General features: G+C 44.9%; 1 protein-coding gene and 1 long non-coding RNA gene across 2 annotated transcripts; both read right to left on the reverse strand.

Annotated features, from left to right (window-relative positions):
• Positions 1–50088: 50088 nt before the first annotated feature.
• Positions 50089–118101, reverse strand: LOC311608092 (uncharacterized protein; the record flags this gene model as incomplete). Its single annotated transcript, XM_084800360.1, has 7 exons — positions 50089–50137; positions 50407–50450; positions 97365–97549; positions 105686–105801; positions 114821–115200; positions 116456–116788; positions 118027–118101. 7 exons carry the CDS (start codon positions 118099–118101, stop codon positions 50089–50091), a joined length of 1182 nt encoding a protein of 393 aa, XP_084656486.1.
• LOC311609150 lies at positions 112808–114142 on the reverse strand. The gene is made up of 3 exons (XR_014783284.1): positions 113950–114142; positions 113675–113776; positions 112808–112856 (listed from the first exon to the last, which is right to left on the reverse strand). It is a non-coding gene; the product is annotated as an uncharacterized lncRNA (long non-coding RNA).
• Positions 118102–134245: the final 16144 nt, after the last annotated feature.

Below are 134245 nucleotides of genomic sequence, written 5' to 3' on the forward strand. Positions count from 1 at the left end.
AACACGCACACCTGTGTGCTTAGTCCCCTCCTCTCTGTTTCACTAAACATATTTGTCGTTGCCCACAGCACTTGCTACACACCAGGGTCAATGATTGGCCAATCCCTAAAGACACAAGCGGATGGATGGATACATAGATGTGCTGTATCTCAATCCTGATTGCATTCCCAATGCAGGGATATGCCCCGCTCTCTTCCCAGGTGTGCAAGCGACAACTTACTTCTACAGACGTTCCTGTTTCTCCTTTCCCTTAACCAATCCAGCTTCAAGTTCTATTAATTTTCCCTCCTATATTCAGTCGAAAGCCATTTCATTTCATCTTCTTCCGTATTCAATTTCAAGTTTTCAAGTTCTATTGTCTCTTAACAAGACCAGCACATCAAATTTCTAATTAGTTTTCCGGATTCCCTTAAATCCATCTTGTACACTCCAGTCCAAGGAAATCCTTCAAAATGCCTAATTCTCTACTCCCCCCCCTCCACATCTCTACCTTAGACAAAGGATGAAGAAGATAACCTCAAAACCCATAGTGCTCCCAGGCTTACACAGTCTATGCCTTCCACCACTCTACACAGCTTTTTGCCCTTGGTGCTCTAACAAGAGGCTGTTGGTTGTCTGACTGGGCCTTGCTCTCCACCTGCTCTTTCATGTGTCTGGCAGACTTGCCCTTTATGTTTCCCCCTCTATGATTCAGCTCAGTCTTGACTTTCCCAAGGAGGCCTTCTCTGAGTTCACTAAGTATGTAGTTTCCCCTGCCATACACTTCACAAATATCATGGACCGCTCAGTCACAGCCAGGATGGCCATCAAACTGGCATGCTTCTGAAAGTGATTAGGATGCTGTTGTGATTCCAGTAAACAGTAAATATAAACAGATATTGTCCTGGGGTAGCAGAATGCCTGGCTGTCCTTTCATTTAACTATATTGTAATTTCTGCTTACTAGTTACTAATTCATTCATTTAAATTTCTCTACATCTGAATGTGGGCATAGACCATATCTCACTGTCAAAATTTTTCATGCCAAGCATAGCGCCAGATTACATAATAGACATTAAGTATCTATAGAAAAAAATATAAGAATAAATAGATATGCGAAGTCAGTTCACATTTAATTTTCTATTACTTTTTATCATCCTCCGTAGACTAGTTTTTACACAGTAGGCAATATTATTGCTTCTCGTTTCTTAAATTTCAGGACTTTTGACACAGCGTCGCTTCTTTGCGGAGTCATTTCGTCAACAAGTATCTACTGAACATCTAATGTGATTCTGGAAATTCAAAAGATTAAAACAAGAAACAAGAATGGCCTTCTCTCAAAGAACTCACAGGTCCTATGATGGGGGGCAGGGAGGGTAACTAACACCCACTTGGATTTCAGATAACTTTGCATCATAAGAATACCTAGCCAGTCTAGAAATGAAAGCGTAGCTTTCAACTTAAAAAAAATAATCCTTTTTTCCTTCTCCGCTCAGTCATCTCCTTCCTCCTATTCCAAGGTCGTTGTTCTCGTGATTTTCATTTCTTAGTACAATCTAACTGCAGGAAACACTCGGCTACTTTGTGGTAATTTTAGATCCTAGCAATATGTTTAAAATGATATTAATGCATATCAACCTGCAAGAAATAAATGGAAATCTCAAGGAGCCCAAAATTAAGTGCCATAAGCATAGGATCTGATCCGGAAGCCTCCCCATGGGTGCTTATCAAATTCAGGAATAGCTAGTAGTTTGGGTTTTAATATACAATCAGGCTGGATATGAGGCCGTGGGTCCTGTGAGACACTGAATTAGAAACTAATACCCCTTCATGAAGCTGTAATGCTCAAAGGGACATACCCTGAGTAATTAGAGGCACTAGGGGTGAAAGACCCACCCACCTTAACAGGCAAACAATGAAATTTGGTGTTCTGGGCTACAAAAGGGAAAGAGAGAGAGAGAGAGAGAGAGAGAGAGAGAGAGAGAGAGAGAGAGAGAATTATAGGCTTCTGTTTCACTTGCTTGTTGAAGTTAAAGTGTATTATTTCTATAGGAACATAGAAACTGTCAAGATGAGAAATTTACATAGAAATTAATCCTGCAACAGGGATGTCACTGGAGTATCCAGAAAGCTGACCAGAAAATCATTACGGAGGGATATAGCTGCATCCTTAGCCACACAGGCTTTTCCTAGGTGGGTTGCCGCTGAGGGATAGCCCTATAGCACAAAATATATGCACACAAGCAAGATAGGGATGCAATCACCTTCAACAATAGAAGCATCATCTGAAAAAGATGGTACCCTAAGCTGAATCCCCTGGAAACCAAGTCTGAGATGGAGATTTACAGGCAGGAGGTTTCTGGAGTGTGCCCTATGGAACACCATTAAGAGCATAAAAAAAAAGTAGAATTGATCACGAGATGATACAGTAATACAGCTGCAACAGAGGCCCCAGCTAATCCTGCCGGGACCTCAGTGGCTGGAGAGGGCTCTTAAGAATTATCACAAATTGAAAGAATTAAGCTAGGCCTTTATTCCCGAACATCAGCTAGGCATTAGTGCAAATTGCCCTGGGAAGAAGTCACAAACCTTGAAAAGTTGGTTCTCTTTGGTGAAAAATCATTTTTGAGAGAGATCTAAAAGTAAAGCCACCAGCAACCAGTGTGTGAAAGGAAACAAGCACCTTTGTTCTTATCAGCATAAATGAGAGGTGAGGACACTGAGCAGTACCCACTGCAGCCTGCCTCCTGATGACTCAGATTCCTTGGCTTTTGCCCACTGTATTTTCTACATTGTCAGATTTATGACTGTTCTTAACCTTTGGCAATCTTGGGTAACTAAACTTACTGGAGAACACCAGCAGTCCTCTGTGCTACAGATGATTTCACAGGCACAAATACTGTTCACCACGTCACGTCACTGCTATCCATTCTGCGTCTCCTCCTGATCACCAAGTACCTCTATGGTCTTAGTAGCTTAACTGATGAAACCTTTGAGGATATGGGGTTTGCCCTTCTAAGACAGTGTTGACTGTACTTATCCATCAAAAATCAACAGCAGAGTCTCAAGATATAACGGTTTGTTTGAGTGTGAGAGATACTTTTTCTTCATTATGGAACAGTAGCAGGACCAGTTGTATTCTCCTGAGGAAAAGTTACCTCTGCAAGCAAGGTATATTCTTCCCCTGGTTGGCAGCCTCTTGAGATGCACAGTTATGTAAAACACTGTGCAGCTATAATTTAAAGGGTGTCGTTACACCGTCCAGCAGCAGCCTTCACACTAAGTATTAGAACATCTAGTTAAACGTCTTTTCAAGTTGCCAGGACAGGAAAAACACTTGTAAGTATGGTTGCTGTGAGTGATACTAACACACACACACAAATTGGCAAAAATGGGAAAGTGGGTAAGAAACTTGACAGGTAGAGAGTGAAGCTCTAATACATATATCCTATGTAATATTTACTTCTTCAAATGAATATTTCAACAGTGGTAAGCAACCAAAGTGGAAATTCAAAGTATTTAAGGCAGAAAATGAGTTGGTAGAAATAAAAGCAAACATATAAAATCACAACAAATATAAATGGGATAAACTTAACAATCAAAGTTCAGAGATGCTCAGATAATCAAGTTGAAAAAAATAGTTATATTAAGAATATAACGTAATGAAAGACTCAGAGTTAACAGACAAGTAAAATTTATCAAGCAATTACTTTTTGAAAAAGAAAGTCATTATATTATCTTTCTCGAACAAATTGACCATTTTCTAAAAAATCACATTTTATGAACAAAGAAGGTAATTTGGGGAAATGTTTATTAGGAAGATGTATAATGTTAAAAACATATGCACTTATCATCATAAGATTAAAACCTATAAGGAATTTATAGGGCAACCTACGTCAGTACCATATCTCCTATGAGCTCTGACGTTTTACAAGATTTGCTACCTCATGAAAAGGGGGCTCAGGCTTAAGACAGTGGTTGTTGGGTCAATTTAATCTTAGCTATTCAAAAGCAAGGTTAATTTATAAATATATTCTGGAGAGCGAATAAATAGATCCTTTTTTATCTTGCTAAGTTTGTTTGCCAAGTGCAGCTGTGTTTATGAAGCTGAAGTTTTGCTTACTGATTCTAGGAAGTGGATTCAGTAAATGATTTATGGAATTGAGCTGAACTTTTGTAAGGAACCGTAAGCCTACTGTCAAACACTTATACACCATGGTGGACTTTCGAGGTGGGTTTCCTACTAAATGGAAATTATTTTCCAGAAATTTGGATTGGCTGGCAGCCCCGCAACAGAGCCAAGTTCTGGAAACGAGGGTGAGACTTTTCGTGTGAATTGTTCTATCTCTTTATTTTGTTTGTTTCTGCTTTGCTTTTGCTTGGCTGGGAGGGCTTTGGTTTTGGTTTTGTTTTGTTTTGCTTTTTCTTTAATGAAAATAAATCTCACTGGCATGGTTTACACAAGCACAGTCTCAATCAAAAAGATTTCCCTTGGATTAGTACTCTAAGAAAACCTCCTAACTCGTTTTTTAGTATCTATTCACCAAGTTAAACAATCTCTTCTTTTTGGGGCAAGTGGGCTCCTCCCCTTGTCCTTTACAAATAAAAGTGAAATCAAATAAGTGAACAAGGCTTAACATCAAGTAGGATTTTACAGCTTGTAGCACTGAGATAGGCTGAGGGGGTTGGAAGAAAAATGGAGAGAGGGAGGGAAAGCCAGCAAAGAGGTGGGGGAGACAGAAAGCATGCACACAGAGGATTCTGCAGGGGGAGCAGGCTTGGGGAGGGTGCTGATAGATAGGACCTTGATGGCCTTGCTAACGGGGAGATTTGACTGCTAAATTTGACCTTGCTCCCATGTAATTGATGAGACGTAACATTATCATCAGAATGGTGATAATGAGCTATAGACGCAGACTCTCTGCCTGTGGAGGTTGCAGAGAAAATAGACTGTAAAGCAAAGCGCATTATTCAGGCTAAAGAGGCTGGTGCAGAAATTCCTGCTAGGAAAGCTTTGGTGTGGTGGTTGAGTACTGTGAACTCAATTCTTCCATATCTGAAACGTAGAAAAACTCAACAACAGCAAGCATATCTTAAACTAGACTTGGTGGTGATTGTTCCTTTTAGACGTCTCATTCCTGTCATAAAGAGCTGGCTCTCACCAATCCCTCAAAATCAGGTTTGGCGTCAAGTTCATTGCTAGGGTCTGTCTTAATTATACCTTTAGGAACTACTTCTCTGACATTTGAAAATACCAAATATCCTCCTAATTGTGGTTTTAGAATAAATTAACTTCTTCATTTCTGCTTTCTTTTTTTATTCCTTCTTCATGGTTTTTCTTTGAAGAGGAAAAAAAAAAGATGCTTGTGTTTTCAGCCACAGTGACTTCACTAGACAGCCAGCCATTACAGTCTCCCATTTCTGATCTGTGGCTTGTCTTGTGAAATGAGATTTCAGTCGTGCGTGTTTGAAAAGCTCTGTCTCTGCAGCTTTGCTTTGTACTTGCAAATGCTCTCACTAAGTCTGGAATGGAAGCAATTTCTCAATCCCCCCCTTTCTATCTATCTCTATCTCCCCCTCCCCCCTCTACCCTCCTCTCAGTGTGTCTGTCTGTCTGTTGGTCTCTCCCTTCTCTCTCTCTCTGTCTTTATCTCTCTCTGTCTCTCTTCTCTCTCTCTCTGTCCATCTCTCTCTCTCTCTCTCTCTCTCTCTCTCTCTCTCTCTCTCTCTCTGTCCATCTCTCTCTCTCTCTCTCTCTCTCTTCTCTCTCTCTCTGTCCATCTCTCTCTCTCTCTCTCTCTCTCTCTCTCTTCTCTCTCTCTCTGTCCTCGTCTCTCTCTCTGTCCTCGTCTCTCGCTCTCTTTCTCTCTCCCTCCCTCCCTCTCTCTCTCTCTCTCTCTCTCTCTCTCTCTCTGTCTCTCTCTCCCTCTCTCTCCACCTTTCCTGTTGGTGTCTACATCTTATTAATTTATGCTAATAGATGACCATCCCATTCTCTTCTGTCCTTCACAAGTTGACCTCTTTAGCTGTGCTTTTTCTGAATTCGGTGCACAATGTGTAAGCACACGTGGCCTCATCAACTCAAAGCCTAGCTGCCCTGAATTAAGACTCAGTGACATCTAGGGACTAGAGCTCAAGACACTGAAGATTTAACTGTGGCATTTTGTGCATCCATCAGATCTCACCCTGTGAGCAGTTGCCAGGAGTCTAGCTTACGAGCCTAGGTTTGTGACCTCACTCTAAGCTCTGGTGTTCATCACAACGGTGATCCTTTCTCAGAAAATCTGAGTGATTAAAACTATTTTACCATGCATAACTCTAGTCTTAGCCTGATCTCTGTATAGATAGTGAATATTAATATTCAAGGTTGTACAATCACCCCTGCTTCCTCATACCATACAAGTCAAAGAAAGACCTGATCCAAAAACCTTCCCTAAGACGGCCGATCCCGAGCCCAAATCCCATGGTCCGTTTCTCCTAATCCTGTCTCCCTAAGATGCCAATATTGTTTCCATGGTACCCCTGCTTCCCCACTGTGGCAAGTAATATACCAAATTGGCTTGGCTATGAGTATGCACACGGCGGTATTCAGCTGGAGGATCTTGACAAGCCTCACCAGCTTCTCAGTCTTTTTCGATACCTACGTTGTGCCAACCACTTGTAGCTACTAAGGCCTTCTCACTGAGGAAATGTATGGGAATTTGTCAATCATGAGCCACAGTGGACAACACACACAACGGGGTCACCGGGTTCAGTGAGTTGGCAATGACATCATCTATAAACGATGATGAAACAGCAGGAACTGGTAGATTCAGAGCTGTTTCTACCTCTGGGCCTGAAGGCATAAGAACAAAACCCCCAAAAACAAGCCGTCCCCAAAAGGAGCTTCAACAGAAACTTGACTTCAGAAGAGACATGGTCCTTCATGACTGATTGGCCATCGACGCAAGGGGCAAGGGAAACAAATGTCCTAATTTCACTCTTCTTTCTCCCTTTAACCTCCTTCTCAACACCTCTATAGAGGACACCTGGGGCCAGAGAGCATCCCGCGGTCTTACTGTATTCTGCCTCAACATCTATTTTGAACATAGCTTTAACTTTCCAGCATCAGAAGCAGCGCTGAGTCACCTTTGACACAGCTTCTGTCTCTCCACCTCCTCTCAGTAGCTCAGTGTGTCCAAACCAGCTATCAGCCTTACACGGGGTTCCCTGACGGCACTCCCCTACTGGGTGTCTGGATACGACCTGCTTGACTTGCCTCATTGACTCTCACAACCCACATGGCCTGTGTGATATGCCAGTCACAGCATGACTTGTGCCAGCTTGCTGCAAGCCCACCAGGTAGGATTTTCCAAAAGGAAGCCTACTCAGGTGTGTCCTAGGCCCTAAGGCCTTAAGCCCATATGCCAGTCTCTTGTCCCTTTCCTTCCCCCCTCCCTTCCTCCATTCTTCCTTTCTTCCCTCCCAACCCTCTGACTGAGCATTCATGTCCTGAATCTACCCATAAGCCCTCTGCGATATGTCTTTTCTCTTGGGATATACTGACAATAAAGTTTTCTCTGTTGTTTCATAAGTTTTCTTGTGCTTCTATATCTGTGTCTGACCTGACCCACATACCTAAACTTAACTTCTTCTTGCTCTGTGCTGCTCCCTTAGAGAGTGGCTATCTTGACAGGACTAAACAGGCCATGGCTTCACTGAAAACTCTCTAAATGCATTTGCCAGTATAAGTAAGTTTGCTGTGAGAGAACCCAAGTGTCAGCATGAAGTATCGTGAAAGGCACGTTGTGAATATCCATGACCACTGCTTGTGGAGCTCCATCAGGGCAGGGCCAGAACAGATGTCAAGACCAGAGCAGCAGTGTGCAAGGAAAGCCCGTTCATTAGTCAGTTTGTATAGTCAGCCTCTAGATGTACTGAGAAGGCTGGAAGGGAGCCGCTGGTGTTTATTCACACACACTCTGCGTCATCATCAAGTGTTTTCAGTTCTAAGTACAGAACCAGAATTTTCCTAGAAAACTAAACTGGATGCTTCAAAAAGAGTGAGTAGGGACATCAACAATAGTAAAGACACTTGGTGTTTATTCTGAGCCAGATATTGCTTTAAACCTTTGATGTCTGCTGAATTAGTTTCCCATTGCTGCTGTGACAAACTGTACTTTTCTGGAGGTTAAAAATGCCAAGATGAAAGCCAGGCGGTGGTGGCACATGCCTTTAATCCCAGCACTCGGGAGACAGAGGCAGGCAGATCGCTATGAGTTCGAGGCCAGCCTGGTCTACAAAGCGAGTCCAGGACAGCCAAAGCTAGCACAGAGAAACCCTCTCTTGAAAAAAAAAATGCCAATATGGGTCTTACAAGCTAACATGAAGATGTCAGCAGGACTGCATCCCATCAAGGTTCTGTAGGGAAGAAATTATTTCTGCCTTGTCTAGCTCCCAGAAGCTACTCACATCCCACAGGTCATGGTCCCTTTCCAGGAACCGTGTCATTCCAGCTTGGTTTCCATTATTGGGCATCCTTCTCTGACTCTCTCTGCTGCTTCCCTGTGTATGTAAAAGGATGCTTGGACCCCTGGAAACCCACTGTGATGTTCACTGAAAATACTAACCCTGTTTACAGTGTCTCCACCCGAGAGCAATAAATACAGTCCTGGGATCCTGGGATTAGGATCTGTACTTCCTACAAACAGGGACATTCCACACCTCGGTATATTGTTACTATCTAGTGCTCAGACCCTGGTCCAGTGTTAACAACTGTCCCCATACTATCCTTTGTGGTTAAAAAAAAAAAAAGATCCAATTAAAAATCACAGAGCAACTATTCCCCCATGTTTCTTCAGCTTTCTTCAACCTGGGCATCATTTCCATCTCTTCTTGAGGTTCATGACCTTGACAGTTCTGATGACTGTGGATCAGCTATTTTGTGTGATATTCTTTAGCTTGTCCAGTGATGCTTCTTCATTCATTTACCCAGTTACGTCATATGCCTGACACTGTCTTCCTTCCCGCGCATTCAGCAGCGTTTGAGTACTTTTTTATTTGTCCCACTCTGGATGATATCTGCTTACTCATTCAAATCATTTAAATGAGCTAAACTTGGAAAGAATTGTTCCATACAGCTATTATTTGCTCCATCATAGTCATTGGCAGTTGCTATCTGTACAGGCGTGGACACATGAGCAAATATGCATGCCACAACAGGCATGTGGCCGTAGGAGCACAGCCTGCAAGAGTTGGTTTTCTCCTTCCACCATATGAATCCCAGAGTAGTCACTAAATGCTCATTTCTACCACTGCTATGCTACCTTCCTGGCTGTGGTGGTTTGAATAAGTATGGCCCCTATAGACTCATGTATTTGACCACTTAGTCCATAGGAAGTGGCATTATAGGAAGAGTGGCCTTGTTGGGGTGGGAGTGGACTTGTTGGAGGCAGGCTTGGAGGTCTTATTAGCTCAAGTCTGGCCAATGTCCTCCTGCTGCCTGCGGCTAAAGATGCTGAACTCTCAGCTCGCTCTCCAGCACCATGTCTGCCTATGTGCTACCATGCTTCCTACCATGATGATAACGAGCTAAACCTGTCGTCTGTAAGCCAGTCCGAATTACATGTTTTCCTTTATGGGAATTGCTGCAGTCATGGTGTCTCTCCACACAGCAATAGAAACCCTAAGTGAGGCATTGGCAAGGCCCTGTGTGAGATCCTGTATCCTACTCGCTGTCTGTCTGTCTGTCTGTCTTTTTATTCTTTTCTCTTTGAAACCTGAAGCTGTGTGTGAAAACTCCCAGCATGCGAAGATTCCGACATCATCAGTCATCAGTAACAGTGGGTCTGAGAAGCTATTTTCTTCCTGAACCTTAAATAAGTTTACTACCTCCCCTCCCCCAGCTTCAGAAATCATCGACTCAACAGCTTAACTGGACTTTCCTAGAGGATCTATACTCTGACTGTTCCGGCTGCTCTCAGGTCTTCAGGGCTACCCTGATGCTTTCCTCAGTATCCCCAAAAAAGGAAGGCAGAGGCAGCAGTTCTGAAAAATCTGCCCCTTTCTACGCTCTGTTTACCCAGGGCACATCCTGCAGCACACTCCTGTGAAAGTCCCCTGCTACAAGCACGCTCACGTCTCTTTACCCGACCACTTACTACCAAGCAGTGGGGAATCCCTGACGCCTCTGTGTTTCAAGAGAAGCAGAGCTGAAAGACCTATAAAGAGTTGATTGGGCCTCCCTGCCCCAGTTAGTTGAAGAAATCTGCATTTGTTGCCATCTAAAAATATTCTGCGGTATCCTGCATTCTGTTATCACTGAGCCACTTTTGTTGAAACAACTCCTCCTTTCCTGTCATATATTTTATTGTGGTTTCACAGTGTTCGAGCCTTCCTTTGATTATAAGGAAGACTTGTGGAGAGTGAAGCTTACATCTTGCAGTGCAATGAGATGGAAAATCTTAGCCCTTGCCCATGACAGCATAGTCAAATGGGAAGCTGCACTGGACTGATCATTAGACTGCAGACCATGCAAGCAGAGTGTAGCGTGGCTTCCTTTTGAGGATGTAATTAAAATCGTTACTTAAAAATAAGCATTGTGACATTGTGAATGAGCAATTTTGAAAGTGTAGGACACCTATGAGAATTCAAGGTTCCACGAGAAAGTAGCTCCTCATTCACATGTGTAAGCTTGCCGATTTCCAAAATTTAAAGAAATTTGCCAATCTCCTGGCTAATGAGAACGATTTTTTTTAAATGGTCGTCTAAATATAGAGTACATCAAAATCATTTAATATTTTTTATGATATTCTGCAGGGTCATTATAAGACGTTCTCTTTTATCTAACAAGGATTAAATAACCACATCTACGGGTTTTGTTGCTTATTTGTATAATTAAAGCAAATACATATAGGCTGAGCTGATTGCAATATAAAGAATTATTCTCTTGGGTCCTACTTGCATTCATTCTTTTTCTTCTTCAATAGAAAAAAAACCATTCATCAAGGACTCTACAGTTACACTGGTACTTAGCATGCGCATGTCATCCCCTCTTATCTCATCACAGCCTTCCAAATCCACCCGTGTGCATTTGGGTATGTATGCATCCGCCCACATCCACAAACACATACATGTACAGACAACACTTATAGTGGCAACTGAACATATCTACCCATAATCATATTCCAGGCACTCTGTACAACACAGATATTTTTGCGTCCTTTGTAGGACCTGCAAAGGATCCATGCTAATGTGTGGAGTCTTAAAGCAAACTGTAATCTTATAAACAGTGAGGTGAACCTCAGAGGCAGGAGTCTTTGATATGCAGCATAAGTGAAATGCTGCATAATATAAAATGATGGCGCTATTAATCCTTCGGCACTCATGGTGCCCAGCCCCCCCCCCTTCGCTATTGATACCAACACCATTGTCTCTGGCTTTAAACTTCATCAGTATGCAAACCGAGTGTCACGATGATGGGTGGTAACTTGGTTGGATGCACTTTCTACATTTCTGGCAAATGAGTATAATTATTTTCAGAGCTGCGGGCAACTCATGCATGTTTTATCCCCCATCTGGACCGGCACGGTACACAATAGTGATAAAAGATGATTTTCCCCCTTGGATGTTCACAGGCCATCATCGACACAGTCCTGATGAAATGGCCATGTATCCCCTAGCAGTTCTATATCTGCCACAGCTTGACAACAAAATTATTTCCCCATAGTACTAAAACACTTCAAATATTCAAGCCCTCTGTGCATATATTTGTGTTTTGAAGCATTCAGCGTTAACATAATGTGGTAATTTATAAACTGACAAATTAACTATGCAGAAATCACAGAGAGGCCTTATGAGGTCTGCAAAGCAGCACAGAAGAACGCAGCAGCTTTTCGCGGCCGGTAATAATAATAATCCTATCAGCTGTCGAGCGGATGCCCAGCCTCCCATTGTTAGAGCTGCTTTGCTCAGAAGCTTGCTGACTGTAGGTGATTCCGACAGAACTGCCTGTCTCCAACAATGCCAGCCTCTCGCCTGGCTCCGGGCTCGGCCCCACGACCCGGGCTGATGAACACCAGTCAGAAAGTTCAAGCTGCCCACGTTGACCACTTAGAGGCACAAGTGTGGAGTGGAATCTGGTGACTGTGAGCTTTGCCTTCTAGACAAGAAGTGAATTTAGGACCCGCCGAAGCCGGAGCGACAAAACTGAGATTGTGCGCGTGAGGAGAGATCAGCCTTCTTTGTGCTGTGCTTATGAAATGATTTTAATGATTAAAATCCATCATCTTGCTAGCCTGTTCTAGCCAAGGCTGGTGATCCTTCCCGGTCCACTATTGAGCCTCAGGCAGACAGCTGGAGGGAGGCAGCATCCATCACAGAATGCAAAGAGCGCGCTTCCACTTTTACCGTATGAGCTTAATTCGCTTTCAGATAAATTAAAGGCTAATTCTGCTAGACCAAGGGGTGAGCTGGGCACCTACTGCTGCCCCCGTCTGTCTGGCTAGTGTGTGCATTCTTAGAAGGCAGGATTCATTTTTAGAGAGAAGAAAGTACAAATTCTTTATGAAACACACACACACACACACACACACACACACACACACACACACACACACACAGAACATTCCTTCACGGTTTGCCAAGCCAGTTTCACTTCCTCCCTCCCCCATTGCATCCTGGTCTCCACTTATCTCCTCCCCCCCCCCCCCCCGCCCCCCAGCACCCACATGGGCACACTTGCTCTCTTGCAGATTCACACATGCAACACCACACACACACACACACACACACACACACACACACACACACACCTTTCTTTAAATGGTATGTACCATTCTATGAGGCCTACCAAACATCAGACACTCTTTATCAGCAGTTGTGCCAGGGTCTCCATGGCAACAGTATAATAGATTTGCCCTTATTCAATCCCAGAGGCCACATTGAAGCGCAATGCAAAATTTGCTGGGGCCTGAATTCCTTTCAAGGCATGGCTCATGTGTCAGGAAACAAGTCAATGCACAGACAGCGCTGCACATAAAGACGGAAAGGACCCTTTTCTCTCCACTGCTGTTTGCTCACAGTGACATTCACAAGCCCAGAGTCTTCTAGATCTCATTTCTGTCTCCTTCCCTAGTTATTAATTCAACTTCTTTGGGTGGGGGAGGGGGAGAGCCATGCTTTGCAATAATAAACCGCCAACAAAATGCAAGCTAGCTGCATGGAAAGCGAAGCTTGCATCTCACCCTCCAAGGTTACATAGGATCCAACATGGCTGAAGCCTAGCATAGCTGCAAATGGAATGGCAAGGTTTGCTGTGCCTTCCGCAGTGAACCAAGCTGAACAGCTCAGGCAACCTCTCCACCCACACTGGAGTGGTGTTTTGTGATAGTCGAAGCAGTGTTCCCCAGAGAAAGGAATGCAGAGGAATGGACTTGTGCCCTCTCATCCTAGACCCGGTCTCATCAGGCAGGAGGAATTCCCCGGAGTTCACACCTGAAGTTGATGGTGGCTAAAACAAGCACAGCTTAAAAGTTAAACAATCATTTGTTTCAGGTTTATTTTAATCATGAGCTTGGAGACTTCCAAGATGATTACTTTGTGGGTTAATTATTTTCTGTGCTGTGGCTTTCCAAACCTAATTGCTCAACTTCATTATTGTACATAGTGATCCATAGCCAGTTCTCCAAATTACCTGTCCAAATATTTTCCCTTTTGATTATCGCTGTGAATTTGCTATTTTTTTTTCCTCCCTGAGTTGAAACTGCATAAATGACTTGGGGTGTGTGTGTGTGTGTGTGTGTGTGTGTGTGTGTGTGTGTGTGTGTGTAGAGAGAGAGAGAGAGAGAGAGAAAGAGAGAGAGAGAGAGGTTTTGGAGATTAAACTGGAGAGATCAGCAGGCAAGTGGTGGATCTCAATTGGCAGTACTATCAGGATTTGGCTTCACTCAAATAAAGCCTGACTAATATCAGGCTACTGTTTTTCATGCGTGTGTGTGTGTTGTGTGTGTGTGTGTGTGTGTGTGTGTGTGTGTGTGGTAACGCAGTTTCTCGAAGCCTAGAGGTTCTGGTTCAGTAAGTCAGAGCTAACGGTCTGGGTTCAAGGATTTCTATTTCCAACAAAGTCAAGACAAAGCCGTTGCCAAAGGACCAGTCAGTGAGAACCAGATGGTAGGGGCTGATCCTGACTCACAGGAGTATGCAATCCTCCTGCCTAAGCCTCTAGAGTACCTGGGGCTACCAGAAAGCACCGCCGGGACCTGAATATGTTTTTGCACAAGGCCAATGCCCGTGAATTAAACTTCCTTGACTCAAAGGTTGTTTTGAATGTTTGTCATGAATTCCATATTTTTCTTAAATGCACTAACCTAAATCCTTAGCCCCTTCTCCAGCCCCTGGAATGCAAACAGATTGGGAGCTGGGGGAAAAAAGAAAAAGAAGAGCATCAGGGAATCCAGACATATTTTCAGATATTGGGACTTGATCATTACATGAAGGAATGAGTGAATAAAGATGTTACAATACCACAGCTTTCAAACTCCAAGTCAGGAATCATAAGGTACATAAGTGTCTCATGCTTAATTTATACTGAAATACATTAAATGTCCTATATCTGACTTTTACAAGGGACAAATGGGTTCTGTAAGGAGTGTGGAGATTCTTCTAGGAGGCTGGAACCACTCCAAGGATCACTGTAGAATGCAAAATCTACAACAGCCAGGTGTGACAGAATTGCTTGAACCCAGAAGTTTAAGATCAGCCTGGACAGTATGGTGAGAACCTCATCTCAAAAAAACAATTAAAAATATAGCTATTATCTATTTGAGAGTGTGAGATCATGTGTGTGTGTACACACACACACACACACACACACACACACACACACACACACACACCCCAATTAAAGAAACAGAGGCCATGAATTAGAGAGACAAAGCGAGGGACCAAGAGTTAGAGAGAAGAAAGGGAAGGAAGAGAGTAATATAATCATACATTAATTTCAAAAGTTAAAAAAAAACATTTAAAAAGAACCACCAACCTTATTGTCTATTAAACATCATAAAGGTTTCTGTTTGGTGTTTAAAATCTGAGATTCCCAGACTCACAAATGGCTTCTTTTCATTCCCTGTGCCCGTTGATTTGACCCCAAAATCTGGGTCACTTTAATAATTAGCAAGAAAAATGTGAGTTCACGCCCTCAGCCCACAGGCTTGCTAAGTGATGAGTAAGCCACACTCAAGAAAGTGGCTTCTTGTACGGTGGTAAGGGAGCATGGAGCCGGATCGCTGTGGTCCGCCTGATGCGTGGTTATCTAATTTGGTTGCACTCTTGATAAGGCAGCCGGCAGTCCTTGTCATGACACTTTCTAGTCTGTCTTCTGCTCTGAGATTTTCTTCCCTGAACAAGGCCAAGTGTGGCAGAGTATGCAGCTCTGAACACTAGGTGGGGGACCCACTTGGGTCCTTTGCATCCTTCCAGGAGTGTAATCAAGAGAAGAGCCTAACTCTGTCCCCTTCCAGCCACAGATTTAACCTTCCAGTAGCAGCATCCCACAGATACTGGGGAGATATGAAATTCCATAAGCATAAACTCAGATACACAGAACTCTGAAGGTTGAAAGCTGATACATAATGCTTCCTTCTGCCAGAGTGGTGGGGGGGGGGGAGGGAGAGAGGGAGAAAGGCTCAAAGAAGGTCAGTTCCAAGATCATCAACTAGTCAGTATGTGAGAGGGATGGTAATCCCACAGTCTAGACTCGACAGAAGTTCCTTCATGCACGGCATGCTCTACCTGCTCAGAAAGGCGTGAGGTCATATCACTTCTGCTCCTGCCCTGCTCGGGTCCCTGCCTTTGCTTCCTTCGAAGCTAAACTGTAGTGAGGAGCTGTGAGCCAAATAAACCCTTTCCTCCCTCAAGTTGCTTTTGATCATGGTGTTCATCGTAGTAATAGAAACCCTAACTAAGACAAGCAGTTACCACAAACTCTCAGCTCAAGCAATGTTCACCAAGCACCTGCCATGTGCCTAGTGCACACGTCATGACATTTCATTACAAGATGGTTCTAGCCAGAGAGGTCTGTTTCCTGTCACTATTCCGTGACACTGTTTGCCTTTCACCCCAGTGTGCCTTGAGTCACAGATTAAACTGGGTGTTTTTCCTAAATTTCCATTTCTCTTGACTATTATTACTCTATTTCAATAATACGTATTTTTCCTATTCAAAATTAACTTTTGGATATCTTTGATGGACCCTTCTCAAAGTGTGTGTTAAGTGGGTGACTGTTTTATTTTTCTGATATAGACTGAGTCGCAACTTAGAAGGATAGTGGAAATTTCTGATATAGACTGAGTCGCAACTTAGAAGGAAGATGCTTAGAGGGCCTAAAAATCTGATCTATCATGTTAACTATTTTAAACCGCCACATAATAGATTAGCTTGGAGTACATTTTTAACTGTATATGGCCCTGAAGAGAGGATGATTTCAAGTCCTGCTACACTGTCAACTCATGTGCTAGCTCTGTCACTTCCGAGAAAAGCTGTTTCTGTCACGTCTTGCCATAGTTCTCCACAACCTGTGCAGCCCTTGGATTCTGCCTCTCCCACTGCCCCCCACCCCCACAGCCACCTGTCCTGCCTGCCGTGCAGGGCAGGAAGAGCCAACAGCAGACCATGCCTTTCTGGCCAAGTGGACTTTATGGATCATTGTTTCATGGGGCCACACTGTCGTCTCGTCTCCAAAGCTGTCCTATCAGGACACTTGTCAACAGCTGTGGGAGGCTTCCAGCCCTGTGAAAGGAGGGATGGGAAAGGCTTTCAGGAGCATCAGCGCATAGGCCATTCCAACAGTCAAACAATAGCCATTATTCAAAAGACTCCAATTCATTTTCCTCTGCTCCTCCCCCACGGTTACCCTTGATAGAAAACTAATTTGCAGAAAAATAGCCCCTGCCAGCTAACTTCTTCTCTAAAAACATATGCTGACCCCGGGACTCTTGTCTCATGGGGTCCTTATTCTCATCAACGCTTCAGTCTTAAAAAACGCAGTCTTCTCCGCTAAAAGCCTCCCTCAGCGCCCCTTGGCACCTTGTTTGGGAGATGGGTCCTTTCACTCCTCCTCTTAGCTTCTCTTTTTAACACGTGTGCCGAATTTGGCACTTTCTCTTTTCCGCTCGCTCCCTTTCCTATATTAATGCAGGCAGCAATGGAGAAATGTGTGCGTTTTTTTTTTTCTTCCCAGTCTCTGCACCCGGCCAGCCCATGGGTGATGGATGAAATGTACCATGCTCTGCCTTACGTATCACTATTTAAGTGAAGAGCCTGGGCCGCCTGGTGATGTATCGTGTTACCCAAAGCGCCTGATGCAAGCAGGGAGCCACGGCAGCCTCCACCATCCTCTCCGTAAATAATGATACTAATGGCATTTGGTGCAAATGAGACTCCTATAGAAGACACTGGGCTTGCCTTGGTATTTCTCTTTGTCAAGCCACTTTTTTGTTTGTTTGTTTGTTTGTTTGTTTGTTTCTCTTTCCTCTCTGGGGCTTCACAAGTGTGGTCAGCCTGGCTTGTTGGGGGAGGGGCGGAAGGTCTCCAAGAGTTCAAGATTTTGTAACTAATATTGAACGCCAGGGAGAATGGAAGCCAAGGTCGGGTTAAGAATAAAGAAAATTGATTTGGAGGTCAGGGTCATGGGTGTGAAAGGCCCTGAACATTGCCAAAATATTTTCATTATCACTGTTTTTGTTGTGGAAAAGCACAGGCCCTATGAGAGGAGGCTAAAAGAAGAGAGAGAAGCCATCTTGGAGAAACCAGCAGAATCAAAATTCTGTGTGATTTATTGAGTTTATGTTCTCTTAGTTTTTTTTCCTGGTGTCTGCCTCCCTTATATGTGGCCGGACCTTGCTAATGAACAAAGAGTTTCTTACAAGATGCCCTGGACTTGGGTTGAGCTATTTTTCCTGCCCTTCTTTCTTCTCCACCCAACCCCCATCCCTCTCTGTCTCTCTGTCTCTGTCTCTGTCTGTCTCTCTGTCTCTCTCTCTGTCTTTCTCGCCCTTCCTCCCTCATCCTCTTCCTCCTCCGCTCCTCCTCCTCCTGCTCCCCTTCTCTTTACAAAAGCTTGGAGACAAATTTTTCCAGTTCTATTTGGGGGAGTGAGCTATTTAATGCGTCACTGTGGTTCTCTCTACTTTCCACCCATGCCTACAATATATCTACAAGGCAGGGCTGTATATTTTAACAAACTTGTTATTATTGGATCTCTGACCCGATTTTGTTTCTATATTCTGAAGCAGAAAACACTCCAGTGGCATGGAATTAGCAACACATTCTGCTAGCGTGTTAATTGTGTGAGCGTTGTTGGCAGGAGAATCTCCTAGCACAACACATCATTTATTTTTTATTTAAATTTGGTAGCAATTTCATATTGTGTTCAAGGAGGGGTGCCATGACTTAAACCACTTGGGATTTACTGTGCATTCAGGGAAAGGAAGATAGATAGATAGATAGAAAGAAAGAAAGAAAGAAAGAAAGAAAGAAAGAAAGAAAGAAACTCTGCTTCATGCAGTGGTGCAGAAGGAATTATGTAATTTTTTTTCATTTAGTAGGAAAGCTGCTCGAGCTGATTTCTAATTTTTTTATGAGAAATTGGCATTCCCTGGCAGTGGTTTGGGATGCCATTAGGCTCTAGCACAGTATCTGATTGCAGTGGTTAGCTGGCCAGTAGCAAATTCCTTACTTTGATAAAATCAAATACACATAAAAAGCAGAAAAATCAAAATCTCCCAGGCCAGAGGGACTAGTTTTCGCTCGTAGCTAGCTAGCTCTTCTGTATTCCCCAAAGACCAGAGGTGACATAGTATGAACATGGCTAATTCCATCAATGTGGGGGTGGTGGATCCCAGAAAAGAGGAGGTGAGATCAATACAGAGTCCCCGCTGAAGAGAGCAGCCTCCCACTCTTGCCTTGGGACCTGGAGGCATCTCTAAATAAAGACAAAGATAGGCTACATTCAGCATGACGCTTTCCTCAACACTTGCTGTACCAGCTGATATGTCAGCTATGTTCAGACCCTGGCCATACCCTAGATGTGCAATTCTATACTTATCCCCAACATGACACCATCAGCCCTCTCACCCTTTCCCTACTGTTCCTGGCTTCTGTGCCATGTCCTCTCCCTAGGTTCCTGTCTGTGTCCACCAGCACCACTGACCTGCTGTCTGCTATCTACCCTGGCTGGCTGCTAGCTGTCCTCTGCTCTCCACTGTACAGCTCAGCCCAGAAGCCCGAAGCAGGGTTGTCTTCTCTGTCTGGTGCCATCAACTTGGTAATAAGCCTTTCTCTAGAGTAATGCATGACATGAATCTGATATGGTATATAGAAAAACAAAAACAAAACACTGTGTTTCCCAGCTCCCTATATCGTTTCTTCTTTGGGCCTGTGTTTCACTAGGTGAAAAGGAACAAGCACAATTTAGGCAAGGACTAAGTAATGTGACGTTTGTAGGGACCTCGGTGCTGGTCTGGCCTGCTACCTGATCCCTGTTCCTATGCTCCCTGATCCCTGAGTCATGGTAGTCACATTTACTGAGGCTGGGTTGGGTTAGTGGCCATCTGCTCCACCAAGAAAGACCCAGATGAACCAGAGGTAATATGGAACACAATTCTCACAAAACTCCAAGAGGTGGGATTTCAATTCTCCTTCTACAGATAGGAAATAGGGCACTTGGCCAAGTGCCAAGTAAAGAACAAAAACTATGCATTCATATTGATTCGACCTGGTTTGAAAGACCTGTTTGAAATCAGTGCCTTTCAGCTGTGGCTATTTGGCGTAGCTGTCAAAACAATGATCCTAAGACCCCTCTCCAGATCCAGTGAACTGTAGAGCACATGTCGATTTTAGGAGTTAAAATCGTTTGGTGAGTGGGGAAAGCGCTGTCTTCCTCTTGCTCCACCGCAAACTCATCTGCCAGTTCTCATGCCAACCAACCAGTCCCTTCACAGAGCAAGTGAAAATGGTGACCGCTCAGAGCAGCACCTTCGAGGTCCCACAGATCTGAGTCTTGCTTCAACAATGTTTGGACGGACCAGACCCGGGGACTCCCTCTTTGTTAGTTTCCAGCTACCTTACCGGCTCCCCAATCGCAGCCTCCCTCCGGGCCCATCTTCTTGCCGCCTTCAGCTGCTAGGACCAGCCAGCACCCGACTTTTTGCAGTTAGCTCCATACTGCCCATCAGCCATGACCTCCCAGATTTGTCACTATGATTCCACCCAAGTGGAAGCTACCGTGAACTGCCTCATCAACTTGTGCCTTCCAGCCTCTCTGGGCTCGTAATTTGATCAGAACGACGCGGCTCTGGAGGGTGCGAGGCAGTTCTTCTGAGAACTGGCTGAGGAGAAGCCGAGGGCGCCAGGAGTGTCTCTTCACCGTTGCAGAACAATCTCACGGGGTGGGGGCGGGGCAAGGGGGGCGGGGGCGCTATCTTCCAGGATGCACAGAAGCCGTCTCAAGATGTGTGGGATAAAACCCAGGGAGGCCATGGAAGCTGCCTTGGCCCTGGAGAAGAACGTGAACCAGGCCCTCTTGGATCTCCATTCCCTGGGTTCTGCCTGCAGAGACCCTCAACTCTGTGGCTTCTTGGAAAACCAATTCCTGGACGAGGAAGTGAAGCTCATCAAGAAGACGGGCAACCATCTGACCAACCTCCGTAGGCGGGGCCTTCCTTTGTCGTCCTGGAAGAACAGGAGTTAATTACTAGGGGTAAAACATTGATTGATAGGTTTAAGTTACATATTTATTAACTAAGCATATCTTTGCTTATGATATTTTTATTTTAATCATAGGCATGCCCAATCATGCATATAAGGTAGTAATGAAGGTGGTTGATTGGTTGGTTGGTTGGTTTTTTTTTCTAAAATTTCATTCATAAGATTGTTTCCCTTATTGCCCAAGTGCCTAAAAGCAGTCCAGGCTAGATTGGAGCATGGCTTCTAATTCCAGGATATGTTTGGTCCCAAAAGTGAGTTTCTGGGGAGTTCCTAAGGAGTTCCTAGGGGTTATTAGGGCAGCGTAACTAGTTGCTTGAAATGTGTGTAGCTCACTGCAGGTAGTTGTTAAGCTAGCTCAGTAACTACCTGCCTCAACCTAGTGCTTAAATCTCTGTCCCTGCTTTGCCAGGCCCCTAGGTGAGACCACTGTGGCAGCTCTGGGGACAGAGCACGTGTTTATACTTTATGGGATCAGGGCACGCATGACGTCATTTGGTTTAGGGAAGGCAGCATGCGCTTTTGCGGTTTCCCCAAAACGGCTGAGCTTAACAACCGCTGCCCTGACACTGAACCCGTCACTGAGTCATCGTGCTAGATAAATGTGAGATTTAAATAAAACATAGAGGATCCCTAAGGGAGTTCCAATTGGAACCCAGGCTGTCAGTCTCTCAAGCTCCGACCCTAACCTCTGCTGTTTTCCCAGGAACGCAGAGAAGAGGTGTTCTCTGGGGGTTTTACAGAAAGGCAACTCTGAGCAAGGCGGCTGGCAGAAGCTCTGCAGGTGGGAGACGCAGCGGCTGCGCCTTCCTTCAAGGCCACAGGTAGGCCCACGTAAGCCAGCCACTGTGTTCTCTCTCCGCTCATCTAGTTTAAGACCTCAATTTCTTTGACCTTCAAAGGTAAAAAGTGAGGTAAAACTTTTGATGAGGACATTTTTTGCTTGGGAAATGGGAACTTAGGTCACGCGGAAAGTGGTTATGTTTGGAGTCTGACCTCCGTTTCCGGTCGCTTCATCCATGGCTGGCTACTTAGTAGGTAAGGTGGAGATAAAGAAAATGAGATTTTAATGAGATCATCTAAGATTGCTCTTTTCTATCAGGTCATTGCTTTTCTTCGCAGACTGAATGTTTGGCAGAGCATCTTAAAACTATAAGGCTCCTTGTAAATGGTTGGCATCCAAGAGTCCCTTTAATGATGAGGACCTCCACACAGCGCTCCAACATTCTGAACGCCCTATGTGTTGCTAAGTTGGCTCAGATTTTTTTTAAGTAAAAAAAAAAAAAGAATTCATATTTTTTGGCTTTAACTAGAATTCCTAGTACATTAAGAGATGAAAATTGAGGATTTCATGCTGACTTCCAGCTAACATCCACGTTCCTTTAATGAATAAAAGTGAGAATAACGTCATTAAGACATTAACCCCACACACAAGTTCTACAACAAGTTACTGATTCCCAGACCTGGGGTGATTTGTACCACAGCATCCTGTCCTTTTCGTGACATTTAGGCCATTGTTGAACTTTGTTTGAGACAATCCCAAATCAGCCTGGATTTCCATGCAATCAATTCTGTTTTCAAGTTTCATTTTAAAGAAAACTGTAGCTACCGTCGAGTTAAAACAAGATCACTTTTTGTCAGTACAAATTAATACCAAAGGAATTGGAGAGATGGCTCAGTCAAGTAAAGCGTCTGCATTAAAAGGAGGAACCCTAGCTCAGATATCAAGCACCCACATAAGAAAGCTGGGCATGGCAGTAAGTGTCACTCACTCTGGAGAAAGAGTGGTAGAGACAGAGATCCTTGGACTTATCGGCTGTATACCTAGCCCAACCCTATTGGTGATCTCTGTGATCATTGACAGCCCCCACAAGATGACTCAGGTTGGTAAAGACACTTGCTACCAAGGGTGATGACCTGAGTATGATTTCCTGGGCTTAAACAAAGAGCGCTGATCCCCACAATTGTTCACTGACCCCCAACATGCAGACTATGGGTAGGTGAATATATACACACATGTATGTGCACACACGCCCACACATGATAAATAAATAAAGACGATGTAATTTTTTAAAGTTAGATTTATTTCATTTGAAGCATATTAGTGTTTTGTCCGCATGCGTGTCTATGCATCACATATGTCCTCAGTTCCTCCAAAGGCCAGAAAATGGTGTCACATCCCACTGGAACTGGAGTTATAGATGGCTGTGAGCCACCATGTTGGTGTAGCAATTGAACCTGGGTCCTCTGCAAGAAGAAGTACTCTTATCCCTTGTGCCATCATTTCAGGCCAAGATGTATTTTTTTTTTAATTTAAGAAAAAAAATAATAAAGTGGAAAAGTGATTGAGATAAGATACATGGCCTCATCAACCTCTGGCACCCATATGTGCCAGTTCACACACACACACACACACACACACACACACACACACACACACACACACACACACACGAAGAGAGGAAAGGGACTGGAGGGACAGGGGAACCCATAGGATCCCAGCTAACCACAGGAGGCTACCAGGGCTCTTAAACTGAGCCCTTTACACTCTTTGTTAAGGAAAGGGGGTAGAGCAGAGAATAGGGAATGTTTGTGAGCCCTTAAAGGAGAATTGGCACAACGGAGGCTCTCTCTGGAATTATTTAGAATGTGGAAAGGCCATAAAAGTGTACCACTTTTCTTATAAAAGTTATTTTATGCACCCACAGCCTTCAGCTCATGGGAGAGACACTATATTACAGAGGTCACTAAGGATGTCAGAAGCAGATCCTCAGCCTGGACTTCGTCTTCTCCTTTGTGGTTTGACCATCAGAAAACATAGATATTTACATTGCAATTCATAACAGTAGCAAGACTACGATTATGAGGCAGCAATGAAAATAATTTTATGGTTGCAGGTCACCACAATATGGGGAACTGTATCAAAGGGTCGAAGCATTACGAAGGTTGAGAAACACTGGCCTGGCACCGTTGTTGTTGTTGTTGTTGTTGTTGTTTTATCGCTTAGCCTGTTCTACAGGTGAACTAGATTGCTGCCCTTCCTTAGAAGCACAGGTATCTAAGTTGTACCACTATCTTTGCTTTTTCTAGAACCCACATTAGAAAAACAATGACTAGACTTTTGAGACCTCTGATGGTTGCCCAAGGCATTAGAACCAACGAAAAGGATATTGCTCTGCATCAAGGGACTGTGCTTTGGCCTTGGGTCTGTGGTCATAGGAGACTTAACGTAAGTCTCCTGACCCCATGTATGTCTGGGTCTCAATCAGCCAGTTGGGAATAACAGCATCCAGACTTCTTTGTTACGCAGTGTTTTGTGGCTGATAAGGAGCACAGCTGTAGGAAAGATTTCAAAGGAATATCCTTTTTGTAATTAACTTAGAGACAGAATCATTCATAATTAATAATCCCAAGTCCTTAGTAATTATTTTTATAATATCTCACATTTGGCAAAAAGCAACGTGAAGGGGCTTTAAACTAAAACCAGCCCCTGACTGTGTCTCTCTCCAGACCACACACTGATGCTGATTTCTTTCCCCAAGGAGCATTCTCCGTCTGCTTATACACATCCCATAACAGAAAGATGTCTTCGCCCCCCTCCCTCACCCCCTCCATTTCTTTCCTGTCTCTCAGATGTTTCTTTCCTGTGTAAGGCAAAAGGAAATACCCCTTTGTGAAAATTTCACCCACTCGCCCCACTGGAATTCAATTTACCTGCCATTCAACAAGCCCTTGGTATAGCAAAACCATCAGCAAGTCACCTGGGGCTCCACAGGTACGTTGAGTGTGACGGCTTCACTCTAGACTGCTGCAGACAGTACACAGAAGGCATGCTCTGTAAGTGAAAGGTCAAATGTAGTACTAGATTTGTTTTTGTTGTTTTAAGGTAGATATTCTTCCACTGCTAATATGGAGCAACGGGGCCCAGAATTAACCATCCCATGCTGGAGCTACCAAAATAATGAACAAAATACAAAGTGAGGTTTGTCAACGCAGAGGACATCAAATAAAAACAACAAAATGGCACAGTAATTCCTGACTCAGTAAACAAACGGTGGCCCCTAAAACAGAGGCCCTGAAAAGGCTCTGCAGCACACCCTCCCTGTCTGAGGAGCAAGGTGGGGACTCCTGTGCACTGCCAGAGGAAATACAAAAATAAGATTTCTGGAGAGCAAAAGATCCAGTTTGCAAGACAGAGGACTGAAGAAGATAGCTGCCCCCCTAAAAGGACACGAAAACCATAGAGCCCCCCCAAACTCCGCATATGCAATAAAGTTCCAGTCAATGGGTGTATATTAGAAAACTGCCCAATGTGGAAAGTACCACACCCCCAAATTAGAGGAAACAGCACCACAAACAAAGCCCACTTCCGACAGACTGGAAAATCTCATAATGTTTAGGTCATTGGGTAGAGGTTTCAGTATGCTCTTTTATCAGTAATGAAAAATTCTTCACCCTAGACTAAACACGCTCTGGGTTCCATGAAACAAACCTTAAAAACAAAGCCCAGAAGGAGAGAGCTGTTTGTTTATAAGCAATGTAACTGCACCCCAGAACCAAGCTCAGTAATATCTACAGGAGCATAAAAATAGCCAGTACTCAACAAAGGAAGATTCAGGAAATATTATATTTTGTAAAAAAATTACCAGACATGCAGAAGGAAAAAAAAAAAAGAACCTATAATGAGAAAAACTACCATCCAGCCAAAACCAAGGCAGAATTCACAAAAATACTAGAATTAACAGAAAAGGACACTTCAACAATTACTGTCAGTATTATTTGTGGTCAACTAGTAAAATATAAATAAAAGATATTTCAACACTATATATATATATATATATATATATATATATATATATTGCTGTTTTCATAGTGTATTACCAAAATAGCACAATTTTGGAGAGAAATGAATAAACTACATTTTACAATCTACTACATAGTCTATTTTAACTCTGTTAAGTTGCATGCGTAGACCAGTATACCAAAGGGTTCTAGTTAAGAAAAGAAGATGAAATATAAAATGGAATCATAAAATAATCCAAAAGAAGACAAGAAAAAATAGAGAAAAACAAAGTAGAAGGAAAATAAGATGCAAATAGCAAGGTACTAATAATCACAGTAAATGAGCGAAGCACCAAAATTAATAGGCAGAAGTTGACAGATTAAATAGAAACAAACCCAACTATATGCTGCCTATAAGAAATACACTTTGGCCAGGTGTGGTGGCACACACCTGTAATCCCTGCACTTGGAGAGGGAGAGGCAGGTGGATCTCTGTGAGTTTGAGGCCAGTCTGGTCTACAAATCAAGTCCAGGACAACCAAGGCTACACAGGGAAACCTTGTCTTGAATAAACAACAAACCAAAACAACACTTTGAAAGAGGTCATGAATTTGAAGGAAAACAGGGAGGGAGAAGGAAGAAAGGGAAAATAGAAATGTAATTACACTATAGTCCCCCCCCAAAAAAATTTAAAAAGAATCCATTTTGTTGGAGAACTGACTGCCTGGTGATATTTAGTTTTCTAAACCACAAATTCAACCCATCTATTTACTTTACACTTTAAACTTTCTTATCTGCAATATTTAATATTTTTTCATTGTACAGATCTTGTACTTCTTTGTCAGATTTATTCTTTAATGTTTCAAATTTATGATGTTGTTGTGAGTTACATTAGAGTTTGGTTTATTTTAGTTCTTTTCTGAGGCAGGGTCTCACACTTTAGCCAAGGCTGGCTTGGAACACATATGTAACCCAGGCTGACCTCAGACTTAATGCAGTCCTTGTGTCTCTGCGTCCTGTATGCTGGAATTACTGGCATGAGGCACCATGCTGGCCTTGTGTTTTAAATTTTAATCTCCAATTATCTGTTGTTAGTAAAAAGAAAACCAATGGATGATACTGACTCTTTTCCAGCACTATCGTTAAACTCAGTTATTTCTGTGTCTGTCTTGTAAACTGTAGAATTCCCCACATAGATTACCTGCAAATGAGGAGTTTTCCTTTCAACTTCAGTGCCTTTTTCTCTCTTTCTCTTGTTATTCTAACTTGCTTTCTGTTGCTATGATAAAAACATCCTGACCAAAAGCAACTGGGGCAGAGAAAGATTGTATTTTTCCTCACATTTCCAGGTCCCAATCCATGTCAGGGCAAAAACTTAAAGCAGGAGCCTGGAGGCAGGTACTGAGAGCAGAGAGCACACAGGAATGTTACTTTCTGGGTGCCCACCAGGCTCTCTCTGTCAGTTCTATTACATGGCTCAGGCTTCTGCCCAGAGTTGGTACCACCCACCACAGACATGACTACGAGCCAACCTAATAGAGACAACTTCTCAGATGAGGAGAGGCGATTAGTCATCACAATAATTTATTGCACTATCTACAGTGTTAGCACAGTAGACTAGAAAGAGCATCCTTGGCTTGTTCTATTTTTTTTATTTTATTAATGTATTCATATTACATCTCAAATGTTATCCCATTCCTTGTATCCTCCCATTCCTCCCTCCCTCCCATTTTCCCCTTACTTCCCTCTCCTCTGGATGTGACTGAGGGGAACCTCCTCCCCCTGTATATGCTCATAGGGTATCAAGTCTCTTCTTGGTAGCCTGCTATCCTTCCTCTGAGTGCCACCAGGCCTCCCCATCCAGAGGACGTGGTCAAATATGAGGCACCACAGTTCATGTGAAAGTCAGACCCCACTCTTCACTCAACTGTGAAAAATATCCTGTCCATTGGCTAGATCTGAGTAGGGGTTCCAAGTTTACTGTACATATTGTCCTTGGTTGGTGCCATAGTTTGAGCAGGATACCTGGGCCCAGATCTGCCCGTCATAATGTTCTTCTTGTAGGTTTCTAGGACCCTCTGGATCCTCCTCGGCTTGTTCTTGATCTTTGAAAAAAAAGTACAGCTATTTTTTCCACCATTAAATTTTTTCACCATTTTCACCATTAAATATTTTGTTAGGTGAATTTTTCATCTAAAACAAAACAAGATGAATAAATGGGGGGTGAGGTGTGGAATAATAACAGCAAGATGATATACATAAACATCATTGTGTCAATAATGATATTAAACAATCTAAATGTTAACATCCTAAATGTTTCCCCCCACTGCGAGTTGTATTGGTATACTTATCATGTGTCATGCCCTGCAGATAGAGGAGCAAAGCAATAGGCAAAAATCTCTGCTCCTTATGGAGTTTACACACATACATCCAGAGAGGTAAATAGATAAGAGGCAAAACAAACCAACAAAATATAGAATATATTGGATGGTGGGAAGATCTAATGGGTTAAAAAAAAAAAAAAGGAAGAAGCTGCATGAAACGTTAGATACTGTGGCCTGGGAAGGCTGATGAGTGTATCTTGTTGCTTCGTTTTTCACCATTTGCCCTAGCCATGCCCCTTCCCTCATGACTGTGGCCCAAGTTTGGGTGCCATCATTCCTCATGTGCACCACTACAACAGTTTCCTGGTTGGGCAGTCCTCCAGACTTGTCCTGGTCCACACCTCTCTCCACATTCCCACCAAAGTGGTACTCTAACCTCTAGCGAGGTGCACCATCTTACACGCTAAAATCCTGAAAAGATGGCTCCATAAATTTACCTCATCACACTTATTCCCCCTTCTCCCTGTTCATCCTGTATCCCCACCTCACAAAACCACTTGCTCTTTCCCAAACACAGGACTCTCTCATTCCTATGAACATTTGCCTCAGCTGTTCCCTGGGCCCAGGCGCTCCCCTCCCCCACCCTCCCCTCAACCCCACCCCTGTCACATGAGGTTTTGCGTCATGAATATCGGGTTTGTCACACACGGCTCCTTGGGAAATGGCTGAACCCACTGGCACACACTAACTGTAACTGGATTGAGGCAGCCCATGGCTGAACAACAGCCTTCCGTTATCCTTGTGCTTTTTAGAATTAATTTAGGACAAATTTTATTACATCTTTTGGAAATGTGCCACTCTTTGAGCTTATATCAAGTCTGCAATCGACTAAAATCCCCAAGTCTCCCTCACTGATGTAAAGCAAGGGTCTTCTGTCCAGTGCATACTGGCCAGGCTTTCTCTCTGCTGTGGGGAAAGCTCCTTCTCTGCTTTCCTGTCTTTGCTTTCATTGCAATGTTTGACCCTCAGACAACTTCATTTTTTTCCTTTAGGTTACATAAACTTGTTACTATGTGGAGTCATAATAGAATCCAGTAATCAAGGTTTAGGGAGCAGTTGACGCCCAAGGCTGCTACGGAGAGATGCTACTACACAGGAAGTTGCAGGGGGGAGGGGCATTCATGGCCCTGCCCTGTGGGAGCCATTTAGCTAAGACCCCATCTGTAAGCACTCCTCTTGACCAAAGTGGCTGGTTTTCAAATCTTGTTTTAATCTTGAGAGTAGGGGGAAAAACCAGCACAAAGAGGTGAGGGTGTGAATGCATTTGATCAGACCACAGAGCAGACAAATTAGAGCAAGAAAGAACAAATCTGAGGCCAGACAGCAGCATGAAGAAGCCACGCCCTGATTTTAAGTAACTGACGAAGCACTGTTAGCCCAGAAGGAAGTAACACCCCCCCCCACCCCTTCAAATAAGCTTTGAAATACAGTGCTTAAAGCAAACTCTTTCAGCAATGTCTTAGGCAAAAATGGAAAATATTCAAATGAGATAAAAGGTTTCTTTTGGTATGCAAGAATACTTCTGCTAATGGGGGTTACTATAAAATTATTCCAATTCTGATACATGTCAGGCTCAGACTTCATAAAGGACTCATTTGTGATTTTGTCATCTGCTCCACCTCCTCATGGCTTCTCTGTCCTGAGGTTTCCTTTGCCTCCCAGCCTGTGGTCCATCATCTTCTTCCTCCACATCAGCAAAACAGCATCTTATCAAGTCTGCATGGACGTGTTATAAGGGCAGCTCTAACCTCTACAGATATGGGACACTTAATGCTAAGGGTGATAAGACAACAAAGCCACCTCAACAAATCTTTGCCAAGATTGAAACTCTTCATTGAGACAGCTAGAATCCTGAGAACCCAGTAAGAAAATGATGTGGGCAAATATTCCTGAAAATGATGACTCCTTAAGATCTTGGAGCCCTCTAAAGTCCAATAGAAAAAATACCCTCCCATTTCAGAGGAAAACAAACTCCTTGCATGGTAACACAGTCTCACCTGAGGCAAACGCTTTAAATGATGGCAGCTGTACTCCATGAGACATGGCTTTTCTCTTTTCTAATTACTCAGCACAGTGTGATCCAGTGCCCACTCCTTCAGTACCCAAAGGCTTATAGGTCCTGTCAAATAGTTCAGAAATTAGAAACACACATGCAGAGTACAGAGCTGAACAGAGAGATGGAATGCAAAGATGGATAGAGAATTAGTTGATATGTAGACTTCCTCTCTGACTCATGATTTAACAGTTTGGTGCAGACATCTGGATATGGTCCTAGCACATGACCAGATGGATTGGGTGAGGTGGGACCCAATGATGATAGGCTATGGTGAATAAGGTTGGGAGGTGGGGACCCAATGATGGGCTATGGTGGCTAAGGTAGTGCTGCTAAAAATGACCTTGGCAAAGTATCACAGAAAGGTCAAAGGGAGATGAAATGTCAAAATGGGATTTATTATTTATTATATTGTGAGATCAAACAGCTCTCCATCTGTCAGTGCTCCACAGGAAGCTTCTGAGGATATTCTTTTGAATAAAGCAGCAATAAATAAACTGAAAGAGGATGCAGATTTTCTGTTTTTAGAATTCAAATGCTGATTATCCCCTGAAAACTAGGGTTGATTATATGATATTCTGCCACAGAGGACTCTTTGCATCAGTAAGGATGATAAGAGGCAAGGCACAATTCTTAAATAACTAGAGAAAAGTATAAGTGATTATTATAACAGACAAAATAGTTGGATGATTTCTTGGTACTTAGGCATCTGTCATGTGAACTAGGGCACTCCCAACAATGAGACAGCCAAACAGCATTTCCACTTTTATTTGTAGAATTGAAAAATAAAAAAAGGAGAGCTACCCTAGTGATGTTCGTGCACACCTTTAATGCCAGCACTCAGGAGACAGAGGCAGGCAGATCTCGGAGTTTGAGACTAGCCTTATCTACAGAGCATGTTCTGGGACATCCAGAGCTACATAGGGAAACTCTGCCTGGAGAGAGAAGGTCAGGGGACAAAAGAGAGAGCTGATACGAATACACCTTAGAATCCAGCAGTCCACAGACTCACCATGTGATCATTTCCCCATTCCATACATATATGGACACAATGGCTGGCATAACCTTCCTGTTGGCTCCCTGGTCTACTGGGTAAGAGTTTCTAGGGTTGAAGGGCCAAGCTGTATTCTCTGAAACTATCCAACCATGACTCCATCAGCCACAAGAGTGTAGCTGAGACAACCTCAGGTTCTGAAAGAGAATTGATGTCAACATCAGACTTAAAGTATGTGGGAACAGTGTGCCCCAGCATAGCCCTGTATAACTCACATCAAGCTCTTTCAAAAAAAAAAAAAACAAACTGACAGATCATGATGGATGACAGTGGGCTACAAGCTTAACTAAGCGATAGTCCCAATCTCAGCTGATAAGCTGGATGTGATATCTTTACTAAAACAGACCAACAGAGCCTCTGGCACTCAGTATGTTGCTATTGATCTGGTGAATATGCTCTTTTCAACCCTCATCAATAAACAGGATCAAAAACAGGTCTCCTTTCAGTGGTAAGGATGTCAGTTCACACTGATAGTCTTGCCAAAGGCTATGTGAAGCCTCTTGTGCAATGTCACAAAACAGTCTGCAGAAGCCTTAATTGTCTGACGACTCCAGAAGCATGTGGAATTTGCTGGGACATCATCATTATCAGATTTAACACAGTAAACAGAGGTGACAACTTCAATGTCAGAATGTGAGGATAAAGCCATGTACACATTCCCAATTCACTCCCACAGTGACCCTTTTAGGAGTCCCATGACCTTTGGCATGCTTGTATGACTTCTTTGAATCAAAGAACAAATGTCAGAACTTGTGTCTCCTTTCCAGTTTTCTAATGAAAACCTACTTAAAATGTAGTGATGGCAAAATGCTACCAATTTACTGGACTGAAGGATTTCATAAAGGATGAGTTTGGGTGGAACACAACATCTCTACCCTGATTGCATTCAGCTTTCCTAAACTAGGTGTCCATGGAAGAGTTTAGGCCTGATGCTTTAAGGCATCCCTTCTAATTAGAAGGAGCATGTTTCTCTTCTGGGGATCTGAAATGGTATCAGTGATGTAACATATTGGGAAGAACCAAGAAAATAGTCATTTGGACCACTTTCTGTCTTCTGTGGCTCTGATGAAGAACTCCGTTTGAGAAAAGCGTACTAGAGCCTATGGTGGTAAGCCTCAAATGGCTGAGAATGACTCAACCCATTGCTGGAATCTTGTGGGGTCACCAGAAAATGCAATAAAAAGCATAATTAAATTCTAGGAGATGAGACCTTCTCTTGATGGAAGGAGTCTCAAAGATTTTGGGGGCTATTTTAAAACCACAAAAAAATCTTCAGGAATTCAAAATAGCATGCTCTCCTCTTGGGAAGATTGTGCCAACTCATTTATTGGATGATGGTGCCCTGGTACAAAGGGCCTGTTACCCATCAATGTGACTAATAGATTAAGCAATGCTAATTGTTGCCAATGAAGGCATCCTATGTATGGAATGGCTGTAGCATGCTATATAAGGAGAGCTTCCACTAGATCCTATGGTGCTGGAGTTTGGCCTGCCTTTGGGAGAAAACTGAGATGGGCTTTCTTATCATGGGACACTGATTAATCATGCAACTGGAGCTACCACTAGAGCCCGATACTATCAGATCCACAATGATGGCCACAATGTTGGGCAGTCAGCACAATAACCCATCCAACAGTGGAAATGTCTACAGGGATCAAATGGGCACAACTGAGTCCCATCTTCCTCTGAACCCTGCATTTCCTAGCTAAGTTCACACCCAAGGCCTTAGAGTTACCTGTAACCAACCAAGGAGGACATTACCTGACTGTAGCTCATAAATGGGTTGTGTTGACTAGCTGTGAACAAATGAGTACTGGGAAAGATGGCTACTACCAGGCTGTAGACTACTAGGGCAGTAATGGGCATTCCTGCTAGTGCACAATTTACTTCCTCAAACTATTTGTAAGAGGGAGAATTGACCTGAGTTAAGGGTATACTTGGGACCCTTTAGTGGAGGCAAATGGCTTGCTGTATGGGTGAGAACGTCAAAGAGACAAACTTAAAGTGAAATGTGGAGCTAGTCACATAGAGGTAGATGGACCTATGACATGGGACATATCTACAGAATGAATCTCTGTTTCACATCGAGGCCCTCCGATGCACTGAACAACTAGGGGACTGAATGTCCTACTATCTGGTCTCTCTCCCAGGTGCTTCAGGATGCACTGTAGACAGAAGATGCAGCAGGGGAAAAGGGCACGGGCGTGGCACTAATGGCACAAATACCATCCCATCAAGCCCAGCCTAGCAACTGCTCAACTGAATATCTGACTTTCGTGGCAGAAACCAACATGGCGCCCGCTGTAGAGCATACAGCTCCTAAGAAGGCCAGCCAGCTGGGAGGCTCTTTACCTTGACCTATGGCTCATTCTTTCTCACTGACACTCAGTTGGGTATGGGTTTGCCTTTCTTGCTTTGGTGCCTCTTCCAGTGCTCCCATAGGTACATATTTGCCCAGGACATTTGAGGACAATTGGTGCCAAGAGTTGGGTTCCAGGTGACAGGACATATTTCTCTGTCCCGCCTGGGACAGACAATCCAGAAATATTCCTTGTGGTTCTTCAGAGGGCCAGGCAATATAAAGTCCTATTTGAACTCAGGATGGAGCAGCTCAATAAAGCACCTTGGGTTGGCTTTTTCTCCTTTAGTGTCTCTCACTTTCCCACCCCGCGGTGCTTGTATTTCCTAAAATAAAGCCCTGCATTCAAACTCCTTTCTTGGATTTTGTCTTCTGAACAAAGACACTGTTCAAGCTACATCTATTAAAATTTTTGTTTGTGTGTTTGTTTTCTGTGCATAGAGAGAAGTCCATGAGTTGTAATGTGCAATGTCTACTCACACTGGTCCTGACATACAGTAGCTGGCTTTCTGAGTAGATACTGTGCAAACTTTGGAAGAATTACAATTATGACTGTGATGCTCATCACAAGGACCTTGGGATGGGTTGTGAAGGTGGTATCCTGCACAGTAGTGAGAGCGTCCTCCAACAAGCAGGGCATCCCTGTATCTCCCCACAGGAAGGGGTGCCTATTCTGACTTGAAAAAGAGACCATCAGTTCATTATACCCGAGAGATACTTCAACTCAAGGAAGGCGCTTTTGTTTTCTTCTCTAGAAAATTATCTTACTAGCTTATGAAAGATTCACCACCCATCCATGTGTACCTCTCTGCTTCTCTGTTCTCAGTGTCCCCACATTTGGTTCAAAGAATTTTCTCGGTTAAGACTCAGAACACAGTTCAATATATAGTTTAGTCTCTGGGCCACAGCTGTTAAGAAACTTACACTTTTAAGTGGGGACAAACTTCGGAAATTATTTACAGGTAGGAAAGCTCTCCCATTTGACAGATGAGGAAACTGAGTCCAGAACCATTCCCAAGTCCCTTCCCACTCACATGAAGCTAGGCTCCAGGCTCTAGCCACACACTGTCTGGCAGAGTCTCTGAATGGCAGTTTATCATCTAAGTCAGGATTTCTTAAACTTTTTCTACTCAAAAACTCCTTTTTCACTGGAATACTTTTACAAGACTCCAAGTAGATGCATAAGATAGGCATGCAAATCAAACATTATTGATAAAAACATAATGCAATTTTATAGCAATTAATTGCTGTGCATACAATTTTTTTTGGTTTGTTTTTGGGATTTTTTGTTTTGTTGTGCTTTTGGTTTTTCAAGACAGGGTTTCTTTGTGTAGCCTTGGCTATCCTGGACTTGCTTTGTATACTAGGCTGGCCGCGAACTCACAGAGATCTGCCTGCCTCTACCTCCCCAAGTGTTGAGTTTACAGGTATGTGCCACTATGCCCAGCTTGCATATAGATTTACCATTAAGACACAAACAAATCTGCATACTAATGAAATGGGTTCGCTTATTTTCTAAGAAAGAATTAAATCTTGGCTGAATATTTAAAACTACAGGACATAGAGTATCTTTGGTGACTTTAAAAGCTGACCAACATGGGCTAGAGAGATGGCTCAGTGCTTAAGAGCACTGTTCTTCCAGAGGTTCTGAGTTCAATTCCCAGCATCCACATGGTGGCTAACAACAATCTGTAATACAATCCTATGCCCTCTTCTGGTATGCACGAAGGCAGTGTACTCATATAGGTTTAAAAAATATTTTTTTAAAAAAGTTGACCAATATTTTGACTTTATAATCATCAACACTAAGAATACCACTTTTTATATGTATGTTCCATACAAAATGGCAAAATTGTGTTTGAAGCCATTTCAGAACTTGTTGGAAATTCTCTCCCAATCCCAAGTCAAAATTCATTTAACACATTTCTGTGAAACTCTGGTCAGCAGCTCAAACAGTTACTCCTGAAATCAAAAGTTCTAACGCCATACATTATAATGATACACTAATTTTATCTTTGCAAGAGGAATGAGGATTGGAACACATTAAAAGTCACCATATATTCAGATGTTAATTCCTTCACCCCTGAAATTTTTACTGTTTTATGAGCAAACCCTCACATACTCAAAATGACGCTGTGTAACCTTGCCTCTAAATTATCTCTGATTGGCTGAATAAATGCCTAGGCCTGGGAAGACAGAAGGATCATGGGAAGGGGAGAGAGAGAGAGAGAGAGAGAGAGAGAGAGAGAGAGAGAGAGAGAGAGAGAGAGAGAGGTATGAGACAGAAGACGAGAGATTAACATGGGTTAGCATTAAAAAAAAAAAAAAAGAACCACGTGGCCAGGAGGAACCTGCTCTGATGATCCGGGGTAGAGAGAAGCCTCTGCAAGTATTTACAGGATATTGAACGGGACGTAGCCCAGCTAGGAATTATTAGAGCAAGAGGCATGGAATATGGGACTGGGAGGTAAGAGATAGCTTAGGAGGGCAATTTCTGCCCAGCCCCAGAGTTTAAGGCATTTAAAAAAACCTAACAGGTATCTGCAGCTTCTATTGATATGGTAGCAGGTTAAATAATTAACCACCGCAAAAATCTATGGATTAATACTAAACATTAATAATGAAATATTCTGCAACAGTCTTTGCTTTCTATAATTAAACAATCATGCTTCTATAGGAAGAGAAAACTTTGTCTATATGGGGGGGAGAAAAAACCATGTCATAAATCATAGCACATCTCTAATCTGAGTTGGGGTATTTCAGATAGCTTTGGTTGGCATAGCATTGTGTGACATCATGTGCGGTATAAGATGCACTTGCTGTATGTGCGGAATTAAGGCTGCAGTGAAGCCATTCTATGCCACGTAGGTTCGTGGTGCATTTTACTTTGGACTAGTTTTTGTCATTGCCCATTCAGACACCTTTTACTCTTGCCAAACTTTTCATTGCTCACGGGGTAAGAAGCTGGGGCCTAAACGGCCCTTCACTAACAGCAGCTGTAGGAGATGAGAAAGGTGAGACAGTTGCAGCACCAGCCAGCCCTGTGCAAATGGAAAGCACACACTTTGTTCTATGCATGATGTTTCTGGAGGGATTTCATGTAAGCACTAGGCGGCCTCCACTGAGCGGTTACTAGGCGCCTGCACAATTAGGGAACGTGGTTGCGTCCTCATTGCTTCAATGCGTATTGAATTTTGGGTCAAAAACAAAGGGAGAGTAAAGAGGGGAATAAAATAAAAAGAGATCTGCTGATTGGCCATGTGACTGTTGTGTTTTCGACAAGCTTGTGGGCATTACTCTGGGGCCCGTGACTCACTCGTGACATACCCGTCAGCATGTTCTGCTGTTTGCGATAAGTGATCATATTTCACTCTAAAACGAAAGACTAGACTGACCAAAAAAAAAAAAAAATCTAGTTATAAAGCCTCTGGCTAAGAGGAAGCCAAGAAAGAGATGCAGGTAAGTCAGTTTCCAAGAAAAGAAATAACGAACAAGAGGAATTGTGATACAGCTCAAGCCTCAAAGGGTTCTGGGCTTCCCACCTGTGCTCCCTTGCTAGCCTCTCCATGGTCTGATGGCTTCTCTCCTTGTTGTGACCAGGTAACTGCTACCGGTCCTACCTCAGCTGCAGGACTAGCTAACGGCCATATTGTCAGGAAGGAGTCCGCACCATCCTCCCTCCGCTCTGATCCACAGGGCCTAACTGAGCTGGGCCACACCTTCCCCATGACTCTCCACGATGCATATTATGTGAACATAGCTGATCTGGGTCCCCAACGTCCTACAACAAGCGTCTCCACTCTACTGGTCTCCAGGGACAAGAGGCAGAGAAGATCTTATACATTGGTTCCTATATGCGGGCATATGACCCCCAGGATCAACACGTCTGCTTCGAAATGGCAGGACAGTGACCGTGGAGGACGTGAGCTTTGAAAGAAGGATGGCATTTGCTCATCACCTGGGCTGTGGGGAGGATGCTTTAGCAAGGGACTGGGTTTGCATCTTAAGTATTATCTTCAAAGTAAGAAAGCAGAGCTGAAAAGATTCCTTCGTGCAGTGCTATTGGCTAACAACCTTAGCCACTCTTTCATTAGAGGCCCAACATTTGCTTATCAGCTCTGTGATTGGTACTAATCTTTTAAGGTCTCTGGGCCTCTGTTTTGTTACGTAGGACTGGGGATGGAAAGCTAACAATTATTCACTAGTGCCATCTGCCAAGGTCAGATCAAAACCACAGAACCCTCACAGGGACTCCATGAGCTAGACGCTGCAATTAGCCCCACTTCATAGATGAGAAAACAAAGGTGCATTAGCTGGGAAAGGCAGAAACAGCGTTGAATCCAAGCAGCCTGTCTCCGTTATCTGTGTCCTCAGTCTCTCCATCAGGGAGTGAACAGTGCTGTCTTCTACACAGCGGTACCGTGTGAACTACATGACGAAGTCGCCTAATGCGTAAAGCAAGCAGTGCTAGCACCTATAGGCGCACAGAGTGTGAGCTGGCATTATGACCGTAATGGGGACAGTGGAGGGGGAGGGGAGCCCAGTGGAGAGGAAACAGTAGGAAAGGGTTGGGGGGGGGGAGTTGACTCTGCTCTCTTTCCCCCTCATCAGTAGTAGGGGTGATATTATTGGTGCCTAAAGGTGCACAGTTTTGCCTCCTGTAAAACTCCACCAAGGCATTCTGTGCTCAGTTCAGGCCAGGAAGCGCTGTGATCCTCAGACTCTGGAGCTCTGAGTGCAGGCAGGAAAGTCAAACCACTCAGCTCCCATTACTCCCAAAGGTGTTTCCTCTTTGTTTCAGTTTCCTGACTGACAGACACTGCCTTTCTCTCCCAGAAGCCGACCCAGTGTTCTGCGCCGGGTGTTAGCTGCTCAACCTTCTTCTATCAGGCCCATATCCTACCATTCTCTGTGCCTGACTTTAACGGTTTACCCATAATGCCTTGCCAGCTGCCTTCCAAATGCACTCCATCAATGGGAAGCACCAGCAGGAAATGAAAAGACAAAGGAGGAAAGGTCAGGGTATTTCTTCCTGTTTTACTGGCGTCTGACCATGACCCTTCGCTGCCGAGGCAACCATCTGGGATGCTCAACACAATTCCATTCCCTCCATGGCTGGAACTGTGCTTTTACTTCTGTCCCTTTCGTCTCGGCAATGTCCCTAGAGTCTAGGCGCCTGATGCTCCTTGATTATCTCCCTTGTCACAGCACTATGACCGCGGTATTTCCTGTGCTCGAGAGTGAACCCAGAGCCTGAGGTATTAAGTAATCATTTTCCAGAGCTCATGAAGTTGCTCAGGCTGGCCTTGAACTCACTCTGCAGCAGCTTTTGAATGTGTTATCATCCTGCTACTGCCTCCCGAATAGCTGGCGTTACAGTCCTGTGCCGCTGTGCCGCCGAGCATGGATATAAGCCATGTCTCCATTCACACGTCCTTTCCATCATCTGGACAATTCAGATCCCTGCCAGGGCCTTGGCTGATGTGTCTATGCGCTTGGGGGGAAATCCCTTTGCCCGGGAGGCCCAGAGGCAGGCCTGCATTTTTTCCCCCACTAATTATCATTACAAACCTAATCTGGTTGAAAATGCTGAGTAACACAGTATGGGTGTTGCCTGACATTAAAATCAGTAAGTGATCAATACATAGCACACAAATATGGCCATTATTTGACCATGTGATATTTTCTCTATTATAAAGGGATCACATTGCATCTCCTGTTGCTTCTTCGAATATGGTTATGGGTGCGTGGAGGGGAGGGTGAACACTCATATGCGTGTGCATGCATGCCTATCCACGCGTGGAGACCAGAGGTGGGTATTAGGAGCTCTTTCTCATCACTCTCTGCCTTGTCCCTCTGAGACAGGGTTTTTTTTGTTTTTTTAACTGAACCTCACTTCTTTTCTAGACTGGCAGCCAGAAAGTCCCTATGGTATCCGGGTACCCCCACAATCCACATGCTCAGAAGCACATCTGGCTCTCACGTGGGTGCTGGGTTCCGTAGTCTACCCTTCATACTGACTCAACAATCACTCTTAGCTGCTGAGCCATCTCTCCAACCCCAGCAGCTCCTATTATTTGTGGCCTTGAATATATTAGGGGTAATTTCCCTCACTGATAAGCATATCTCAAAATTGATGAATTTACCTCTAATAGCCCTAAATCACAATTCTTAATGACGGCATAGTGCTTTGGCAGGGCCTAGACTACTTTTCTAATAGGAAGATTTTTCATAGGCTCCAAGCTCTCCTTGTTCAAAACACTTCCTCTTTTAACACTTTTTTGCACAATATGAAGTACTTGAGAACATAGCACGATGGACTCAGGGGATGCCATACATACGCATCAGCGGCAGGGCCAACTCTCTTAAGAAATGATCACCTCTGCCTCCCTCAGAAGCCGCGATGCTCAACTGGAACCTCATCAGTTCTTTTATAAACTCTAGAGCTATTGTTAGAAACGGGCCTGAATCTTCCACAAAAAAACCGGGAGCCAAGAATGGTGCCTATGTCTTTAGTCGTGTTGTACTAGCAACTTGTCCAACATGAGGAATCCAAGTCTTTTTGTTGTTGTTCGTTTTGTTTTGTTATTTTTTTCTGGCAGGGTTTCTCTATGTTGCCTTGGCTGTACTAGAACTCACTATGCCAATTAGGCTGGTCTTCAACTCACAAGGTTGGCCTCCTGGACTTTGGGATTAAAGGGCTGCACCCCCACCGCCCAGATAGAGTTTGAGTCTTACTTTGAGGCTTTTATGTATGTATTTCTCTTTAGAATGACAAAAAAAATTGTGTGTTAGAAAAGCAACCACCCTGTATCAGAGTGAACTACCAGCTGTGTGTCAACTCTCTCCATCCTTTCTAAAGGACACTGGCCAAGACCCAAGGAATTTGAGTCCCTTGGAATTTGTTGTTGATGGTTCCCCAGTTCTGAGGCTGAGTGGTCATAACGCCTGCTTTCGGTCCCCTTCCTGATAGTTTCCATAGAAAGCACTTTAGATAACTCTGCTTGAAAAAAAAAGAAAGAACAGTAGTTTAGTTTTGGGGTTTTGTTGTTGTTTGTTTCTTTTGGGTTTTGTTGTTGTTGTTGTTGGTTGTTTTTGTGTGTGTGTGTGTGTGTGTGTGTGTGTGTGTGTGTGTGTGTTTTATGGGAACTTTCATGTCACTCACAGAAGCCACATTGACATCCCAAATGGATGAGACCTTGTCACTCAGGAGGCACACCATTTTGGATGAATTCTTGATTTGTCTCTATGAGTCTGAGTCCCTGGATTTTTCTCTGCTATTGCTAAGGCAATAATACTATTAACGCGCCAGGAGAGTTTCCTGGAGCAAGATTCTTAGAGTGTTTTCAACTCTTAATGAAAGACACCAGACGTGATATCAAACTCTGCCTTCAATCTTGCTTAATGCTATCTGTTAACTAGTGTGAAAAGAAAAAGCTCCTGTGTGCTAAAGTGCTTGTACTCTACCAGGAAAAAAAAATGTTTCAGGGTAGGATATTCTATCAGGTTGATTATTTTCTGTTGTAGTTCAGGTTTTCCACAAAAATTCAATAAAGGGGACATAACCCTACTTTAAAATGTCAAGATGGAGTTTTACTTTAAATCCCTATGAATTAAGAAAATGCACAGAGAGCCTCCACGTGGACTCTTTTTCTCAGTTACTTTTCTCTCTGCTGTGAAGTTAGGGAGGTGAATCAGGGCACGCAGGGTGGCTCTGGGCCAGATGTAGTTGGCCTTCCTAGCACGGGGGCCATCTTCTGTACGAGGATACTAAGCACCTGGTACCTAGCAAGACAAGCCTGGTCCAGATCCAGGAAACAGGTGTGGGCCTTGCAGAGAGGTACTGAAATTGCTTTTGTTTCCTTCCTCCCTAATTCTATCTCTATAGATGTTTCATAGTTTCCGTGGGCCTGTTCATTTCTATCCCTACCGCTACCTTATATTTTTTTCACTTGTGTATTCAACCAAAGAAAATGAATAAGAAAAACAATTATGATAGTGAAGGGAAAAAAAATAGATTCAAAACTGCCATGTGTGAGACCCTTGGGAGTCCCTGATTAATTTTCATTTTCATCATTTAGTTCTGAGCTTGGCCTGTTTCAGTAAATGTGCGAATAAGTCTGGTCATGGGCTGGGTTTGCTTACAGTTCCAGAAAACAAAACAAACAAACAAACAAAACGAACCAGCTTAACTCTCATTGTTACTGGGGTGGGTTCATAGGAATGCAAATCCATGAGCAAATAGTCTCAGCACAGAGCTGTGGACCTTTGCCACAAAGCGATTTCCTAAATAGAATGTCTAGTAGATTTTTAGAACAGCAGTTAACCTGGTTCTTTGGGCACAATTCTTCATGCCTCTATTAGGCTTTCTTGTTCTTTCTTGGGTTCACGTTTGTCTACACATTCTACGTGTTTGAAATGTCAACTCCTAAAAATGTCATCAACTAAGAAATAGTCACACATTTTTAAAAAAGGGGAAGGCAGATTCCCCAAGGAGTCCAGCTGGAAAAAAACATAGAGACCAACAAAACTGTGGTGAAACAACTTGTAAAAAATCATAATTAAGGGAATCATATGTTGGGGAAGACTAGCAAAGACTATGTATAGGAGCAAAGACGTAAGCTGAGCCTAAGGGTGGAAGGTATGATGGGATTCCCCAGGGTGGACAGGAGGACGGAAGGGATGGCATTTGTTTATAAAATACGAGTTGACAGAGGTGAGGCAGTAAGTTTGAACGTGTAAAGGAAGGTGACAGAGTCTGACTGCAAAGAAATTTTCATGGAAGAGGAAGAACACATAATGGGGCTATGAAGAAAATGAAGAAATGCATCAGAATTGAGGCTATATCCTGGAGGCTCTATAAAGTCACTGAATATTTGTGGGTAGGGGAAGGCGGCATGGTGCCAGATGTCTTTGAAGATGATTAATATGACATCAACGGCCCACATGGGCATGAGGAGGCTTTTTCTAGTCCTGCTATGAGGCCATGAGGTCTTAGAGAGAGTGGTGTCTGTGCTAATGAGAGGGGAGAAATAGATAGCCCCTGCCAAACATACTTGATTAAACTCTGGTGACTTCCTGGGAACCATTTAGGAAATACTTGGTGGATAATGCAATTCCTCTTCCTCTAAGGACTTCCTCACATTGCCCTTGACAGTTGGATAATCTATGCTTCACTAGGATGCTGTGGGTATCCCAAGCCTAAAAGGGGGTCAAAGTTCATGATGGGCAACATTGAACAGCAGGCACTGTTGGAGGCCGCTGTCAAAGCCTCTCTGGTGACACGTGGTTTTCTTCAACAGGAAGAAATAATGACAAAGGGTGCTCAGAGGTGTGAAGGGAGCCTTGGACAAAAAATGACCAGTTCCATTTATTTATTTTTTTCCTTCAAGTTGTGGCATCTGGCCTGCCGTTGATCGCTATGACATCAAGAAAAGGTATGTTTGGATTGAGTCACATTTTCCTGCTTTCCTAGTTACCCTGATTGTTCAGGGTCATTGCCCTTTCTACATCAGGACGTGAGGACTGACTCATCCGAGAGACACTCCCCAGGCAGAAGTTTCTGCTCTCAGCAGTAACTCTCTGTTAAGCTGCTTTGTAAACAAATTGGGGGATACAGTAAGAATGGCTGATGTGGTCATGCAAATTTCCACCATTCACGGGTCTAAAAGTCTCTGGACCTGGCCGAAAGGACCTCAGGTGTCCTCACAGGAGAAGAGTCTTGTTTCTAAGAATGCTCCCTTCAGCTTCCCCATTTCTTCCTATGACAGGCATCAGTGGGGTGACAATTAGGTGTGGTGGGTGGGCATTTCTGTGGGCTGGCAGCCTGTTTTAACTTCCAACTGTGGGAGTGAGCTTTAACTCTGTGCTAAAATTAGGGGAATCCAGCAACTCCTGTGGTTATTTCAATCAGCTCCCACTTATTGAGAGGCAGCGGCAGAGTTAAGTAATAACACGGTAACCTTGCCAAGACGCAAATGAAATGCAGAGTGGTGCCCAGTTGGATCTGAAATCTCTTCAGTGATCTAAGTAGTGAGCCAAATCAACAAAAGGGCTGCTGGCCCTCTGCGGGCAGGGGGACCAAGGGCACGGAACAGAAGCCCTAGCGCCTCTACTAATGCCAGGGGAAAATGCCAGGGAGCAGGGCTGATTGGTCCGGAAATTCAGACTGCACTAAAGAAACGCCAAAAGTGGTGAGGAAGGCTTGTTTTAATCCACCCGAGGAACCCACGCCAGAGCCAGGCCATCCAGCACAAACTTGGCCCTTTGGTGCTCGAGCCTGCCGTGTAGTAACGGATGTCATAATCACCCAGGTGAGCGGCTTCCATGGCTACACTGTGAAGGATGCTGTTCTGGTTGACTCCACTATGAGAGGAAGATTTCTCTCAGCTGAGAGAGCAAAAGGATGCAATGCCAGCTCCCGGTTCAGACAAGGCCACCCTCGTCAGCAGACAGTAAAAAAAAAAAGAGGCATGGGTAGAACTAGATGCCTTGAAGGAAGGTTCCGTCCAGGATGTGCAGAGTACCATTGGGTCTGCAACTCCAACATCTTCCCTGCTGGGTTGGAGTTGGAGTCAGGAAGAGTGAAGAACCGGAGACTGAGGTGGAAAAGGCAGTGGGTAGCTGTGAACTGATCACAACACAAGCTTTTGGGTTACACAGAACTTTCCGTCTCACCTTTTTTCTACCTACTGGCCATCTTCCTTTAGACGATTAAGTTAAGCTGAGTTCAAATCTGACCAATGCTAAAGTTTACATAAAGAGTATCAGAGCCCAGCTCACGGGTGGCCATCATAGAAGTCTGCCCAACACATAACACCGTCCTTTAGTCTATCTGAGAACTTGAAAAGAAGCAAGGAAGAAACAGAAATGGGGTCAATCCCCGGCACTAATACGGCTCATGGTGTGGTCACCTACAGCTGTACTTACACAGGAGCCTTTCTACAGTTCCAGAGCTAGACCCCGCCCAGAGAGCCAACTAAAACTGGAGTCAGGGAGAGCTGAGACCTCTGAACTTTTAAATCTCCTCGCACCTGATTCTAGTGAGCCGCAGGGCAGACGCACTCTGAGTCAGCCTCTCCAGAGAAGCTCTCAACTAAGGAACTGAGACTAAAGATTTGACTAACAGAGCGGGACACAGCTCCGGGTGCTGCAGCTAGGAAGCTAGCATGCGAAAGGCCATCTGACAGGTGCTTTCTCCCTTCGCGGGTGGGCTCACCTCCACACCCTCACCAACAGGGAGAACCACCTTGACCTTGGAGCCTTTTGCCCTGTGCCCTGGTCGAAACTGACTCACAACAGGACACAGACAGCAGCTCAAAAGTTGCCTTACTGTGAGCTGATATCACTGGCCTGTTCTTGCTCTCATCTTCAGGATTTTAGTAAAAAGGCAGAAAGAGAATTTCACATACTGTTGTTTAAAAAAAATTTTTTTTTGAACAGCAGTCTTATTATTGGGTAGCAGGATTGATCCTGTGACAATGCCAACAGTAAGGATGCCCCCTCAAGTCCAAAGATGGGTCAGTAGTTCAAGGGTCATCTCTTCTGTCCTTAAAAACCCACCTGGCCTAGTTTCCATTCTCTCTAGACCGTAAGAGTTTTTTACTATTAAGGGGCTAGGACTTAATATGTTACTGTGGAGTTTAAGCCAGTGGTTCTCAGCCTTCCTAATGCTGTGACCCTTTAATATAGTTCCTCATATTGTGGTGGCCCCCAACCACAAAATTATTTTGTTGCTACTTCATAACAGGAAATTTTCTACTATTAGGAATCATATCGTAAATATCTGATATGTAACCCCAAAGGGGTCATGACCCCCCAGGTTGAAAACCACTGGTTTAATCAGTCACCTTCACTGCTTTAGCCTCAATCTGGGACTGTACAGAAAAATCAGCATTCTGTACCATGAATGAACATCTCTGCTTTGATAACTGTTTATTGAAAGCCTGCCCGTTCTGCGCCGCATCACAACAGGTTCCAAAGGGGCTTAAGTAGTGGGCAAAGGGGACTACGGTTCTTTTCTCATGGCAGCGATAAGGAAATAGCCTATTGGATGCCCTACTCACATTCAGCATGGGTCTTCCCCCTCCACTGCTACCCTGTCCTGTGTATCAGTTGTCCTGGCAAAGCCCTTTTAGTTGCACCTAGATGTGTGCTGTGGTATTCTTCGAGGAATCTCTCAAACCAATCAAGTTGGAAATCAAAACTATCCAACATACATGTCAGCCACGCAAGCCAACATGCTAAGTCACAAAGTATGATGCGCAGTGCTCAGGGGAGGCGTTGAGTGGCTGGAAAGTCTAACCTGGGCCTTGGACTTTTCTGATTGTCATGGAGGCTTAAGGTGAGATGAGAAAGGCGAGGAAGCATCAGTAACACAGAGGATGGACCAGAAGAGTCATCCAACTGGACAAAGCCCTTGGGGTAGATGCTACAGGCAGAGGAAACAGTAGAGGCCTTATGAAGACGCATTATGGCCCCTAGCATAGCAGGGCTGTGTTTTTAACTAGGAATTTTGAATGTCAGAAAGAGCTTCCGATGGCACACAATTAATTAATACCACCAATCTACATGTGGGCTAGGAAACTCAGAAAGCTCATCTTAAAGACTGGAAAAGCTCCTCGAACTATCTCAAGTCCTCTCTCTCCTCTCTCTCTCTCTCTCTCTCTCTCTCTCTCTCTCTCTCTTCATTTTACCTACCCATCCTACACTATTCCTGGAAAGCCACTATGTTCTCCTGGGTGCTGCCTCTTGGTCATTGCCAGGAGGAGCTTGGACCCGGGTGATAAAGACAGAGGAGGAGCAATAAACGCGCTGCAGGTAGCCTGCCGAGCTCCTGAGCTCCCCATAGCCGCAGTTCCTCCCTGTGCCCAACCCTGTCAGGCTTACATCAGCTGGAGGGAAGTCGAGGAGCGCAAAAAGCGACAGCGACAGGTAAAACAAAAGTCCTTGTTCTTGTGGCTGCCAGCCTAGGAATAAGAGATGCATGACAAATAACCAGTAAACATATACACACAAGTCAGACTGTTGCAAACGCTGTAGAAAATAAAGAGACTACTCGGTGAGAAAGAACCTGGTATTTTATAGACAGGAACGTGTCTAAATTAGTGACAATGGAGCAGAAAGCACAGCAGGAAGCTGTATGGAAGAACAGCTTCTAGGAACAGGTATGGCAAGTGCGAATTCTCTGGAGTGGAAACGTGCTTGGCGTGCTCCGGAACACAAAGGCAAGGTAGCTGCGGGGGTGGGGGAGCAGGCAGGGGTTGGGCGTCAGGGAAACTTGCCTCTTGAGAGTAGAGAGGGTTATGGTGGCTGAAGGTAAGGGCATCAGAGCCCTGTAGGTCGCGGAGGAGAGCGGGTATTTCATGTTGCTGTAGGAAAGCCAGCATTGGCAGCAAAGCCTTGCGCAGGGCAGTTAAGTGCTGAGAGAGAAAGGCTGCAGTGAAAACAGCCAGGGGCTGTTCAGCGCATCCTTTACAGGGAGGGACTTTAGTGAGGTCTTAAAGGAGGAGAAGTAGAAAGCAGACAGATCATGGGAGAGGCCATCTCACGGAAGAGAGGATACTGCCGAAGAGGCGCTAAAGCATGACATTCCAGAAAAAGGGACTGGAACGCGGTGTGAGAGGGAGGAACAAGTGGGTAGGGGAACAACTGAGGAAGAGAAGTAATCTCTTTTGATTACTTCTTTTAAAAACTTGTTTGTTTGTTTGTTTGTTTGAAGACAGAATCTCACTGTGAAGCTCTGGCTGTCCTGAAACTCACTATGTAGACCAGACAGAGATCCACCTGCCTCTGCCTCCTAAGTGCTCATATTAAGTGCATGCACCGATATCACTATGCCTGGCTTTTAGATGACGTCCTTTATCTATAGGGTTATTTTACCTTATTTATATGTCTCTGTGTGTGTGTGTCTGTATGTGTGTGTGTGCACAACACACACACAGACACATATACACACATACGCACACACACAGACACACACACTTGCAGGTGCCTGAGAGGCCACAAGATGGCATTGGATCCCTGGAGCCAGAATTACAGATAGCTGGGAGCTAAGTAAAGAGAGTACTGGGATAGTAACTCTGGTCTTCCAGAAGAGCAGTCAATGGCTCTTAGCCACTAAGCTATGTCTCCAGCCCCACTTCTTAATCATCATGTGCTTAAATTGCTCCTGCATCTGCAAGTACAGACCTATGGATTTCAGAGCTCATATAAATGCACACAGTCACTACAAGTCGGGATACAGGCCAGTTCCATTGGCTAAAACTCTCCTCTTAGCATAGGATCGCCTCTCAGTTACCACTGCTTTGTCTTCGTGTGATCGCCACATAAATAGAACCACACACTTACATGACCTTTTGAGACAAGATTCCTTCATTAGGAATGTCTTTCTAATGCCTCTGAGATTCATCCAAATAGTTGCTTTTAACCGCTGAATAAATACTCCACTGTATGAATTCACCATGGTTTGTTAACCCATTCACCCACTGAAAGACATGGATTATCTCCAGGTCCAGACAATTATGAAGTGAGCCATTAAAAATATTTGCGTGCAGGCTTTTTTTGTAAGTCGTAAGTTTTCATTTCTCCTGAGGATAAACTAGTGACTGGCATTGTGTGCTTGTAAATGTTTCACCTCAGGAAGCAACTGCTAACTTTTCCAGAGTGGCTGTTGTATGTTACATCCTCACCTGCAGTGGCTGTGAGCTCCCTTTGTTCTACATGTGTATGGGTGTGCGTGTGTATATGTGTGTGTCTGTGTGCGTGTGTGTGTGTGTGTGTATATATATATGTGTATGTGTGAGCATGTGTATATGTGTGTATTTGTCTGTGTGTATATGTGTGTGTGTATGTGTGTATGTGTGTATATGTGTGTGTGTATATATGTGTGTGTGTGTCTGTGTGTATGTGTGTGTGTGTGTATATATGTGTGTTTGTGCGTGCGTGTGTGTGTCTGTGTGTATATGTGTGTATATATGTGTGTGTGCGTGTGTGTATATGTGTGTGTGTCTGTGTGTATATATGTGTGTGTATGTGTGTGTGTGTCTGTGTGTATATGTGTGTGCGCGCGCGCGTGACATTTAGCCATCTAAAGGGCGTTTAGGTTGTGTCTGTACCTTGGTCACTGTGGATGCACTGCAGTGAACACAGGGATAAAGATATAGCTTTAAAATTCTGATGTCAATACTTTTGAATATCTAGAGGTGGGATGGTTGGATCATAGGCCAAGTCTATTTTTAATTTTTGAAAAATCTCTTCGTTGCTTTCCCTACTTTACAGCCCTGCCAACAGTGTGCCGGTGTTCCTGTTTCTCCACATTCTCACCAACATGGTTTATCTGTGGATGAGCGCCTTGAGTGGGCGCAGTAGTTGCCAATAAAGAGCTGTCTGGCCAATCAGCTAAGAAGAAGGACAGGAAGCAGAAGGGAGGAGTTTTTAGAGAGGAGCACTAGGAGGATGGCGGAGCAGGTGGCAGAAAAAAAGAGACCAAGGGAGAATCCACCTAGGGAGTTATCAGACTGGCAAGCTATCGGTTTATACGTGGGTTTTAAAGGGCAGCTCGGGTTCTGCCCAGCATAGTGCTTGCAGCTTAAAAATAAACCATAGTCTCTCTGTCTGCCCTTTGTAAACTAGCTGGTTAAAGAAAACTACTGACTTAATAATTTGCTGTGTTGACTAATGTAGGAAGAATAAAAGGCACATCAACAGTTATCTCCTTTGTGGTAACAAATGTGAAGTATTATCTCATTGTGGGCTTTTAAAATATATCTTTGTATTTTAATCTTTTATTTTTTGTTGTATACAGCAATATTTTATAGAAATAAGGTGTTACATGTCTTCTTTTTTGTCTTTAATATATAAGGTTTTTCAAGACAGGATTTCTTTGTGTAGCCTTGGCTTTCCTGGACTTGGTTTGTAGATCAGGCTGGTCTCGAACTCACAGAGACCTGCCTGCCTCTGCCTCCCCGAGTGCTGGGATTACAGTTGTGCACCATCATGCCTAGCTAAAATGTATTTTTAATTGAAGTAAAATTACATCACTTTCTACCCTCCTTTCCTCCAGCACCTCCCATGTCTGGCCTCAAGCTGATAGCCTCTTTTGCTTTATTATTGCTATTTACCCATATATTCATGTATATGTATGCATATATGTATATATACATACGTTATATATTAATACAACCCACTGAGTCTATTTTCTTGTTTGTGTATAGTGGTTTCATTGTGGTTTTGAATTGCATTTTCCTATGGTTATAATTTTGAATGTCTACTCAAGTCCATTGCCCAGTTTTAAAATAAGCTATTTGATTTTTGCTTATGTTTGTTTAGCTACTGGGTTGTAGGAATTCTTTATGAGATAGGCTGTTGGAAAATATTTTCTCCCACTCTGTGGGTTGTTGTGTTTTTTTCGTTCTCTCTTACAGAATGTTTCTGGTGTGATGTAGTCATGTACGCCTATATTTGGTTTTGTTGTTTGTGCAATTGCTAAAACTAATGTTATGATTTTTCTCTTTTTTCAGAAATTTTACATTTTCAGGTCTTGCATATATGTCTATAATCCAATGTTCATTGTTTTTGTGTATAATATAATAATCTTCACTTTGCATACAGAAAGACAGTATCGTACACCATAACCAAGTGGGACTCACCTTTTGGAATCGAGGGTGGTTTGACAGATATAATCCAATTAATGTAAGATATACATTAGAAGAATCAATGACAAAAACCACAGTATCATTTCAATAGATGTTGAAAAAGCAGTTGCCCAAATCCAACACCGTGTTGTGGCTAAAAAGAGCAACATGATAGAAACATAAAAAGGTATAAAAGAAATTTACCCCTACACAACAAGGGCCATGTATGTGGGAAGCACACAGCTAACATTGTGGTCACCTGTGGCCACCAGAGCTTTGCTTCCATGATGAAGATCTAAGCCAGCATGTCCATGTTGTCTACTGCTTTTATTCCACCTACAACTGGAAGCCCTTCAAAGAGCAGTTAGGCAAGAGAAAGAAGAAAAAAGGCACCCATAGAATAATGGAAAAAAATAAAATTACCTCTCCAAATAATACAATCTTCGGTGTAGAATCCCCTTAAGGTGCTAAACAAAAATAATAAATAGTTAATAATTTCACTGAAGCTACAGGATATAAAAACAACATGCACAATTCAGTTCTATTTCTGTACACTAGCTATCCAGAAAGAAACACAATAAGCTATCCTCTTACAATAGCACCAAAAAGAATAAAATGCTCAGAAATAAATGTAACCAAGGAAATGAAAGACTTGTACACTAGAACCCACAAAACACTGATGACAGAAAGCAAAGAATACACAAGTAAAAGGTAGGACATTTTCCACTCATTAACTAGAAGTTAACTTTAAGTTTCATGCCACACAAAGCTGTCTGTAAAGCAATCCCAGTGTCCCTTTCCTGTAATCCTGTGCTCTTCAGGCTGAAGCAGGACGATCACTGCAAATTCAAGGCCATTATTTGCTACAGAACGACTTTCAACTAGCCTGGGATATATAGGGTAAGAACCTGTCTCAAGAAGAAAAAGAAGAAGCAGAAGAAGCAGAAGAAGAAGGAGGAGGAGGAGGAGAAGGAGGAGGAGGAGGAGAAGAAGAGGAAGAGGAAGAAGAAGAAGAAGAAGAAGAAGAAGAAGAAGAAGAAGAAGAAGAAGAAGAAGAAGAAGAAGAAGAAGAAGAAGAAGAAGAAGAAGAAGAAGAAGAAGAAGAAGAAGAAGAAGAAGAAGAGAGGAGGAGGAAGGAGAAAAAGAAATCTATGCATATAATTCTGGCCAAAGTCTTAATCCTAATGCCACTTTTATAAAACTAACAAAAAAAAAAATCTGAAATTCTTAGGGAACTACAGAAGATTATAAGCATTCAAACCAATCTTATGGTGGATGGGTGAGAGGCATTTCACATCCTGTTTTCAAAAGGTATAGCAAAATTACAGAACTAAAAGCATTATGGCACTGGCATAAAAGCCAACAGGTAGACCAGTAAAACATGTAAGCCCTGGAAGAGACCATACTCAATCTTCAGCAAGGCTGCCAGAAATGCTTGTGGGTAAAGAGTAATCTCCTTAGAAATTTTTGAATCTCCTTGTAGATATCTATAAGAATCCATGTTGAGATTTTGATTGTAATTGATATATATATATCAATTTAATTGACCTTTTTCCTATCCATTTCCACCCTCCCTTCCCCCTGGTATTTCCCTCCATCTTATTAGAAGCTTACTAGTTTTAATGATTTCATAGAGTCAGCTTCTGAGTTCCTTTCATTTTTCTTCTATTAGTTTTCTGTTCTTTGTTTCCAGTCTTTATTATTCCTTTGTCCTCATTGACTCTGTTTTTTAAAATTGCTTCAGAGCTGTGGGATGAGGGAACATTGAAGATGAAAGAGGATTGGTAGGTCCTTTCTTAGTAGTTTCCTTCTCTGCTCCCTAGAGTAGCATCCCCTGATCTTCGTGCTCCCTAAAGTAGCATTCCCTGATCTCCATGCTCCCTAGAGTAGCATTCCCTGATCTCTGTGCTCCCTAGAGTAGCATCCCCTGATCTCCATGCTCCCTAGAGTAGCATTCCCTGATCTTTGTGCTCTCTAGAGTAGCATTCCCTGATCTCCGTGTTCCCTAGAGTAGCATCCCCTGATCTCCATGCTCCCTAGAGTAGCATTCCCTGATCTCTGTGCTCCCTAGAGTAGCATCCCCTGATCTCCATGCTCCCTAGAGTAGCATTCCCTGATCTTTGTGCTCTCTAGAGTAGCATTCCCTGATCTCCGTGTTCCCTAGAGTAGCATCCCCTGATCTCCATGCTCCCTAGAGTAGCATCCCCTGATCTCCGTGCTCCCTAGAGTAGCATTCCCTGATCTCCGTGCTCCCTAGAGTAGCATCCCCTGATCTCCGTGCTCCCTAGAGTAGCATTCCCTGATCTCCGTGCTCCCTAGAGTAGCATCCCCTAATCTCAATACTTCCCATTGTCCATTGCTTGCCTTCACCCTGCACTGAATTTAGAACAGAAGAATTATGAAAATAAGAACAGAAACAAAAAAAGCAAATTCACCACCAGTTTAGCGCCACACTCCAAATTCTAGCCCTTTTCTTCAATTTGCCTTCAATTCTCATTTTATCTTTGAAGTACCTTGTGCATTTTTCCCCTCCAGATTCTATACCTGCAGTCAGTCAGAGCCACAAGGACGAATGCGTCTTTTCCATCTGACTAGAACTGCAAATCCCCACTACCACCCTTGTTTTTAAGCCAGGTCAGAATAGGACTTGGAATGTGGTACTTGGGCCACCACTACCACTCCATCTCTGTGAGCGCTACAAGGGAGGCTAAGATAGTCTTGAAGACCTTCACATCAGAAATGGGGAAATCCCAGGTACTGAAGATAAGCATTGCTGCTGCTCTTCTTCTTCTCCTCCTCCTCCTCCTCTTCCCCCTCCTCCCCCTCCTCCTCCCCCTCCTCCTCCCCCTCCTCCTCCCCCTCCTCCTCCTCCCCCCTCCTCCTCCTCCCTCTTCTTCAAAGACCAACTTACTCCTGCTACATGAAAATAGGTACTTTTGAGCCAGGCGTGGTGGCACACTCGGGAGGCAGAGGCAGGCAGGTCTCTGTGAGTTCGAGGTCTACAAAGTGAGTCTAGGACAGCCAAGGCTACACAGAGAGACCCTATCTTGAAAAAAAAAAAAAGAAAGAAAATAGGTACTTTTGTTCTGTGGAGAAAACTTAATGAATTTAGTCTTGGAGCATCATGTGCAAATATGGTACAGGTTGTCCTAAAGGCTTAACAAGGATTATACAAGCCCTCCTCCAGGCTTGACAGAAAACAGGTTTTTCATAGAGAAAAGACCAGCTTTCCTAGACTCTAAGACCATGGTCATGCTCCATGTTCCCTCACGCTTAGTTAATTTGTCCCAAGTTTCCGGCACTTTGCAAAGAATTCAAGATCAGCTTGAGCTGAGCATCCCCTCCACCCGCATGAAGTACAGTATCAATTCTGGCTTGAGTCAAAAGGAAAGGCCTAGTTGTGGATGGTTTTCTGCAGGCTCTGTGAAGAGGCGGGGCCTGACACTAACACGACATCCACCCCCTCCCACCGCCCCCGCCCCGCCCCCATGCGCCTGAACCAAAGAAGCCTTGTGTTACTACATAGGATCCGCTTTTAAAATATGTTTTTAAAATTAAAGTCAACATGGAAATGGAGAGGGTGGGTGGCTCGCACTGAATGGCCATTGTGTAGCAGGCTGGTTATCTTACCAGTCCGTGTCACACAATACAAGAGGATCAGATAAACACAGGCATAGCCTCTGCCTCCATTGATAATGTAAATCATCCCTTGTTCCATTTGTCTTTCCTTCAGGCTGGATACAAAAGGCATAGAAATGAACAATTCATGCCTAAACACAGAAGAGCTTGAAAGCTGGTGAATGTCAGATGTTTATTCTGGGTCATCATTAAGGTCTTGAGTGGTTTTGCTTATAAACAGCAGCTATTCTGTTGGTGGGAGCGGGAGAGAGGGCTTTTTTTTTTTTTTTTACCACGTGGAGACAGCTCTTTTAAAGACACATTGCAACTTCTCTGCCGTGCACAGTGAGCTATATAGATAATTCTTTTTACAGGCTATGAAGTGTTGTCTCCTGAGCAGCACAAAGCGCAATGCGCTGGAGAAACAATGCGTTTTTCTTTTCACTTTGTGGAAATGCCATTTTTCATTATCCACTGAATGGGATCCTACTGGAAATTGAGACGAGGGCAGAGATGCCCCTCCTGCAGATGGCCAGGCATGTCCTGACAAACGCGCACAGCGAAGACCTCCATGGGAGCCTAGGGAGACCTCCCCAAAGCAGCTTCCCCACAAAGAAGCTGGCAGCGCCAAGCCCTTGAAAGATGTGGATCCTTTCAGCCCATCCATTTCTTCCTCCCTCTGTTCTGTGCTGAGGGTTTTGTGGGCTGTTGTCGCTGTTGCTTCTCCCATGCAGTCTAACCAAGGCCCCAGCTAAAGAAAAAGTGCCAAGGCAAACAGAAGGAGAGCCCTGGGGACCCGGTAATGGGTACAGAGCGTGAGTGTGGTAATCATTCTTCTGATTTGTGCTCAGATATGTTTGCTGTTTGCTTTCACACAGAATGCACATTCTCCCCCTGGATCTCAAATAATCTGAACCAGGGTAAACCCATTACAAAGTGGCCTTCAAACACCAAGTCTCTGCCGGAACTGAATGACTGATCAGACATTTAAATATGGAAACCGGGAATTCGGGTGAATTACATTGGTTCAATTGTTGTTGTTATTCTACTACTCGGGGATGTTTAATCTTTGCTTTCTTGGCCGCTCTCTCTCTCTCTCTCTCTCTCTCTCTCTCTCTCTCTCTCTCTCTTCTCTCTCTCTCTCTCTCTCCCTCCCTCCCTCCCTCTCCCTCCCTGACCCCCCCTCCCTCTCTTTTAACCCTGGCTTTCAAAGAGAATTCTTCACTGCCCTTCCCGATTTCCATTCTATTTCAATGATTTGGTTTTGATTTTCCAGTATTTCAGACTGAGTCTGGGGCTTTGGATATGCTGGGCATAGTCCCCTGCCTCTGAGCAACACTCTTAGCTCTCTATAAGTTAGTCTGGTCCATGAAGCCAAGTGTGAAGAAATAATTTCTACCTCATTCGTAACATGTGGGACAAGGAAAGGAAAGACAGTCTAATTGTCAATATCCCGAGTGCCTGGCTACCTCTACCTTCTCTTTGGATCATGATTCTTGAGGTAGCCAGCACCTCACATGTCTCTAGTGTCTGTTGACCATCATCTCTGAAGTCAGTCACAGGAAAGAAAGATCTCTACGTTACCTGTGGGACGACTGCCCCAGCTGTTCACGGTCATCTCTTCCAGATGACAGGTGAAAAAGCCCAACTGGGAAGTGAATCTGATCACCCACCACTGCACTGGCAAGGTCCTTCATTGGCAGTGCCCCTGCCATGCCAGTCAAGCAAAGGAGGCTCCAGGTCCCAGGCTAATGTCAAGTGCTGGTATTTCATTTAGTTACTCAAGGATTAAAGGGACATTATTCAATAAAAAAAAAATAATAACTTAAAGGGAACCCCTGTGCCTGCACAAACCTTAATCAAAAACACTTGTTCAAATGCACCTCCCCTGTCCTACCTTTGCATCCAGCCCTGTTACCCATGGCACGCACTTTGCGATTAAAATAAGGATTTTCCCTATCACAACTCCACACTCCCTCTCCTTCCAGCTGACCAGGATTTTGCAAGGGTGATGTGACAGGTTGTTGCTAAGGAACTGAAGACAGTGTCACAACTCAGCACTCTGACAAGCAAGAGGAAATCCACAGATTAAATCGGGAGACTATGTAAGTGTGCTGTGGGTGCGTGCACACATGGGTGCTACAGTTTCTGTCTGAAATGTGGGCTTATCCAGCGGTCGTCACTTCTGCAGAAGCTGCTCTGAAAAAGCCTTCAGCTGCCTCTTCCTCACCAGCTGGCCTTACCTGCATTTGAACTTTTCACCTCAGGGCTGTGTGCCTTCAGCTGTCCTGTCAGAGCTTTATCACAGTCTGACCTTAGCCACATCCTGCCTGGAAGAGTCAAGTACAAACTTTGCAAAGTCTCTACTATTCTAGGTGCTTAGAAGAGGCGACTGGGACATGAAATTCCTCCCACTTGGAGCACACCCACATCAAGCCTTCTCTAAGATCTATTTATCTTAGTCACGACCTCTGAACATGAATAGAAGAAGGCGGTGAATGTTCCCCACATCCCATGTGCCTGAGAGCGGGGAGGAGCTAGAATTTATACAGGTACAATTACTAGGGAGAAGCGAGGTAACTTCACAAAAATTTTTTAAAAAAGAATTGTTTAAAATATGCCCTATTTTGCACCATTACAAGAGATCTCAGCATCTCAGATCCGCTCCCCTGCTATTCACGTTGCTGATTTTGTGACTGTGAGACCAAGTAAAATGGGGAAACCTAACAGTAGATGATCCCGCAAATGAATGGTACACTTACGATAATAGATAAAGTGCGTGTCATGAACAAAGAGGAAATGGAGACATCCAAAGGAGAAAGCGGTGAGCCTTCGGAAACAGAAAGATAAGACTTTAATTACTTATACAGAAAGATACAGGAGGATGTGAGCTGAATTTGATTGAAGGGAAATAAACTTCTTGTCAAATCCCTGGTTGCTGGGCCAACACTTCGCTTGAACTCCGTCTGTTTCTGCTGTGGTGCGTTCGGAGTAATGCATGTTTATTCTGCCTAATTGAGGAGGCTGGACGCTAATGAGTTTTCTGAGCACTCCAAAGAAGAATGCTGCACACGAAAGGGGAAGCCAAAGGGTACATGGAAATGGAGAAAGAGAGAGGAGAGAGGGAGAGAATGTTCTGGGTACGTGGGAAAGTTCATCCGAACATGATAGGTTTTATAAAGAGGTGATGTAGTTAAAAGATGCTGGCTCATCCAAGTCAGAACCAAACTACAAGCCCAGAGTCACAGCCTCCGGCCACCCATAAGTGACTCGGGTGTGCACTGACAAGCGGACGTCATCGGATTCTGCCCATTGTGTGTGCTGCGTGGAATCCCCTTAAGTTGGTTCGTTATTGTTTTTGTTTTTGTTTTTGTTTTTGATATGTGGTCTTGCTATGGTCTTGAACTCTTTTTGACCCTCCTGCCTCAATGTGGCAAGTGCTGTGATTATAGGTGCGCACCAGCACCGATAGCCATATCAAATTTCTTTGCATGCTCATAGAGGTTATTTTCCTCAGTCATCCTGAAAATGTAAAGCCTGCACATGCACTCAGTCTGAAAACGAGACGCCTCAGAATCTGAAGTACCTAACCAAAACTGTGCAACTAAAGACAAATGTTTTCCCCAATGCCAATGTATTTTTCTGATTTAAAATAATGAAGATGAAATGCCTCGAGACAATAGCATTCAGGAGCATCAAGTTGTGCCGAATCCATGCTACCCAGATGCCCGGGAGACTGAAAGGGGGGGCTAAGGCATAAGGATCTGCCCTTGTGGCTTTGGAGCATGATAGTAAACAGATGGTGTAACATTGGTGCTCAGACAAGCATCCACCAAACATGGCACAGACTAATTGGTGTAGTCAGAGGTGGGGAAGAAAGAAGGCAGCCTCGGGCAGGAGAGCTTAAGGAAAGGCCTGAATGCCTTAGATGGCTGGGAATTCTGGTTATCTCGGTAGTTGATTTTCGATCTACAAGTTTCCATCTGGGGCTAGCGGGATCATGTCCAAGGTGTGTCCTAATGTGGCTTGCCTATACCTGATCTCTGTCTCTGTCTCTCTGTCTCTGTCTGTCTGTCTGTCTGTCTGTCTGTCTGTCTGTCTCTCTCTCTCTCTCTCTCTCTCTGTGTGTGTGTGTGTGTGTGTGTGTGTGTGTGTATGTGTGTTTGTGTGTGTGTGTCCCTTTCTCCCTCCCTCCCTCTCTTTCTCCCTCCCTCCTCTTCCTTCTGTCTTTTCTTCTTGTCTTTTCTCCCTCCCCTCTTCCCTGTCTTTCATCTCTCCCTACTCCCTCCTTCTCTCTCCTTTGTCTCTTCTCTCTTCACTCTCCCTTTTTCTCTCTTCTCCTCTCTGCTCTCTGTCATCTGATCTGCCATGTCTCAGGTTCCTCACAGCATGGCAACTTGCAGCCATACAATTTTTTTTTTTACAAGGCAGCTTAGGTTTCCAGGACACAAGCAAAAGCTGCAAGGCTTCCTGAGACCATGGCAAAGCCAAATGTCACTTTAACAGCATTCAAACATTCCACCAGATCACAAGGGTCAGCCTGCGTTCCAGGGAATGGGACTTAGACTTACTCCCTCAATACAGACAGCAGCCAAACGCATGTGCAGCCAAATGTAATCTATCCCAGGAAATAAAGAATAAAGCAGAATGGGCTTAATGAGGTGTCAGTGCTGGAGAGAAAAGGTGATCATAGCAAGGAGTCGGGCTTTGAAGACCTAACACATCGGGATCTCACTCTAGGCACTGTCTGCTGTGGGCCTGTCTCTAAGAAAATGAAAGTATCATAATCTTCCAGAGTCCCCAAGCATTGGACTAGGCAGAGGAGAGACTATCATTCCCCTCAGAGGCTCTCTGACAAGATAATTGGCTATCAGGGCGCATGTGGTTGTAAAAGGCCATTTTCTGACAGCAGGCGTAAGAGTTTCCTCAGCCGCAGGAAGATGTCTTCCTGGAAGTCTGGCATGCCTGCACTGCCAACCCAGAGCCTGAGCTGCACTCGGAGGATTCTGAAAGGGCCTGAGGTCTTCCATCATTTTTCTGTCTTTGATCTCTTGCCCTTTTGCACGAACGAACTCTCTTGGCTGACTCATCAGAATATACATCTCTGAAAATGGCTGCGCCAGGCCAGTGTGGCCTCTGATTTCTATGTGACTAATGTGTTCCATTCCAAGCCGACTGAGCCTGAGAGAGGAGGGATCTAGCAGGACTCGACCTTTCTCTGAAGTGGTTACCCTGGAGTCATGTCCATTCTTGGCTCATCCAGTGATGGCTGCGCGGCAGCTTAGATGCTCAAACACGAGTAACCTGAGAGTATCACCTGGCCCCTCCTGCCATCAGTGAAAGGATGCAGGTGGGAACCTGTTGGAAAGAAAAGTCATAGGCTGGGTAAGTGACAGAAAGACTATGTGGAAAACATGCCGGCTGGGCCCTGGAGACTCAGATTAGGACAGGGTTGTCCTGGCAGCTCTGATGTATGAATCAACGAAGTAATGCACAATAATGGATAATAGCAATGAAGGTCCTTTCTTATCTGGCTCTCACAGAGGTTTTTCTTTTTTAATGTTTATAATAGTATGGGGGTTCTGGCCTTCTTTTCCTGCACTTTCCTCCAGCACCTAGCTCTATGACCATGTGAAGGAAGGATGGAGACACAAGTGTACATGCCTTTGTATTTCCCATGGAAATTACTAACTCAAAAAGTGAGCAAGAAAACAAATCCTGGTCAGAGAAAAGCATTGATACTGTTAATTAATACCTCATATGTCCCAGGAAAAGTATATATAAATCAGAATTTTTCTTTTCCCTGGTTAGAGCACACAAAGCATAGTAAATGTTAAATTGATGAGAACTCTTTCCATGTCAGAGAATGATACTGCCTTTCTTATGGTGAAGGTAAGCATGGACTACATTTTTTTCTTTAAAAAAAATCATCATTTTCTTGTTAATCAAGCTTACCTCCACAATAACTTTGGACTATAACATTCCTTTCCAGAAATGCTGTCTGCTCAAAATTCTCCAAACAGCGGCAGCAAATGGAATTCTGCTTGGGTAAGAGAAACGTGGCCGAGCAGTCAAAATCAATTTGTTCATTTGATTGACACTAGGGACTGTGTGTCAGCCAGGCTCTTTCATACCATCTGGGCTCTGATTATGATCAATAGGTATTTGTGATATGCCCAGGAAATATGCCGTTTGATTACTTTTACATGGGAGAGGAGACACAAACGTCTCAAGCCTGAGTCCCCTGATGTGGCTGCAGAAGCCGGATGATGAATTATTAGAATATAGAGTTTGCACTGATAAACTTTTGAACTTTCATTGAACTTGTAGATTAAGAATAGGCAGTTTTTCCAAGAGGAGAATTCACCAGACAACCAACAATTTTTCTTTCACATATTTAAGCGAGATGTTCGATCTGGTAAGGAAATAATAGTAATTTATGTCTTTGATAATTGAGAAGGATTATAGTTCTATACACAGAAAAAGCAACCATCACCCAGGCCCTGTGAGTCACAAACCCATTAAAGAAGAAGCTTCCAGCTTAAAAGCAGATAAAACCTCCGGGTCTAGAGGGTGGTATTTTCCAAGAGGGAGTTAAGAGAAGGAAAAGAAATCCCCAAGTCCTTGTAAAATTAGGGCTCCGTGTCTCCTTTCATCCAAACAGGAGCAATGACAGTGATCAGATTCAGCTTGATACCCCATACTGAAAGAAAAGCATGTATGATCAGACCTATTTCTCTACATACCTGTTTCTCTCCTGCAGATACCTGCATGTCCACACATCCATGGGCCTACACCTTCAATCTGCAGAGGTCTATCATTCTATGGCATTCTATGAAAATCATTTATCCTTTAATATTTAAAGGCAGCCCAGAGAAGATTAATGGTTAAACAGGATGCTTGCTGGCCACCTAGAACCATGTTTGACACAACCAAGTTGCTACAAAAAACCATTTTGCTGATAAGGCAGTGTTGGCTGAGATCGGGTTTCCGAGAGAGCAGAATTACTCATTTTGCTGCTGTGACACTGAGTAAGCTATATGAAAGATATATGCTGGCTTGTAGCCCTTGCACTTAGTTGGTGCAATATGCCAGAGACTTCCACGAGATGCTGGACATGATACATCCCAGTTGCCCTTATTAATGAATACAGCCTTCTTTCAAAATCTCTTTGTTGGGACACTTTGCTTCTTTGGAATTCAATTCTAGTCAGTTCTACTACTATTTTAAAGCACACGGTGTAGCTATTTAAAGATGAGGTTGCCATCTTACAATCTGTTGATAGCTGGTGTTATGGTATCCCAAGTGTTACCAGCTGAGGCTGGGAAACAACCAACAAGAGTGAAGATCGCATTTCTAAAGAGATGGTCCTAGGTAGAACGAGATCTATTTGGCTGCTCTAAACTAAGTTAGTTTGGTTGCTGGGGATAGGGGTTCTTGAGTTTTCAAGAGTGATGGGGTTTAGAGAAGGCAATTATGGAACTTGGAGTCTGGTAGTGGAACCCTTTCGGGAAGTCAGGCAGGCGTAGAATCCTGCTACTCTCTGCGCCCCTGTCCCTGCTGGCCACATCAGCTTGTTGGCTGTCTTCCTGACTTCACTGACCTGGATGACTGGAGATGTCTGTCTCTGAATACCGTGGTTTACATGACCTCCCATAACATTGACTATCCCCTAGCATTCAGTTTCAACAATAAGTGACAGCCACCGTTTCTGATGCTATAAAGATGAACAGTGAGGAGTTAGCTAGCCAGACACTAGATTAAGTGCTCCAGTGTTGCTTTCTCAGCCATGGACCAGTCCTCTACAGCCGAAAGGACTAAATCAAAGGGTATAAGTAAAGTTGTCAATTAGAAGGGAAAATTCTGTCATAAGGGCCTTATGGGCAGTCTGAAGGTTAGATTCCCTGGTCCATGGGATACCTGGGAAAGGTCCTGTGGATGATGTAACATTTGAAATGATCATAAGAGGATCACATGAAGGGATGGACAGGTGTTGAGGAAACATGGAGCCAGTGGGATGGACAAGACAAAAAGAAAAAAGAAAGTAGGGAGAGTGTTTGCACTTAGCTTTGACTTGAACAGCACTTCTCAAGCACTGTGTGCATGCCAAATCATCTCGGGATCTTGTTAAAATACAGACTCTAACTCACTATGTTCCCATTGGGACCAGAGATCCTGCACTGCACATAGTGTGGGTGTGCTGAGACACACTTTGAGGCGTCGGGCTTGAATAAAGAGTGAGACAAAGCCATGAGTACCCAGGTATGAAGGCAACACTTGCTCCACCTCAGGCAGTAATGGGAAACTCAGGAACGATAGGGCCAACGTAGTGTTAGAAGACAGAGCTGGAAATGTTTTATGAAGCTAAATCCAAAGAGAATTGGAAGACCGACTACATAGCAATTTTAAAGGCCAGGGGGCAGGTTAGAACTACTTCAGGACAGTCACGGTGGGAAGGGAGAAAAAAGGACAGATGAGCTAGCTAGCTGATGGGTGTGCCCTCCCTCCGTCCTTGCCCAGTTTTGCTGTAGTTGACAAGAGGAAGAATGTTCCTCAGGCATCATCTGGTGACATCTTTGTGTGTCCTTCGGAGGGTGTCTGCTTTTCATTTCAAATCACATCTAAAGCTATATCCTTTCTTTTACCTCTAACCCTTAATTTCATTCTCTGTGCTTAACCGCATTTGCTATTGTGTGCAACTTGCTGCATGAGTAAACTATATTATAACCATGTAACTGTGTTATTTCACTATTATTTCATTGTGTACCAGTAACCAAATTCAGTAACTATATTTGTTCTGCTGAGGAGTTTTGTGGGAAACGTATCTGAAGGGCACTAGGCAATGAAGTAAAGTCTATTACTGCCTTATCACCATCAGGAAAATGATCTGTTTGTTTGCAGTTCACTGGAGTACGTAACAAAGAAATTGAAAGAGGGCTTAGGGAACGTCTGAGTGAGGTCCAGATATGGAGATGGATGGGTACTCTAAATACTACGCCGTGGTTCAAAACTCAAAAAAAAAAAAATGGCAGTGACAATATGCAGCAGTGAGATTTCTGGATCATCTATGGGCAGGGGAAAATAGATAAAGCAGACAGACCATATATTGAAATGAAGAACCCCTGTTATTAACCAGTTTACATAGTCCCTACTAGCCATTTAAGCCAAACCAAAGATAAGCTTGGTGTTAAATAAAAATCCACACTGAAATTTTCTTAAGGCTAAAGGCTTCATAATGCCCTGAAATTGTAGTATAAACGCAGAACTCTGTGCTTACATATTGGATTGTTCGTGCCATTTTCAGATCAGACTCGTTTGATTGCTGAACTTTGGTTTCCCAGGCCCTTTGCACTAAATCATTTTTATACCAAACAGGACTTTAAATCCAATCTTTTTTTTTTTTAAATCAGATGAGATTTTTGTGCACATGAATGCTTTTACAGCTCAAAACCGAATAGTTATTGCTGATCAAAACCAAACAAACAAAGAAACAAAACCAAATAAAACAACAGTTTGTGTGTAAATAAGGAAAGAGAGAAAGAAGGAAAGAAAAAGGAGCTGCCAAGCCCTGGAGAGTAGAATCCCCTTGATTGTGCAGGAACATGGTCACAATTGGAGCACAATGGAGGAAAGGCTCCCTGGGGGAGTCTAGATTAAGATGCACACTTTGGCCTCTTCCTAGAAATACCAGCCTCCCAAGCCCACAGGTCATCTAGCTTGACAATGTCACATCGATTCACGTTTCATGATAGGTTCAACTTTAGAATCTTAACGTGCTGGCTGGAATTGCTGCATCTTTTCCTTGGAAGAGACTTTCTGGTTGGTTGGGGGCACCTGCGAGATGCCTTGTTATTCTGATGAATAGAAACATAGCAACAAATACAAATACACACACACACACACACACACACACACACACACACACATTTCATCAATACATAGATGTGTGCAGGTTGCAAGTGAGTATGAAACTAACATGCAACGAGCGCATCTTTGGAGAACATGGATTCCAGAAAAGGGTTCCAAGGTGCAGTGAGGAGAAAAGAGTCCTGTATTCAGTATATGTGGCCATAATGAGTCAAATATACTGTTTCCATTCCAGAAGTCAGAAGTAAAGTGACATCCAGGCCACTAGGCAGCTCCAAGGAAGAAAGTGAGAACTTCAAAGAAATGGTGAAAACCCCTGTGAGTGGGCAGGGAAAACACAGAGACATCACCAAGCTACCGCCTAGTCTCTTTCCACCCCATGTTGAAGCTTGGGATTCAGGACCCTTTCCTGAATGCCTTTGTGATGACAGTCATCTGAGTGGGGCAAAATGGGATTGCCTGGCATGCTGGTACACTGGGTTTATTTCAGGGCTTTTCCCACCCCGACCCCCCAATGCAATCTAGAAGGAAAGACTCTCATGATCCTGCTTTCTGTGCCATCTCTTTTCCCAGACCTATCACATCAAAACAAAACAAAACAAAACAAAACAAAACAAAAACATGTTGACCTTAAGTGGAATAATCTCCCAAGACAGTTGAAGCACATTAACTGTATGGTCATACAACTATTATTATAAGAGGTCCCAACGGAAAGAAATCCAGACGTTAGGCATCGAAGCCCAGGGGGCAAGAAGCTGAGAGACAACACAAAAGTAGCCCAGCTGGAAAGATGTGGCTGCAGAGACATCCAGTCAGCTTACCCAAAGCCAGTGTGGACCATAGCCTGACCATCACACAAAGAAGTCCTTCTTATTCAGGGCTCTCCAAGAGACAACGCTGTCCACACTGAGGAAGCTATGGACTACATTGCTGAGCCTCCACTCTCAGTGTCCTCAGGGGTTCACCCCATCTGAGCTACAGACCCTGGGAAATGAGTCTCAAAGCTTCTCTTCCTCCTTTGCAAAGAGAGTTGCAAGGGACTGACACGCTTGCACAAGTCTTCCCTGTGTTGCCCAGGCGAGGGGTAAGATGGGACACAAGGTCTTTCCTTGCTAGCCTAGGAGGTAATCTCTGCAGTGTATAGCCAGGGCACAGGGTTCTCAACCCCATTAGAAATAGCATCATTCTGGGACCTAGACTTGCCTGAGTTGTCCAGCCTTCCCCAGGTGTGTGTAGAGCAGCACACACCTGATCCTTCAGCCCCTTCTGTTTCCTTCCTGATATAGATGCCATGATTTCTGTCCTCTGATTGGTACAGGAGTGGCCTACCATATAGGACACCCAGAACTTGTCAAACTTTTAAAATAATCTCCATTATGTGATTAAAAACTATTTTTCAGTAATAATTTTGTAATAATCAGTAGCCATTCTTCTCATGATTCGTTCATTCGTTTGTTTTAAGAGTAAAGTTCAATTTAAAAATATTGTTCAAAGTTGATCACTTTTATGTCTGAATTACTAAACTTAAACACAAGTGAAAATTTCAAGCCGTTATGCTGATTGACAAAAAATCAACTCAGATTTCACATTTTTTTCTTTGCCATCTTGATGCCATCACCCTTCATCAGTTGTCTAAACATGGACAAAGCTGGTACCACTGTGACTGGCAACACAACCTGACGCTGAAGCCAACCCAAACCATCTCGTGCTGCTCTTTCTTAGTGAACCTTCTCTTAGTTAACTTCCACACAGATACAGTATTCATTAAGAGATAAGTAATAAAATAAAATATGCTAATTATACATATAAACATCTACACATATATGTATGAATATATATATATACTAAATAATTGAAATGCAACAGTCACCCCAGCAATTTTTTAGCACATGGGCTAACAAAAGATTTGGTGAGAGGATTATTTTTATCACTGACATTGTTTAGAATTGCTGACCTGGGGATAATAAAAAGCTGACTGACTTACAGTCAATATTATTATTGGTTTTAAATCCTCTACACACAACACAGCCCTGCACCATGAGCACCAGCAGGGACAGTTCAAGATATCCAGTCCCTGATGTCCCAGAGACTAGGTGGGGCATGTGAGACATTTCCAGAAAGAGCCTGACCACCACAGAGAGGGTTCCCTGGGAGAAGACGGGTACTGAGACATCATACATTGTCACCAAACACCCCTAACATATGGTAGGCATAGTCTGTACTCCTAGTGATGGCCTAGATTTCAGAACATGTCTGAAATACAAAGGGCCCTTCGACAATGCCCTGGGTGATGAGGAACTAAAAGCCCCAAAGTTCTGAGATCTGGTGTCAAGATCTCATACTGAAGTGACTCGTGTGCCCCATGGAAAGGAAATGTTCGCTTCGGTTCAATGAAAAGCTGTTTGGTGTCATGACAGCACACACAGATAACTGACTCCGTACAGGTAAACTTGCCTGATGCCAACTGTGTTTTCCATCCTATGCCTGGCATCCTTTCTTCTGGGCCAGTGAGTGGCACACTGAGAACCTTCAGAGCCATAAGGAAAAGCTTCTTGCAGAAGTACTCCATCCTGTGAGGTAGAGTTCAGCCCCTGCCCTGATGAGAGAAACTTGTCTCTCTTACTCCCAGGCTAATCACTCTGAGTAATGACCATACTTCTTTAAGGACAGAGGCTGATGTTATGTCCTGTGTGTTTCAAGGTAGAGAGAGAGAGAGAGAGAGACAGAGAGAGAGAGAGAGAGAGACAGAGAGAGAGAGAGAGAGAGACAGAGAGAGAGAGAGAGAGAGACAGAGACACAGAGACAGAGAGACAGAGAGACAGAGAGAGACAGAGACAGAGAAACAGAGAGACAGAGACACAGAGACAGAGAGACAGAGAGAGACAGAGACAGAGAAACAGAGAGACAGAGACACAGAGACAGACAGGTCTGAGTAAGGCTACCTTTCTAGATCTGAAAGTTCAGGTTGCCCTAACATAAAGGTACAGAGTCACACAGGGGTGCTTAAAAACACAAGCCAATTTGAACACTGGATCCCAAGACCTCATGGGAATTCAGAGGAGGACCCTCCCTTCAAAGGGAAAGTGAGCTGCGTGCCAATCCTCTTAAGTGGCACTGTCTAGGAGGATGTTCCAATATTCCATCTCTCAGGGCCAGGAGAATGCCCTGCCCTTACACAGGACCAAGTCTAACACATGGCGAGGGCCTAGGACTCTGGGAGTAGAGCATAGCCCCTAAATCCAGATCTGTGCATTACCATCAAGGGGCCTTGTACCAAAAGATCGCCATCCTCAATGACTCTGGGGTACAAGCCCAGTATCCAGAAAAGTCTTTACAATGGCACTTTGTTAAAGGGGCTTTGTCCCAGAAAAGGGAATGATTTCTGGCATTCTCTCCCAGACAGCAGCCCAGTGTGAGGATGTCACTTGGGTATTTCGGCAGACAGATCTTCCAGCCCCAGTTGGCTGAGGTTTGATACCGGTGGGACACAGGGTGAGGCATAGTCTAAGATGGTACATATGAACATAGCCCTCTTTTCTCCAGTTAGCAGGCTGGAGTGTACCAGGGCCGTGAGGTGCTGAGCATGCCTGGCTTCTTCTTATCCGGACCCAGCTAATCATATCTGGTAGGTGAAATTAATTTTTGTTTAATTGCCCCTACCCTCAGCTGTCCCACATAGAAGGAACAAATATATTACAGGAAAAGGAGTGTGTGTGTGTGTGTGTGTGTGTGTGTGTGTGTGTGTGTGTATGTGTGTGTGTATAGAGGTGGTAGTAGTAGTAATAATAATAATAATAATAATTGTTATTGTTGTTTCTTCTCTCTCCTACCCAGGATCCAAATGTCTCCTCTGGGGTAAGAATCCGAAATTCTCCTCCAACCGGAAAGGCTGAGAACACCACTCCACCTAGACACAGAAACAGGCTGACGACCCATGGTCAGGCAAGATGATGCTCACAGCTGAAACTTGGATTCTCAGGGAGCATGAGATACTGCAGGCCTAAGTCAGAACAGGCCTCTTGGAGGATGTGAGGGGGGCTCTAGCTGAGACTCCCAGCAGCAGGGGACACGGAGACTGAAGAGGACACCCTCCACTGGACAGGACTCCTGGTGACGGGGGGGAGGGGGGTGGGGGGGCAGGGAGAGCACAAACCTACCCACAAAGACTTTGAACCAAAACTTACCCTGTTTATAAGATGTGCAAGGAGAAGGATGAGTGATAGAACAGAGATTGAGGAGATGTCTAGCCACTGTCTGGTCCACCCCATGGAAGAGAGCCAACCCTTGACCCTATTAAAGATACTCTGCTGTGCTGCAGGCCGGAACCTATCAGAGTTGTCCTCTGAGAGGCTCCACCCAGCAGCAGACCAAAACAGATGCTGAGACCCACAGCCAAACGCCGAGGGAAGCATAGGGAATCTAGTGGAAAAGTGGGGGAGAGTGGGGAGCTAAAAGGACCTAGAGGTGACAAGAGGCCCACAGGAAGACCCACAGAGCCAACTAACCATGGCCTGGAAGGGCCTGTGGAGTCTGAAGTACCAACCAAGGACTATTCATGAACCAGATCTAGGTCCTTTACATAGATGTAGTCTATGGGTGGCTCAGGCTAGTAAGGGGAGCAGGGGCTGTCTCTGACATGGACCCTGTTGCCTGCCTTTTCATCACTTTCCTCTGGCAGGGCTACCTTGCCAAGCCACAGGGGAAGAGGATGCGCTCAGTCCTGATGCAACTTGATGAGTGGAGGGTGGGTGGGGAGGGGCTCCCTTTTTCCTAGGAATAGGAGGGGGTGGGACTGGGAAGAGAGGAGGAAGGGGGCTAGGACCAGGACGTAAAGTGAATAAATAAATAAATTAATTAATTAAGAAAAAGAAAGAAAAAAAATTTTTTTTAAAAACCATGGAAATTGGAAACAGAGTTCATGCCAGGAGCAATATGGTTGATTGGACTCTGACTCATTTGCTTGGGAAAGTGCGCAATCATCAGAGTAGAGGGCATCTTTAAGGCAGCATATGCAGCACGCTCTCTAGATAGACAGGAAAGTGAAGACACAACATGAAAGAAAGTGTGCGTGCAAGACAGAGGCTGAGCTCTCAGGAGTTAGCCTTGCTTTTTGTTCAGGGTCCCATCTCCAGCCTCCTAAACAGTAGGCATTGAGCTACTTTTTAAGGACTAAGTGAGCAAATGACTGAATGAAATATTGGAACAGGAGGGGCAGGGGATGGGGGGGGACTAAGTGCCATTAGTGACTATGATAGATTTGTTAGATTTTTTTAAAAGTTGTTTTCTTTTCCCTGTCCCCAGCTTTTTTCCATCGCGTGCTTTTGTTTTCCTGAGAAAAGGGAGAAAAATAATGTTGTTCTTAGCCCAGACCACTGATAGGTGACCCAACTTCCCCTAATGTTTATGAGTCCTCTCCAGAGACCTCAGATGCAATGCAGCAGCGTGATAAGGGGCAAAGGAACAAACGTGTCCCTTGCCAAGTGGAAATGCTTGAGGAGGTAATCCATTAAGAAGCCTGGCCCTGCCTCCAGCAACCACCACCACCTTCCTGCGGCCAGTGAGCACAAGCGACCTTCCCAGACGCAGCAGCCGGAGCCTGAAACAGAAGAGACAGTCTGGGCAAGAAAGCGTCTCCAGGTGCCCAGGCCAAGTTAGAGGCCTTCCCACCCCATGTCCTTTTCCCTCTCTGGTTGTCATCACTCCGTGTCCTTGCCTGTCATCAGTCAGTGAGCACGGCAGAGTCTAAACAATGGCAGATTCAATAGCCAGAGGGAGTTCAAAGGGGTTGACTGCCATCGGATTGGCATTCAGCAGAGGCTGTTACCAACTCAGCAAGTGGGATTCAGTCCGGTTCCGGTTCCGTTCGGGAATGACTAAGCAGGGAAACGGAGAAGTAAGCAGGCTGCTGAAGAAGCCAGGAGGTCGGCTTCTGGCAGCCCTGAACTCTCTCAGCGGGAGAGTAGAGAGGATTGCATCAGCCAGGTGAGCTGAGAGGAAGTGCAGTGTGCAGCAAAATCACCCAGCAGAGCTGGCTGCACACCTGCCAGGGCCATCTCCAGGCTGTACTCCTCAGACTGATGTTCTCAGCCTCTCTCCTTCTCCCTCTTTCTCTCTCTTTCCTCTCTCTCCCCTTCCACTAACACACATACACATGCATGTGCACGCACACACACACATACACACACACACACACACACACACACATACATGCTCTTTATGATGCAGGGAATCATACAAGGGGAATGTCTCAGGGCACCAGCCTAAAGGCTCCAATTCACTAATTCTGCCCCTTTACTTTCCTGCAGCTGCCACTTCCCCGTATCCTATCAAAACGTGCTCTGTCCATCTGCCCCTACAAGGTACATTCTGTGACGTGTTTTCTTCTTTACGATGAAGTGCTTAGCAGCCATCCACCATGTTGTGCTAGCTAAGCACAGTCCCACTCAATGCTGGCCCCAGCTCTGCCCCCTTCTCCAAGTTCAGCCAGCGTCATTTCTCCAAAATTCTAGGTCCCAGCCCTGAGGAATTCCTCCTCCAAGATTCTGCCCTGTGGACAGGAGATGTTTGGGTCCTGATTCCTCTGAGCAGCCAGGACTAGTCACCCCGGCTCCTCACTTTTGCCTCATCTTCACTTAGGGTGGGAGCTGCTTCCGGAAGCTACTGTTTGGAGATGCCTCAGGCTTACCGAACCCTATGTATAATAATATGAGTTAAATGGGTTGATTCCCTTTGTTAAATTCTCTTAAAATAATAATTGTGACCAACTACATCTCTAAATAATATTTATGTAATCAAATGCAAACAATTTCTATAGTAGCATTAGTTGTTCAGGTTTTCTTGGTTAGTTTTACTGTATTCAATTTAGGTAAGACTCACTTTTATGCTTTAATTTTATAATCATTAGGTATGTGGATATTTATAGCATAAACATATGCTATAATTATATAATGATATGTTTATATAGTGTTTTCCTCATTGGACTCCTGGTGATACAGGAGAAAAGTTCATGAAAAAAAAATGTGACAGGTTGAACTTGCCAGTGAAGACCAGTCTCTGGAGGCTTTGATGGAGGGCCACCTCTTCTTGCCTGGGCTGACCAGGAGAGCTCTCCATCTATCATGCCCAAATGACACTTCCAGTTGGAAGTTACCACCCACTGAGCTGCTCACGTCATCGCCGTTTCCCAGCTGGATCTGAAAGGTTGTCTCTAGGTACAGTTGGACAATCTAGGAACACATGGTCCCTGAGTATCTGGAGTTTCCAGAGGATAAGGAGCGAATTCTAAAGAAAGAGGTCTGCTCAAAGAAAACAAGGCCAGATTGGAGAAGGGATAGCCACAGAGCAAGGCACAGAAAGAGTAAGTAATCTAACTGTTCATAAAGACCAAAGGGAGGCCATTGCATTTGAAGTCGGGAGGGGGAAAAGACTATTAAAATCACAGGTGGTTGCAATAACCATGTATACATTTGGTGCTGAATTTCTAATCCCCATCCCCTTACTTTGGGAGCAATTAGTCTCGGGTGAAAAATTGCACTTGCAGCTAATTGCACCTGCAATTACCTACTTCCGGGTGCAATTAGCCACTTGAACCTAATTCTGAGTGTGCAAGTGTTTAATTGCCTATGTGAGGAGGTGATTCCAGACACAGTTAGTTGTGCCCTCAGTCTTTGCACCTGCAACTAATTGTGACTAATAAAACAAGGCTTCATACAAGTCAGGTTGGAGGCACATATGGTGACCCCATTTGAGAACCCGAGAGTTGGATTGGTTGAGATGATAGAAAAGCAAGTAGAGTGAGGGGAACAAAGGGGCAAAGTATTAGAAACTGTCATTGTTCTTCAGATGTGCGGGTGCATCATCCTAGTGCCTTCTACGGTCCCGAGTTCCCTTCAGTATTTGGCACATCAGGTCAGCTGATCATAGCCCGGTATCCCGCCTTGACTGACTCAAGTTTCCGCAAAAATAATAGTAAATCTTCTACTACCATTGAAGAACAATTCATAGGCACTGGTAAGAACTACATTCCAGCCACCTCCCCATTTGGGGTGGGGGTGCAGGAGTTAGCCCTCAGAGGTTGTTCAGAACATTTAAGTAACAGGTTATGTATGTGCAACACACTCCTACTGTGCACTAACTCATATCTAGAAAACAGACATTATTAGATAAGATTCCTGCCCTCCACTTCATATCAATTCTGTAAACAATTGTTGAATATCAACTAGCTGCTTGGCACGTCAAAGTGTTCATGGGCTCTTTGGGAGAATTCGTTTATTCTGTCTTCTTAAAATATCTATTTATCAAGTGCTCTTGGAACTCACATTCAAGTGAGGAACAGAGACGTTAAATAAGTACTTACACAACTAATGTTGTCACTGCAGAGACTGTGAGAATGCATGACTGGGGCCTGCCCTGGGCTCAGAGTTTGGGTTAGGAGTCTCCAAAGAACTGATGCTTGAGCTAATGTTTAAAATATGAGTAGAAAGAGGAACAGGGCAAGAAGTCTCCAGACAGAGGGAACGAAGCTGCAGAGGCTCCGGGGCAAGGAGAAACACACCAGCCTTGCAAATGGAAAAGAGGGCCAGGGCAGTTGGAACACAGTAAGTAGGAAACGGGTGTGAAGCTTATGGCGTGAAAAGAAAGAGGGGTTTCTTTCTTCCTCTTCTTTTTAATTTCTTCTCTCATACAATACAACCCAACCACAGTTTCCCTGCTTTCCACTCCTCCCAGCTCCCTCTGCTCCCTCTCTCTCTAGATCCTCCCTTCTCAACTCCCCCGAGAAAAGATCAGACCTCCCAAGACCATCAGCCAAACACAGCACAAGAAGATAACAATAAGAGTAGACACAAATCTTTGCATCAAGTCTGGACAAAGACAAGCCAGTAGGAAGAAAAGGGTCCCAAGAGCAGGCAAAAGAGTCAGAGACACCGCCCCCCCCCCTACTGGCATTACCAGGAGTCCCACAGAAACATCAAGCTAACAACCACAACATAAATGCTGAGGACCTAGCGCCGACCCATGCAGGCTCTGTGCTTGGGCCTTCAGTCTCTGTGAGCCTCCACGAGCCCTGCTTAGTTGATTCCACAGGCTGAGATCTCCCAATGGCCTCAACTCCTCTGCCTCTTACAATTCTTCTTTCCCCACTTTGTTGCAATTCCCTGAGCTCCAAGGACAGGAACTCAATGGAGACCTCCAAGCTGGGCTCTCCCTCAGCCTAATGTTTGGCTCTGGGTCTCTGCATCTGCTCCCATCAGCTGCCAGAGGAAGGCTCTCTGATGATGACCGGGCTAGGCAGTGATCTATGAGTACAGCAGAACATTAGGAATCATTTCATTGAATTTTTTTTTAATTTGGCTAGTAATGTTTGTTTCTGCTTAGCTCTCCACAGCTTCTGGTTCCTGGTCATTCAGGCAGTGTCAGGCATGGGCTCGCTCTCTCTCTCCCTCTCTCTCTCTCTCTCTCTCTCTCTCTCTCTCTCTCTCTCTCTCTCTCTCTCTCATGGTCTGGGCCTGAAATTGCACTAGTTATTGGTTGGCCACTGCCACAAGTTCTGGGCCACTATTGCCTCAGCATATCTTGAGGGCAGGACAGAATATAGGTCAAAGGTTTTGTGGCTGGCTTGGTCCCACCACAGGAAGCCTTTCCTGGTTATAATAGGTTAGTGGCTCAGGCTCCATATTGTCCATTATGAGGAGTCCTCAACAGGGTCACCCTGGTTGATTCCAGAGAGTTCCCACCACACTAGGTTTCCATATCAACACCCAAATGCGCTCTAATTTCAGTCATCTCTCCCCACAACCTCTCCCTTCATTTCTCCTCACCCCACCTGATCCCTCCTATTCCCATCCCCACTCACTCCCAGTCCACCCACAAAATCTATTTCCTTTTCCCAGGGAGAAGAAAGCATCCGCCTAGAGCCCTACTTGTTACTTAGCCTTTCTGTGCCTGCAGATTATAGCATGCTTATAATTTACTTAACAGCAAATATCCACTTACAAGTGAGTATCTACTATGTTTTTTTTTTAAACTGGGTCTGGGTTATCTCACTCAGGACCATTTTTTCCCCTGGTTCTCCATTCACCCGCAAGTTTCATGATGTTACTTTCTTTTTAACAGCTGAGTAATACTCCACTGTGCAAATATACCACATCCTTTTTTAATCCATTTTTTAGTTGAGGTTTTCAAAAGCAGGCAAAGGTCCATGAAAGACCAATGACAGTCCACTGAAATGAAGGGCATTGATTGTGTGGCCTATCAGCTATAGCTACAAAGGACTCTTGGTGTAAGATATTTTTGCCTGACCTCCTCTCATCTTACTAAACACTCTCAGAATCTTGGAATAACCAGAGAGATAAGGTAGAGGATCAACTTGCAAATCAAACTCTGCCAAAAACTATACAATTCTGAACCTCATCTTAGGTCCTATAAATTTAGTTTAGGCTTCAAAATAAATATCAAATCGATAGTGTTGTAATTGTTATAAGTAACACAGAAAGCTATTGGAGCTTCATGAGATGCCCCTTAAGGAAGCAAACCACCTGAGTGTATGCACTAAATGAGCGAAATTGCATCTCTCCTTGACTGCATGCCCCTGAGCTGACCCATGAAGGCAGTCAGGGGCATAGGGTGCTGATGTACATGACCCTCCCAGAACTGAGGGTGGAGAAGCCAGGAAATGGTCCCTACAGATAAGAATGGAGCTGAGATTTAGATGGACCAAGCATTGCTTAGGGAGAATGACAAGAACACACAGAATGGTGTCCATTCTCTGCCCAATGGGGAGTCTCCAGAAGACTTCTCTGGCTAGAATGGGTGGTGTGAAGGAAAATAAGCAGGCCAGGGCTGGAGAGATGGCTCAGAGGTTAAGAGCACTGGCTGCCCTTCCAACGGTCCTGAGTTCAATTCCCAGCAACCACATGTGGCTCACAACCATCTGTAATAAGATCTAGCGCCCTCTGTACATGCAGACAGAACACTGTATACATAATAAATAAATAAATCTTTAAAAAAAGAAAAAGAAGAAGAAGAAGAAGCAGGTCAAGTAGAACATGGACTGAAGCCAGATGGAAGAAGACCCAAATGCCAGGCCATGAGTGTTAGGAGTCTCAAGCATCAAACCTGGATTCCCTTCAGACACTAAACGAAGACCACAAAGATTCAGCTTCAATCTAAAGTAAAAGGTTCTTGTGAATGAGCTCCTTCTGGGAGTGGAGCTGTGTCCTTCCCACGTGTCTCCTCTATGCTCATTGTCTGAAGTCATCTTCCCTTCCCTGCCCTACTCTTCTCTTCCCTTCCTTTCCCTTCCCTTCCCAGCCCCATCACCAGTTTCTGGTCAAGAAGGTAGTTCAGCAAGTTATCAAGACTTGGGGAGGAGCATTGCTCCTATCTAGGCCGGCCTTCATTCTAGAAGGTTCTTTTACTTGTTCTCTCAGGTGGCTTCTCTGCAGCTGTTATTGACCACACCAGTCACCATCTCCACACTCTCCTTGACTGGCTGCAGGGTCTTCTTGTTCATGGAATCATGCTGTCATTTACTGTCTTTACCCTCACAGGATGTCATCTGTGAGAAAACAAAGGTGGGGGCTTCACGTGTTGTTGCTTAACTATGTTGTGTTCTCAATAAATAAATGGTAAAGAAAGAAAAAATGGATGAATGAATGAATGAATGAATGAATGAAGAATGAATGAATCAAGAATGATTTGAAATGTTTCAAGCTCCAGGTTATCTCGTCTCACTCCATTACAGATAAGAAAGTTGAAACCTTTTCCAAGGAAAGAGGAAACAGGAAAGTAACAGAGGCGCCTCTACCACGCCAGCTGCTCTTGGAATGCTGAACTTGAATGTGATGTAGTCTAATGAAAATTCTGCAGAGACTGTTTGAGAGGGATCCATTTTTTTTAAAATGTCATTTCCACCTGGAGAATTCGCCCAACCTTTGAACCAATTTCAAAATACACTTCTTTAATGCAGATTTGACAAATTTGAAATATCTTACACAAAGCCATTTTTCATCTAATATATGCCTGGCCCATACCACAGTTTAAGTTATAGCTTTTTAATGGGGTAAAACACTTCTATAAAAATCATCAATATACCTTAAACCAAAACTGCCTCACAGAAATTGATGAGTTTTGAGCATTGATTCTGTCTCTGAAAATGCCAACCTTGCCATTGGCACCATGGGAACTTCTAACAAAAAAGCAGCTAAGGAGGCATAATGAATATCTAATGAACCATTTTTGTATGTCTATGTGGCTTATCCAACTGTAAATAAACCAATGAACCGTACAAAATGAATATTTTAGGGGTAGGTCCATAAACAGTAACCTTTCTGCTATCATGACTTGAGCGCCATTCTTTTTATAACACAACAGAAAACTTTATAGTTTTTATACATATCCATAACCTACAGCTTTAAGCAGGCAGGCAACCTAACCCATGTATGATTTTTATAATGCCCTTTGGGTGTGGTAGGCCATGTGGACCATGTAGGAAGGCCAATGCACCCATCTTCCAGTAGCAAATGTGGGATATGAGGAAAAATCAGTAATGAACAATGTTGTGGAAACTCCCATGACCGCAAGGTCAGGAGAAGACTTGATCAAGCACTTGAGCCAAATGAAGAGCAAAGTCTGATGACTTCTGCCCCATGGGGGCTATAGCTAGGTCATGCTCAGTGGGCCATAGCCCTGGTCCCAGGCTGGGTCAGCCAAAGGCAGCCTGTCTAGTTGACTGGAAAAACTCCTCTGTCCATGCAATTTGTTCACCTGATTCCTGCCAAAGGTTTTAGTTATGTTGTTCCACCCACTTCCTCGACTGGAAATACGGTGACTGCTTCCCCTCCTGTTGGCTCGGACTCTATGACCCAAAGCTGTGCCTGTCTATCTTGCCGACTTCCCTTCCAGAAGCCAAATATAACCGCCCTTTCCCAGCTCACAAAAATTCCAGTCAGACTGCTATGCACGGTGACCAATGGCCCAAGAACCTCTGGCCAACTCTGCCCACAGCCAAAAATAGCAGACACTAGGTTAGTACAGGCTGGGAATTTTGTTTTTCCTGTTGTTGAGACTTCATTGTATGTTTATTTTATATTTTTGTTTTGTTTTTGAAAAGTAAATGGAGTAGCAAGAATTTGCTACATCAACTTCCCACATTAGGCTCATTGGTTTAGCTTAGTCATGGCGGGTCATGACTGGAAAGGCAGTCACCATTTACCACAAAGAGAGAGAGAGAGAGAGAGAGAGAGAGAGAGAGAGAGAGAGAGAGAGAGAGAGAGAGAGAGATTGATGACTCTGTTCAGAATCGCTTCCCGCCTGGCCAGGGTCATCTTCAGTCCACCTAAAGACATCCCGTGGCCTTTCCATGCCTATACCCACAATGCACCTGGACTTCAGGCAGGTTTTGTGTTGCCTGAGCCATCAGCAACCCCCTTCAAGTACTAAAGCAATCCAATTATTAATTTATTATTTTTTTATTAAATATGCAGTGCTCAACAACCACTTCCAGTCTGTTTCATGACGTGCAAGGCTCTTCCCAAGCAGGTTTTTCTGCAGGCCAACAGACACATCTTATTAAGTCTTACCTAGGAGGTGAAGTTGAGTTTGAGGTATGCTAAAGAGATCGAGGCCGGCTGAAGATGGCTATCTTCTCTATGCCCTATATCCAGACACAACGATTAATAAACAGTTTTGCAAAACTGTAACCTCCGATTGTTGGAACACCTTTGTACTTCTGTTCTTCAAAGACAGACTGCTTTCTGGCATTCTGCTTCCACGTAGGAAAGTAAAATACACTCCCTCGACGTCTCCGCGTGTGAGCATATTGCACAAATATATTTCATTTCTTGTCATGTTGTATGCTGTCCCGGAATCGATAAGTAATTTATGTGCTTAATGCATTTATCAGCTCTCCTGTTTCACAATAACACCCACTTGAATAAAGGTGTTCAGTCTTGTGGTATGCACTGCACGCGCGCACACACACACACACTCCCATGTGTTCATATCAAAGACGTCTTCTGTATTAGCAGAAAACAAGCAACCTCTCAGGTGTTTCTCCACCATGAAATTAATTTTGCATCTTACCCATCAAATGAGTGAAACGTGATAAGAGACTCCCATTCTTCACAGAAGAAGAGCAAAGCTACACCAAAGGAGAGCTTACACTAAGAATTTCACATCACGTTATTTTCTGAAGTTGCTTCCCATTTTTGTTTCGTTTTCTTTCTTTCTTTCATTTTGCTTTAATTTTGCCCAAGAAAGGCTTCTATGACTCCAGGGCCACACAGACTGCAGAATGCACACTGCCTCTTAGTTGCAACCCATTCTATCAAAGTTGCCTTCCCTTTGCAAAATATCATGTTTGTCATTAAGACCCTCTCCTGAGCACCTAACAATGCCAAGCGCGGTACCAGGTGTGTGTGCTTGGCAGAATTCACCCCAACTGCCGTCCACGGGCTCCAACTCAGATTCAAGTGTATCATCACTCACGCCCTCGTGGCAGCAGCATCTTGGGGTGCCACCATTATGACGACAAGCAGCAGGCAAGAGCGCAAGGGGATCAGCTGCTTCGGGGACCATCAGGTGACTGCACCTGGCTAGCGCCTGTCTTTGCTGCTCCACTACGTTCCCCCCTCCCCCCCCGCCCCCACCTTCCCCACTTGGAAGGCTTTAGTGTTTAATTATGCCGTAAAAGATTTGCCAGCAGGATAGACTCTCAGAGGAAGGAATCGCAAAGAGAATCTAGTCCAGCCAGCTCATTTTAAAGATAAAGAAATGGAACCTCATGTCTGGGAGATGGAAGCCGGGGAGCAAGGGTTAAGTCCTTGGCCAGGACCACACAGGCAGTTGAACAGAGACTGAAAGGAAGTATTTGCACTTGGATGGCAACACTTTCTCCTTTGCATTAGTGGCTTCCCCGTGTTCACTAGCACAGTCCACACTGCGAGTACATTTGATGTCATGACCCTACACATACACATACATGGAACTACCAAAAGTTTCCCAAAATGACACCTGCCTTTGCTATGTCAATACTATTTTCTGTTGCAGTGTCTTCATTTTAGACTATTCCTGAGCTTACTTAATGGCATGTATACTAAATCTGGAACAATACAGACAAGATTAGCATGGCATCTATACAAAGACAACATACAAATCTTTTCTATCTTTTTGTACATTTACCAAACGGTCCTTTTCTATGCATGGATACTATTTCGAGGTGTTTAATCTCGTGTTTTGCATTTGCCATTGGATACCTCTACCTGATGCCTGAGAAGGAGGGTTTCGGGTTAGGCGTAGCCCTGGGTCCCTTCCAGCTCCAAGTTGTCACGTATGGAGTCAGAAACAACCTTCCTGTCTAATCTCTCCTCAGCACTGAATGGCAGGATAATCTGGGAGAGAAAACTGGGCATAGAGCCAGGGCTTTAGTCCTGGCTGCACTGAGAAGCTGAGTGTGCAAACTTTGATGAGTTTCCTCCGCTTTCCTTTAGCTAATCTGAAAAACCAAGCTGTTGCTAATTGACCAAGTTCTGAGATGTCAATGAGATGATACAAGTGAAAGCAATAAAAAGCACGATGCCTAATACCTGTCCTGGAATAGAAATGATGTTCAAGTCTCACATTTCAAAGAAGTTTGGTGGCTCAAGATGTTTCTGGGTTCTTGTCAAAACACCTGCAGAATGCATTCTGAATGCATTTGCTCAATAAAGACAAACCATACCCTGAGACTGGCTCTTTTTAAATGCTTTTTTTGCAGGTGTTTGGAGATGAGGGTTGACCCTAAATTTTGAAGATGTTCAGCACCGCTTTAAAAAAATTTTTTTTCCTTATAACCAGAGACGGGTGCTAATGTTGGAATAGAATAATAGTGAATCCTAACTTGAAAAACATTCACAAAAAGCTGTCATCGGTGAATAGAGACTGGAAGAGCTGTGACAATTTCAAGTGGCACAGACACCTGGGGAGAGGCAGGGGAGGCAAGTGAGGCTGAGTGAATGAAAAGACGTGGTCTCAGAAGCACCCAGTGCAAGTTCCACTGCGTGTGGAAAATCCATCTTCCCCGGAAGTCACTGGTCAGGGTATTACAGCTTTGGCTTCCCTCAGTCCAACTAGTGGCAACAATCAATCATTTCGTAACACACTCAAAGTGCTTTAACATCCTCAAAGTGCTTTCAGTAGCTTCCTCAAGAGGGAGAGTTAGGATAACTGATGGCCAAGCACCTGGTAGTGTGAATAAAGTCACCCACCTTCTTGTGGCCAGGTGGGAAAGGCATGAGTTCTACTAAGGTAGGAGGGGTCACGGCCACCACTGCCACCGCTTCTGTGATAGCCAGCATACAAGTTGCTTTGCAGTTCTTTTTTTTTTATTAATTAAACATTTTTTATTTTTTACATATACATTTATATTATTCCACATATATACAATATACTACCTATAGCAAGAAAAACCATGACACAATCAACAAGGCTGTCAAATACAAATAGCCAAAACACTAAAAATGTTACGCAGTTCTTAAAGAGAGGAAAGAACCTGGCACAGGTGGAGTAAGTGGAGGTAGCATGGAAGGTGGCATGCTCTACTTCCTAAAATAGTTGTCTTTTTATGGGAAACAGCAGAGAAATCACTTGGAAAAAGAAACTAGCGCACACCTTTAATCCCAGCACTCGGGAGCAGAAGCAGGTGGATCCCCGTGAGTTCGAGGCCAACCTGGTCCACAATGCGAGTCCAGGACAGCCAAGGCTACACAGAGAAACCCTGTCTCATAAAAAAGAAAGAAAGAAAGAAAGAAAGAAAGAAAGAAAGAAAGAAAGAAAGGAAGGAAGATAAACTGAAAAAAGGTTATACGTGTTCTGATGCATAGTCTATGATGAGTTATGGCTGCCATTGTCCACATAGCTGATTTTGTAGTTTTGAATGACAGTGTTGACACACATTCACTTCTATGAAGTTGCTTAGTTCACAAAGTCCCCTCAGAGCATTTAACAGCAGAATATCCGCAGTGTAGAAGATGGCTCAGGTCTGAGCACTCTTTGCTGTTCCCTCTTCTCCTTAGCCAAGGCATCTTGCTGATGCCTACTCCATGGAGACCTTACTCCAAGGACTTTCTGAACTTCTGAACTCCTTCACCAACCTCATCTGATGGCAGGGAACTCCCTCTACCTTGGTGGGATGGCAAGTCCTTCCTACTCTATTCCTGTTTCCACTCTAGTCAGGATACAGCCTGTCCCATCTCTGCCCCCCACAAAGGAGGTACCTCACCCTCCCACGACCTTCAAAGACATGATCCATATCCTCTTTGTCCTCCAAGAGACCATTTCTCTTCTGCTTGACTCCTTTACGGCATCTTGCCTGTCAGCACTCCAGATCTTGCCTGCACATCAGAGACTTCAGTCTCCATATGGACATCACACTCAACACATTTGCCCTCCACTTCTCCTACGCCTGCTCTCCTAACCCCATGCTAACCATGACCACCTGGAATCCTGCTACCGGAGACAATTCCTGCCCCGCCCCACACTTGCTCTCCAATCACAACCATCTCTTCTCTGCATGGTACTCACTAATCCCACCAAACCTATTTTCAATGTCCCCAAGGCTCTCTGCTCCTGACTTTTTCCACTTTCATTCCCCCCCCCCCCATTTTCTCCACTCCCTTGTGGTTTGCTTCCTTCTTCTATCCACCCAGGTTCAACCACTCAGCACGTCAACCAGGCTTTTCGTGGTAACTCTAATCCAGTACTCTGCGGCTTTGTTGCATACTGGGCATGCAACAGAGAAGCAAGGAAATAACTGAGCTCATATTCCCATCATTTTATTTATTCTTAAGTATTACTAATAGACTGGTGTCTCCTCCACCTCAAAAACGCTACCAAAATGGAAAGGTATAAAATACAAGACTTTAAAAGACAAAAGCAAGTTCCTCAGTGGTCTCTGCCATTCTCCTTGGGTAATTTTATGAAGCCCACGCGGTGTAGACACAGCCTCCAAGCTTTATCACTCCCTTCTCCCCATTTCCACAGCTGCGTTCTTGGAACCATGCGGACACAAGATCCCCAACACTGTCTCAGATGACCTGACAACTTACTCTTTTAGCTCAGGGGAAAGGAACTGTTAGCCCTCAAAGAGCCACAACCAAACCAACGTACAAGAAAACGTCTTCCTTCCCTCAAAGAGCCACAACCAAACCAACGTACAAGAAAACGTCTTCCTTCTCAACCTGTCACCAGCACCCAGCAGTCTGGTGACCATGAAAAATGACCATTGCACCAAACTGTGTTCACTTGTGGTGACTCCACCCTGCAGTTGCATGACTACAAGGGAAATTCTAATAGGTCAGCAAGTCCTCACTGGATGCTGGTGTGGCCCTGAGGCTGTAGAAAGGAGGGAGGGGCTGCTTACCTACTGAATCCCTCTGTCTTACCAATAAACAATAACCCTGACTAACCCTGACTGTTGGGGGAGGGGCAGGTGCATCATGGTGAACTGCTAATTCCATTAGGACCATTTGCAAACCTTCTGGGGCGTTGCTTTAGAATTGAAAATGGGCCCCTCTAGAGAATCTTTTTACTCCAATGCTTGCAGCAGTCCTGGCTTCAAAACACAACCACAACCCGTCTCCTTCAGACTCAGCTTCAAAGAAGGATCTTTATATCAGAATGAAGAGATGAACAAAAAGGCAAGTTTTAATGTCACTGCCTTAGATAGGCAACGTGTAGGCCAGAATTTAGGCCTGTCTTCCAAAGTAAGGGCTTAGGTGAAGTGTTGGTAAGAAGCTAGGAGGTGTGCATTTGACCAGACTTCCTTCTGTGGATGTAGGGGGCACCGTGTGTGTGTATGACTGTGTGTGTGTGTGTGTGTGTGTGTGTGTGTGTGTGCGCCCTGATGACTGGAGGCAGAGACTCTTATCTCTTCTTCCAATCTTGTATCCTTAACCTGTGGTCCCAGTCCATGTGGCCATATATTCACGCCAGCCTTCAGCACTAGGAAGCCAGGCAATGATGCTCATAAGCAGGATCTAGACAGGTACAGAAGCATCACATTTCATCTCCCTGGGCTGGCCAAGGATTTTTGTTGTTGTTGTCATTTTGCTTGTTTTGTTTTTTTTTCTCACGGTACATCAATCTGTGAAATCTCACTTGTTCCTCCTAGAGATGCCTTGCTTAAATGATTTTGATCTGCGTACTCAAAAGAAATAGTGGGCAAATCTGGGAACATAATACATAGAATTCAACTAAAGTTACCTGCAAGAGGCTTGGAGAAAGATGCAGCCAACATTTCATCTACTATTGATCTGTCTTTGGCCAAAGCCACCACTTACTAATAGATCTCTCCTAGAAGACTCTTGCACTTACCATCTGCCCAGGAATGGCACGTGAATTGGGGATACTATCACCCGAACACTAACCTCAGATAAAACTCTGAACCATTCTTCCAAGCACAGGATTTCTGCTAAAATAGCCTGTACCACTTTGACCCGTGAGGGAGTATCAGAACAAAGCAGGGTTCTTGCTCTTTCTGCTCTGAATTAAGGGAAAAGACATAAGAAGGAAAGGAATGCAAGAAAGAAGAAATGGGGAGAGATGCAGAAGAGCAAAGCAGCAGAAAGAACCAGGGATGCAGAAGGAGAAAGTGCCAGATTCCAATCCTCTGCTTATAAAGTAAAATCGCACCATGTTCTTTCATTAATCATACCAACTATCCCTTCTCAGAAATTTTTCAGGAGTCTAGAGGGACAGGGACAGCACCCTGCATGTCAAAGGGTTTGGGTGTTTTGTTTTGTTTTGTTTTGTTTTGTTTTTTTTAATAAATGGCAAGGTATTATACTTCTACCTGTTGTGACCAAAGAGCAAGTGCTTCTTTCCGACAGCCCTACCCAGGGTCTCGGAACACGACAACCTTAAAGAAAAGGTAGTCATGACCTCATTTCCATCAATGAAGGGAGAGTAAAGAAAGGGACCTTTTCCCGGAGCTTAGGCTATGCCAAGAGCTTGGAAAAGTGCTATTTAACAAGAAATCAAAAGCAAGGACAGAATACGCCCTTGAACAGAGTACACACCAGCCTTAAACACTAGCCCGGCCAGTGTCAGTGCTCCACAGGCCCGGTGGGACTCCAGTGTTTATGCATATTTACTTTGCAGCAGGATCTATACACCACAACTTCCTTCCTGCATTATGGTTTGTCAACACATGTACATGGAGCTCTTTCTCCTTTGAATCTAAGACTGGAATTTTATCTCAGCAATCAGAGAAAATATGTTTTCAGTTCCTGTTTCTGAGTCACCTTGTTCACGTGCCCAACTAGTCCGCTACCCAGCAGGCCTTGCAGGGGTAGGCTTTCGCCAGCACCTGGCCACTTGAGGGAGCCAGGGAGTGATGAGGGCTGAACAGTCAGCCAGGATGACCAGCTGCCACAGACATCTCGCTACTCCTTACACAGCCTGGCCTCCGAGGGTTTGCCAATCCAGGGACAAACCTCCAACCTTCACTGCCCAGTGTCTTGGTAAACTCTTGTTTTCTTTATCAAGTTTGGATAGAAAACAAAACAATTAATTTAGAAAGCAGCCCACAAGAATCTAAACATTATTTATGTCTCTAATTATCTCATTCTAGTGGGTATTTTAGTCCCTGTCTGGTCAGGACATTAATTATCTTCATAACTACAGCAAAAGTTAAATAATAAGCACCCGGGGCTACAGCACTACTGTAATATGCAAGCTTAAATGAACTTATAAATTTTATTAATGGATGCTTTATACAACTCCATATATTATAAATCAAACAAGAAACCTATTTCTATCTTTTAAGGGTATGGTGAAAAGCCTTTAACATTATTGAGGATAATTTTTATTAAGTTTAAAACTCTCTCTCTTTTTTCAGTAATGAGACTGTTATGAGGATAATTTAATCTAGTTTGTCATGAGGCACCCTGGCTTGTTAAATAAGTTAATAAATGACTGTGCATTAATCAAAGTGACAAAGCTATGAAGAGCTGGGGATGGGAGACAATTCTGGTGATAGTATTAATTAGTATTTAATTAGAAACTTAGGTCCCATAAATAAAAAAAAATCACGGTAGAGACATTTATGCAAATTGCTTGGAGCCTGCAGTGGAGTTCTCTGCCTTAAAAAAAAAACATGATTTTTTTTTCATAACATACTGTATACAGAAGCCCTGTGGCCACATCACGTGGCTTGAATGAGCTCTTCTTTTGTTTCCAATTTGTTCCAATTACAGGCCTGTAAATTCAAATCATTCTTTTGACTGTCCTGATTGAAATATGGACTTTTCACAGTTTCTGTTGGGAGTTCTTTCTTTCTTTCTTTTTCAACAACAACAAAGAAGAAGAAGAAGAAGAAGAAGAAGAAGAAGAAGAAGAAGAAGAAGAAGAAGAAGAAAGAGAGAGAGAGAGAGAGAGAGAGAGAGAGATTCAGATTCTTCTTTCACTCTGTTAATTAAGACATGTGCCACCATTTTCAAAGAACAATTTTAGATTGCGTTTGGAGTTCACACAATGACTGTTTTTAAATGCTGGCGAGCTGAATCTGGGTTTTGTTATATGATATTATACTGAAGACCGCACAGATTCGCTTGCTATCATTTTTATGATAATCATAGTACTTCTACATTCTCTCTCAATAACACATTTTTGATAAATGGGCAATTTTGATGGCCCAAAAGGATAATAACCATTTGGTTCTGAATGTCCCCTGCTCTTCAAAGGTACGTTTCTCCCTCCCCTTCAGGTTTTATTATTTGTTGCATTTATTCAAGAAAGGTTATCCACAGTAAAACTGCTTTTTCTATTCAACAGTCTATCTCTGTCATGGTTCATTTATGTGAGAGCATGACAGACTGAAACCCGTATTATCCGCAGCTGACAAGTGTCAGGGCGACAGTTCAATCAGCCCTTCCTTGAGATGATGCCCACGGCCCTGTGTTTGAAGTAGGACAATAAAGCAGGCGACACAATCGGGGCCAAACTGATCCAGACCCTGTACGTAAAGGGGATTGTGGGTCTCTCTCTCTCTCTCTCTCTCTCTCTCTCTCTCTCTCTCTCTCTCTCTCTCTCTCTCTCTTCCAAACACACTAGTCCTTAAACAGTAACTTGGCCCTTAAGAAAATCCGTGACTGACATGAAAATGCTAAGTCTTAACGTGGTTGGTTTATCTGCAACCTCATGGGGCTGTTTCTTTGTGCCGAGTGGTTTTGTCAAAGTCAGAAAAAATAATGTATTCACTGTCTGATCATTTTTGAGGGAGTTGTTTGAATGGGATTTTAAGTCAGACATCCTGATGTTGACATGGGGATCATTTTCTTGTCCTTTTGTTTCACATTTGTGGAACAGATCATTTGCATTGGATAATAAAATTAAAGCTCAAAAAAAAATGCATACAAAAAGCCAGCCCCCTTCTGCAGCAGCCCTTAAACTCTTCCACCAGCCAAGTAAACAGAGTTGCCAGAGCTGTTTCTTTATGTTTCTCTAGGACACAGAATGTGATGCAAATAGGTATGCAAACTTGACACCTCTGGAGCCTGGGCTGCACTTAGATGCAGACATGCATTGAAGCATTTCTGTACAAATCCTGGCCATCGACAGCATGGCCAAAGTCAATAAAATGCTAATTATGCACAGGCTGCTCCTTGAAGAGACTGGGGCACAGCTGTCACTGCTCCTCTGCAGCCTCTGTGCCACTGCAGTGACAACGGACAAGGGAAGGCTGCTCACCTCCTTAGAAGGAGTCAGAACGCTCAATGCCTTTAATAGGGAAAGAGCCAAAGAACCTTTTCAGGACAGAAGGTACCACGGGGAGCAACGGATCCAATTCCTGTACTTAATGGATGGGGCCCAGGCACATTTTGTGACTTCCGAGGTCAAAGAGCTTGTAAGTCACAACAGAAAAGCGAAGTCAACAACGGCGTTTTCTGCGTTTTGTTTCTCTTGATCCAGGTTTAGTAGGCAGGGACAAGTTAGTGGGGAAAGGTCTGCTCAAAAGGAGAATGCAGATCAGATGCAGAGTAATAGTGCCTGGACCTACCAGACATTGCAGGCCAATTCCCTCTTGGGCAGTTTAAGCAGTATGTCCTACGTGTGTTGGTTACTTTCCATGCATGATGCTCTGGCCCTGGTCATCTGTTCACCCGCTCTCTGCCCTGCCCACCACCTCACACAGACTCCCTGAGCTGCAGGCTCCCAGGGCAAGATGGACATGGTCAACCAGGCGCTCCTCTTCTGCTCCTCTCTTGAGTCCCCATCTATGGAGTGGCTCAATCCTGCCAGAACTCTGTTTATATACTGAGTGTAGCCTTCACATCACAAGCAAGCCTCAATCGCCCAGTGTCCTCCTGTTACCCTACAGTCATAGGGTCTAATAGTTTTACACCGTTGCTAACCAGGACAGTCTGCCATCTTCTGTTTGCTCACGTCAACTCTGCCCAGACTTCCGAAGGTGGCACCATCTCATTTCCCGCCAGTACCCACACTGAAAAATAACTTACTGGACTCTCAACGGATCTTCCTACAACTAGCCCAGTCATTCTTAACATATTTTTGCATTCCCACGGAGAAGCTGATGGAAGCTATGGGCATTCATGCCAGAACAAAACCCATCTACATATACTCAAAACGTTGCATGTAGTGGAAGAAGGGCTCAGATTCCTCAAGGCTCCCTCCAAATGCCCTTAGGGTGGCCCACATTGCCAATATCTCTGCCAAATAAATCTTCTAGAAACCATCTAAGAAGGCTCCTTTTGATCATAGTATGCCCATCCCCTGGTGCTTTTAGTGGAATATCCTACAGAGAACATGAGGCCAGGCTCCTCAGCACAATACCCCAGGCTTCATCCTACAGGGTCCTACTAACAAAAGAGCTGAAGAGAGGGAATTTAATGCAGGGGGCATTGTTACAGAGGGAGCTGAAAGGGCAAAGGGGAAAGAATCCAGAGATTAGCACCAGCAGGAAGCCAGTCTCAGGGACAAAGGGGAGAGGTGAGGTCATCAGAGCCCAGGACCCAGGCCTTCCCTGAGTGCCTCAAGGAGACCACCTGGTCCCTGCAAGAGATGCTGTCCAAAGCAGGAAGCCTGTCTGTTGTTTTTCCTCCCACTGGTCTCCAGTCCCTCTTAGACTACACTCTTCAGAAGTTAGGGGTCAGTGGGAAGCCCGGAGAATGACCTAAGCTTGAACAGAAAAACGATTCGTACAAAGCCTCCATGACCCGACTGTCCCTTTCCATAGACCCCTGACCCCTGGGACCTGCGTACTTCTGAAAGATTCATTCCTGTCATATCTAAAGGGCACCAACTCTGTGCCAGGCACTAGTTCCCATAGAGAGCAAAGCTGGAGAATACCACCTAAGAGCTATGAATAATATTTAAGATTAAAGCTGGAAAATTGCTTGGGCAACAAAGCAGTAAGATTAGAACAGAATCTCTCTGAGTTCGAAGCCAGCCTGGTCTACAAAGTGAGTCCAGCACAGCCAAGGCTACACAGAGACACCCTGTGAGGGGGGGGGGGAAGATTAGAACAGAAGACCAAGGAGACTTTGCCAGCCTTTCAGGGCAGTGACAACCCAGGCAACACAGGGCTAGAAGTTGATGACTGGATAATCAGAGAGAAACTTGATGGCTTCGCCAGAGACCTCTGATAATGGAACCCACAGGTTTTGAAACCCAGGCAACCATGAACAGGGCCAGAAGCACTGATAACTGAGATTGTATGCAGGAATTCCCCCTCGGAAGCATTGGAAAAAAATAAAGACACAGGGTCCTACCCAATGACACACCAAAGTCTGTTCTTAGATCGCAAAGGATGCTGGTTATAGTTTTAGAATGGTTTGGAGATAATGGTTAAACACAGCTATTATCAAAATTTGGGTTACTTGTGCTAAGATGCTTACTAAAAACACAATAAGCAAACATTGAAAACACCTCCTCATAGTAATTGTATGGGTTGGATGCTTTTGAGGCCAAGAACTGCCTGAAACTATGGAGACACTATGTTACAATATGCTGTTCTTTCTGACATCATGTACAATGTCTCTACAGTGAAAGCGTATAGAACATTTACACCACAGAAATTAGTCAACACACAGCATTTAGTGTGTGCTGAGTGTCCAAATCAGAGGCCACCAAACCACAGCACACGCACCAAACCTAGTCAAACATCAGCTTTGTGTGACCAATACATGTTTACATTTTTTAAAGAGAAAAAGTGAGAGAAGGGGAGAAGAAAAGAAAAGAAAGAAGAAAGAGATGGGAAGATGAGAGTAGATGAGAAGGGAAGGAAAGGGAAGGGAAAAGGAGGGGAGGGGAGGGAAGAGGAGGGGGGAGGGGGGAGGGGAGGGGAGGGAAGGGGAGGGGGGAGGGGAGGGGAGGGAAGGGGAAGGGGTGGGGAGGGGAGGGGAGGAGGGAAGGGGAGGGGAGGGGAGGGGAAGGGAAGGGAGGGAACATGAGAGGAGAATGAGGCACCTGTCAATGACAAAGCATAAAGATGCATAAAGATTTACAATATGGCACTTTATTAACTTTGTCAATCTCCGTTCTCTACTTATAAAAATGTTAAAATGCACATTAAAATGTGCCATGCTTGTGATTATGACACTGTGGCTATCACAGAAAATTGGGGGGAAGTTCTTCTGTTGCCAACAACTTTTCTATTCCCCAATTGGCTAAGAAGGCTGTCCATCCCTAATAAGCAAATGAAGGTCCAGCTTCATTGCATCATCCATGATAGTTATTGATGCTGATGAAAAAACGCCAACCAACACCCACACTAGGACTAGCCTCGTAGACGAGAACTGAACTTGGAAAGCAGGCAAGAATTTATCTGTGGTTGGATTTTGTCAAATCAATTGAACTACAGCCTTGGGCTGACCACAGACTCAAATGTCTTGCAGAACCTAAGGAGAGTGTTAGGTAGGAGTCATCTAGCTGAGGTGCTTCAGAGGCAGGCCATGCCCCCGTGTTTGATCAGTATCTGAGAGTAAAGCGCTGCTCATCCTTTTCTTCCGTACATTATGGTCAGATATACATGAGCGCTTTGTCCTACCCAGAAATCCAGCTACTTATACCAGAATATGATTTCCTTGGTCTAGGGTGTGACTTTAATACTTAAAAACAAAAACAAACTTTCCCTAAGTTATTCTACTATATAGCAATATTGAGAATCCCTCATTAACAAACAGTCAAAAGGCAGGAGAGAATTCCTTGAAGACTTTGTCGTCTTTACAATGGCATATCTAGCACAGCAGGTAGAGTGCTTACCAAACAGGTGCCATGCCATGGCCTTGATCCCCAGCACCACATAAATGGATGTGAACACACACACACACACACACAGACAGACACACACACACATACACGTTACCCTGAACTCCATCTGTGCAGAAGGCTCAGAGTCTCAAGGTCATCCTTGGATCGGAAACCATCCAATGGCTGAACAAAGTGCATTGAGGATGGAAGCATGGGGGAGGAATGCGTGACATCCACCACCACCACCCCCGTGATGTTCCTCCTTTCTGAACAAACTTCTCGTGGGGTAGTGTTTTTATGTCCTGCTCTGGGACTCTTTTTTGGCTACTTCTTTCTCTCCCAAAGTAACTCCCACAGCAATTCCACATGGGGCCCCTCTTCTTCTTCTTCTTCCTCTTCCTCTTCCTCTTCCTCTTCCTCTTCCTCTTCCTCTTCCTCTTCTTCTTCTTCTTCTTCTTCTTCTTCTTCTTCTTCTTCTTCTTCTTCTTCTTCTTCTTCTTCTCATATTGCCTACCTAAATCATACCCACTCAAATTCTAGATTAGACAGCCCCCTCCCCTGTCAGACCTCCCTGCCTATGGTATTTCCCACTCGAGAACCCGTGTGACCCTTTCTAACAAAGCGTTGCTTATTTAGCACAGCACTGAGTCCCGCTATGCTGAGTCCTCCTTTGAGGTCTCTCTGGTAGGCACTGGTAGCAGAAGTGATTGCTTTAGCTGTGGAATCCCAAGCCGAAGCTGGCTGAGGGCCTGGGTCAAAGCTGGCCAACCCCTGGGGTACCTGTACGATGTGACTAAGGCCCATCAGTCCCACTGTCAGACACCCTTCAGGCATCATGTTAAGAGCAGGGGGTAGCCAGCCAGCATTCAGAGGACGGAAGACAAACAAAAAGAAGAGGAAAAGGAGCTGGTGTCAGTGCCATCATATCCACAGCACCAAGCGCCTTTCTTCCTGCCTTGGAAAGTCTTGCTTTGCGTGGAAGATAATTAATTCCCTGGTTGTTCAAGCCCACTCCTCCACCTTGAACGCAACCAGATGCAACATTAACAGAGGTGCCGGTCCAGAAGCCCCACCAAGAATGTCCACGTATAGCGCCACACTCCTCCCCCTGCCCCGCATCTGTTCTGAAGTACCTAAGACTGATGTGTGAGTGGACCACATCCCAGGTCTTTGGAATTTGCATGCATTTCTCCCTAAGACTGGACGATTTCGGAAAAATCACTAGCGAAAGCTTGCAGTCATATGTAAACTCCTCGAGAGTCTGAGGAGGTTAGAAATAAGATTCAGGTAGGCGTATATTCATGCATCTTCGAATAGAAGTTAAGTCTCCAGTAATTGTTTGAAATAAATGATGTAAAGGATGATTCCCAGGGGCTTTTGGCTACAGCTTACTCTTGAAGCAGGAGGAACGTGTGTGGGTGCAGCGTGGACTGCGTGAGTGTGTACGCTTGGATCAGAACACAAAGGGCACAGAGCACCCAAAGGCCATATCTGAGAGTGCACGCGAAAGGAGTCCGTGATGGCAGTGCACAGAGCTCAGCAGACCACATTAGCAATAACCATTACATACGCGGCCGCCTTTCTATTTTTGTATCACATTCACGGATATATTATTGGTAATTGTTCTTAATAGAATCACAGAAATGAGAGATGGAAATGCTATGCAGTATGATGGAATGTTGTCCCTTCACCATTGATCATTATAATAAGCCTGCTCGGTCATTACTTACAAGCCATACCATAGCTTTGCCAATGAGGCAGGCCAAAATGAGCAGACAAACAAACTGTGTTTCCCTGCTAAATCTGAAGCCTAAGTTTTAAGATATTTCGCTGAAGTTTTAAACTGATTGTCAATTAGTCAATGAGCTATGGCAGGCGGTGTGTTTCTGGGTAATTAGTGTGTGTCTTAGGGGGGTTATTTGGCATGAGGCTGAGGGCAAAGTAATTTGTATCTCCCAGGAAGTGCAATAATTGCCTCGAGCTGAACTGCTTGGAAAGTGTATTAATTCTATTAGGAAACATTTATGTTATTTTATATGGCATCCTGTATATTCATGAAGTGTACTCATAAACCGTGAATTATTCATTTGTGTGTGTGGGGGGGGTCTTAGCATATGAGGATGGCTTTGGTGATAGCCAAGAAAACAGAAGGTCTGTGTGTACCACTAAAGAGCTTGGGCACTGTCAGAAAAGATGCATGTTGGCTTATGAAATCCATCCTATCAGGATAGGATCCCTGGGGGAGGAAAAGGTGGTCTCGGAAAAGTAAGGTCAAAGGTACATGCTCTTGCTTAAAACTAGCTTCTCAGAGGGCCGGAAGGCGTTCTGACCAGAGTTTTCTATGTAGGCTTTGTAAGCTGATAGCTACCTGGAAAGGGGCCTGATTGTAAGTATTTGAGGCACTTTCTTCCCCGTCCCTAAGTTGGAGACTGTGAGGGCATGAAAATAATATTAATCATTTGCTCATTCATACAATGTTTACAGGTATAAAATGGTCAGGCTGCTGGCCATCCAGGGTAGTGGTCTGAATAGGAACGGCCTACATAGCCTCACATGTTTGACCGCTTGGCCTATAAGGCAGAGCACTATTAGGAGGTGTATGTAGCCTTGTTACAGTAGGTATGGCTTTGTTGAAGGAAGTGTCTCACTAGGGGCAGGCTTTGAGGTCTCTGAAGCTCAAGTCATGCCCAGTACGGCAGTCTCTTCCTGCTGCCTGTTAATCCAGATGTAGAACTCTCAGCTCTTTCCTCAGCATCATGTCTGCCTGCACGAGCCATGCTTCCCACCAGCGTGACCATGGACTAAAACTCCGAACCTGTAGGCCAGCTCTGAATAAATGTCCCTTAATAAGACTTGTCATGGTCATGGTGTCTCTTAAAACCCTGCTAAGACACCCACTGTTGTATAACAAATTTCCCAAATGAGCACCTTACAGACATACTCGCTCAAAGTCTCACGGCTTCTGTGTCAGAGTCATGTCCTTGGTCTTCTGCCTCGGTCCTCACAAGGTTACATCAGGGAGTCAGCACAGGGGCTGTGGGCCTTTCTGAATCCTCAGATCTAAGCCCTCGGATTCCTATGGGTGATTGTGCTGAGGACCTAAATTTCCTGATGGATGGTGGCCAGAGGCCACCCTCAGTCTCTTGCCACATGGCTCTTTTCAGTGTGGAACTGAACTTCATCAAAGTAAGCAAGGTAATAAAGCAATAGGCTGCCTAATGGCAACAAAAAAGCCACACTCTTCGGAAACTCTATTACAGAGGTAGCATCCCATCATCTTTGCCATAAGCTGTTGAGTCAAAGCAAACAACTTGCTTTGGATGACACTGGAGAGAGGGAAACAACACACACACACACACACACACACACACACACACACACACACACACACACACACACGAGGTACAGGTCTATCATAAAGCCTCCTACCACGGCCAGACTCAGCACACAAGCTCCCTTATTTACCAACAACACTGGAGCCTACAAGGAAGTGAGTGGCATTACTTTTAAAAGACTAGCAGCCTACCAAGAAGAGACTTGATACCCTAGCATCATATTCAGGGGGGAGGAGGTCCCCCTCAGTCACAGTCATAGGGAAGGGGAATAGGGTGAAAGCGGAAGGGAGGGAGGAATGGGAGGATGCATGGGATGGGATAGCAAATGGGATGTAACATGAATTATTTTATTTTTCAATAAAAATGTGTAAAAAAATAAAATTTAAATTTAAAAAATTAAAAAAAAAAAAGATTATACCAAGCAAGAGTATGTTAGTTACAAAGCCAGCAAAAAGCATGCCCTGTTGGAGATGCTGACAAAAAAAAGACCTGCATGACTGAGACAAGATACCCAAGGGGAAATGTGGGAGGAAGTAAAGTTGGACCTATGGGAAGGACTTGGATCATGCTGGGTTGGAGGTCAGGATGAGAAGTGAAATTTTGTCGTGAGTGCCAGTGAGAAGCCACTGGAGGATGTTTTAGCTCAGAGTGATGTGATCTAATTTGCATTTGTAAAATATCAGCCTAGCTGCTGCCAGGAGAATGAGTTAGAAGCAAGAGGTTGTGACACCTGCAGCAGGAAGATGGGTGGGGAGATGCAGAAAAATGGAGGCACATGAGATAGGCTTTTAAAGTTTAGAAGGGACATGCTTGCGAAAAATCTGTGTATGTTAAAACTGCCAGCTTAACTCCTCTTCTCTTTGCCCAAGTTTTAAGAGAAAGGGAAGGGAAAAATCCAACTAATGGTGGGAAAAGAAGACGGAAAAATAAGATGAGCGAGGAAACAGCTGAGGGCAGGGGGCACGGTAGCACGAAGGACCCTGGACATGTCTGTGTTTCTCTGTCACATGATATTGGAGATGGTGTTTTATTTCCACAGTTCTCTCTCTCTCTCTCTCTCTCTCTCTCTCTCTCTCTCTCTCTTTCTCTCTCTCTCTCTCTCTCCTGTAAAATTATCTGCCTTTCAGGATTATTGAAAATATCAAATTAAACAGTACCATAAACATTCTGGTAAGTTTCTTCATGGATCGTTTGGCTTACTGTTCAGATAGCTATCTGCTCAGTTACTAAATCTTACTGACCACCTTAAGGAAAAGGCACAATCCAGATAACTCTCTTCTCAAACCCATTACCCATTTCAGTCTGTCTCATAGCATGGACCACAATCTGCGTGGCTTTGTGGACCCTTTGTTCTTGGGGCCACGGAGAGCCCCCTGCATGCCACAGGAAGACAAATGTTTGCTGAGTGTTGCAGGGTGTGATGCTGGACAAAGGCGTCCTGTGCAGTTGTTTCTAGTGTTTCCTAGTGTACACATGTGGACAAACCTGCTAGGGATTCAGAGGAAGTCACAGCCATACATGTGGCTGAGGATAACCTACAAAGGCCTCTACATTGTACAGGTGCCTTGGCCATAGCTTTTAGTTCTGGTGCTAGACAGTCTTTAGGTAGTTAATATTCCCATGAACACATGAGATCATGGGAAGTGGATGAAATTAAGAGATCTCTCCACGGGCCAGAAGCTGAAGATGCTGAAAATAAGACAGGGCCCTGCTTAAACATGAATTCACAAACTGAATGGAGTGGTGTCCCAGAACTTGGGAGGCAGAGGCAGACAGATCTCTATGAGTTTGAGATCAGCCTGGTCTGCAGTCCCAGGACAATCAAGGCATGGTGACACCCTGTCTCAAATAAATAAATAAATAAATAAATAAATAAATAAATAAATAAATAAAATATGAATTTACTCCCCAGAAAAACAAAAGTCAAATTGTTTCTCCAACTCCCCAGTAGATTGCTGATCCACACCCACCAGAACTCTGGACCTCTGCACATTCCTCGCCCTTTGTATATAGTAGCAACTAACATACAGCAACCACTGTGGTACCCAACTGGACCTGAAGGAACTCAGACAGCTGGTGCCCAGCCAACTTCTCCACTTTCTGACTTCCTTCTTATGGAGGAACTTATTTCCATACTGCATCTCTCAGTAGAGTCTAAGCTGACTGTAGGCTGCTGGCTTGGTTCTTGTCTCACAAGCGTTCATTACATGACCACTCAGCATCTATTTGGTGTCAAGCCTTTGTGCTAGCAACCGGACGGACATGGTCTCTCCCTCTGGGAGTCATCATCCAGGAGCAAAAGCAGCCTTTAAAAGGGAGTTGGTTTCTAGAGCACTGTGGTCAGAGAAGAGCCACCTGTGGCTGGCTCTTGGGAATCCAAGAATGCTTTCCTGAATAAGAGCCCTTCGACTGTAGCTAAGAAGCAACTAGATCCATCCAGAGAAGAATATAAACCATCCTAGACACAGAGAGCAGTGGGTATAAGAGATCCCGAGACCTCGAAGAGCTTCCAAAATCCACAAAAGCCAAAATACAAGTACGAGAAGAGGATACACAGGAATCCGGATGAGCATGCAGCATCTAGAACCTGGTTCTGACTCATCTACCCACTTCCATCTCCTCCAGGATGCTAATGAACAGCAGGGCCGTGCATTATCCTCCTGTGATACGTTTAGCAGAAGCATCTCCGCTTTGTGCCAAGGGAGCTGTGTACTTCTACCTCAAGTCACACCTTGATTATTAATTTGCGTCTCTCTTCTTTGCAATGAGAGCAGCTGTGTGATTCAAGCCCTTCTTGTCCTTTCATATACTTGCAAATTCAACTTGGAACACCCAGCCCAGCCTGCCTCCTCCTCAGAGAAATGGGTGCTGGTGTAATGTGACTCTGGGAGCTTCTATTTGGTTTGTTCTTCCTTTCTTGGTTCTTCTAAGTTAGTGATTGTCCCATAAGCAGGTGAGGTTCTAATGAGAACCTGGAAGGATATTTTCATTGTTTCAAGGCTGGGAATTGCCATTGATTTTGTTTATTTATTTTGTTTCGTCTTTAAGACAGGGTTTCTCTGTGTAGCCCTGGCTGTCCTTGAACTCACTTTGCAGACCAGGCTGGCTTCGAACTCACAGAGCTCCGCCTGCCTCTGCCTCCCTAGTGCTGGGATTAAAAGGTGTGCATCACCACCACCTGGCTACCATTGATCTTATTGGGTAGAGATTGAACTGTGCTTGCCCTATAGTGCATGAGACAGGTGGTCACAACAGAGAACTGTCTAGTGTGCCACATCACTTTCAAGTCCCAGCAGACATGCATGTAGGTCTAAAACCTATCTGTCAGTTTCTTAACCCAGAGACCAATTGTGTTTTGCATAAAGTGCAATATTTTTTACTCAGTGTCAGTATGCGTTGAGTTATCCAATAATGAGAGTACAGTGGAAATTGCTGAAGATATGCCTTGTTCCTTTCAAACTTTCCCCAGAGTCTGTCATCATCACCAAAAGTGATGCTGTGATACATTTGACTCACTAATAGGCTAGCCCTGTATAAATTTGTCTTTGAAACCATCGCATTCCTTATGATGTTATGTATATACATACATATATAATGTATATATGCCATATATTACACATAGATATGCCTTACTTCAAAATGCCAATTCTAAAGAAAGGGTCATCAATATTCAGATACATGCATCTCACTCCTCTGAAATCTAAGCGTATTTATTATATGAGGAAGGCGCTGAGTACTTCCTCGTCACCCTGGTTCCTTGCTCATCAGGCGTGGTCCACAGACCACAGCCTCTGCATCACCACTAGAAAGATTATTAGAGAGAACGGTCATAAGCTCCGCCCAGACCCACAGAGCTGAACATTTATTCCAGGAGACTGCAGCTGGATACAGACATTATGGGATGTTCTCTACTATATTCCATAGCGCTGAGGGGTGAAAAGAAACCAGTCTCTTAGCCTAAATTACTTTCACGTCCGTCTCCTCTTTATTACAGCTAAGGCAGTGCATAAATGTTTCAGGTTATATGTAAAGATGGGTTATTCTATCAATTAGTTTTACTCCAAGCAATGGGAGTTACAGAGTCTATTTTAATGAAAGAGGGTGTTGGGTTTCACAGGTCGAGAACAGTGGCCCCAGGATCCCCAGAAATGGCTGCTTGTAAGGAACTCTGGAACAGCTGAATAAAACAGACAGCAGGGTCTAATTTCCTTGGACGTGGCCATTTATACATTCTAGTAGCTGAAAGATCTGTATGTCTAGCTTCTGAACAACAGTGCATCTTGCCCTTGCCCTCTAAGCACCCTGGGTACATACCTGCCTTCTAAAACGCAAATTGAGCATTTCATAAAGTCGGGGTCCTTCTGCTCCTACGAGATCGGCCATACTTTCACTTCTTCTGGAAAACGCGTGTATCCCCTTCTCTGTGCCATAAAATGTCTTCACAACAGTCCAGAAGGGCGAAGAGACTTGCAATGGAGAGGCACAAACAGCATGAGATGCTACGAAAATGAAAGACTATTTAAAGACATATGGAAGTCACTAAAAGTCAACACTTAGTACAACTTCCAGGAAACTCATTTCCCTCTCCCTGCACCTCCTGGTTCCCCTACTTAGCCATTTAAGTCTTTCTATGTCCCTTAAACTTGTCTTGCCATGTCTGTTTACTTCTAAGAGTATAGAGTATCGTCAGGTGGCAGTCTCATTATCATGTCCTTCTGCCCTTGCTGCTCAGTCCTTTTGGGGACTGCCTACCTAGATAGCTCTCTACTGCAGGGATCACTCCTTCCATTCATTGCAAGGTCAAGTTCAACATATTTCAGTGCCTCTCGATGTCATTTCCTAATCGTTGACCAAGTCCACCTTCCATTTAAGCTATGGGACTCTTTTCTCCTTCACAATTCTCTTAGAATGTTCTCTCTCTCTCTCTCTCTCTCTCTCTCTCTCTCTCTCTCTCTCTCTCTCTCTCTCTCTCCTCCCTCCCTTTGTCTGTCTCTCCCTCCCCTCCTCTTCTCTTCTCTTCTCTTCTCTCTCTCTCTCTCTCTCTCTCTCTCTCTCTCTCTCTCTCTCCCCTCCCTCCCTCCTTTCCACCCTCTTTCTCTTTCTCATTCTCTTTCTCTCCTTCTTATATCTCTCATCTTCTCCAAACACTGAAGCCAGCTTCTAGCCTCACTGCTCACTGAGGCCCCCACACCCACATCACCATCACTCAGCCATTACTAGAGACATCCAACTTTTATTTTCTCTCACTAGGACTTTCAACATGTCAGCTTTGAAAGTACCGATCCCTCTCCTTTGTTTTTCATGATGCTACATAGCCTGAGCATCTTCCTGGCTCTCTGACCTGACTCTCCTTCTTAGCCCTTCCATGGGCATCTCTCAGAAATGTTGGTGTTCAATGCAGTTCAAGATTCTCTCCTCTCCCAATCAACATTGGCTCCAACTTGACTATTTGCATCCATTAATAATGTATCATTTTTACATTATTTTACATTTACATTTTTTAGATTTTCACATAAGAATGGTCTCAATTCTTTGACATCTTTAACATTGATTGGCATGACTATTTTGCCCAGGATAGGAACTGGCACCCATAACCCAGTTAGAAACTGGCACCATTATCTACATCCCCAGAAACTGAGGCCTCATCATCAACCTCCATCTTCTCCCTCTTGTCTCTGTCATGCAGACTTCACATTCCAGTCTAGTCCAGCCTGTGGCTTTTGTTTCAGGACCAACAATGAGCAAGACAAGAGGCGATCTTTGCTATCCTCACCTTCCACCTACTGCTCTCTCCAGGAACCACTGAAGCCCTGGCCTAGCCTCAGTCCATGGGGTCTGTCTTCTCAGCTCTCCTCCTTCAAAACGGGCATAGCCACAGGCTGTGATCAGACAAGGATGAAGTGAGCCGTGATCTTGGTTAGAAAACAAATGGCTGTATTCATAAAACATAGAACAGAAGAGAGGACAATTGGTCAAATGGGGTTTGGGTGCTAGCTCATCATGCACACATCCTCTAGTCCTCTCGGAATTGAACTGAGAAGAAGGAATAAAAATCACACACTGGAAGTCAAATGACAATATGGGTAATAGGATAAGGTTAGGGTCAGGCATCTAGACAAACCTGATGGCTCTTAAAATCGTAGTGTACCTAAGAATGCTTGGTGTATGGAGTCATTAAAGATGCCGGTTCCTACTTTCCACCCAGGGGATCAGAATAACCAGGATTCTCATTAATTTCAGCCATCTCCATCTTGGATAAGCGTCTACATAATTCTCACACAGGTAGATGTGTGATGAGCATCAGTCCAGCCAGCACTTCTCTGATGTCCGAAGGGGGAGGGAACTCCACGAGGCCGACCGAGGGGGAGCTATTTTTAAGTTTAGACATTCAAACGCTCACAAGGAATCCTTTTCATCCCTCTTCTGCACGGCTGAGTGTCTTGAAGGGGAGCCAACACCTTGTCATTATGGGGAGGACGTGCAACTGGCACTAGGAAAAAAAGGGGGACCGCATCCAGCTGAGTCTAGAGCTGGTGAGACCCATTTATCTGAATCTGATTCCAGGGTCTCTGGGTGTTGAACGGTGCTGTTATGATTCACTGAAGCTTTCACATCTATTGTGTGGCTTTTCCTGGGTGGCTTTGCCAAGGGCCTTGTAGATATCATTATTTTTAGATTACTGTTATTACATTCTTCTTGAATAAAATACTACCATGTTCTTATCTCCATACAGTGAGACCAAGTTTCAGTTGTCTTCTTATCTTTTCATGTAAAACAATCCCAGCAGTGAGGTCTCAGATGAGAAGAAAAAAAAAAAGTAAGTGAAAGCCTTTAGGGGAGGGCACACACATACCCCCAATTGAAGGAGCAGGCGGACAACATGGAGCCACCTCCCTACTCTCATGCCAACAGCTGGGCTTAAACTGCACCATGAGCAAATAGCTCAATTTAAAGAAAAGGCGTTTCTGCAGTTTAGCAGGAAGGAGTGATTGACGAGTAACTCTATCCAGAAAGTGACAGATTGTCAAATCTGCCTGCTCTCTCTGGGTCATTTTAGCCTTAGAATTTCTGGCCCAGTGAGAGCAAAGTCATTACTTTCTCCCTCGGCACGTCTCTTTCTCTGCAGAGAGTTCAGGGTAGAAGAAACATCCCCAAGCTGTTTGAAGGCCATGGGCAGCCTGGGAGATTTTTTTTGTCCTTCGTGTCTGGATCGGGCTCCAGCTTTCTCCGCAGTAGCTATAACTGGACATAGTTATGAGCATATTTGAGGTTCATTGGTGAGTGGCACTTTCAAGAGTGAATTACAAACTACAATTCAATGGATGTTTGACGAGGGCAAACATCATGCTAACTTGAGATCTGGCTTTTAAAATAGATCCTTAGCTGAGGTTGAGTAGCCAAGAGGCACCTGCCTGATTTGTTAGGCACTGGAACGCTGGCCCCTGCCTAGCATCTGGTTCCTACATGCGCTATGTGACAGGGTAGTTGTGCAAATGATAGGACATCCTGGAAAATTTTTAATTTAAATTTAAAAAAAGAACAACATAAGTATATCCCATGTAGTATTGGAACATATGCATGTGAGACTTTATTCACGTTCTCCCTGAGATTCATATTTAACAAAGTGCTTTGTGATCTTGTTTGCGAAATTTGGCGACTCCTGCTCTGAAACTGTTTGGGTGTTACCGTGGTTTCAATACACAAAACACTCATGTGTTGGAGACTTGTGCTATTATTGAGATATGCTTGGATCCTCAGGACACTAACATCATCAATGGACTCTGCAGAGGTGGCCTTGATTGAAGGAAGAAAGTCAGGGGGACATGTTGTTCGTGTGCATGCGTGTGTGTGTGTGTGTGTGTGTGTGTGTGTGTGTGTGTGTTCATACATAGATGCATATACACAAATATAAATGTAAAGTGTATATATACATATATGTGTTTATATATATTGTATATTTATATTTATATACTCTTTAAGACACTATGTATCCCTGGCCTAGAACTCACTATGTACACCAGGTTGGTCTTGAACTCCCAGAGATCTCTCTGCCTCTTGCTCCTGAGTTCTGGGACTAAAGGATTGTGCTACCATGCCTAGAGACGGGTATTCTTTACGTGACTACTTCTTATCTTTCTCTTTGTTTCTTCCATGGGATAAGCAGCTCTGCCCACCACATCTTCCCCAGGGTGATGCTTTGCATCAACTATAGGCCCAGAAACACAGAACAAAATGACCCTGAACTGAAAACCCCCAAAGCTGTGAGCTGAAATACAACATTCCTCCACTTATGTTGGTTTTGTCGGACGTTTCCTCACAGCCTTGACAAGGTGGTTAACCTAAGTACCACTTCCTCTTGGTTGTTACTAGTTGGGGCCCTCTGTCGGGCCTCCTAGGGTGGGAATTTTAGAATACAAGCCACCCTAAAAGCTTGCATTAGTGGTAGGAAAACAGATGGTGCCAGAAGGTGACCTCTAGGCCAGTTGTCTGTGTCTCTATGGTACCTGGGAGGAATATAGATGGAGACACAGTGATTCCCTCTTCTGCCACAAGGGAATATCTTCCAGGGACCCCAGTGGACACCTGAAATTTTGGGTCCTTCTAAATCCTATATGTACAATCCCTTTTTCCTGAACATACATACTGTAATAAAATTGACTCTATAAATCAGGCATGCTTAATAGTTAACAGTAACTGATAATAAAGTGGAACAACCATAATGCACTGTAACAAAAGGTTATTGAATGCCTTCTCTTTCTGTCAACCTCTCATAATATGTTCACTTCTGGGAAGCACATTAAAGCCTCTCTTTGGGGTGTCTTAGCTGCTGGCATCACTTGTGCTCAGTGGCTATTATTAAATAAGAGTTTCTCAAAGCAAGCACCACTACGCTGTGACAATCTGAAAACTGAGCAGGCCACTAAGTGACCAATGGGCAGGCAGGCAGGCAGGCAGGGTGGACAACGTGGATGTGCTGGACAAAGGGAAGGACCCAGGTGGGACCTTGGCAGGGTGGCCCGAGACTTCACTGTGCTGCACGGAACAGTGTAGAATTTAAAATGTATATAATATGAAATGTGTGAATTGCTTAATTTTAGGAATTTCCATTTAACATCTCTTGACCACAAATCATTAAAATGCTGGAAAACAAAACTGTGGGTAGCAAGATGACTGAGCATTTTTAAAAGCCCTTTATATAGCAAGTCTGGTCTGACACTGGACTTAATATACAAGGCAGGTCTCAAAGACTGCACTCTGTTCACAGCTCACCCCTTAGCTTGACTGTACGTCTTATGTTTGTCTGAAAGACTGAGTCTGCCCAGTTCTTCTGGGGAGATATTGTGTTGAAAGGTTTTTTATTTGTTTGTTTGTTTGTTTGTTTGTGTTTGTGTTCGTTTTAGACAGGGTTTCTCTGTATAGCTCTGGCTGTCCTGGACTTCCTTTGTAGACCAGGCTGGTCTCAAACTCACAGCAATCTGGCGGCCTCTGCCTCCCAGAGTACCGGGACAAGAAACATGCACCACCATGGCACGTGGAAAGTATTTTTGAGCTTCCACTTTGAACTGTGACCTTAATCCCTAGACCAGCCCTATAACCAGCCAAGTTGGCTCTTCAGGCTACCCTTTGCTCCTTCAGTGAGTGCTTTGCTTCTGTTCCTCTAGCTACCTGTACTCCCGATGCCACGAAAGAGCCTCTTTCCTTATACAACCAGGGTACTGTGACCTAGATCCAAGCTGCTTGCCCTGCGCACCCGTTGGCTGGCTGTATTACAGGATCTTATTACTGAGATTAGCTGTGGACCCTGAAACATGCCATCGCAGCCAGCCCAGCTCCCAAATCCTGCCAGCCACTCTTACCCTGAGAACAAAAGAAACATCAAGCCTATTCACTCTCTGTCCACCACACAGCTTTCCTCCACTCCCCCTAATGGTTCCTTAGTCAAGCTCAACCCTCATGCGCTGGTAGTTCAGAACTGCGCAAGTGCCCTGTGTTTGTGTGGCCTCCCCTGGGCCTTGGCCAGTCTGGACACGCTTGTGCGGAAGCCCAGGAAGACGCCTTAGAGATGTAGGCTTCAGATAACCTCTGCAATCCCTCTAAATGAGAGGCGCCCCACTGTAGTGGACTATCTTTCTGCCATGGCGCCCCCTCTCACAGTTCTGAGGTCCGATCCGTGCAGCCCCCACACCCCCATGCCTTGGACACGTCACCCACGGCTCTGTTAATCAGGCTGCTGCACTGTGGCTTGAAGGAAGAATAAAGTAAGACTGTTATGTACCTTTGTTATCCTGAAAAAGCATAAACCTGCCAAGTCCAGGGACCCAGACGCCCCTTCCAAGCAGACAGTGCCTCCTCCCTGACCCACTTCCCTTGCCTAATCATGGGAACCCGGCTCTCGGACAAGAGCAGACAGACAGGCTAGTGACTCTCAGCACTATTTTCTAAGGCTGAAGCCATGGTTTTCCTGATTGGACCCTTGCTTATTATTTAATTGTTTATCTTGACGTGCAGGCTCGTACCAGAGGGGAATGCTTAAAAAGTGGTGTGGCATTGGCGGAGATGGAAAGAAACGAATTCTTCAGTTTCTCAGCCCCCGCCTGCCAGGCTCCTCCCAATTATTCTGCAGCCTTCTTTGCCCTGAGGGCAGTTTGCAGCTCCAGGGGACTGAAATTGGCTTAAAAAAAAAAAATTCTTTCCTCTCTGTGCCCCATGTGAGAGGGCATTGTGTACTCTCTAAATAATAAGCCTGGCTTTGTGTGACCTAATGGGCAGGACGTTCAGAGAGGTTTTCCAGTAGTCAGCTGCACCCTAGGAAACTAAGAAGTTTCTAGACCAAGGAGAAAAGTTGGGGCAGTACAATTTGCTTTCCGTAATTCGTGTTGTGGACAAATTCTTCTCTAACTGGTGTTTAGAGTAACCAGGTGCAACATAATAACCCAAATAATGTAATAAATAATAGCATTTAATCAGATGTCCCACACCCCACTCATTACCACCAAAATAATAACTAATCCACAAATCATTTTAGAGCAATTATAGTGTGGTAGCCATTGTCATCGATCAAGATAATTATTTATTACGTGTATTGATTTCCTACTTGGGTCTCAGCAATAGCTAGCAACTCAAGGGTCAGAAGGGAGAAGCCACAGTTCTTGGTTTCTGGCTTATAAGCTACTGACCAGAATAAAATACCTCCACTGTGCCGAGCACAGAGTAGGAAATTTACATGTATAAATTACCACATTAAATCCTGCTGTAGCTCCTCAGGGAAGACTGTCATTCTTCTTTTACAGGAGGGTAAACTGAGCCACAACAGACACAAAGACGTTTCTCTCCCTCCAAAGAGCCCAGAACTTGGTCTCAAATGGCAAAGGGGGCTTTTCAGAGGGGATTAAAGATATGGAAATAGAGCCACGATCATGGATGTCTTGGTGGGCCCAAAAGAAACTCAGGACCTCTTAAGAGAGCTATGAAGGAAGGTTGGAATCAGAGTGACAGAGATATGACAATAGGCAAGAGGCAAAGGCTCCCAGGGGCCCTCAGGAAGATGCCTGGCCCTCTGGCCCAGTGTGGACATGTGACCTCTACAACTTCAGGTAATAAATCTGTCTTGTTTTAAGCTACTGAACGTGTTGTATCAGTAACAGAAAGGAAATCCAGCGCACTATTCACATCTGCCTCAACAACATTCTGTGCTGAACTTAAGCTGCCCAGCGATGCTTATGTCAGAGAGGTAAAGCCAGGCAGGGCTGCCATACTGTCTAGCTTGACCCTGGAGCATTAGACCACAGAAGCCTTTAAATGCCACGTCCTCCACCCATAACATAACATGGTCAATGAACAAGAAATCCATCTGGTGGACGGAGATGAATTCTGAGTAGGAGTTACTAGAATGTTCCCGGATGGTCGGAGATGCTTTGGGTGGACCGGGTGCAGGTTGCCTTAGGTTCTGCACCACGTGATTGGTTGAAGGCAGCACTAGGAACAAACAAAATGTGCTGCAGCTGGGGCGGGGGTGTGGCCTTGTACAAGAAACAGGCCTGGGATCAGGAAGGATGAACCGCCTTCCAATTCGGTACTCCATCCTGCCTTCAGTCTATCCTTTACTGTGGATCCCATTAGGTCTTTTTGTTCTTTCTTTCTTTCTCTCTTTCTTTCTTTCTTTCTTTCTTTTTTAAAAAAAAATATTTTATTAATTTATTCATATTACATCTCAATGGTTATCCCCTCCCTTGTATCCTCCCATTCCTCCCTCCCTCCCATTTTCCCCTTACTCCCCTCCCCTATGACTGTGACTGAGGGGGACTTCCTCCCCCTGCATATGCTCATAGGGTATCAAGTCTCTTCTTGGTAGCCTGCTATCCTTCCTCTGAGTGCCACCAGGTCTCCCCATCCAGGGGACGTGGTCAAATATGGGGCACCAGAGTTCCTGTGAAAGTCAGTCCACACTCTCCACTCTCTCCATTAGGTCTTCTAACCACAGGCTTGGCAAAAGCCCCGGGCAGTGTCCTCTGGTCTCCCTTAGCTTGCAGGCAGCTAGGCTTGACCCAGTAAGGTTTGCTGTTTTTTCCCACTGGTCCCTAGAATATCAAGTCTCCCAGCGCACTGTTCTCTGGCAATCAGGAAAAGTTGCTTACCATTGTTCAAAGTCTTCAAGCATTCTCTTTGAGGAAGCAGCCAGTTCAGATTTACCATGTACAAAGGAAGAACTTTGGATTTGAATTCCAGGCTTCTCCACAGCAAGGAAGCATTGCTAAATACAAGAACAGCAAGTTAAAAAAAAAAAAACCTTTAATTCATCATTCATTAAATTGTGAGAGAAGGAGAATTCAATAAAAATGACCCTAAGCCCTAGATATAATCTCTATTATTGATTTCTGTTGTCACTTGAGTAAAAACTCTAAAACCAGTAATCCCAGCACTCAGGAGGCAGAGGCAGGAGGCTCTCTGTGAGTTCCAGGGCAGCCTGGTCTACAGAGCGAGTTCCAGGACAGCCAAGGCTACACTGAGAAACCCTGTCTCGAAACAAACAAACAAAACCATTTGCGAGATAAAGAGACAGTTCGGTGGTTAAATGCTTGCTGTGCCAGCACGTGAACCTGCATTGGAAGCCACAATACCTGTGTAAAGAGCCAGGCATGGAAGCCCATGTCTGCAGTCCCAGGACTGGGAAAGCATGAGTGGCAGATCCTCGGAGCTTATTACCCAGCCAGAGCACTGGAAGGAATGAGTTCTGGGGCCAGTAATGCAGACCTTGTCTAAAAGAAGAAGAGGAGGAGGTGGAAGAAGAAGAAGGGGAAGAAGAGTGGTAGGAAGCAACAGCACAAGGCAGAGGATGATTGAGGAAGATATTTAACCTTGACCTCTAGCCTCCACATATAATGCTTATATAAGTGTACAGACAGTGCTATGCACACACCCCAAGGAATATGTACATGCAACACACACACACACACACACACACACACACACAAACACACACAACCATTTTGGTTCTCTGGTGTTGTTTAAACCCAGAGCTATGCCAACATAGGGCCCTGCATTGAACTATGCCCATAAATACTGCAGAGCTCACACTGTGAAGCCTTCATGGGACCTTGGCCACCACACACTCATGACAGTCGGTCCCGTTGCTTCGGCACTCTCGGCTGGTCTCAAGCTGTGGCCTTAGGAGTAAGAAAACTGCGGCTACTGATGTATTCATTTGAAAACTCTGGCCTGACAACATCCCTATGCCCTACTCTCAGACTATTCAAAAAAAAAAAGCAAACAATCCAATGATATCACACAGAAAGGTAGTGTGATAGGTTGTAGGTTTTATATTTTCTTTCAAGAAAATTCAAGTCGGCTATGGGAGTTACTGGCTTCACATTGGCCATTGGCAGACTGTGTCTGTTTAAACTCATTTTCAGAATAGTTGTACAAGGAGTGACATTTCCCTCCAGTGTGGACCTGGTCCCTAGAGTTGCTTCCTACAGCCACAAGGGCTACTCTAAGGAAAGGAGAAAATAGAGATGGATGGGCATTTGATGGGAAATGTTATACTTCGCCTTAGTCTTTTTTGTGAGTCTCAGTGTGTTTGCTCAGTTCCAATTACCTGTGGCTTCCTTTCCTGGCTGGATTAGTGACTGTTCAGTTCAGCCAAGGCATAGAAGCAGTGTCGCTGGATGGCTGTTCCTCTCTCAGCAGGACTCTTAGATTTTTGACTGAGTAATCATCAAACAATGTACAAAATTTCACTGAGATATTTATTACGTCAAGCAATGGAAACCAGACACATTACATAATGCACTGAAGCTAAGCTGGAAGAAACAGACAAAATGCCTTCCTTAGGCATGAGAGTCACATTGCCCTTCTCCCTCAGCCTGTGTGACCATCAGCTGATACTCCCCATTTCATGACAGGTTTACTGGTGACCGTGAGAATAAGAAATATATAAAGGAATAAGCATGTGTAAGTGAAATAATAAGTCGTGTTTCAAGTTCTAGGTTTTTCTGCCAACTCATTCCTGTCAGCTGTTGAACTGTGCATGGGGACATTCTGTATTTCCTCCAAGGTTTGCATCTGCTACACAAAGGTGGGCCTAGGCACTGGAATCCCTGAAGCAGATTCCATGAAGTCTGCAGGAGTAAGGAAAGCCACTTTCCTCCCACTCAGCTTCTGAAGAGACTCACAGATTTCTCAGTGCTCCACATGAGCTTCATCTCCATTGTCCTTCCTCAGCAAACCTTATAGAAAGCAAAATAAAATAAAATAAAATAAAATAAAATAAAATAAAATAAAATAAAATAAAATAAAATAAACAAGGAGGAGAAATAAGATGAAGATCCAGGAGAAAAACAAAGGGCCAAAAGGGCCAGAATCTTCTATAATCTGATTAACACACAAGGAAAAATGGGCTTGATGGTAACCAATGACAATATGCTGGACTGTCCTTAACTTTACAGATTCCTTTACCTCCCACATCAGCCCTTTGGGTATAGCTTAGTTAGGTTTCTATCCCTGTGATGAAACACTGTGATCAAAAGCAACAAGGGGAGGAAAGGGTTTATTTCAGCACACAGTTCTACATCTCAGTGTCTCATCAAAGGAAGTCAAGGCAGGAACTCGGGCAACTCAAGAACCTAGCGGCAGGAACAGACACAGAGGGGTGCTGCTTACTGGCTTGCTCCTCCTGCTGGCTTCCTCAGCTTGATTTCTTATACCATCCGTGACCACCAGCCCAGACATAGCACCACCCCTCAAGGAGCAGGGCTCTCTCGTTTCAATGATTAATCAAGAAAATGCCCTACAGGCTTGCCCACGGGCCAATCTGGTGAAGGCACTTTCTTAATTGCGTCTCCATCCCAAATGACTCCAGCTCTTTTCAAGTTGAGCCAGATGGCACAGAGTCCGGCTTATCTCACAGGCCATTTATTGAGACTTTAAAAAGACGCATTAACGGCGATGCACACCTTTAATCCCAGCAATTTAGTGTTGGGGGTTCAGGAACAGTCATGCAAACCACTCAGACACCGACCTCAGTCAGATGTGGATGTTTATGGAACGCACACACCCAGACCAATTGATCAGGGATGTAGAAAGATGCAGGGGCCAAGACTGTGACCCTGGACCATTCTCAGGGCCTATTTTTATCCGGGAAAGCCACAAACAGGTACATTTGCAACATCTATGCAAAGAATTGCTCTCTTTGAAGGGGACATTTTGGCTACCTAGACAGAGCAGAGCTCTCTCACCTTTAATCTAATCGGCTAGGTCTAGTGTCATAGGAGTCTAGGGAGTTTCCAAGACCTGTGGGCCTCAAGATGAGGGGCTTCCAGACTAGAAAAGCAAGATGTCGTAGTTAAGGCAAGGAACATAGGTCAAATTAAGGCTACAGGCTAGGGCTAGAGTAGGGCAAGTTTTAGCACAACACTCAGGAGGCAGAAGTAAGTGCATCAAGGTGAGCCTGGTCTATAAAGCGAGTTCCAGAACAGCCAGGTTGCTACATAGAGATAGCCTGTCTCAAAAAGACCAAAAGCCACAACCAAACCAAACAAAAAAGACACACAGATGCTGTGGAACGTTCTCAGTGTAGGCACCACATATTACTCTTTCACTTGCTGTGACGAAATACCTAGAAAAAACAATCAAAGAGTGGGGGATTATTTTGGCTTTCAGGGTCCATCCTTCATGGCTGGGAAGTCAAGGGGATAAGAGCTTAAAACATTGCATCTGCAGTCCCAAGGCAGAGAGGGAAGACAGCTGCCGCTCAGCTTGCTGTCTTCTTTTATTCAGTCAGGGACCCCAGACCACAGACCGTTGCTACGCACTTATGGAATGGCTTCCCACCGCAGTTAACCCAATCTAAAACCCCCCTCATAGGCCTTGCCAGAGTTTCCTGTTATGGGGCTCTGGCGCTTGTCGAGTTGATGCTCATGTTAACCGCAGCCGGGCCTGTAAGATCCTAAAGTGCAGCAGCCTTCCTTACATCCTCGCCTCTCATGCTCAGGGTCTTCCTCGGGGTGGAAGGCCCCCAACAGGCTTTGCTCTTCCCTCTTCCAGCATCTGTGTTGTTCCTGTTGGCATAGAGTCACCGTCCCAAAGGGGGGACAGACCAAATAACTCTAACAATGGAAACAAAAGCCTAAGCAGATAGCTGCTTTATTTCATGAAAATGCAAGGTCTCCTACTAGGTGATGATGGGATTTTTGTCTGAATGTCAAGGCCTGTCATCAGTGTGCTCGACCTCCAGGCTAAAAAAAATTAAAGCATCATACATTTGCTATCTGCATAATTTCAGCTCTAGGACAATTGTCTAATTAAGGATTTCTCTAATCTATGCTAAACATATATTTATATTTATATTGATTGATTGATTTACTTGAGAAAACTATGGTTCTTGAGCTATCACATCCATTAGGTCACAAGTAACAGCATCATCCTGCAGGAGTTGGTCTGGGGTATGAAATTCCAGGCCCGGAATCTGAAGCTACATTTTAACAAAATTTCCAGATCATTCTTTAAAATTTGGGAAATGTTTAGCTAGGATAAAACTTTTTAGAAATACCAACATATAGGCCTCACGATGGGCCAGTTCAATGGATCCTTTTGGAAGTGGGGCCTGGCATCTTTCTGTTTCAGAGCCTGGCAGCTTGTTCCAGTGTGCAGCCACAATAGAGAGCCACTCTTTGGACTGAAGCAAAAATCAGAATCAAAGCGTAGAGCCCTCAGTACTGTGCTTGAAGCTAAGTTCCACTCCCCTAAACAGCAAACATGCATTTGCCTAGTAACAAGGGATTCCTAAAATATTTGCCCTTTTCTAAGCAGAGGCAGCATCAGCCTTTTGAATGGCTACTCATTGTCCATGCCTCATAAAAATATGCTGGGCCTCCACTGCCTGGATCTCAAGAGCACTGTTCCCATCCTTTTGTTAACAGAGGCCTAGCCTCGGGCCTGCCTGACATGGGAAATGGCCCCTTTTGAGGCAGCTTCTCTTTTTTGCTTTCGCTGCCCCTGGTATTTGTGATTCTGGACAAGGCATATGCCTTCTTACCATGTCATTTTCCTCATTTGCAGAGGGAAAACACAGTGTCCATTGATTCCTTTGGTTAAGCTGACTGGTGTCCCTGGCTCATGTCCAGTGATTATTTCTCTGCAGCAATCCTCTGCTGGGGTTGAGCCAGGAAGGGAGAGAGGGCTGCTCACTTTGAGGAAAAGCTCCGAGTGTTCTCTGTCCTGTGCGCTCTCCAAGCACCAGCCTGTTCCTCTGATTCCTCCCAAACACAGGAAGGTCCAGCAGAAAGCCTTGGACGTCGTTTGTGAACAGACATACTATTAGAGTCCCTAAAATGTGAGTGTTCAATGCCTGTCCAGTCTCCAACAGAGCCAGACCTCAGGGATTGTAAGCCGGTTTCCAGGGAACTCTGTGAATCGGTGAGCTCTCTGGAATCAAATAGCTGTATATTTATTTTATATGTATATTTGTATCTATAGTTGCTGATGACGTCTGTACTTGTTTTTGTGAAGGAACAAGCAATGGTTATTTCTTTAACAGTGCAAAATGTACGTGCTGCCTTGACTGATGCACATTCACATATAATTTCATTTTTTCATACCCACAACTCAACAGATGGTGGTGAATCTAGAGGAACAGCCACAGTCATCACAAGAAAGCAGACATAAACACACGGGGAAACCATGGTGCCCAAGGTCAGCCCAACTTGCAGCCTCTTAGGTTTGGCATTGACCGGCTCTCAGACGTAGAACTTGGACCTTGTTGAAGAGCAGCTTGGGAGCTGGGTGGGGCGCCCCAGCCAGGAAAACGGGAGGGCGCAGTCGCAGGACCGTGGGCGGCGCCATCTTGCGCCGCCATCTGTATTTCCATTTAACATCACCGCGTCGCACATTGCTGCCGTCATTCAGCCCAGCCTACCTCTGCACATTATTACTCCCACGGCTCCACAAGCAAGTGTTTCGGGCGCACATTACCATTTGATCTTCACCACCATTTGCGGAGATGGTTACTAATATCATGCTCACTACACGGGTGCAAAACCAAGGTTTAAATAATAAGTAACTTGGCCCAGGTTCCACCCATGGAAAGTGGCAGACGCTAGATACAGTCCAGTTCTGTGTTATTGCAACGTATGACCTCCAAACATGAGTCCAATCCTTCATCTCTAGTCTCAGTGTTTTCCTGGGGACAGGGTATTATGAATCAGGCCTTTCTTCCTGGCTATATTTGTTTGGGAACTAGCTATAGAACATGGCATGATCAAAATTATTCAGAACCAATCACAAAGACTGAAAAATAAACTTAGATTCCATTTTCAAATAAAAAGGGGGGGGGAACAAATTTAATATAAAGTATTTTTAAATAAAACAAAAGCACTGGGAGAAAATGTACATGGATGGCTAGAAAATTCCAGAGTAGAAAGGGCCTTTATAAAATAACATCAAATTCACAGAAACTGTGAATTAAAATGCTAAGAATCTTGGCTGCACTTTTGTATTAATTTAAACACAAAGGCAATCAGCAGGCTGAGGTGTAGCACAGTGGTAGAGCACTTGCCTAGGACGCGAAAGGTCTTGGGTTCGCTGCCCAGTATGGAGTGGGTGGGCAACTGGCAAGTTGCAGAACATTGTATAGTATGGGGGAGGATTAGATTGAATGTATAAAAAGATGAATATTCAAATTTGGAAGTAAACTAGGCAGCAGGGCTCGGTGGCACAGGCCTGTAATCCCAGCACTCAGAGAGGCAGAAGCAGGTGGATCTCTGTGAGTTCAAGGCCAGCCTGGTCTACAAAGTCCAGGACAGCCAGGGCTACACAGAGAAACCCTGTCTTGAAAAACAACAACAACAAAATAAAAAAAAAAAAAAGTAAAGTAGGCAGAAATTATATGTATGTATGTATGTATGTATGTATGTATGTATGTATACTAAGATTTGTAATTGATGAAGGCAGAACTTCAGCAACAGACTTTTGCCTTCTCTGCAGGTGGGAGTGTAAGTTGACATAACCTTTCCAAAGGTTGATTTGGTAAAATGTAGTGAAACTTTTTTTTTAAATGCAGAACAGTTCACCCAGTCATTTTGAGGAATACATCTTAAGGAAATATTTAAGGACCTGCATGGTGACACAGCAGGGGGATGACCCTGAAATGTTGTCGACAGAGGTTTTAAACATTAAAAAGTGTCACCAACCTAAAAAAAAAAAAACAGTAAAGGAATGGCTAAAAAAATCACACTACATCCTGGCAACAGAAGCGCCGCTGACTCATTGAGGAGGCCGCACATCCACTGAGCTGTACTCACCGAAAGGGTACTTAGGTGGAAAGATGTTCACAGCGCATTGTTTAGAAAAAGAAAAAGAAAAACCAGTTATCCTACAAAATAGCCGTGTTTGTACCGCAGTATATAAGGAAGACTTGTCTCTAGGTAATTAATGCTTGCTTTCTTTCACGTGTTTGTGATTTTTCATTACTTCTATGATAAAGATGTACTTTTTTTTTTTAAATCAAGAAACAAAATGCAATTGAAATCATTAGCACCAGGGAGCCTAGGTCTTGCTACTGAGGGATGGCCTACAAGTGAGTGGCTGGGGGTTAGCTAGTCATAACCTTGACACATACCTCGGGAGAAGTACCTCCCAGCAGCTTTCAAGGGATACTGTTACTTGTGGGATACTGTTTTCATGGGATATTGTTCGCAGACCCCAAGAAGAGCTCCCCTCCTGGCAGTCAGTTCAGCCTTTACTCTTCTCTGTCTTCACTCTCTATTCGGGGATCTGGGTCTCTACTCTGTATGCGGAATCCAGACAGGTGCATGACCTGTAAAGGTTATCCAGGCAATCCGAGCACAAATAAAGGCAACCTGTGCTGAGGAAACGCCGTGGAGCCAGAAACGCCTCTATTCCTCTGAATCCTCTGTAGTCCCGACATGAATCCTTTCTCCTTTTAATCTGATTTTAAACACCCCCCCCCCCCGCGTCGCCCCCTTGAAGCTCCTGTTCGCTTCATTATTCACTAGTGATTCATGGTGGTCGCCTTTCTCTGCAAATGTTGACCCACCCTCATCTTGGCTGCTGCCTCTAGACTCCTGCCCCCCACACACCACCACCACACCCCCACACTCCACACACACCTGGTGCTGGGCCAACCCCCGGGAGCCACCGAAGCAGGTAACATAGGTGTCTGCGAGGTAGCAACACAGGGTTGGCAGGCTCCTTCAGGCTCCCGTGGGTTTCTGTAAACCCATTTGCAGTTAGTGATACTCTGGAAAAGGCAGGGGGTATGGTCCCCCCAGAAATCGGGCTGTGCGTAGCACGGGGGTGGGGGGGTGCGGTTCTCTCGGGGATACAGCGGACACCCGGTCCCCGCCCCTAGAACGCCAATTCTCAACTAGACCAGGCATCCTACCGAAGGGAGTCTTTTCCTCCGGGTCCCTGACACCGGGGACCCCTGGGTCGCCTCCTCAGTCCTTCTTTGCAGCCCCGCGTTTCCTCCTGGCCAACCCAGTGTCTCGTCCTGGACCTCGGATCCCTCCACCTCCGAGAAGCTGGGGCTCCGCGCAGGAGCCCTCTTAGCCCTGGCATTTCGGAGAACAGGTCCGGCGGGGCGGGGCCTGAGACTGTGGCCCGTGGTCCGAGTTTCCACTGCCCACGCCGCAGGTGGGGGATGGGGGACGGGTTAGTGCACCGAGCCCAGTGTCGCCGCACACCGCAGGACCGCCTGGCACTGGACAGGGAGGAGGCAGGGGCCCCGCCGCCATTAGAGAAATGCGCAGCGAGAGGAGCCAGCCGGGGAAACTGACTCCGGACACCAAGAACCGAGGTGAAGGTCCAGCAATCAAACCACGGCAACTGCCGAGCCCACGAAAGGCCAGACCCCATTCACGAAAAGATGAGAGCTTTTAGGGGGGGAAATTGTAATAGTAGCAGGAGTGGCAGAAAAAGGGAGGAGGGAGGTCCGTAAATCAGGCTTTCGCGCACGGACTCGGGTTTTTCAATAAGCACTTAATTAAAAATAAAATATATTGATGCGGTAGGCAAGTTGCGTTCCTGGGAAGGTAAAAATACAGTGGACTGACTCCCCCACAACCCCAGATGCTCCACCTGCCTGCTGTAATTACAGGGCTTCAGAGAGGAGGAGAAAAAAACACGACACAGAGAAATCTGCTTGCATATTTTTTTCCTCTATTGTGCTCGGCTCATTTGAATTATAATGTGTTGTAGGCCAGAGTAGAAAATTTTGTGCCTTGAATAATGAATCCCCCCGGAGCCCGCGGTACCTGTACTTCTTTTTTAGTGTCCACTGAGAATAACGTGTTCGACATTCAAGTGACAACACAGAAAAGGATTTCAAAGCCCCGAGGCCCCAACACGCTGTACGCCCCGACAACTCTTCTGCCTGCCCTCTCTCCCGGCCTTCCAAACGCAGCAAACTCCTTTCTTTACTTAGAATGGGTTCTTCCTGGCTGCACCACGGAAATGCGGCCAAGACAGGAGGGCGCGCAGTTCTAGAAAGGGAACTGGTCCTGCCCTGCACTAAGCTTCGCGCTAGCTGACTACTCCCGACAGTTCTAAACGAGAAAGCATTGCTATCCCAAGCCCAGGCAGGCTTTTCCGCTGTCGCTGTCAAAGATCGCTCTCCTGTGCTTACAAGAGCTTTCTGTAAGAAAGGATAACAATCAATGATTTAATAAAGCAGACAGGGTTTAAGTCACCGACAGTATCCCACCCAGCCTTTGGATACTCAGTGGATGGTTCTGTGGAGATATTTTAAGGGGCAAATGCTGAAGGTAGAGATGGGGTGGGGTGGGGGATATGAAACTGTCAGTAAGATGAGAAAACGGAGGGTTTGCAAGTCAAAAAAGCAAGTAACCTCAAAGCAGAACTTTGCAGCAAGGTTTTGTTGTTTGGGGCTTTTGTTTGTCTTGGTTGAGCATTCTTTCTGGTTCAATACAGTCTTTTTTTAAAAAAACAAGTCACATTGGCTAACAAGATTAAGGTTTAGGCTATATGCTATGATAGACCCATTTATCAAAACAAGAAAGATATACTGGTGAAGAAGAAGTTCCAACATACATTCGTAAATATATGCATATATAGTATAAATGCATATCATATAGTGTAAAAAATTATATACTTTATTATATGTTATATTTGATATTTTACTTTATATTTATATTTATTATATTTAAATGTTTTATATATATATACACATACATGTATTCAATGTCTATGTTTGTTTAAGCACAGAACCATCTCTGCATGGGCACTGCCTTTTGGGAGAGAAAGCCTGTGAACGCACAGAGTTCCACTTTTACAAAATTCCAGTTTCATTTTGTTTTTAAACAATATAAATTAATTGTTGGCTTAAAAAAATAATAAGACGGGGTGATAAATAAATATTACAGCTGTCTCCTGTACTACAGCCAAATGAAGAGTTGGTGCTAAGGACAGAAATCTTGTGGTAGCTGCTGGCGCGCGCGCGCGCGTGTGTGTGTGTGTGTGTGTGTGTGTGTGTGTGTGTACACACTTGTGGCCATTACTTCACCTTTCCATCACGACTGTTAAAAGCTTCCCCACGGAGCTTCTAGGAGGCTTCTGCCTCTGCCTGCACTCTGCTCTAACACAGGCACCAACAGTCAGGGAAATGACTAAAAAACATAATACAGGGAGGAGCAGGAAAAGAAGCAAAAACTGGATGATGATTAACATCATCATGGTCTTAACAAAGGACACCTGACTACACGCATTTACTTCCTGAATTGGGACACTTCCTTTGTGTCTGAGGAGCACTCCAGGACTTGTTGGGTCTCTGTCAATATTCTCAGAGCTTTGAGCTCAAAAGCAGAGACCTCCAAAGACTGGGAGAGGCACAAACAAAAAACAGACAAGCAAACAAACAAAACAAAACTCACCAGATCTTTTGGGTCTGGCTGACCATCCAAATCAGTTCTGCGGAGGGTGTTGTGACAGTTCTGGCAGCCGGAGTGTTGGCTACATTCTCTGGCATGTTCCCTCGAAGAACCTTCAAGCCTGCTGCTTGAGAACTCAGTCCCGCAATCCTGCACTCCTGCCTGTGCCCAGGATGCCCAGAAAGTGACCCCAAAGAGCCCAGAATCCTCCAGCCTTGCTGATACCCAGAATTCCCAGAGAGGACCATGCTGCCCAAAGAGACAATATGGACATCTCTGTGCCAGGTTCCTCCCGCACAAAGCAAACCAAACAAAGCAATATAAGTTCTCCTTTCCCTACTCTCTCCCCCTAAACAAAACCAAGACTTCCCTTCCCTTACAGCAGTTTCCTTCGCTACCTCATCATCCTTGACTCTTCACGCCAGATGATTCTTTGAGACAGAGACTAAGCTGAGCAGTGCAGGAAACTTAGTGCTGTTTTGGCTTGGCCTCTGTACACTAAGTGCCAGCAGCACCCCGTCCAGAGTGGGGACTAAGCAACAACGTCTCCAGAAGGAGCCAAATATTCCCCAGGGAAGGAGCCGAATCCTTCCCAGCTAAAAAGTATTTCATTTAAGACTAAAATCCAAAACTTATGAGAGATATGATAACTTTTCCCCCTGTAGTTTGGAACGTGGTAATATATGAATAATATATAAAAATATATATGAGGGGGTGGATTTTGAGACAGGCTGTCCTAGAACTTGCTCTGTAGACCAGGCTGGCCTTGAACTCAGAGATCTGCCTGCCCCTGCCTCCTAAATGTTGGGATTAAAAGTATGCACTACTGGCTGGCTATAAGATATAAATAATATTTTTTAAAATCATTACTAGACTAGTAAAATGAGAATGAGATGTCAAAACAATGGAGAAAGTCGGGGACAGTGACACCTGCATTTTAATCCCAATATTTTCATTCGAGAGGTACAGATAGGCCGACCTCTCTGAGTTCGAGGCCAGCCCAGTCTACAGAGTGAGTTCCAGGATAGGCAGAACTACATAGTGAGACCCTGTCTCAAAAGCAAGCAAACAAACAAACAAACAAACAAACCCATGGAGACATAAGAGGTGGCAAAAAAACAAAACAAACAAATAAACCCAAAAAAACAAAAACCAAAAAAAAAAAAAAAACCAATGATGCTGTAAGTCTGAGATGATCAGGGGTTGTGGTGACATAAAGATGTTGTGCCAGGTATGTCTCCCCACCCCCCCATCTATCTGTCTAAATATGTTCTTCCCTGCTTTGTCTTAAGGGCTGCATCTTCATGTGGCATCATCACAAACACACACACACACACACACACACACACACACACACACACACACACACACACGACAGAATTGGGCATGAGAGTACAGGAGAACAAAGTTGAGACTCTGCACTTCCCTTGGCCACTTGGCCATATCATGGTGAGTCGGCAGATCGCTGTTCTCCACAGACTGTTGCTCCATAGCTGTGGAGCTCCATGGACTACTGCAAGGCTGTCTCTCCGACATGAAGGTGCTGCTTCCTGCCCTTGACCCTTCAGACCTACACCTGTAATGGCTCCCTGCTCCTGATGCTCTAGGATACCGTACTTTCCCTCACTGATATCACCAACTCCAGCCATGTTCCCTCCTCTTCCTCATTTTTCTTTGTGTTGATTTTTGGGTGGTAATGGTGGTGTTTTGGGTTTTGGAGTTTTGGGTTTGGTTTGGTTTTTTGTAATACTGGGTGCTGAACCTAGAACCTATGCATGCTAATCAAATGCTCTACCACTGGGCTATATTCCCAGCACTTGAGTTTTTGTTGTTGTTGTTTGGTTTTTCAAGATAGAGTCTCTCTGTGTCGCCTTGGCTGTCCTGGATTCTCTTTGTAGACCAGGCTGGTGGCGAACTCACAGTGATCCGCCTGCCTGTGCCCCCCCAACCCCCCCCCCACCCCGAGTTCTGGGATTAAAGGTGTGCACCACCATGTTCAGCTGGTTTGTTTGTTTGTTTTAAATTTATTTATTTATTATGCTTATAGTGTTTCACCTGCATGTGAGCCTGCAGGCCACAAGGAGGCACCAGATCTCAGTATAGATGGTTGTGAGCCACCATGTGGTTGCTGGGAATCAAACTCAGCACCTTTGGAAGAGGAGCCACTGTTCTTAACCTCTGAGCCATCTCTCCAGCCTGGCTGGTTTTGTTTGTTTGTTTGTTTGTTTGTTTGTTTGTTTGTTTGCTTTGTTTGAGACAGGGTCTCTTACAGTATAACTCAGGCTGGTCTTGAACTTGAGATTCTCCCACTTCTGTCTCTCACATGCTGTGTGATTACAGGCTTGTATCACCAAGCCATGCTCTGTCTGCACTTTTGTATTTCATCCCTTGATAAAACCTCCTCTGGTTTCTCTTCAAGGTTACCATCTATTTTGCTCAGGGGCCCGATAGAGACAATGTAGGAAAGCATTTAGGGGAAATGAACATCTGTGCTGGGATTTAGGAATTCTTGCGTCCTTTGCCCAAACACCAAGCAGGCTGCCACACCCTGAACCAGAGACGGACTTTTCTCTGAACTCCTCCTCAAAACCAAACCTAGCTTGTGCTCTCCCACACTGGCTTACTGAGAACACAAGTTCCCAAACCAAGAGAGGAGATGGTTGTCCCAGCTGTGTTTGCCCCTCTCAAAAAAAAAAAGTCAGGGCCAGGGATTACAGGAGAGCCACAAGAGAGAAAAGAGAACCCAGGACCCTAAGATATGTCCCCTTGGGCCACAAAGACAAACAGCATCTATGCTTGAGAAGTATACCTCCTGAAAAGCACGGGGAGTATGTTTTCCACCTTAGCACCAAGAGAAATATATATATATATATATATGCATAAAAATGTCTCCATCTTCACACCAATGCATTCAGAATGGAAGGTAACATGTCTGGAATGTAGGAGAACAGGAGGCCCACTCTATCAGTCCCTGAGGTGTCTGGACCTACTGAACCAGGCCTAGGATCCAGCACCCAGGAATTAGACAGGCAGGCGCAGCAGAGATGGCCTCCAGTCTGCATCAGGACAACAGGCTCGATTGTCCCTCCCCACAGTAGCTATGCTGCTCCCAGAGAAAAAGAAAGCCCGCAGGCCTCCTGGACTGAGCCTCTCAATGAGGAATTCTGTTCTTTCTCTGCAGCTCTGGAGGCCAGCATCAGGGAGTCAACTGCTCCAAGCGAGCTGGCAGCTCCCTCAGAGGCCAGGGCAACCTCCCCTATGGTCACATGATCCAAGACACTCTGTTCTTTGTGACAGGCGCTTGGCCAGGTGGGCAGCAAAGGTCCTTCAGGTGCCCTGGCTCTGGAGAAAGTGATGAAACACTAGCTTTCCTCTGTTTTCCCAGCATTCATATATCACCTGGCCTCAGGGCCACCCCATGACCTCAGGCTTGGCTATTATTCACAGCAGAAACAAAGACCACATCCAATTTGGGGCACAGGGGCCTCAGAAAACACCTTCAGGGGTTTGCCTCATGTGGCTAACGTCAGAGATGTTTTATAAAAACAAGACTGGAGGTCACATTGCTTCTTGGATAAAAGGAATTTTACTTCAAAGAAATTTACATGGTAAACAAAGCCAGGAAAAGTGTCAGGACATCACCAGGCAGAGGACAGGAGAGCCATCATGAGATTGCCCAGCGTTTCCTGAACTGCCAGCCACATCATTTACAATTGTAGGAATCCAGAGACCTGGCCCCTGAGTCTTCAGTTGCCACTCGGAAAGAAGATGGTTTTCTGATTCAGCTTAGCTGAGCTTAAGAAATTTCCAGCTCTGCTCTTCCATCCCACTATGAACTTCCTGCCTCTTGGCACTTAAAAAGGAGAAGTTCGCTAGGAAAGAAGAGATGAGAGAGTCCAAATCTGGAGCCAGGCTGTGCAGGTTTGAATCCCAGCTCCACTCCTTACTTGCTGTGTGAAACTGGGAGATAATTACATTTCTGGGTCTCTGTTCCTCTGTCTGAGAAGTGGATGCAGCTTGTTTCCCATTTCAGAGAATTGTCGTGAGGGTCAAATAAAGACCCATGGGGTATAGGGGGGGGGGGTGCATTTAGAGTTCACAGTGCCCAAAGTAAGAAGGCCACAGCACTCCCTGTCTTTATTATTCTTGTTGACCTCCACAGAAGGTCATTCCCATGGGTCTTTTTACTGCCATCCATTTGGTCCTGATGAAAGGACCTTGGCAAATAGGTTCTCTCACATGGCAGCAAGTGGTGCTTTTCTGGAGCAATCAGAATACTCAACCCATTGCTTCTCAGCTAGCATTGTCCTGAGCTTGAAGGCAGAGTTGGGAGTGGGAGTCTAGCACTCCTTAAAGAATTGAGCAGAAAACCACCGTGTGCCCGCAGCTGGAGAGGAGCAAGATGGAGAGGCTCCATGTTAGCTGCGGGCAAGCTTCTAGCCAGACCGTGAGCTGTCTAAGATAACTCATCCCTCCCTTCCCCACCACGATATTTTCCATCACCACTTAAACCACTCTATCCCTGCCCCCTCCCTGGCTCAACGTTTTCACTGCCAATGAGTCATCTAGGGACCATTTCTTGTGACGAAGGAGCCACCGTTATGAGCACCAAAGTGCTGGGTATCAACTGAACTCGGTAGAAGCTGAGGAATCACTATTCCGTGGACCAGAGAAACAATCACAGAGGGCAGGGCACATCTAAAATCCACCAGGCTTGTTCTCTCCTAGGGGGCAGCAGTATAGGGAAAGAAAGGGACTGGGGCCTTAGAGAGCCCAAGAGCCTATGAGTCCTACATACATGGCCATAAAGGTCCTAGTATCCCATTGGCAAATCCCTGGGGGGGGGCGCAGTTACTAGCCATGTCCCTTTTCTTCCTTACAACCTCCTCATCTCCCATCTGACTCCACCCTCTGTAGAGTGGGCCCACAGGTTCCCTTGCCCCTGGGTTTCCCATTGGTTTAGGCCCATAAGAGGTAGAGCAGAAGAATGGATGAGGGGCACAGTAAAGTGAAGTGTCTGGGTATGTATCTCCCTGGTCACTACACCATGCTGGATCCTTTTCCCAAAAGGCAAAAACTGAAAGAGAAGCACCTGTCAGAAAGCCGTCCCTCCTGCTGCATGCAGTCCCTAACCCAGAAGTAAGTGGGACCTCTTCTTGGCAGTGGCCCTCTGATTCCCTGTTAACTCCAGCAATGCCTCCTCCATCAGTAGCTTGTGATTCTCCTCACCACTCTCCTGGAGCAAACCAGGCCATCTGTTTCTTGAGAGAGGCCAAGAGTTGGCTACTGGCTTATCACTCCATTGGCTTTCTCTCTCCTTTTTTTTTTCTTCTTCCTAGTTTCATTTTTGTATCACCGAAGCCTGCGTGTAGCATTATAGAAACTATGAAGCCCCCGTTCACGTCTTCACCGAAATGTATGCATGCCTCTGCAGTGTTCTCTGTGTTGCACCGCCTGCTCCCCATCAGTAGACACACCCACTCATCGCTGCACATACACATACAATTCACCAGAGCAGCAGCTGGCCCAAGACACCTCCGCCCGGGAATGACATGGAGGCTGATAGCCACACAAAGGTCAAGTCATAGTGGGTGGAGCACTCAGTAGAGAGGCAGACAGACAGACAGACAGACAGGCAGGCAGGCAGGCAGGCAGGCAGACAAAGCACCAAAGTCATTCTGGTCATCAATTGTAACTCCCAATGGGAAATGAGGACAGAGTGCCACACACCCAGAATTTTTTGGGGGGTGGGGGGGCCTTTCCTTCCTTCCTGCTGTGATAACCACCACTGTATGCAGCCCAGCAATTTGGTGCCTCAGTAATAGACTCCTGGTAGGTGCCTGGGCTTGACCACTATTGGTGATATTATGACCATGATTACAGATGACTGAGCCGTCCGGCAAAGTGACCAGCAATTTGCAATCTAATGGCCATTCAGTGGTGGGTAATATTATGAATCTTACCCTGCAATTGCAAAAACAACCAGCCCTCTCTAATGTAGCAGTTTTCCCATCAAAAGCCCAGCCTCTGCTTTTGATCTCTGCTAACCAGTAGCTGTGCCAGCTTTGGCTTTCGATTTGGAAAAAGCTAAACAGGGCCTCATGAAATGATACACTCCTCTCCACAGGCCCTGAATGAGAAGTGTAGGCAGTTCTGTCAAGTGGAAGGGAGGTGGGGGTGGGGAGGCATCTGGAAGGCAGTTTCATTTCTTAAAAGAGCAACGGAAGCTGGCTCCGAAGCTCCGCAGAACACAGCAGAGTGGTGGGAAGCCAAGAGAGCCAGGCGTGACCTGCACAAACAGGCTGTGAGTGTGTATACGCAGGTCCAGTTGGGCGCATAGCGCGGCCCATGTGTGCCTGTGCACACAAACATTCCCATACACATGCCTGCAGACAGACAGACAGAAGCAATTTCCTCTAACCACAGGGTAACTTGCTGGCAAACTCCAAGGTTATGTGTTGAGGGTCTCTAGTGAATGCTAGCCTCAAATCATGTTTGAAAAATAGACCAGGGCTATTGGTCCTGGGGTCAGCAGGTTGTTTTGTTTTGTTTTGTTTTTTAATCTTCAAAGAAGACAGGTGACATCTGGGTCATAGTCCACTGGGACACCTCCTTAGAACTATACAGCACAACCAACAGGAACTACTGGGCATCCACAAGTTCAAATCCATCACCAATGACCAGCTTGACCTTGAGTGGTCAGCTTAACAAAGCTGGCCTGGTGGAGAGCAGGGACAAGAATCCATGACCAACTTCCTACACAGTTAATGGCTCCATTTTTCGAAATCTTAGTTTTTACCATTGTCAAACAGGGATAGTAATATCATCCTGGTCTGTCCCTCAGCAGGTGCCTGTGAACCGGATGAACTCTTAGCTGTGTGTTCTCGAAAACTAGAACACGCTCTGCAGAGACCATATATCAGTGTGCATTGGCTTGCTGAAGGAATGAATGACAATTCTGCCCTTCCCTGGTGCTTATAGAGAATGTTCTGTTCTTAGTGGTTTGGAAAATATAACCTGCATGGTAGGGTGTCTGATGCTTGTGAGTCTAACCCTCTATACACTGCCTCTACAGTGCTGCATACCACCACCCAGAAATGGAAAGAGAGGGAGGGAAGAATGGAAGGAGGGAGGGAGGGTGGGAGGAAGGGAGGGGAGGAAAGCAGCTGAGAGAAAAGAAATAGGACTTCGGGCATTCTTTGACTTTGACAGTAATGTTGGAGAGTAGTGACTCCCCTACATGAGATGAGATCTTGGCTTTCCAATTATGGATTCTTCCAGAGATAAAAGAGACAGCTTGTCGTGTCCCCACCACTGCAGGCCCTGGTGAAAGGGAGCAAAGTCTCACTAGTCGGGAGACTATACCTTCCTTTCTAAGCCCTACACCTGCCCACTCCCAGAGCAGAGTCGGTGGAAAGCAACCTGTAGCTATTGTCACAAGCCGTCCACACGGAGGAAGTGAGTATGACGTGTGATTCCACCCACTTCCTGAGTCCAGCCTGGTCCTGTGCCTCTTTCTACGGCATGCTGCATCCAGAGGTAGGAAATCAGTGAAAGTTTACCCCAGGGGAGTAGGAACCAAGGCCAGGAAAAAAAAAAAAATATATATATATATATATATATATATGGTCAGGTCAGGGCAAATGATAAGTAGATGACTCCATTACTTGTGCTTGGCTGCATTGGGATCTAGATGTGATAAACCTGGTAGGGTCTGCAATGGGGCTGGAAGGAGAAAAGAAAGACCATGGCCAGTTTCCAAAGAAAAGGTGGGTGATCAAATAAGAACACAGAAAGCCCAACATGTCAATCACCGAAAAGAGCTATCATTAGAAATCATGTTTGGTCTTGGTTGACTCTTCAAAGCCTGTTCCGCCATAGAAGATGGATCTAGACAGATCCAGCGAGACTTGGGAGGAAACGTCCTCTGTTAAGGGCAAGCCACAGACAGATGTCCCTCTTCCTTTTGATGGCGTCACTTTCACGTGTGACACGTGGAACAGCTGCAGCCACCTTGCCAGGAGGCGGATGATGAAATGAATACCAAGAAGGGAGAAGCTCAAAGAACACGGATCCCTGGTGATGGCATTAACCTAAGAAACACCTGAGCCTGGCTTCTCTCCAACTAGAACCTTCCAATTAATTATACGAGCTAGTGATGCTTCCTTTATTTAAGTCTGTCTCTCTGGTTTCCTGTTAATTGCAGCGTAGTGTTCCTTAGTTGATAGGACATAAGCCAAAGGGAACTAGGAACCTAAGGCCAGAGAGGACCTGGCTTTAGCCAAACTCAATGTTTATCCACTGAGGGCTGTTTTCAATCACCCATGTAAGCCCTGGAGTGTCCTCCAACTGAGTGTCAGCCAGCTGAGTCTACAGGTGTGGAGTTCCCAGCAGCAACTGTCAGGGAGTTGAGAAGAGGCAGAGCCAGCCAGTCCGTTACAATAATCTGTTCGCGGGCTTCTAAGAACACACATGTCCAGGCCAGTTGGACACTTCCCGTTCCCTCTAGGGACCCTCCCTTTGGCCTCATCAGCCAAACCCCACAGCTGCCAGGCATCTAGCCTGCCTCCGAATGCAGAAGAACGGTCTGTGGAGCCTTTCTCAGGAAAGCGTATCCCATCAACAGCTGAGGCTCTTGGGCACTGGTCCCCTGGGAAAACGCATTCCAAAACAGAAGAAAGGCGCATTTGCAGGGGTTTTATCTCAGACCCTCTACTGGTCATGCTAGGGTGGTAGAAAAGTCGAGTAGAGCATGATTCTATCAGACACCGGCACTCTTCCTGATTTTCCCGGTTCTTATAGTATTTGTGGCTTATGTCTTCCGGTGAAATGGGGGGTCCAAGAAACATCACAGTCGAATTCCTCATTACACAGTTATATAGGATACCAAGAGTAGGGCAGCTTACCAAATACAAGTCTTAAATAGCTAGGGGTATAAACAGGTGGCAAAGGTGCACTTTGTACACTGGCAAGTGAGGTAAGGCTGGCCCTCCCCCTCCCCATGGCCACTGTGGTTTCTTTCTTTGGCTGGTTCACAAGACCCACACAGGAATGCTGAGAATAAGAGGCTAACGCTTGGCAACAAACAGCGCTGTGTTAAGGCAGTCTCTTAGAACGGCAGCTCCCTGTCTGCGAACCCCATCCATGGGTGGTGTGGACACAGAACAAACCAAGGGGCATCCTGGTCTTCGCAGCCACACCTCCTCTAAGTATGGATTCCAGGAGCCATCAGAGAGTCCCAGAGTTAACTCCGTTCTGTTGTCTGAATCCCAGGGAGTCAAGAAGACGCCTGTAACCTGGGACCACCTCACTCCAGTCAAGAAGACACAAGCCAAACACAGGCATAGTGCTTTCCAGCAGGCTGCAGGCTGGGGTGAATTTTGCCAATGGGCATCACCATACACGTCCATCAGAATCCCCGGGTAGCAGCCTGGGCATCAGGACTGCTGCCCTAGTTACATTGCTCTGTTTGCTGTGATAAACACTGCAACCAAAACCCACTTAGGGGAAAGAAAGGGCTTCTTTGGCTTCCACTTCTACATCACTAGGGGAAGTCAGAAGAGGAACTCAAGGCAGGCCGCGGAGGAACACTGCTAACTGGTCTGCTCTCCATGATCTGCTGAGTCTACTTTCTTATACACCCCAGGGTCACCTGCCCAGGAATGATACTGTCCACAGTGGACTGGGCCCTCTTTCATCAATAATCAAGAAAATGCCCTGTAGACCTGCTCGAAGGCTACATCCCAGCTGTGGTCCCAGATGAAGATCCATACGTGGGCAATGTAGAGTTCTGGACCAGCCTCAGATAGAGTCTCGAAAGAGTCAAAAGAAGGAAAGGACGTGGTGGGAAGAAGAGAGGACGGGAAGAAAGGAGAAAGATCAGGAACCTTTGATGTGGGCTCCCTATGGGTCCAGCAGGTCTGCTACTAATTACAGGTAAGAATCTGGCTCAGGCATGAACAAACAGCCTTTATGATACGGGGATGGAGCGTAGCACAAAAAGGCTGCCAGCCCACCCTGCAACCACACACCTATGTCCTGATGCAAGGGACAGGGTGGTTTGGGCAATGGTATGCCTGTCATCCAGCATGACACCACAGGATCCCAGGAGTGAGGGGACAGCAAGGTCTCTCGGAGTAGTCACCCTTCTAGAACCGTGGTTCTCAACCTTCCTAATGCTGGGACCCTTTAATACAGTTCCCCATGTTGTGGCTAACTGCCCCCCCACCATGAAATTATTTTTGTTGCTACTTCATAACTGCAATTTTGCTACTGTTACAATTTGTAATGTAAATATCTGTGTTTTCCAATCATTTTAGATAACCCCTGAGAAAGAGTCATTTGACCCCCTAAGAGGTCTCAACCCACAGGTTGAGAACCACTACTTTCACATGACCCACATGGGAAGGCGGAAGGAAGGCTGTGGACTTGATCCTTCCATGAAGCTGGATCTGTTCCTCACTGAGTCTCTTAGCAACCCCTGCTGCCAGATGCCCTACTGCTACGCAGTGCTGTGAGGTGTGCATTCCACTGTCTAACAGCCCTCAAGGGGAGACTGGCTGTGTTGGTTATGTACATGAGTGCGTTGGACCCCTGTGAGGATTCTTATAGAAAAGAAGTAAAAAAAGACTGTGTGCCTGGACAGGAAGTGAACAAGGCAAACCATGGGTCAGGACCCTACCTCTACCCCTTCCTGCCTCCTTGGGCCTCTTTCTACTTCCTCCGCCCTTCATCCAAGAGAAGGCTGTCAGCCTGACTGAGCCTCCTCTCAAATGTCTTGTAATTGATGTCCTTTGATAGCATGCTACTATCCTGTGGCCCTCTGCTGCAGCGTCCCAGAGGTCCCCACCTCCAGCCGATCCTCCAAGCCAGACCTCATGTGCTTATCTGAGCTCTCCTTTCTCTTCCACTATTAACCCCACCCCAAGAGCTGTCCATCGCTAACACTCAGAAGGGTCTAGAAAGCCACCGACCCCTGCTTATTTCTCCAGCCACATCCCACATAGTGACCAAGGGAATTCTTTAGTCTGTGTTGGCAATCTTCTGTGACAGTTGGGTTCATCAACTGCATTCCTGGTCCACATTTGTTGTTCGTTACTCTTCTCATTGTTGTGACCCGGTGTCTGACAAGAAGCAACTTCAGGGAGGAAGGTTTCTTTGGCCTCAACAGCTCAAAGGGGTAGAACCTCCAGTGGGAGGGAAGACATCACGGTGGTAACAAGAAGCAGCTGGTTACCAGAGCACAGAGAACCGAACGCTGACACTCAGCTCCCTTTTCGTTTTCAATTCCACCAGGAACCCCAGCCCAAGGGATGTTGTCACTTACATCTGGGTATTTCTTCCCTCCTCAGTTAAACCTTTCCGGAATTGTCCCCACAGACACACCTAGAGGTGGGTTTCCAAGGGGATGACAATGAAGATGGTGACTATGTGCGTTCATTTTCCTTGGTTGCTACAGGCATTATGGTCTTTTTGGTAATTCTAGTTTTGTTCTGGAGCTGGCCCTCCCCCACCTCACTCTAGACCATCCCCCCCCCTTCCTTTACTGCCTCTGGATCTCAGCAGGGCTTGCTCCTTTGGTTTTGTTTCCGTTTGCTTGCTTGTTGTTTGTTTTGTGTTGCTATGCTAGGGATGGGACCCAAGGCCTTGCACATGCTCTGAAAGGGGCTTATACTGAGCTCCACCCCTAACCCCAGGTTTCTTGCCACACTGTGACTGCACAAGTGGTCATTTTTCAATGTACCTGAAGCTCTGGGAGTGAAGGGGGCTTCACCTGTTTGACCCCCTAATCTCCAGGGCTGAGCACTACCATGGGGGTGGGGGCGCAAATTCACCACAATGTCTGCAAAAATCTGTTATAATCTGAATCAGAAAAGTGTCTCTGAAGCTCACATGTTGAAAGACTTGTTCCTTAGTGAGGGTAGATAGTAGGGCCTTTAGGAGGTGGGACGTGAAGGAAGGAAGCTGGGTCCCTGGGCTCATGATGTAGAAAAAGGCAATGTGGCTCTGGCTTCTTCTGGTGTTTTCCTGACTACCATGAAGTAAACAGTTTCCTCACCATGTATTTTACCCACCATGACATGTTGCCTTGTGACAAGCCAAAAAACAATGGAGCAACTAACCTTGAACAAAAAACAAAAATAAAAACAAAAACCCAACAGGCAAAACCTATGAAAGTGTTATAAGCCAAGTCAAACCTTTCTTCTTTTTAAGCTGAATTAACTCAGGCATTTTGTGATAGAAAGCTGACTAATGTGTTCTCTAAGCTCATTAGCAGTAAGTAAACTGTGAGGCAGGTGCTTATAATAAAAAGATGGAGGCACAACGTCTCAAAGGTAGGGAATTCTAAAAAGAAAACTACCAACCGACTCTAAGAAGACTCTCTTCTTCCTGACATACATTGAATCATACCCAATTCTAACGAGATTTGGAGACACAGAACATCAGCATCCAACCGTAACTCAGAGCACACGGAAGAGATGGATTCATCACACCAGCCAACAAACTTCACTAATACCTAAAGTCTTCCTAGAAAACTCACAGCCACATTGAAAATCTCCACACACACACACACACACACACACACACACACGCAAGAAATATTAAACCAACATGTTGCAAACTGAATATTGTAGTAGAAGTTTTGATTTCTGGGTAAACTCAGTTGTGTTATGTAAGGTATGTTCTTGTTCTAATCCCAAGCATGGGACTTTAGTTGGAGCTTTAGCTTGTCCGTACCTATTAATTGTCCCATGAGAGACGTGGCTTTTGCAAGCTCTTAATGGCCTTCCTCATGCAGCAAGGAGAGGGGCGTGGTCTAGGGCTCTGAGGAAATAAATGAGAGCTCAGAGAGAGAGAGCGTGGTGTGGTGTGCTGTGTTGCTGTATAGCGTGTAGCAGTTGGAAGTGACCAGAGACAGAAAGTGTAGCAGTTTGGAGCAGGACCGACAGAAAGAAATGCTTCGGGGAGCAGCAGCTTGGAGGAGACTACTGGCTGGGTCTGCTGTTGGCAGAGCTAGGTAGAACCCAAAAGAACCGAAATGACCCTAACCATCCAGAAGAAGTAAAGGGGCTCCTCTCCCCTCTAACCATCTCTATCCTATGTAAGGTTGGGAGGTTGAGGCCTAAGCACCTCAAATAAAGAAGAGTTTAAAAGAAAGTGTGCTGCGGAACATGAATAAGAAATCTCCCAGGGCCTGAAGAGATGGCTCAGAGGTTAGAATAACCCAGTTCAGTTTCCTGCGTCCACAGTGGACCTCTCACAGCCGCCTGTAACTCCAGCTCCTGACAAGCCAACTGTGTCTTCTGAGCTCTGTGGGCACCGCTATGCACATACACATATGCCCGCTCACACATAGTTAAAAATGAAGGAAAACTTAAAAGAATGGTCTCCTGGGACAAGTGTCATTTGGAGAAAACTTTGAGGTACATGTAGCCTTCGTTAGTGTTGAGAGCTGAGGCGGCGGGGGGGGGGGTGTGTCTCTCTACACACGCTTAGGTGTCCTGCAAGCATGTGGGTATCCTTTCTCCATTTAAAGTGTGGGTACCACAATTTGCGACGTGCTGGTTGAGTATCTAACTCTGGCAAGGGCCTTTAATGCTCTAGAAAACGGAAGGATAATGCTTGGTTCATATGCTCAGCACAATCACAGCACTTAGTAGGGATTCAGTAAATATTTGCTGAATGACCGCGCTCACTTATCATTGGAGCAATATTGACAGTTATCTAGGAAGGTGCCATTATGAGTGCGTGTGACAGACAAGAAGAAGAAAACCAGGAGTAAGAGGTCAAGTCGAGAATGAATCAAATTGAGGGCTGGAGAGATGGCTGAGAGGTTGGGAGCACCGACTGTTCTTCCGGAGGACCAGGGTTCAATTCCCAGGACCCACGTGGCAGCTCACAACTGTCTGTAACTCCAAAAATCTGACACCCACAGACATACAATGCACATAAAATAAAGATAAATAAATTTTTTAAAGAATGAATCAAATTTTAAGGAGGGGAGGGGAGGGGAGCAAAACCATGTAACCAAGAAATGCTATAAGAAGACACCACTGACTGGCAAACACACCGCACCGATACCACCAAGCTATGACTGAAATTCTGCTTACCTAACCTATGCTAGCAAGTTTCTATATTGTTTGTGTTCTGCTTAGATGAGAGCCTGGCTGCCCGTGTCAGCCCTCCACGTGCAACTGTCCCAATCAACTGCCTGGCTGTAATTAGGGAGTACTGAGAAAGGGCTGTTGGAGAGAAATCAGCTTGCATATTTTTTTCCTCCCATTGTGGCTGGCTCATTTGAATGATAATAGATTGCAGTCTGGGGTGTAACACTGACTGCCTTAAATAATGAGGCAGTCTAGGACACCCAGTACCTGAGCTGCCACTGGTTAGTGGCCAGTGACAAAATAGGAACAACATCTTTGGGCAATAAAGGATGAGCTCCAAGTGGCAGGAGACAGATGCTGGGAAACACCCCACTGCAGGCACCACCAGGAGTTTCCATTGCTGAGAGCTTCATTTGTTTTATTCAGAGCCATTTTTCCAGCTGAGGGACCTTAAAGGCGGCTGGCCTTTAGCATCCCGAGGTGATAAAACACTGAGTAAGCAACCAAAAGAGGTGCTGGCCCCCCCTCCCCAGGGGGGAAACCTTAACACCCACAGAGCCTATTTCCATTTTCTGGAAATTAGGGGACTCAACCAGATGATAAAGGCTCTGTCATTTTGGAGATTTTTGAATACCGCTTTTGTTTTGTTAGTATGGTGTCCCTTGCCAGATTGTGTGTGTGTGTGTGTGTGTGTGTGTGTGTGTGTGTGTGTGTGTGTGTGTGTCTGTCTGTCTGTCTGTCTGTCTGTCTGTGTATGTGTATAATGCAGGTACTAGAGGTGACATGGGACGTAGTAAGGGCACAGGCATTTCTAGATCCAGGGGCCCAGGTTTGAAGGCTTATCTGTCACTTGCTAGCTACGGGACAGTCTGGCTCATTTGCTCTGCTTATAAAATGGGCAGCGTTTATCTCCTATGCGAAGCTGCTGTAAGGGTCGACTTTATGACTCAACAGGACACAGAGAGGCAATGCCTGGTCAGCACTTGCTATTATCAGCATGTCTCTGCACAGGCCGCAAGCACGTACTCCAAACCAGGTACCCATTCGTTGAGCCTAGTTGGACTCTGAAAATCAGCGTGCTCTCAGCATTGCTGGACAACAAACAAGCTGAGTGACCTTGGCCAAGTCATTATGTTTCCTTGAGCCTCTGTCTCCCCACACGTTAAAAGAGAATGCCTAACAGTGACAGCAGAGGGTTACTATGAGAAATTAATTAAGTGTCATGCACCTAAAACAGGGCCTGTCGTGTACTTAGTCAACTATTGGATAACTGTGATAATATTACAAAGCTGCCACCATCATTGTCATTGTCTTTTTCTTCTTCTTCTTCTTCTTCATCATCATCATCATCATCATCATCGCCTTCCACACAGTTTGGCCTTTACATACAAGGGATGGGATACCTTGCTGTATTCATATGAGCTCTGGTCATGTCTCGCTCCGGCAGCAACTCAAAAGGCACCCTGAAAAGGTAGTCTCTACAGAGATCAGAATGAGCAACACAGAGGAAGGCAGTTCCCAATCTATCCCTAGAACTCCTTTCAGTAGGATCTATGTGCCTGCAAGGAACCTATTTCTGCACTGCTCTGCCCTGCCATCGTTTGCCCTGAGCTGCAGGGTCAAAGCTCCACTTGAGAAAAGCAAACACTCACCTATCAGGCCATTTCCCTCGATCCAAAGCCCAGAGCAGATTGTTTAACTTAAATATGAAATCCACTCTAATTCTACATTATCTACCACACCAAGACTTTTCACAACCTTTCTGAATAAGACATGATAGTACACACGGGTAAATCATGTCAGCCGTACGAAGTGGGGGAGCAGGGAGAGAGTGGCAAGGTACAGGAGATGTTCTAAATCTAGACCCCCACCCTGATAAAAGACACCTTAGGTACCACTCCCATATCATCAACCTCTCAGGAAACAGCCTGTGGCCTCCTCAGTGCCCACCCCTCCCTGTCTTTCCCTCTACCATTATTTCTAAAGTGTTCTTTCTTCCAGAAGGTTTAGGCCCTGCCCACACCAGAAACCCACACCCCAGTGAAAGGACACACCTTCCTTCTAAATCTATTCCCTGAGCCTGTCAGGGATTCGTGAATGGCAAAGAGTGCAGGACTAGAGCCCAGACACTGCTCATCATCCTGTCATCAGGACAAAGGGAAGGCATCCCATTATGTCACCTTCCAAGGCAAGAGACAGTGACAATTCCCCCCCTATAAACACTGCACTGACACTGTTATGATGTATCTCAAGCACTTCTAATCAGTATGAAAGTGGAGAGCCTACGGATGCTCTTCAGCCTGAGAGATGCCATTCATCTGGAACTGTGGTCTCCTGTTGTTATTGAAATGACCTAGCTCAGAGCAGCTGCTGCATCCACACCACCAAGCATAAACACATAGCCAGTAGCAGCGCTCTCTGCTCACAGCCCCTGCAGCTGAACACCCCAGGTCAGAAGCATCCAAAGTCAGTCTTCACATCAGCCACCTTCTTAAAGCCCTCTCTGCATTTCCCCCTCCAGACCATAAAAAAGAGGAGAAAGAGTTTCATTTCACCAGAAGGTACTTTTTCTAGTCTGAAAAACACAGCTTTTCTCTCAGCAGTGGCAGGGTACAGTTTCTAAAGTACAATTTCTTAACAGTGATGGGGTGCACTATTTCCTTATAGGGGCACGTTAGACTTAACTCTGCCCTCTCGCTGAGAATTATTTATTAATTGCAGATGGGAGACAAGCACTTTGCAGTGAAGAAATCTGGCAGGTCCACTGAAGCCAGATGAGCAAATTGAGCATCACTGGGAAGGAGATGCATGGGTCTGAGGACAGAAGTCTTCTGCACACCCACTGTGGGGTGGGGAGTGGGAAGTAATGCGGATACATTTTGCCAGAGGCATGGGTACCCTTCCTTGGCAGATGTCAGGCAAGCATGAATAAAGCCCACATGCTCATTCAGGGATGCTCGGCAGAGCCAGGGAGAGGTCCCTGAAGATTAATACCCCTGGATGGTGTGGTCAGATTGTGACCAGGGCCTGGTCTTGTCATGACTGACTGTGTTTGGTTTTCCTTGTGGAAATAGCACTGAGCAGGGGGGTCATGAGGAAGAGAGACCCCTTAGTATTTCTAAGCAGACCCTTGATAGGATTTCGAAGACCTTCTCACATCATTCAAATAAGCCAGTCACGGCCCCTTCCCCTCAGGCACTTGGATTGATTTTCTAATCTGATCAAGTATGCTCAGTAAGGGCCAAGGGGCTGATGGTGGTTCCTCTCTGAAAATATTATACTGAGGCTTTTGAGGATACAGCCTTTGTTCAAGTGATGAAAGGGAAGGAGGGAAGGAGAGGAAGGTGGGAGGGGGGGAGGGAAGGTGGAAGGGAGGGAGGGAAGGAAGGAAGACAGGAGGAAGAGAGGGTGGGAGGGAGGGAAGAGGGGATGGATAGAGGGAGGGAGGGAGGGAGGGAGGGAAGGAAGAAAGGAGGAAGAGAGGGTGAGAGGGAGGGAGGGAAGGAAGAAAGGAGGAAGAGAGGGTGGGAGGGAGGGAGGGAAGAGAGGATGGATGAATGGAGGGAGGGAGGGAGGAAGGCACAGAGGGAGGGAGGGACAGAGGGAGGGAGGGAAGGATGGAAGAGGGGAGGGAGGGAAGGAGGGAGGGAGGGAGGGAGCGAGGGAGGGAGGGAGGGAGGGAGGA

Source organism: Acomys minous (genome assembly GCF_964271855.1).
Source record: "Acomys minous genome assembly, chromosome: 11".
Classification (NCBI taxonomy): Eukaryota; Metazoa; Chordata; class Mammalia; order Rodentia; family Muridae; genus Acomys; species Acomys minous.